At 44.9% G+C, this 144,179-nt stretch overlaps 1 protein-coding gene across 2 annotated transcripts; it reads right to left on the bottom strand.

Annotated features, from left to right (window-relative positions):
- Positions 1-54,990: 54,990 nt before the first annotated feature.
- Positions 54,991-110,908, bottom strand: PDE9A (phosphodiesterase 9A). 2 transcript variants are annotated; one of them, XM_023559135.2, is made up of 14 exons: positions 110,862-110,908; positions 109,916-109,986; positions 84,939-85,023; positions 79,166-79,247; positions 75,761-75,835; positions 70,674-70,760; positions 69,713-69,817; positions 69,280-69,362; positions 68,756-68,912; positions 65,235-65,348; positions 64,078-64,182; positions 62,568-62,696; positions 61,742-61,837; positions 58,901-59,362 (listed from the first exon to the last, which is right to left on the bottom strand). In XM_023559135.2, exons 3-14 carry the CDS (start codon positions 84,968-84,970, stop codon positions 59,252-59,254), a joined length of 1,176 nt encoding a protein of 391 aa, XP_023414903.2. In that variant the 5' UTR covers positions 84,971-85,023; positions 109,916-109,986; positions 110,862-110,908; the 3' UTR covers positions 58,901-59,251. The 2 variants fall into 2 exon arrangements, with proteins under 2 accessions (XP_064135576.1, XP_023414903.2); XM_064279506.1 differs by lacking the exons at positions 109,916-109,986; positions 110,862-110,908 and adding an exon at positions 54,991-55,053 and having other exon boundaries at positions 59,281-59,362; positions 84,939-85,780.
- Positions 110,909-144,179: the final 33,271 nt, after the last annotated feature.

The raw sequence follows: 144,179 nt of genomic DNA, 5'->3' as shown, positions 1-144,179 counted from the left end.
GAAGTAACATTGCGTGCCAGAGATCAGTTTCACGTAACCACATACTACAACCATCATTGATGCACTTGAATCTTGCATGAAAAGAAGGGCAAAAGTGTATGAAGTTCTTTCAAATACATTTTCCTTCTTAAACAATGTGGATACACCTGCTGAAGACCTCACGAAGGCATCCAAGAAATTAATGCAGGCTTATCCTGATGACTTAAATACAAACCTTTACGGAGAAGTACATCATTTCATTCTTACATGAGAACTAAGCTTACAGATTCAGGAAAGACAAATTTTACTCATGTAGGGGTATAAGACTCCATAATAGAAGATAAAATACACTGCGTATTTCCCAGTGTTGAATTGCTTTACACATATTCCTAACTTTAATGATCACAAACTGCACAGCAAAAGGCTCATTTTTGTCCCAAAAGAGACTCAAAAGCCCCCAGCATACAACAGTGATTCAGGAAAGATTCAATTCATTATCCTTATTATGTATGGAAGTAGGTATTGTTTGGCAGCTTACTTGTGACAAAATTATTGAGGAATTTATAAGAGCGAAGAATAGAAAAAAGTGTTTTTAATTATAACATGTTAGAGAGGAGACATCTATCTAAAGATAAAACATAGTGATTTGTTGTAATATTTGTTTTCTGATCATTAAATTTTCTTTTATGACATCTTTGCATTTGCTTATTTATAATTATAGCATTTATTACAAACAAGCATCAAAATTGAAGTATGAGCCATTTAAAGCAAAATTAGTGAAAGTCGATTTTTCACGTGGGAGATCAATAGAATTTTACATTGTTGAAACAACTAAGTTCACTGACTCATTCGTTGTGGAATATTCTTTTTGTAGAAAATGTGGTATATAGTAAAAATCGTAGCATCTCTGCAGGCACTAAAAATTTTATAACGCAGTTCATCTTCCTCTGCTAAAATCATATATGCCACTTTCGCATTCAATTGCTAATGTTATGGTCACATTTAAAAAGAAGTTACATTATGGATAGCTAAGACACACACACACATACGCACACACGCATATATATACATGTGTATATATATAACTCACATACCCGCTCGAATATGTAAATAAGCAGAGGAGAAGGGGACACCACAGATTATCAGTGTTTAGGGCCTTCACATACCTTAATCCAGCTCTGATTGTGGCCCCAGTCAGAACAGTTGGTAGCAGTAGCTGGGCACCATCTAGCTCTTCTGGTTTCTGGATAGGTGAGGATATGGTTGGTGTAGGCAACTGGTCCTGTAGATTGGTTCCTTGTTTGAGTCTTTGGTTTCCTTCTTTCTCTTTTACTCCAGACCAGTAGAGACGAATAATTGTATCTTAGATGGCCACTTGTAAGCTTTTAAGACCCCAGATGCTACTTACCAAACTAGGGTGTAGAACATAAACTTTTTAGACTATGTTGTGCCAGTTGACCGAGACGTTCCACGAGACTATGGACCTAAGCCTTCAAACCCAGTAATCCAGTTCTGTGAGGTGTTGGTTATGTCTGGGCGGTATTGTGACTGTGCCCCTGTGTGCTTTATATACGAATGAATACATGTGCAGCATTCACAGACACGTGTATAGATACGCCCACAGATCCACCTATACGTGCTCACGGATACACACATATACTTCCCTATACACATACGTGCGTAGATATTTATCTACATAAGCACTCACGTGCTTTTTGGCTGTTACTGCGGTTGTTACCAAGTTGTATATGTTACAGCATTTGGCAATAATGTCCCTTATTCTTGTGTATTTCTTTGTGTCATCCTTTACCTTGGTTAAGTGGTGCTCATTGCATGACATCTGTAGGGTTTTTAATGGCTGATTTTTTGGAAGTAGGTCTCCAGATCTGTCTTCTGAGGTGCCTCTGGGTATACTCAAACCCCCAGCTGCTGGGTTAGCAGCTGAGCAACTTAACCATTTCTATCATCCAGGGACTCCTATATATGTTGTTGTTGTTAGGTGCCGTCGAGTCGGTTCTGACCCATAGTGACCCTATGCACAACAGAACGAAACACTGCCCGGTCCTGAGCCATCCTTACAATCGTTGTTATGCTTGAGCTCATTGTTGCAGCCACTGTGTGAATCCGCCTCATTGAGGGTCTTCCTCTTTTCCCCTAATCCTGTACTCTGCCAAGCATGATGTCCTTCTCCAGGGACTGATCCCTCCTGACAACATGTCCAAAGTATGTAAGATGCAGTCTCACCATCCTTGCTTCTAAGGAGCATCCTGGTTGTACTTCTACCAAGACAGATTTGTTCGTTCTTTTGGCAGTTCATGGTATATTAAATATTCTTCGCCAACACCACAATTCAAAGGCATCAACTCTTCTTCGGTCTTCCTTATTCATTGTCCAACTTTCACATGCATATGATGTGATTTAAAATACCATGGCTTGGGTCAGGTGCACTTTAGTCTTCAGGGTGACATATTTGCTCTTCAACACTTTGAAGAGGTCCTTTGCAGCAGATTTGCCCAGTGCAATGGGGTCTTTTGATTTCTTGACTGTTGCTTCCATGGCTGTTGATTGTGGATCCAAGTAAAATGAAATCCTTGACAACTTCAATCTTTTCTCTGTTTATCATCATGTTGTTCATTGGTCCAGTAGTGAGGATTTTTGTTTTCTTTATGTTGAGGTGCAATCCATACTGAAGGCTGTGGTCTTTGATCTTCATTAGTAAGTGCTTCAGGTCCTCTTCACTTTCAGCAAGCAAGGCTGTGCCATCTGCATAACACAGGTTGTTAACGAGTCTTCCTCCAATCCTGATGCCCTGTTCTTCTTCATATAGTCCAGCTTCTCTTATTATTTGTTCAGCAGACAGATTAAATAGGTATGGTGAAAGAATACAACCCTGACGCACACCTTTCCTGACTTTAAACCAATCAGTATCCCCTTGTTCTGTCTGAACAACTGCCTCTTGCTCGATGTAAAGGTTCCTCATGAGCACAATTAAGTGTTCTGGAATTCCCATTCTTCACAGTGTTATCCATAGTTTGTTATGATCCACACAGTCGAATGCCTTTGCATAATCAATAAAACACAAGTAAACATCTTTCTGATATTCTCTGCTTTCAGCCAGGATCCATCTGACATCAGCAATGATATCCCTGGTTCCATGTCCTCTTCTGAAACTGGCCTGAATTTCTGGCAGTTCCCTGTCGATACACTGCTGCAGCCATTTTTGAATGATCTTCAGCAAAATTTTGCTTGCGTGTGATATTAACGATACCGTTCCATAATTTCCACATTCAGTTGGATCACCTTTCTTGGGAATAGGCATAAATATGGATCTCTTCCAGTCAGTTGGCCAGGAAGCTGTCTTCCATATTTCCTGGCATAGACGAGTGAGCACCTCCAGCACTGCATATACATATATATATACCTGGAGCCCTGGTGGTGCAGTGGTTATATACAGATATGTATAAATCTATGGAAATGCGGGTGGCATAGTGGTTAAGAGCTACGGCTGCTAACCAAAAGGTCGGTGGTTCGAATCCACCAGTTGTTCCTTAGAAACTCTTTGGGACAGTTCTACTCTGTCCCATTGGATCACTATGAGTATATATATATATATATATAAAACAAACCAAATCCATTGCTGTTGAGTCCATTCCAACTCACAGCAACCCTACAGACAGAGTAGAACTGCCCCATAGTGTTTCCAAGGAGCGGCTGGTGGATTTGAACTGCCGACCTTTTGGTTAGCAGCCATAGCTCTTAACCACTATGCCACCAAGTTTCTGTAAACTGTACAGCATTATATAAATCATCCAAAAAATAATTACTGAGCTCCTGCTATGTCCAGGATCCAACGATACAAAGCTGATTATGAATACAAGCTTTATTATTACTACAGAAATTTCTCCAATCTGGCTCTGAGTCATGAGTAGGCATCAAGGGAAAGGACATATAAAAAAAAAAGATTTTTTTTTTTTTAAATAGATCCTAGTAAAAAGTGAAGGGGCTCCATGGAGATGCAGGCGCTGAGCCCGTTTAGGCAGACCCATCCCCTTACCTTTCCCCTGACCTTCTTCTAGTGAGCTGAGATGGGGGCTAAGGGGGTGATGCCCAGGTGGCCAGGGGCAGCCTGCAAAGAGGTGGGAGAGCATTGATTGGAGGCCAGCCTGCCGTTTCTTTTTATTGAAAGTATGCAGCAGCCCTTAGTGGAGGGCGATGCTCATCAAAAACACAGGCTACAGTTGCTTATTTGTTTCAAAACATCCTTGCGTCTAGGACTTGTGTCCAGATGAGCCACCTGCCCATTGATACTTTCCACCTCCGCAGGCGCCACCTGCCTGTTGCCTTCCGATCGTGAGCAGTGCCCCCTGGAGCCCGACTCCCTCGGGGCTGGTGTGCTTCTGGTGCCCCGGGGGTGTTCTAGAACGGCTCGGGCAGGTCTCGGGCACAGCACCTGGGCAAAACGCTTCCCTCTTCCAGTTCATGACAGCTCGTGCTCATCAAACCCTGTTCACCAAGTCTTTTTTTAATTTGAAAATGTAAGTTTACTTGCCTGGGGGTGGGAGGAGGAGACGGACCGTCAGCAGGTGTGTACTACATGTGTAAGCATGCACAATGGCTTTCCACGAAGTGAACACACGTTTGGCCACAGCTCCCAAGTCAAGAACTGGAACACCACCAGCCTCACAGAAGCCTTCTGGTCTCACCTTCTATTCACAGCATCCCCTGCCCTCCCATTCTAACACCCTAGATTGTGTTGCCTGTTTTTTTTTTTTTATCGTGGTGAAAATATACACACGAAAACAATGTCCAGCTTCTGCACGTACGATTCAGTGACAGCGATTACATTTTTGAGGGCGTCGCACCCATTTTCATTTTCCTTTTTCAGAGCATTCTCCCGCCATTAATATAAACTCGAGGCCCCTTAAACAAAAACTCCTCTTTCCCCTCCCTTCCACCCTTGGTAACCACCAATAAAAACCTTTGGCTTCTATGACCCATTGCCATCCAGTCAATTCCAACTCATAATGACCCTGTAGGGGTAGTAGGGTAAAAACATCACAAAGTTTAGTAAAGCAGAAAGCAAGTTTTATTCGGCATATATTCAAAAATGTAAAAGTGGGAAGCTACAAGCATGCTGCCAGAGCTAATGTCTGCCTGAGTCCAAGGAAATATTACAGAACAGACAAAAGTGGGAAAACAGACAAGCATGTTGCTAGAGCCATGTCTGCCCAAGTCCAAGGAATATTACAGAATCATCAGTACATAGTAACATTACAAATGGGCAAAACCATTGAAAGCTTCATCTTTTTACAGATTGGCTAGAAACTGTGATCCTACATTTTGAATTGTCTTTCTTAACGGTCATTGGTACAGGCTTCAGTGACATCAGCCAGGAGGATCTTCACTGATCCAACAAATTTTCTATTCACTAAATGCTAATGGAAAAAGATAAGAGCGGAAAGTCTTTTGTGTTCTGTTTGATTGGTTTATGTGAAACTAAAAAAACCCAGAGCCATCGAGTCGATTCTGACTCATAGCGACCCTATAGGACAGAGTAGAAATGCCCCACAGAGTTTCCAAGGAGCTTCTGGTGGATTCGAGCCGCCAATGCTTTGGTTAGCAGTCATGGCACTTAACCACTACACAACCAGGGTTTCCAGTTTTTTTTTTTTTTGGTTTTAAATGCTAATAGAAAAAGATAAGAGAGGAAAGTCTTTTGTGTTGTTTGATTGGTTTATGTGAAAGGTTCCCTAAAAGATATTTTCTAAGATTGTCCTAGCTATTGTCTTTATTCCTCAGGGCCCAGTTGATGTGTCCTTGTGAGTCCTTGTAAGTCCAGCTCCAGCTGGGTCACATTCTCTCTGCTCAAGGACAGGGAAAAATGACTCCAATATTATTTTCTAAATCATAGGACAGAGTAGAACCGCTCCATAGGGTTTCCAGGGCTGTAATCTCTTTAAGGAAGCAGACTGCCACATCTTTCTCCCGCAGACCAGCTGGTGGGTTTAAGCCACCGACATTTCAGTTAGCAGCTGAGTGCTTAAGTAAGACAGGGCCAGAACCCTAGAGCCATTTTCTTAGCCTCAAGACAGCCCTCACCCAGCCCATTTCCTAGTGTTCTTTCTTTTCCTTCTCAGAACCTCCTTAAAGAGAAACAGTCACTGGCTAGCTGGAGTCAGCTCAGACAGGTCCTGCCCTCCATCCTGGCATTCCAGTTGACCTTTAGCTCATTAACTGCTTCACGCATGGTAAATTCTCCGCTCCTGGGTGGGGAGCTGACATGCTGATAGACAAAAATGACTACGTTCCTCTACTCGGGAATCAAACCCGGGCCTTAGAAAGCGCTGACTTATTCTAAAACACTCCATACCACTGAGCATGCCATTTTATACTCTGAAATTGATCCTGCCTATGTAAACCAGCCTCAACAAGCTGCCTGGGAGGCTGTCTTGGAAGGCACGAAGCCTGGTCTCTCTCTTTGCTAGACCAACCAATAAAGTTGTCTTTCTTTCTCCCCAACTCTGTCTCTGTTTTTTTGGCCCTGACGGAGTTATGCTGAGCAGAACCCGGACTTCCTGGCAACATAAGCGCTGTGTCACCAGGGCTCCTTTTGGTTTCTATATATTTGTTTATTTCATATGAGTGAGATCATACAGTATTTGTCCTTTTGTGACTGACTTATTTCACTCTGCAGGATGTTTTCAAGGTTCATCCATGTTGCAGCATGCATCAGGACCTCATTCTTCTTTATGGCTGAGTAACATTCCATTATGTACCACATTTTGTTTATCCATTCATCTGTTGATGATGTTGCTTGTTTCTGAAATTGAGATGAGTGGAGTCACTCAATCCATCTTTTTTTGTGTCTGGATTTTTCATTTAAGGACCATGAGATCCATGCTCTTGTGGGTCCTCACTGCCTTAGGGTTTGAGCTGCCCCCCACTTTGGGCTACTGCACAGACAGCCGCTGTGAATGTCATTGCGAGTGCCATGTTTGGTGAACGCCAGTGCATGCCTGTCCAGGCACGATAGCTGAGTCCCCAAATGAATGAAGGAATGTAAGATCTGTGTCTTAATTATCTTAGGTATCTCAATACATTGTAAGGTTGGAGCAGTGTTCTCCAGGAGGCTGTATATGCTCTAAACCAGCGTCCAATACATGGTGCTGTTTCTCCCATAGCCAGGATTCATGGGTCCAGGAATCAAGGGGTGGAAATGCAAGTGGCATCATTCGCTATTACCCTCGTGCCCCACCTGCAAACGTTTTGCTTCCTCTCCCCTTGACCTTATACTCTGCAGGTTTAGAGCTCTTAGTTCCAAAGGGAGGAATGTTCCTACCTGGAGACACAACACATATTCCATTGAACTGAAAGCTAAGAGTGCGGCCTGGCCACTTTGGGCTCCTTATGCCTCTGGACCAACAGGCAAAGAAGGGAGTTACCATATTGGCTGATGTGATTATCCTGATTACCAAGAGGAAATTGGATTGATATCACATAATGGAGGTAAAGAAGAGTATGTCTGGAATGCAGGAGGTCCCTTACGGCATCTCTTAGTACTGCTGTGCCTTGTGATTAAAGTCAATGGAAAACTACAGCAACCCAATTCTGACATGACTGCTAGTGGCCCAGAACCTTCAGGAATAAAGGTTTGGGTCACCCCACCAGGCAAAGAACCATGATCAGCTGAGGTGTTTGTTGAGGGCAAAGGGAATATGGAATGGATGATGGAAGAAGGTAGTTCCAAATACCAGTTACGACCATGTGACCAGTTACAGAAACGAGGACTGTGATTGTTATGGGCATTTCTGCTGTGTATGTGTGCATCAAATATTTTTGTTTTCTTCACTTGCAAAATATAAGATGTAAACAGGGCTAGTGCATTTTTGTTGTATGTGTGTTCCCTGTATCTTGTTAGATGCAAGCAAGTATGACTTTATAATTGTGTGTATCCAGAGATTACGTATGATTTAAGGAGATGTGTACAGGTGCCAATTTGACAAGGGGTGGACTGTGATAGTTAAGGTTGTTTGTCAACTTGGCTGGGCTATGATTCTCAGTAGTTTGGCAGTTATGATGTAGTTTGGCAGTCATATGATGTTGTGATCACTTCCATATGGGATCTGCTGTGAGTAACCAGTCAATTGAAAGGGAGTTTCCTTTGGCATGTGGCCTGCGTTGAATATAAGTGGACATTCTGGCAAGGCTTGGGGGCTTTTGCTTGCTCTAGATCCTGCAACTGGCTCTTGTTTATCTGACCTCTGGTTCTTAGAACTTGAGCTAGCAGCTTACCTGCGGTCTTGCCTGCTGATCTTGGGATTTGTCAATCTTCACGGCCTGTGAGCAAGAGCCCTGTTGTCCGACCTGCCGATGTTGGGTTCACCAGCCCCTGTGGCTACATGAATCAGGAGAACCCTCTATCCTAACCCACAGACTTGGGACATTCCAGCCTCTACAACTGCATGAGCCATTTCCTTGATATAAATCTCTTTCTCTCTATATTTATATGCTTTACTGGTTTTGCTTCTCTAGAGAACCCAGCCTAAGACAATCTAGAATTAGAATTTCAAAAGTGACATTTTTGGAACTCCTGTTAGTTTTTACTCTATGTTGGGCAGATCTGACTCATTGCTCCAGTAGCACCATGCCCACTTTACCCGTTAGCACTTGGGTCCCCATCAGAGGGGACCACAGCAGGGCTGAGACAGTTGGTTGTGAGAGGTAACTCTTTTTATGTTCACATTTTTGCAAGAGTGCTTCTGAAGATGTAAAAGACCATTCCCATGGAAATGAGAAGAAAAATGGTATTTCCTGAGCACTGACTCTGTGCTAAGCACCGTGCTACGTGTTTCCACGTGCCATTTGGCTTAATTTCACAACCACCTAGGGAAGCAGCCGTTGTCATCATCAAGCTTTACAGATGAGGAACTTGAGGCTGAGTCACTCACCCAAGGTTACACAGCTGCAGGTGCCAGAACCGGGAGGTGAACTCGTTTGTCTGCCTGCAAAGCCCATACCCTTCCTGCATCCTGGATTTTCATCTCCGTGAACTGAGACACTGCTTGGCCTCATATCCCTGCACCTTGTGCAGTTCCTGACGTATAAGAAAACCCCCAAAACCCAAACCCATTGCTGTCCAGTCAACTCCAACTCGTGACTACCCCATGTGTTACAGAGTAGAACTGAGCTCCATAGGGTTTTCTTGGCTGGAATCCTTATGGAAGCAGATTGCCAGGCCTTTCTTTCCTGGTGCCTCTGGGTGGGTTAGAACCACCAACTTTTCGGTTAGCAGTTGAGCACAAGCCATTTGCATTACTCAGGGACCTGTCAACATATAAGAGGTACTCAAAAATAAATGTTGAATGAATGAATGAGCACCTGAATGAATGAACATAATCTGAATGAATAAATGAGCTTACCACACTGCCTTCCGTGGCAGGAAGCCCAGTAAACTGGTCTGTCTGCAGACACGCCAGCTGAGACCAGTCTCTATGATTGCACTTGTTAAACCCTCCCACTGTGGCTGAGGATTGATCATTGATTGATTCATTCATTCACTCACTCACTTTTTGCAAGAATATACCAAGGAGCTCCCTGCCCCCAACCAATTAAGAGTAAGTTGCCCACATGATGTTCCATCCTGGACACTTAATGTGTGCATCCTACAAACAAGGACATTTTCCTACATAACCACAATCCGACACTCAAAATCGGCGATCGACTCTGATGCATCACTGTTATTTAATTGACAGGTCTTTCTCACAGATGTGGGGCCAGCTCCTGTCTGTGTTTCCTCACCCTGCTCGGCTCTGACACCCCTGCTGCTTGCTGACAAGCTGGGCTGCCAGCGTGGACTCCTCTCCCTGCATGGGCTCTGCCACCCTTTGCTGGGCTTGGGCCTTTGAACCCTCTCTTCTTCTCAACCCACCTGTGCTCTGACACCTGCTCCAGGCCTGTGGTGTGGCCCTCCCCCTGCAGATGCCCTCTTTACCCCCCTGGGGCATCAATGCCTTGCATGGAACCAAAAAACCAAAACCAAACCCACTGCTCTGGAATTGACTCTGACTCATAGTGATCCTATAGGACAGAGTAGAACTGCCCCATAGAGTTTCCAAGACCATCCAGTGGATTTGAACTGCCGACCTTTTGGTTAGCTGCTGTAGCACTTAACCACTACGCCACCAGGGTTTCCTTGCATGGAACAGCACCCCTTATTTCCCATGCAGACCCCTATCTTGCTCAGCCCCATGTCATGGCTTTTAGACTGAATTATTAAGAAGGGAGAGAGGGAGAAAAGAAGCAAGCAAGGAAGGAAGGTGTTACGGGTTGAATTGTGTCCCTCAAAAAGATACATTTAAGCCTGAACCCTGGTACCTGTGAGTGTGACCTTGTTTGAAAATTGGGTCTTTGAAGATGGAATTGGTTAACATGAGGTTATACTGGAGTAGGGTGAGTCTTAATCCAGTGTGAGTGGTGTCTTTATAGAAGAGGAGAAAAGACACAGAGAGACATACAGAGGGAAGACGGCCATGTGAAAATGGAGGCACAGATTGGAGTGGTGCGTCTGTAAGCCAAGCAACGCCAAGGCTTGTGGGCAACAGCAGAAGTTAGGAGAGCAGCATGGAACAATTTCTCCCTCAGAGCCCTCAGAAGGAACCGACACTGCTGACAACCTGGATTTGGACGTCTGGCTTCCAGAACTGTGAGACAACGTTTCTGTCCTTGTAAGCCACCCAGTTTGTGGTACTTTGTTACAGCTGTCCTAGGAAATGAATACAGAAGGGAAGGAGGGCGGAAAGAAGTTGAGGATGTGTTAATTCCTTCTTGTTTTGGCTTTACGTGTTTTGACACTATTTTGTTTATGGCTCATAGGTTTGAGACTGGTCAGTCTTTCCAGAGGAATTGTTCCTTTTACTGATGTTAACATTGCGATATCAGCTTTCTTTTGGTTAATATTTTCTTGGTGTATTTTCCCCAGGCCTTTCCTTAATACTTCTTGTTTCATGATATTTTAAATGCGTCTCTTGTAAATAGCAAATGGCTGATTTTTTTCCTTCTACTTTAAGAAATTAGTCGTTAATCGACAAGCTTAATATATTTATGAGAAATACAATTACTAATACATTCGCATTAAGTTTTGCCAATTTATTTTGGATTAAGTTTTTTTTTTTCCTAATCCCCCTTTCCTCCACTCTACTCTTTTGCAAGTTATGTATTCTATTTCCCTTCCTTTAGTGCCACGATCTGATAAAACAGAGCAGGACATTTATTACAGAAGAAAAGCTGCAGCGGTAGCCACCACCTCCTGGCAGTGAGTAATCACTCAGTCCCACCGAGCCTTGGTTCACCCTTAGATGAGGACAGATGAAAACCCTCTGAAGGACTGTTGAGATGGGACATGTGTGGCCAGGCTCCGCTTTGATGAGCCTCTCTTGCCACTGTGTCCCCCTCCACACGGAGAGGACTGTGGAAATGTTTCTTCTATTTCTCCTAAAGTTAACCCTGGCACTTGAGCTGTGGCGGATGGGATTTCTGTTCATGCACCTGGGGAGCCTGTCAGAGTGTGTAAGGTGTGGATGGACAAACTCCATTGTTGCTCTGGCATAATCTCTCCGGGAGCGGGGGTGGTGGTGGTGGTGGTGTGGTGGTAAAGGAAACAAATGGCTCAGGTAACGAGGTCCTGATAAAACGAAGATGAGAACTTATTATTGAGGAAAAATAACAGTACTGAGTGAGATGAATACATAGCGGTATGTAGTGAAATGAATATTTCTTTTCAGTTTTAGCTGGGCAAATTTCTGACCAGCCAGAAGACTGCATTTCCCAGTGAGATGGGAGAGGAAATGCTGTTTAGGACTCTCAGGAAGTCTTCTTTAAGGCAAGGACACAAGCCTGTCCTTCTTGTCATGCAGTTGTGATGCCTGGTGCCCTAGCAGCCATCCTGGCCTATGAGGCACTGCATCAAGGATGGCAGATGCTCATTTACTAAACATATATTTAAGTTTATTATATGCTAAGCCTTGTGTTATAAATATTAACTCAGAGGAACCACATGAGGTAACAATTACTATTTTATTTTACAGTTGAGGAAACCGAAGCACAGAGTGAAGTTGAGTCACTTGCCCAAATCTATCCAGTGAGCAAGCATTAGTGCTGTGACTGAAGCTCAGGCAGTCTGACCCCCAGAGTCAGTGTTCTTGATCTGTACACTGTGTCACCTCCCTCAGGGAGAGCTGTGTGTCCTCATTCTGGCTTGGGACAGTCCACACCTGAACTTATTTTTACGAGACAGGAATAGAATTCTGGCTTGTTTAAGCCACTATTGTTATTTTCTAAAAATGCTGTGTGCAGGGGCAATACAAATCAATCTCACCGCTCTGACTCCAAATGCAAAGACCAATGCAATCTATCCCATTTCTGTGACACCAGCTAAACAGAAAGAATTCCATTCCCATTCCAACCTCTTCCATTCTGTTCTGACGCCAGCTGCCCTCGCAGCTAGATAAGACCTCACAAGCTAAAGGGCATAGTCCTCCAGATGCCAAGTCTGCCCAAGACCTCAGATGCCAGCTGCAATCTTGGGGGTCCCAATGGCATCCTCAATTCTGACCTGCTGGCTACAAATTTGGAAGTTCCCTCTGCTCACTCAGGATACCAGCCATAAGGTCTGGGGTCCCCAGGGTGCCCCTCACTTCTGAGCTGCTGGATCCCACTACTCCCTTGGGTTCGATAATTCACTAGAACAACTTAGGAAGCACTATATTTACTAGTACAGTTTATTATAGAAAAAAGGATACAAACAAAGAGATGCATATGGTGTGGCCTGGGAGAGTTTCCAACATGGAGCTTTCATGTCAAAAAGGGATGCACTACCCTCCCACGGGCATTGACGCCTTTCACCAACCAGGAAGCCCATGGAGCATCTGTGTCCAGCGCCTTTACTGGGGCCTCTTATGTAGTCATGATTGAATCAACCCCCACCACCCTGAGTCGGCTGATATCACTCAATGGGTTTTACTGGTCTGGCCAGCCCCACTCAAGTGGTACCTCATTAGCATAAGCCCCCCAAATCTGGAGCCCTTATAGGTAAAAGACCTCAATCACTGGGGAAATTCTAAGGTTTTAGAGGTTATCTCTCAGGGACCAAGAACAAAGACCAAATTCCTGGGTAAAGGTAACCTCATGAATTAGCGAACCTAATTCTTTATGGTAGAGAGAATCCACCCGGGATTGTAAATTCAAGTTGCCATTGGTAAAACCTGGTTAAAGGAGGAAAAATGACTGTGTGGACATCAGCATTCAGACAATATAAGCACAGGGCTGAGACTATGCTGATGACCATAAGGGAATAGGGATAAATAGGTTTCGCCCTGAGGATAGTTGGAAACCCTGGTGGCATAGTGGTTAAGTGCTACGGCTGCTAACCAAGAGGTCAGCAGTTCAAATCTGCCAGGTGCTCCTTGGAAACTCTACGGGGCAGTTCTACTCTGTCCTATAGGGTCGCTATGAGTTGGAATTGACTCGATGGCAGTGGGTGGTTTTTGGGTCAGGATAGTTGAGAAGAAGAGGACCCAGATAGGTTCTCCGTGGATAATCTGGCTCCCTCATGTTAGTGGGTTTGAAGTGAGAGCAGACCCAAGCTGGGAGGTCAACGAGGCTGAGCAGCTATGTCCTCGTCAGCACCTTTTCAGAGTGTGAGGGGCTTGTGTCATAGGCAGAGTAGGGTAACCTTCACCAAGCCCTCACTCACCTTCACCCAGGCTCAGGTAATGTTGCTTCTATAGTGCTTGCTCTCATAATTTATCTCACTTTATTGTTAACATGTCTGTCTACATCTTTTCAAACTCTGGGTTCTAAAGGACTTTCATTTCCACATTCCCGGCACTTAGCCTAGAGCCAAATACATAGCAGAAGCTGGATGCATGTGTTATTAATGAGTGGATGGATGAATAGATGGGTGGGTGGTTGGCTGGAAGGATGGGTGGAGGGATGGATGGATGGATGGATGGTAGTTGGATGGATGGATGGGTGGGTGGATGGATGGGTGGAGGGAGGAATGGATGGATGGAGGGCTGGCTGGATGGCCGGATGATGGAGGGATGGATGGATGGATGGATGGATGGATGGATGGATGGATGGATGGATGGATGGATGAAGGATCTCACTCAGGGGGCTGCAGGAAAGAGCCTCTTCCATGTCTGATTTTATTGCTCATCTCCATACTTCCTTCTGTAGTTTCTCAGGGGTATGCCCACCACCATAATGGGGTCTGCTCCACACTCAAATGTGAAGGCATGCACAAGAAGGTGTTAAAACTTAAAACATGGAAGACACATGGAGAAGGTGAGTTTTGAAGGCTGTGGTGTGGGGACTATGGTTGACTGACAGTCCCAGCTGCCACCCTCTGGATCTACCATAACATTGGCCCAGCTTAGAGGGTGCCAGTCCTGAGGAATTCAGGGCTCCTCTGGGGGTGACCTTGGCTTGAGGGCTCCCATTGGGCAGCGGAGGCCTCAGAGCTGTGCCTAAGGCTCTACCCACCTAGCCCTCCTTCCTTCCCCCCTCCCTGCACTGGGGTCCAAACTGCACCAAGGCCTGAGGTTTCCCACCTCCTCCTGCACCCTCCCTCTTTCCTCCACTGGTATTTCTCATGATGAACCTCTTGCACATCTGCTCCTGTCTTGGCATCTGCTTTTTAGGTGATGTTAACAAACGCAGTTGTGACCGCTCTTCCAGTTCCCCTCCTGACCCACATCTCCTTTGCCTTCTGGAAGAAGCACACCAACATCATCCCAAACAGATATGCGTCTCTCCTGCATTTCCAAACACAAGCTAGGGGAAAATCCATTATTTCCCAAAGCACCCACTAGCCTTTCTTTTCTATACAGCCCCAAAGCATTTACAATCTCCTTGAAGGCCGTGAGAGTTCATAGCCAGCAATGCTATGGACTCATCTTTAATTCTTAGAAAAAATCTATTTCCCTCCATGCCAATAACGTGTGTACTGCTCTGTCTTTGAGTGACTGACCTAAATCCAGCATTTCACACATTCAGTGAGTAAGCTTTCTCTTGGGAGGCACGCTGATACACTACTTTGTGAGAAGGCAAACTCTCTAAAGCTAAGTGAGTATCAACAATGGCTAAAGTCACAGAACTAGAGCCTAAGCACTGAAGAACCCTTTGGATCATCAACAGCAGCTTTGCAAACTCTGACAAGCTTACATACCAGTTGGGCAGCCTGTGGGACACCGATTCTGACTCCACGGCCTCAGATAGGGCTGAGGCTCGGCCTTTTTGAGGCTCCCAGGTGATGCTGATGATGCTGGTCAAGGGAGCTCAGCTCGAGTAGCAAATTCCTGGATCATTTCCTTTTTAAGAGGCAAATTCATTAAAAAAAAAAAAGTCTTATATGGAAGTCCAATACACAGAACAGATAAAAAGGGATGACCTCTCTCTTCAAAAAGTGGAAAAAGAGTGTGGAACAGGACCTTGGGGAAACCACATCTAAGAGCTGGGCAGAGGAGGGCAAATAGATGAGAAGATGCGATCAGTAAGGCCAAAGGCCCAGAGAGACCTGGTGAACTAAGAGCCAAAAAAAATCTCTGTAGATTGTGGGTGACTTTGGGAAAAGCCACCTCAGTCAGGGGCCATGGGGCTGGGAGGAGCAAGGTTGAAGAGGGAAAGATAGTAGGGGAGGGAGAATATTCTCCCAAGAAGAGAGAAATACAACAGTAACTACAGAGGAGAGGGCAGTTGAAAAAGGATACTTTCCTCCCAGTGTTAGTTGTCTAAGGGGGGCCAGTGGTGGTTCGGTGGTAGGATTCTTTCCTTCTGTTTGGGACATCCGAGTTTGATTCCCGGTCATTGCACCTCATGCTCAGCCACCACCCGTCTGTCAGTGGAGGCTTGTGGGTTGCCATGATGCTGAGCAGGTTTTAGCGGAGCCTCCAGACTAAGATGGACTAGGAAGAAAGGACTTCAGAAAATCAGCTAACGAAACCCTTATGGACCTCAGTGGTCCAATCTGCAACCAATCATGTGTATAACACAGGACCCAGCAGCATTTCTTTCTGTTGTGTGTGGGGTTGCCATGAGTTGAGGCTGACATAATGGCAGCCAGCAACGTTAGTTATCTACTGTGCAACAAATTGCCACAAACTTAGCAGCTTAAATGAACACACATCTCAGTTTCTGTGGTCCAGGAGTCCAGGTACAGCATAGCTGTGTCCTCTGCATAGGGTCTTACAGGCTGCAATCACAGTGTCCGCTGGGACTGCTGTCTCATCTGAAGGCCGGACTGAGGAACGATCCGCTTTCAAGCTTCTATGGCTGTTGACAGGTCTCATTTCCTAAGGGCCTTGTTCCCTGCTGGCTGGAGGCTGCCCTCAGTTCTTTGCCATGTGGGCTTCTCCAATATGGTAGCTTGCTTCATCAAAGCCAGCAAGAGAGAGCCTGCTAGTAAGACAGAGATGATAATCTCGTGTAACCTAATTATGGAAATGATGCCTCATTTCTGTTGCCGTATTGTACTGTTTAGAAGAAAGTCACCAGGCCAGTGAACACTCAGGGGGAGGGAAATGTATAAAGGTGTGAGTTATGGGAGGCGGGGATGATTGCGGTCATCTTAGAGTCTGCCCACACACTCTTATGGGAAAGAGGAACATGTGATAAGGTTCAGCCAAACAAAATGGGGTCTTGGAGACTGGACACTGAAGAAGTGAGAAGGAGAAGGCACAGTGCTGGCAGGAGGAACTCAGCAAGCAGAAGGGGCAGGGTCAGGAGCCTAGGTAGCTCGAGAGGCTTGGCCAGGTGGAAGGCTGGCCCTGTTCTGAGGCAACCCCAAGGCCAGAGGAGGGGGAGGGTGTTTGACCCCAGGCCCTGCTCTTAAAAACCTCCTGAATTTCTCCAAGGGAAACAAAGGTCACCATGTACATCAGGTGCACCTGAGAAGTACAAAGTGATGTTATAACTGGATGTAATCATGATGTTTGAGATCTGGTGAGGTTGGATTAAAAAGCAGAGGTGATGCCATGATGAATTAGTTGCACCTGACCCAAGCCATGGTCTTTCCAATCACCTCATATGCATGTGAAAATTAGACAGTGAAAAAGGAATACCAAAGAATTGACGCAGTTGAATTGTGGTGTTGGCAAAAAATATTGAATATACCATGGACTGCCAGGAGAACTAACAAATCTAAGAAGAATACAAACAGAATGTTCCTTAGAAGCAAGGAGAGTGAGACTTTGGCTCACTTACTTTGGACACATCATCAGGAAAGACCAACCACTAGATAAGAACATCCTGTTTGATGAAGTAGAGGGTTAGCAAAAATGAGGGAAACTCTCAATGAGGTGGGTCGACACAACAGCCACAATGGACTCAAACATGCCAACGATCATGAGGATGGCACAGGCCGGGGCAACATTCCATTTTGTCGTATAAAAGATTGCCAACTCAGTGGCAGCTAACAGCATCAAGGTTGACTGTGAATCAAGATAGGGAGACCGGAAATACTTAAAAGCTTGTTATCCTACAGCTGCTGGTGCTCACAGCATGCCTGGCTGGGCCACACAGGGAACACACAGGGGACGATCAAAAGATGGAGGTGGAGCGGGACAGCGAACAGCACTTTTATAGTGGTTTTTGAGGAAGTAGGTCAGGGAGAGGTTTTACTGGTTAGCTACATTTGAAAGGCACTCTTGGGACTGGAGCATTTACCAAAGGAGAAACAGCTTATTTCTAGGCATGAAGTTGATTGTGCCTCCTACTAATCAGAGGAAACAGCCTCTGCCCTGGGCTTTAATGGCTCAGTTTGTAGAGGGAAGGCTGCTTTCTGTATGGGAGATAATAATATAATCTTCCACACAGAAAGTTGTTTTTTTTAAAAAACTTCTTTCACAGAATTATCTTCAGAGAACCATATGCAAATGTCAAAAGCTTCTTTTTCATAAAAGTTAGCAAGCAATTTACGGACAAATACAAAATTCTATTTAAGCTCGGGAGAAGGCGAAGATTTCTTCAGTTAGTTGGAAATGAAATGAACGGAGCCAGCAGAGTTTTTCACAGGGCTTTGTTCAATCCTGTTTCAATCACGGCCAAAGAAGCAACACCGGAACAGACCCGAATTTTTAAAATCTGGGTGAACTGCAACCATAAGCGGAACATGAAAGATTACAGATCCAAGTCCTGATAGAAACTTAATCTCCTTATTAGAAAACAAGGGCAGCGTACACTTTGCATAGCAACCAAATCTCTTGCCCTTGGGATTTTGTGGGAAATTGGAAACAGCAGTGCTCTGCTCAAAGGTGGCGGCAGACCACCCCACTTTTCAATGTGTGTTGCTCTCCACAGTCCTGCCAATAATCCAGTCTACTGCAGCAGGCTCCTGAAATGGCTCTCTACACCTCTTCTGAGTCTCCATTCCAGGGCTTCATCCTATAATTTTTCCCATTCTGGTTATGGTTCTGGATCACCCAAATTTAAAAGATCCAAGTCTATTCCAGTTTTGCTTCTTTGGCCATGACTGAACCAGTTCGAACTGGTTGGAAGCCCTGACTTTTCAAGAGCCCAGAGGAAATGTCCACAAGTGCCTGCAGCCGGAGTTTCTGGAAAGCTAGCCTTTCGTCCCCCAGGTCCTTGACACTGGAAATGAAGCCCCAACCCCACTCTGGGGGTGGGGGGACTCATCTCCTACCAGCTGTCTGCCCGAGCTTGAGAGCAGTGGGAGGGGACGAGGAGGAAAGGAATTCATGGGGACCTTTGGTTTGAACTTTTAAACGATTTTGGGTCAGAGTAGAGGAGTCCCACATAAAGGATCAGGATCAAGGCTGTTACCATGTATATCGGTGAGGAGGATGTGTTTAAATTACACATCTGTACTGTTGAGCCCTTCAAGGAGGGTCTCCATGTGTGGACACTTGGTATGGGGTCCCTTCTGGTATGGGATGCTGGCTATGAACAGTTACCACTGCTTATCTATCTGTCTAGTACTTTCCACATATTGTCTGTCTGGATTCTCAGAGCTCTATGGACTACGCATTTCTCTCCATTTTACAGATGGGGAAGCAGAGGCTCAGAGAGACAAGGTTAACGTCCTAGCTTGACAGGACTAAAGCTGTGCGTGAGGCCAGGCCAGCCATCGTGCTGTGGTGGAGATTGCTGTGGATGCCCACCCATGGCCCGTGCCTGCTGTGGCTGCAATGACAAGCTGTGAGCCCCACGTGCAGCATGAGGTGGTACAGATGAGATTGAACGAGGACTTCCTGACATCCCTCGAGGGTCCAGGCATAGGGTCCATGGAGAGAGAGAGTTTGGGTGACAGAGGGTATGTTTTGGAGACCTTCAAGAAATTCAGACTGTATTGTGAGACTTTTCTGCTTTTTTGCAGAATTGTGCACGGCTCCTGTATACACTTTACCCAGATTCCTTCATTATTAACATTTTCGAACCAACTGAAAATAAATGAGAGGCATGATGTCCACTTACCTCCTTATATTTCAGTGAGTATTTCCTAAGTACAAGGAATTTTTCCTGCGTAATTTCAGGAAATTAACATCGATCCCCAAATACTCTTTAATCCAAATTTTGCCTTTTGTTCCTTTGTAAGTCCAGAATCCGATCTAGGACCATGTATTGCTTCTACTTGTGAGAGCTCTTTAATCTTCTTCAATATGGAATGATTCCTCAGTCTTATCTTTCATGAGGAAACCCTGGTGGCATAGTGGTTAAGAGCTACGTCTGCTAACCAAAAGGTCAGCATTTCGAATCCACCAGCTGCTGCTTGGAAACCCTATGGGGCAGTTTTACTCTGTCCCATGCGGTCGCTATGAGTCGGAATCGACTCAACAGCAGTGAATTTCATGAACTTCTTATTTTTGAAGGATATGGGGCAGTTACTTGGTAGGATGTCCCTCCATTTGGGTTTGCCAATGTTTTCCAAAGATTAATGTGTTTTTGGCCCCAGAAATGATACTGACTTTTTCTCAGGGACTCAGGTCAGCAGGAGCATGGTAGCAATGCTAACTTTTATTGCTTTCCTTAGATGATGTCACTGCAAAGTGTATCAAGTTAATTACTGTGTTGTACTTTTAAATAATAAGCGACCGGTAAGTACCAATAGAAAATAAGGAATTTCTCCTTATTTCCTTTCTTTTAAGAATCATATCCCTTCTGGTTTCTGCCTGCTTTGGGTTTGCTTTACCGTCCTTCTAATTGTAATTTTTTATATCTTGTCCAGTTTATGAGTGCTGTTGGTAGGAGTTTTAGTTCAATGTACACTACTCTTCTGTTACTGGGGAGTCCTTGGGTGGTACAAAAGGTTGATGCACTTGGCTGCTATCCAAAAGATGGGGAGTTGGAGTCTACTCAGATGTGCCTTAGAAGAAAGGCTTGGTGATCAACTTCCAAAAAACCAGTCCTTGAAAGCCCTGTGGAGCACAGTTCTGCTCTGACACACATGTGGTTGCCAGGCATTGAAGGTAACCCGACAGCAACTGGTTTTTCCCGTTACTGGAAGTGAGAACCTAAATGTTGTTTAAAATTGAAGCAAAGCTGCCTGGGACGCTTGTCTCACATGAAGTGGGGTGTTCCTTGCCCCCATATCTCTGGGGTTTTCTGGAAGGTCTAGGGTTCCTCCTGGTCCCCTCGACCTTCTGGTTTCTTCTGCCAGCCAGTCCTTGCCCTGGGTTATGCCTTTTATCTCCTGGGCCGCTGCCCCATGTCAGCATCACAGTGTCCTGATTCCTTCCCTTCTCTCCACAAATGCACCCACAACAGGGATGTGGGTATAGCCAGCTCCACTGCAGGGTTGGGTCAATGGAGACATCACAAATCTCCCCAGCCCAGGCCAGCAACCTCTCAAGAGTGAATGTTAGTCATTCTTGTTCGAAAAGTCCCCTGGCTCTTGCCAACATCTATCATTTCTCTTGGTAGTGTTTTTCCTGTTTGGACTCCAGCCTTCTTCCTTGCTGCAACCCCTCCCCTCCCACAGCGCACCCTCCTCCCAGCTCTCTTACCTCCCAAGCCCTCACAATCCATCATCTTTGTGTGGGCCTGAGTGCCTCACCCCTTCCTAGTGGCCATATCCAGAGGCTTTGTCTTCACAAGCAAGCACACCGTCAGGGTGTGGCCAACACAGAGGCAGTCCTGATCCTGAGTGGTCCGCAGCATATGGTCTACAAAACACCCTGGAGTTCCCCTCCACCCCGTGACACTCCTAAGAGCCAGTCTTTCTGGAGGTCCACTGATCCAGGCACCCTTGTAATAGCTGCAGTGTCTTATCTTACTTAAGCCTCACAACTCGACCAGGTGGATATGATTTTAACCCAGCTTTGAAAGAAGAGCAGAGAGGCCCAGGAGGTTAAGGCAAAAATGTTGTCGTTAGCTGCTGTCAAGGCAGCCCCCCACTCATGGTGACAATGGGATGAAATGCTGCCTGGTCCTGTGCCATCCCCATGATCAGCTGCAGATTGGACCATGGTGATCCATAGGGTTTTCATTGGCTGACTTTTGAAAGCAGATTGCCAAGCCTTTCTTCCTTGTCTGTCTTAGTCTAGAAGTTCCACTGAAACCTGTTCAGCATCATAGCAACATGCAAGCGTCCACTGAGAGACAGGTGGTCGCTGTGCATGAGGTGCATTGGCCAGGAATCAAACCCAGGTCTCCTGCATGGAAGGCGAGAATTCTACCACTGAACCACCACGGCTTCATGAAGCAAGAATGGATCCTGAATTTGGGCTCCGGCTGCTTGGCTTTGGAGGCAGAACATGCAGAGCCTCCTTGCCTGGCCAAGGGAAATCACTGACCCCTGGGCCAGGTAAAGCTGAGTTTGAGGTCTTCGGCTCCCTCCCTGCTTTGCTACCCTGCTACCACGTGGTCTTCTCTTCACCCCTACCAGGTCCCTTTTCACCCCAAGTCAGCATTTTCCAAATGGAATCACCTCAAGGGCGTGTAGAGAAATGCAGTTTCCTGGCTCCCTCTGGGGAAGCCTGGGTGGCCCAGGTGGTTTGCAATTGTCTGCTAACTTAAAGCTTGGTGGCTTGAACCCACCCAGAGGCGCCTCAGAAGAAAGGCCTGGCAATCTGGTTCCATAAAGATTACAGCCAAGAAAACCCCATGAAGAAGTTCTACTCATTAACACATGGGGTCGCCGTGAGTCAGAATCAGCTAGATGACAGTGGGTTTGGTTTGTTTGTTTGTTTGTTTTTGGCCCCTTCTCCAGCTTTCTTCCTCCTTATTCCCTCCTTGAAACCCTTTCATGCCCATTGCTGTCAGAACTGATTAGAGGAGCTAATTCCCATTAAACTGTCAGAGATCTACCGACTCATCGGTGGCTTTTATCATATCATTACAAAGTTGCCAATCCACTCCTTTCCTGCTCTTCCTTGTACTCAGCTATTTAATCAAAGCGGGACCAGGCAAAACCTTCCTTTCCTTCCCCAGAGTTTTCAATTTTCTCTGATTCTCAGAGGGATTAGGGGGGTGCTTTCAATTGTTTCTCTGTCCACGAAGTCAGCATGAAAAGCGCAAAGTGGCTTCCTTCTTCCCATTTTGCATTTTAATAATGGCCATTTCCTTCACAGAAGGAAATAAATTTCTGATGGAGGAATTAAAAAAAAAAAAAAAAAAGGATTGGCCTGGGGGAGACGTTGGGGCCAGCGGCTCTCCACGTGTGTTCCTCGGGCCAGGCAGGAATGGGGCCTCACTTGGGGGATGGCAAGCTGTGCAAAGGGACTGCTTCCCTGCCAGTCTTAGCTGCAGGGCCTGAAAGCATCACGCAGAGATAAAATTGAAAGTGCCTTCTAATCCTTTCCTAGCAGCAGAGAAAATGGAAAACCCTAAGGGGGGAAAGGAAAGTGGAGTGTGTATGTGTGTGTGTGTTTGCTGCGTTTGGGCCCTTAACGGTGGGTCTTATTCGGTAAGCGCTTTCACTGCCCTGGATTAAAAGCCTCCTGCCCCGAGCTGCCAAAGGCTTTTAAGGCTGTCTGTTCTGCCCCTTCCCTCCTGGGAGGAGTGTTTTCCCCAGGGCTCCTCTCGCTCCCCACCGGCGAAGGGTCCTGTCTTGAAAGCACGCTCGTGTCCCAGTGTGCACAGCCCACCACTCTGTTCTTTCAAAAGGTCATCTCTTTCCTGACTGCAGAGATTTTTCAGCTCAGGTTTTATTTTCATTTCCAGTACTAGTACCACTTGCTGTGGACTCAGACTCCCAGTGCCCCATGTGTGTCAGAGGAGAACTGTGCTCCAAGGGGTTTTCAGTGGTCGATTTTGGGGAAGGAGATTGCCAGGTCTTTCTTTCGAGGCGCCTCTGGGGGGATTCGAACCTCCAACCCTTTGGTTAGCAGCCGAGCACGTTAACCATTTGCACTATCCAGGGACTCTTGATTTCCAGGGGATATAAATTATACCTGCCAAATTAGTGCTTACTATGCAGGTGAGTGAAACCCTCCTGTCACTGGACGCTTCCTAAGCCTGGGAGATGGGCCGCCACCCCACCCCTCCTGGGCCAGGTAAGCCCTGAGAGTCTGGAGCGCAGGCTTTCATGGAAGGAGCCCACCTCCCAGGGAGGGTTGCTTTAACTCACTCCCTTGGCTCCAGGACAATTGCTAAATGCCAATTTTCTGAAGAGTCAGTTTGTTAAATGACCAGTTCCCCAAATTTATCTGTTTCTTTGAACTAATTTATTTTAGTTGCAGTTTTCAATTTGTGCTCATATCAGTGTGTATGGACTGATTCTGTCTCTACCTCAGCGCCCTGGAGATTGAGGGACAAAGGGAGAGGGTTTGAGAAGGTACGAGGAGAATATGTTTTAAGCATATAATCTTGACAACAGTGAATTCTTATCAGAACAAATGGACGGAACTTATCAATTCTTTATTAAAATAATCTTCATAAAGCAAATATTTTGCATTGAAGAACAAACTCAAGACTATGTTTGGTGATGTGTTTTTCACGAATACCTTTTTTCTAATTGATATATTCTACATTTTCAATCTGAAGGTGGGAAAGAGGTTGCTGGCTACCTGCCCAATAGCCATTCTCCCCTTTTCCTTCCACACAACCCCTCCTTTTTGGGGAGCAAATTCTGCTCAATAAACAAATTATGCTTCCCAGCTTCCTTGGGGCTAAGGAGGGCTGGGGAGGTGTAAGCAAATGTATTTGAGTAGAGCCTCATAAAAAAGCTCTGAAAAAGGCCTTGGCTCATTTGGGAGGCATCCTCTTTGCCCTTCTGTTTCCTCCTTTGTCTTGCCTGGAATGTGGCCACAATGGCTGGAGCTACAGAGGCCATGTTGGGACCATGAGGTGCCCTTGAAGATAAATGCTATGTGTTAAGGATGGTGAGAAGTTTGAGAAAGTCTCACCTACAAGGCCAGTGCTGCATGAGCCTAGCACTGAGTAAAATGTGATAGAGGTCTAGCACATGGTAGAGAGACTCATCTCTGTGGTTTAGGCATGCAGGGACAGCTAAAAGCTGAGCGGGAAGGTTAGCATGGGGGAGAACCCTCCAGCACTCTAGCCCCTACTCTAAGCCCAGGTAGCAGTTGCCCCGGTAGAGGAATTAGAAGTCTCTGGTGCATCGAGGATAACCACAGACCCCAAATGCAGCTCAACTCCTGGCCACATTGTCTCAGTTTCCTACATGAAGAGCCTAACAGAGAGAACGCATGTCCATTCCAGGCACAAGGAGTTCTGTCTGCTTGTTCTGTTGGTGACTGAGAGAGCCGTGTAGAAGTCTCCGCCTATAACTATGGATTTGTTCATTTCAACTTCTAATTCTTTTTGGTTTTTTCCTTCATGTATTTTGAAGCTCTGTTGTTAGGAACATGCACATGGAGGACTGTGATATCTTCTTGATGATGTGACCCCTTTATCTTCACATAATGTTCCTTTTTATTCCTGGGAATGTTCTTTATGCTAAAATCTGATGTTATCTGAGATTAATATTGCCACTCTCACTTTTGTTTAAAATTTGTGTCTACATGGTATATCCTTTTCCGTCCTTTAACCTTTAAACTGTGCCTTTATATTTAAAGTGGTTTATTTTAGATAGCATATAGATAAAGAATAGCATCCTTAAACCATGACCCGTCGGTAAACCCATTGCCATCGAATTGATTCCAACTCATAGTGACCCTATAGGACAGAGTAGAACTGCCCCATAGGATTTCCAAGGAATGGCTGGTGGATTTGAACTGCCAACCTTTTGGTTGGCAGCTGATCTCTTAACCACTGCACCACCAGGGCTCCTAAACCATGACATATAAAAGAATCAAAGCTTTTTTTAAAAAAGCAAATAAAAATTTAAATACATTTATTATGATTCATTAAAATAAAAATGTAATAAGTGAATTATACAGTAGACTAGATACAGCCAAAGAAAAAATCAGTGAACTGGAAGCCAGATATGCAGCAGAGAGAGATAAAAGTTGAAAAATGTGAAAGAAAGGTTGAGACAAGGAGCATAGAATAAGTTATAACATATGTCTTGTAAGGAAGTAATAGAGTACGGGAGAGACAATATTCAAAGAGAAGAGAACTTTCTAGACTTGAAAATAAAACAAAACTATGCATTGGTTAGATATTGTGTTAGGTTGCTAATTATCAAAAATAAAAATACGAGTGATTTAAACATGATAGAGACTTAATTGCTCATAAAGAAGTCTGGAGATCATTTCAGATCCTTTTATGTTTTTTCTTCACTGTCTTTAACACATGGCATTCATTCTCAATGGTCCCAGTATGGTCACTACAGCTCTAGCCATCGTGACCACATTCCAGGAGAAAGAAGGAAAGCAGAAGGGCAAAGAGCACACACCTGACTGAACTAAGTCCCTTTTCAGGGCTTTTTGATGAGGGTCCATACAGACACATTTGCTTCCATCTGTGTTGTGCCCAGACTCTGCCTTCTGACTGTGGTTGATCTCAGATGGCAGTTCCCTGTCCCCCTTCAGCAGGAATGGATCTTTGCTTGTGTTCTGGGGGAGAGAGTTTCCCACCCCTTCTGCAGATTCAGATGAGTTCTGCTCCTTCTTCTCCCCCAGAATCCTCTTTGCTTGTGCCCTGGGGGCAAAAGGTTTGCTCCATCAGCAGCTTAAGTCATGTTCATCCAAGTCTGGGAAGCATGTGGGGTGTGTCCCAGTCCCCAGCAGCTTCCCATCACCTCCTGTGCACCTGGGCCACGAAGAAGGGCTCTCTCTGGTCTCCTGCCCTGCTCCCCATTTTTTTCTGTCTTTTTTTTTGATGTCTATTCTTTTTTCAGAAATTTTTTTCTATGCATCTGCTAATATAAAATGAATCTGTATACACACACGCACTTATATTTTATTTTAGGAATGATGTCATGCCATATTATTGTTTCATAATTAGGACTGAATGTCTAAAATAATAAAAGGTCATTTTCTCCTGCAAGTTTCGTTTTCTTTCTTTTTTTGTTTTCATTATGCTTTAGATGAAAGCTTACAGAGAAAATTAGTTTCTCATTAAACAATATATGTATTGTTTTGTGACATTGGTTGCCAGCCCTGCAACACTCTCGCCTTCTCGACTTGGGTTCCCGATTTCCATTTGTCCAGCTTTCCTGTCCCCTTCTGCATTCTTGTCCTTACTCCTGGGCTGGTGTGCTCGTTTAGTCTCGTATACATGGTTGAGCTAGGTGTATTATTATTTGTTTTATAGGCCTGTCTAATCTTTGCCTGAAAGGTGAACCTCAGGAGTGACTTCATTACTGAGTTTAAAGGCTGTCCGGGGGCCATGCTCACGGGTTTTCTTCAGTATCTGTCTGACCAGTAAGTCTGGTCTTTTTTTTTTGTGAGTTGGAATTTTGTTCTACGTTTTTCTCCAACTCTGTCTGGGACCCTCTATTGTGATCCCTGTCAGAGCTGTCAGTGGTGGTAGCTGGGCACCATCTAGTTGTGCTGGACTCAGTCTGGTAGAGGCTGTGGTAGTTGTGGTCCATTAGTCCTTTGGACTGATCTTTCCCTTGTGTCTTTGGTTTTCTTCATTCTCCCTTGCTCCAGACAGAATGGGACCAGTAGTATCTTAGATGGCTGCTCACAAGCTTTTAAGACCCCAGACACTACTCACCAAAGTAGAACGTAGAACATTTTCTTTATAAACTATGTTATGCCAGTTGGGTGAGGTGTCCCCCGAGACCATGGTCCCCAGCCCTTAGCCCAGTAATTCAGTCCCTCAAGGAGTTTGGATGTGTCTATGAACCTTCCATGAACTTGCCTTGGTCAAGTTGTGCTGACTTCCCCAGTGTTGTGTACTGTCTTACCCTCCACCAAAGTTACCACTTACCTATTGCCTAGTGTTTTTCCCTTCCTCCCTCCCCTCCATTGTAAGCATCAAAGATTGTTTGTTTCTGTGTGTAAACCTTTTCATGAGTTTTTATAATAGTGGTCTCATACAGTATTTGTCCTTTTGTGACTGACTTATTTCACTCAGCATAATGCCCTCCAGATTCATCCATGTTATGAGATGATTCTCAGATTCATCATTGGTCTTTATTGTTGCATAGTATTCCATTGTGTGTATGTACCATAGTTTGTTTATCCATCCATCTGTTGATGGGTACTTAGGTTGTTTCTATCTTTTTGCTATTGTGAACAATGCTACAGTGAACATGGGCGTGCATATGTGTATTTGTGTGAGGCTGTCATTTCTTTAGGCTATATTCCTAGGAGCGGGGATTGCTGGATCATATGGTATTTCTATTTCTAGCTCTTTAAGGAAGCGTCGTATCGTTTTCCAAAATGGTTGTACCTTTTTGCCTTCCTACCAGCAGTACGTAAGAGTTCCAATCTCCCTGCAGTCTCACCAACATTTGTTATTGTCTGTTTTTTATTTTTATTTTTTAAATTAGTACCAGTAATGTCAGGGTGAGATGGTATCTCATTGTAGTTTTGATTTGCTTATGGCTAATGATTGTGAGCATTTCCTCATGTGTCTGCTAGCCACCTGAATGTCTTCTTTGGTGAACTATGTGTTCATATCCTTTGCCCATTTTTTAATTGGATTATTTGTCTTTTTGTGGTAGAGGTGTTGGATTTTCCTATAGATTTTAGAGCTTAGGCCTTTGTCTGATTTGTAATAGCCAATTTTTTTTTCCCAGTCTGTAGCTTCTCTTTTTATTTTTTTGGTGCAGTCTTTTGATGCTTGCTCCCCATTTTTCTTGCCAGCAGCAGGTGAAGGCCCATGGTGAGGAGCTTGCAAGTGAATGCAAATGTCTCTTTTATATGGGACCCCCCGCTCTTCCCAACTGTCATGCTAGGCTTTAAGAATTCCTAAAAATTTACCTGCATTTTTCTATCCACTTGCATGATGGCCATGTCTCTTCTGTGCTCTGACAAAGATGAAACAGCCTGTGGCTCGAGCTCTCCTTAGAGGGGCTCATGCCCCTTTGCACCACAGTTAACTTCGTTCCCTTGTGCCTTGTGTCTCGGATGGTTTTGAGGATTATCTGGCTGTTTTTGTTGTAGTGTGAAAGTGATGTCCTTTGTGGCTCTAGATTCTAAGTGGAATGGAAGTCTCTGTTAGGCATTTTATCACAGCCATAGTCCATTTCAGTGGGAACTTCTTCCGTGGGAGTCTTGGATAATGGTGGTAACCCTGTGGAGCACATATCATATGATGAGGCTGCAGCAGGAAGCAGATGGGACACGAAAACTGGGTCATGGAGGTAAGTTTCATAACAGGGCTATTTACAAAGCTTTGAGCAAGGGGTAGAAAAACTCAGGCTGGGGCTAGTAGAGTGGGGCACTGGTGCTGTCCTTAGGTCTGAAAAGTCAAGGGAGGAAAGAGTTACAGGGTCCAGAGAGGGTGCCTGGGAGGAACTGTGACCGCAGTAGAAGATCTCAGCCCATGTGTGGCCACCTGGCAGAGGACAACTCCCCTGAGATCACTTTTTTCTCAACTGTTGATTGGCCAGTGCTTCTACTGGAAGGCAAGGGGCAAGGGAGTCTTGGGTGCAGGCCATATACACCGGGCTCTGGAGTGAGAGCAGGCTGGAGGAGGGGAGAAAGGGTTGGGGCTGAGAGTGGGCAGCAAAGGTCAGGGTTGCAGCATGGTGGGCAGGGTGGGCATCTGTCTCTGCTGGGTCTCTACAGGAGTCACTGGTTCTAGACACCACAAGGCTGTGCAAACCAGAACGCCATGCATATGGTGGCACTGGTTTGGTCCCATTTTTTCAAAGGTAATGCTTTTTCCACCCTTTGATCCAGAGAGGGTGCCTATTTTGGGCTGCTTCATGGAAATGGTACCAGTACCAGTTGCCATCAAGTTGACCCTGACTCACCTCAAATTGCTCCTCCCACCATCTTCCCTATCTCCATTAATGTCCCCTTCATCATCTTGGCTCTTTTTTTACTCTTACGTTTGGTCTGTGAGAACATCCCATTGGCTGATCCTTCAAAACATATCCACAACTCAATCTCTTATCCCCACCTGCATTGCTACAAGCTTGTCTCATCAAGAGCATCTCTCACTGGGTCTCCCTGCATCAGTCCTGCCCCCTTCAGTTCACTTTCAATACACATCCAGAGGGGTCCTCTTCAGATCAAAGTCAGATCATAGCCCCTCTTTGCTCAAAACCCTTAGTGCTTTGAATTAAAAGCCATGAATTCTCCATGTTCTGTCCCTGCCACCACCCTGACCTCTCCTCCTTCTGTCCCCTTCTTCTCTTGGCTCTATCCACGAAGCCTCCTGTCTGTCCCTCAAACATGCTGGCACATTCCTGCCTCAGGCCCTTTGCATATGCTGCCTGTACTGGTCTTCTCCTAGATATCCAAAGGGCTCTCTCTCTCACCAACTTCAGGTCTTTATTCCCAATGTCAGTCTTTCTAGAATTTTAACCTGCTTGACTCTGCTGCTACTTTACTTGCTCATCTTAGTACTTCCCGCTTCCTAAAATACTATACATTTCACTAATTTATCTTGTTTATTGTCCACACATGACAATACATAGTATATATAAAGATATGTATCTATTCTGCATATAAAAAAATAGCATATATAATACATAAACTTATATATATTTATATACATATACATTTTATATTATTGTACATTATGTATATAAATAGTATGTTTTTGTTCGGTGCCATTGAATCAGTTCTGACTCATAGCGACCCTATGTACGACAGAATGAAACACTGCCCAGTCCTGCATCAGTCTCATGATCGTTGTTATAATTGAGCCCGCTGTTGTAGCCACTGTGTCAATCCATCTTGTTGAGGGTCTTCCTCTTTTTCATTGATGCTCTATTTACCAAGTATGATGTCCTTCTCCAGGGACTGGTCCCTCCTTCTGACATGTCCCAAGTATGTGAGACTAAGACTTGCCATCCTTGCTTCTATGGCGCACTCTGGCTGTACTTCTTCCAAGACAGACTTGTTCATTCTTTTGGCAGTCCATGGGATATTCAATATTCTTCACCAACACCACAATTCAAAGGCAGGGTTCTGGGGCAGCTGCCTTTTGTTTTCCACGCTAGTGGGAAAAATCCAACGAGTTCTTCTTTACTAGGCGTTTCTCAAAATGTGCAGTGATCCCTGTAGACAAAACACAGAAAGGGAGACAAGCGACAGGAGCCTATCTCTACCTTGCTCTTCTCAGTAGGAGACACCAGGGCCAAAGCCTGGCATATGGAAGGGCTAGAGACTGGCCAAATTGACACCCCTCTATCAGGAGGCTCAGAAGTGGATTCTGGAAGCCATGGGTATCCTGAGAGTCCCTTTGGCTGAAGCTGATTCCTGATGCAGGAGGACCCCAGCATTGCCTCAGCTGATGGGTTCTGTCCCCAGGAGTGTCTGGCTCTGAGTTGCGACTGGCTGCCTTGCCCGTGCAAGGAAGGAGCAGGATGTAACATGCGCAGAAAGCTGACGTCTTTTACTCCTCATCCTGAAGGCAGCGTGAATACATTCGACATCGTCATGGAACAACGGCCTTGACCAATGTGCTTTTTGTAGCTGAAAGGGCAGACTGAGGTGGCCAGGAGCCCTGAGCTGGCAGACATTGGATCCCCTGGAGGCACCCCAGGAGGGAGGCTGGATGGGAGCCGGGGAGGATGTAGGCCGTGTCCCATCTCCCAGTGAAAAACTTTAGGTGGCACCTGGTGTAAACATCTGTGCCAGCCCATGAGCGTGAGGTTCCTGTGGGCTGGGAGGGTGCCCTGGGGTGGTGGGGGCACCTGGGAGAGGGGAGGGTATCCTGGGGTGGTAGGGCAGCCTGGGGGCTCGTTGGTCACTGGCCCTCCCTCACCCCCCATGATGATGAAGGCCTCCTTCTGCACAAACTTCGGGATAAACTTTCCCTGTGGGGACTTGAAAAAGAACCTTGAGTAATGCCTTCTCCTGCCAGCATGGGGCTGGGAACCACCCTGAAAGCAGAGACTCCCCTTCCTTCTCGTATCCTGGAGCCCATCCTCACCCGCTCAGCTTGCTCAGATAGTTTCTCAAGATACCAATGAAGGTAGGCCCGATTATCCAGAGATTAGCTGTTTAAGAGAACATAATTTTTCTTTTATGCTTCGTGACTCTTGTTGGATTAATGTTATTATTTTTTGCAATTAAACCTATGTGTTGACCCAGCCTGGTGTGGAGTCCTTGGTAGGAAGTCTGGTCCAATGTATTTGCTCACGCAGTGCGGGTTTGCGCCATCACAGCTAACGTGCAGGCTTAGACTTGAAAGGCGCCCAGCAGAAATGAAAAGATAAGGCAATTGTTCAACGACAAGTGCGACCACCACGGGTATTCCTGCAGATGCTCCACTTACCTCACTCTCTTCAAGTTCATATCTGAGTCTGGGAAATTACATACCTCATTCTGTGCCATCAATCTCAGAACTAATTAAGCTCCAAATACCCACTCCTAATCATGGTCTTGGAAACCCTGGTGGCGTAGTGGTTAAGTGCTACAGCTGCTAACCAAAGGGTCCGCAGTTCGAATCCGCCAGGCGCTCCTTGGAAACTCTATGGGGCAGTTCTACTCTGTCCTATAGGGTCGCTATGAGTCGGAATCGACTTGACGGCACTGGGTGTGTGTGTGTGTAATCATGGTCTCATTCAGGTAAGCCCTTGGGGAGTGCAAATTTTCATTGTCACAGCTGGGGTCATTAGGTGGCTAGGCTGGTGGGAGCTTCAGGGGGCCCTGGCGTCTCTAGGGAGCTGGGTGCGGACCTCCCAGTCTGGGGGCTACTGGGTGACACCAATAACGTGTCTGCTTTTATATTTGAGGTGGTGGGTTTCTCTGACAATAAATATAAAGAAAAAAAAAAAAAAGAAGAAGAAGAAGAAGCCTGCTTAGAGGGTTTGGAAACATGTCTTGATCTATGGAGACAGCCAGCCAGGTGCTGGGAACAAACACTGCTGTTAAACATTTCTCTATTTCCCATCTTTGATCTGGTCTACGCTGTGGACCCTGGGCTGTTGGTGTTGCTTTCTTGACCAAGATATCCCATCAAAATATTAAATATTCATTGCTATCTTCTGATTAAAAATTGTAAAGTTTTCACTGTAGAAAATGAGGTGGAAAAAAATGTAATTTCAACCAGAAATATTGTTGTTGGTAGGTGCCGTTCAATTGGTTCTGACTCATAGCGATCCTGTGTAAAACAGAATGAAACATTGCCTGTGTCAACCTCGCAACTGTTGCCATGCTTGAGCACATTATTGCCGCCACTATGTCAGTCCATCTAGAGGGTCATCCTCCTTTTGCTGGCCCTCTACTTTACCAAGCATGATGTTCTTCTCCAGGGACTGGTCCCTCCTGATAACATGTCCAAAGTATATGAGACAAGTCTCACCATTGTCACTTCTAAGGAGCATTCTGGCTGTACTTCTTCCAAGACAGATATGTTCGTTCTTCTGGCAGTCCATGGTATATTCAATACTCTTCACCAACACCATAATTCAAAGTCATCAATTCTTCCTTGGTCTTCCTTATTCACTGTCCAGCTTTTGCATGCATATGAGGCCATTGAAAATACCATGGCTTGAGTCAGGCACACCGTAGTCCTCGAAATGACATCTTTCCTTTTTAACACTTTTAAGAGGTCTTTTGCAGCAGATTTGCTCAATGCAATGTCATTTGATTTCTTGACTGCAACTTCTATGGGTGTTGATTGTGGATTCAAGTAAAATGAAGTCCTTGACAACTTTAATCTTTTCTCCATTTATCATGACGTTGTTTATTGGTCCAGTTGTGAGGATTTTTCCTTTATATTGAGGTGTAATCCATACTGAAGGCTGTAGTCTTTGATCTTCATCAGTAAGTGCTTCAAATCCTCTTTGCACTCTGCAAGTAAGGTCGTATCATCTTCGTATCACAGGTTGCTAACAAGTCTTCATCCAGTCCTGATGCCCTGTTCTTCTTCATATAGTCCAGCTTCTTGGATTATTTGCCCAGCATACAGATTGAATAAGTATGGTGAAAAGGATACAGCCCAGAAGCGCATCTTTCCTGGTTTTAAGCCATGCAGTATCTTCTTGTTTTGTTCAAATGGCTGCCTCTTTTTCTATGTATAGGTTCAGCACGACCAAGAGTTAAGTGTTCTGGAATTCCCATTCTTTCTATGTTATCTATAATTTGTTATGATCCACACAGTCGCATACCTGTACATAGTCAATGAAACACAGGTAAACGTCCTTCTGGTTTTCTCTGCTTTCAGCCAGGATCCATCTGACATCAGCAGTGATGTCCCTGGTTCCACGTCCTCCTCAGAATCTGGCCTGAACTTCTGGCAGTTCCCTGTCAATGTTCTGTTGCAACTCCTTTTGAATGATCTTCAGCAAAATTTTACTTTCATGTGATACTAATGATATTGTTCACTAATTTCCACATTCAGTTGGATCACTTTTCTTTGGAATGGGCATAAATATGGAGCTCTTCCAGTCAGTTAGCCAGGAAGCTGTCTTCCAAATTTCTTGGCATAGACAAATGAGGACTTCCAGTGCTACATCCATTTGTTGAAACATCTCAACTGATGTTCCGTCAGTTCCTGGAGACTTGTTTTTCACCAATGTCTTCAGTGCAGCTTGGACTTTTTCATTCAATACCATCAATTCTTGATCATATGCTACCTCCTGAAATGATTGAACTTTGACCAATTCTTTTTGGTGCAGTGACTCTGTGCCTTTCTTCCATCTTCTTTTGATGCCTCCTGCATCATTCAGTATTTTGCCTGTAGAATTCTTGAATATTCCAACTCAAGGCTTGAATTTTTTTTTCCAGTTCTTTCAGCTTGAGAAATGCTGAACATGTTCTTCCCTTTTGGTTTTCTAACTCCAGAAATAACCACTGTGAAATGCCTACTATTAACATTTTTCTTCAACAAAATCAGCACCGGCTTGTATAAGCCATTTTGTATTTGCTCTGCCCAACCTAACAGTATTTAAGAAAAAAAGGCCCATTTTCCATAAATTCATTTTTAATGAAACATCCTTGAAACACACGAGTTTTCTGGCTGCAGCTTGTCCCATCCTAGGGATGTGCCCTGATTAGTTTGAAGTTTCTCACACTTGTGAGATGCTGGTATCCACCTTCCTGGGAGTTGCCTGAAGACTCTAGTCTCCTTTAAGCTTCTCGGAAAATTGAGTGACTTCTTCTCCTGTCCTCACCCCCCTGTCCATATGAGAGGTCAAATATGACACTTTCAGCTAGCACTTTGGGGCTCAGAATAAAATCTTGCATTCATTCTTTTTAAAATACACTCTAATTTTTAGAGCAGTTATAGGTTGACAGAACAATTGTGCAGGAAGTCCAGAGAGTTCCCATGCATCCCTCTCTCCCCTGCACACTGTTTCTCCTATCATGAACATCTTGCATTGCTGTGTTACATTTGTTACAATTGATGAAACAATATCGATACATTGTTATTAACTACTGTCCATTGTTTACATTGGCGTTTACTCTTTGTGTTATAAGGAGCTTTGTGTAAGTTGTATAGTCCTATGGATTTTGATAAATGCATAATGTGGTGTGTCCACACTTACAGTATCCTGCAGAAGAGTTTCACTGCCCACAAAATGCTCTGTGTTCCACGCACTCACCCTGCCGTCCTCCCTCTAAACCCCTGGCAACCACTGATTTTTTCACTGTCTATAGTTTTGCCTTTTCTAAAATGTAATATAGTTGGGATCATACAATATGTAGCCTTTTCGGACTGGCTTCTTTCACTTTGCGTTTAAAGTTTGCTCCACGTCTTTTTGTAGCTTGATGGCTCATTTCTTTTTATGGCTGAACAATACTTGATTGTATGGCTGTACCACAGTTTATCCACTCACCTATTGTAGGACATTTTGGTTTACTCATTTTTGAGAATCTCTTCATCCTCTGCTTTTGCTGCAAGGTTAGTGTTTTAATAAGTCTTTACATTTTTATTAAGAACTTCTGATGACTTGGCACCTAATATGTAAGTATGGATGAAAACCGGTCATCTTTTCCCGAACACAAGGCTTGGCAAGTTTGGTCCTGCCTCTTTTCCTGACTTCTCTGTGGCTGGGATGAACCAATCCGAATCAGCAACAGGTCTAGGGCATCCCCTCCAAGGACTGCATGGAACATTTGAAGACTCCCATAAGTTGAAAACTTTCAATGGGGCTTCTAGGACAACAGCATCAAAATATCATGACAACAGTTTAGCTCCTCATTGTATGTTTTGTGATGTGCCTTGACACCAGAAATCGGGTACTCTTGAATATATCAGCATAGAAAAGAAATATATTAGCATTGATAATTGTTGTTGTTGTTATTGTCATTAGCTGCCATTGAGTCAGCCCCCTATTCATGGAGATTCCATGCACGACAGAATGAAAAACTGCCTGGCTCCATGCTATACCCATGATAGGCTGTGGATGAGACTGTTGTGATCCATAGGATTTTCACTGGCTCGTTTTCAGAAGTAAATTGCCAGGCCTTCCTTGCTAGTCCCTAGAGGAGGTTAGGTTAACACGGGCATCTAGAGGAGGCTGAAGAACGGCCCCTGTTGTGTTTTTAAATTGTACTCTTCCTCACTGCAGTAGATTGCACAAAATGGCCATATATTCTTTGCAGCACCTTCCTCATGAAGTGGGGACTATTTTTCCACCCCTAAAGTCTGGGCTTGACCATATGACCACTGAGACGTGAACCCTGCTTAAGCATTGGGCCTGGCTGCTGGGAACCACTTGTCACCATGTGACTGAGCCGTGGTAGCCTGCCACATGACAAGAGAGATACACATGTGGCTGAAACTCCAGTGTCAACCAGCCAGTGCCAGACATGTGCTTGAGGCCCTCATAGACCAACCAGTGCCTGCCCAGACCAAACCATCTGCCTAGTCAACCCTTAAAACCATGAGAAATAATAAATCTTGTTGCAAGCCACTGAGTTTTGGAGTGGTTTGTTATACATCAAGAGCTAACTGATACACTTTCCATTCATACCCAGAAAGTCAAAGACACAATCTCAGGTTTGAGTTCCACCATGCAGGTTACTCAGCAGTTGTATTTTGTTTTCCTGGATTCTTCCTTCCTATCAGCCTTTTGTTTGAAGTAAGAATCAATGAAAATTGGAAATCATAAAAAATGAAATGGAACGATTGAAGATTGATATCCTAGGCATCAGTGAGCTGAAATGGACTGGCCTTGGCCATTTTGAATCCAATAATCATGTGGTCTACTATGCTGGGAGTGACAAATTGAAGAGAAATTCTAGAAAAGGACATCCTATTTGGTAAAGTGGAAGACTGATGGAAACCAGGGAAACCTTCAGTGAAACGGATTGACACAATGGCCACAACAATGGACTCGAGCATATCAGTGATCACGAAGATGGCGCAGGACTGGGCAGTGTTGTGTTCTGTTATACGTACGGTCGCCATAGTTGGAGCCAACTTGATGGCGACTAACAACATTAGTGTTTTCCTTCTCACCCATTTCTACCCATTCTCTTCTCTCATGTCACACTGCACCCAGTGCCCAGAGCCGTCTCACTCCTGGTCCTCTCAGAGAAGCCTCGCTGGCTATCCCTGTACCTGCGTGCACACTCTGCCTGCTCTGAACCTGCCACCCCTTCTGCCCCAGGTACCCACCTTCTCCACACCCCATTTTTCAGTGTGTCCTACTGTCGTGACTTGCATGTTGCTATGAGGCTGGAAGCTATGCCATTTGTATTTCAAATATCAGCAGGGTCACCCACGGTGGACAGGTTTCAGCAAAGCTTCCAGACTAAGAGACTAGGAGGGAAGGCCTGGTGATCAACTACCAAAAATCAGCCAATGAAAACCCTATGGATCAAACAGAACATTGTCTGACTTGCTTGCTTTGGACACATCACTGAGAACCATCACTGGAGGAGGACACCATGTTTGGTAAAGTAGAGGGCCAGTGAGGGCGAAGGAGACCCTCAGTGAAATGGTTGGACACGATAGCCGCACTGATGGACCTGAACATGCTGGTGATGGGGGAGGCGGCGCAGGACAGGCAATGTTTCATTCTGTTGTACATAGGTCGCCATGAGTCGCAGTTGACTTGACAACACCCAACAACAACAATTAGACTTTCTGCCTTCCTCAGATTCTGGCTTCTTGTGGGGAGCCTCTTCAAGAGTAAACAAACAAACAAACAAAAAAACCAAGAGTAAGCCTCCCAAAATAACAGAGCCACACCCCTGCTGGGCCAGGAGATATACGCCAGCAGGGGCCTGATGATGTCTTAATCCACAGGAGGGACTCCCGCGGACAGTGGCAGGCACCCGAGGGGTACCTGACGTTGCAGAGAGCTGAGTGCCAGAATGCACTTGGCCCCCACGACCTTATCTAGTCTTCACAGCAGCCCGGAGGGGTAAAAACTGACAGGTGGGAAAAGTAAGGCAATGAGAATAAGCACTCTTAGTAGAGAAATCTGGAAGGATTTAAAGCCAGACTCTTTGTGGAATGGGCAGCCTCTGGGTGGCCCTGCACCCCAGTCAAAGAAGCTGACCAGTTTGTGAGCGCAGGAGTGGCCGTGCCCACAGGTCCACAGAGAGGGAGCCACTGGAGGAGGCAGGCTGGGGCTGTGGGAGCCGGCAGGGCTTCCATCAGGGGGACTCCGAGGGGAGTGGTGATGCAGAGGAAGAAGGGACATTCCTGTGTGGTTTCTTCCCAGTGGGAAACTGTGGTCAGCACACTGCAGGCATCACGCCAACAGATGGCTGAGCCTGCGGAGCCAGAGTGTGAGGAGGCGGGGGAGGTGGGCCTGGAGGTGGGGGCCATGGTGCCGAAGCCCCTTCCCGGTGGTCCCTGTGCCATGGTCCGCGCATCGCCCACTGCACAGGCATCTCTGGGCGTCACCGGCAGTGAGAACAGGCAGCTGCTCAGCCAGCCATTGTTGTTAACGTTTCCTGCTGTTAGAGTCTAATTGGTACATCTAGTGCGTTTTGGGATTCATTGTAAAATTACTTCTCAGGAAAACAACAGTGTTAGTCAAAGCTCTCATTGTCCGGAATAATCGTGGGATGTCACAGGAGCCGGTGACACTGCAGCCCACTGTGCTGTGAGGACTGGCTGGTCACGTCTGCTGTGTACCCTCGCACCTGGTCCTTTGTTCCTTCCGGTTTTCACTCCGCTCACTGCCAGGGCTGAGAAATGGTGCCAAGGAAGAGTGCCAGCCATCTCTTCCTCTTTCTAACTTCCCTTCTCTGAGCTAGGAATGAAGCTCTTGAGTAATAATGTGTACATAGACATGGAAATGTACACATGCCCACACGAGGCACATACACACATACAGTACACATATCCACACACCAGAAACACATGGCCACAAGGACACCACACACATAGGAAACACATATGCACATACCACACACATACGCATATACACATGCCACACATACACACAACACATACACACCATACACATGTAGACATACACACCCACACATTTACACAGAGACCACATAATACACTCACACATCCATACATACGTATCACACTCACACACTCATACACACACTCACACACACCCCATACACATGTACACATACATACCCATACATCTACACACACTACGCACATTCACACACACAACACACTCACACATCCATGCATACAGATCACACACTCATACACACACTCACATACACACATACCACGCCCGTTCACACACATATACACACATACCACACCCATTCACACACACACCACACACACCACATCCACACACATCATGCATCCACACACCTCACGTGAACTCACACAAATATACGTATTTGAAAAGGTAGCCATAAGGAGCCCTGGTGGTGCAATTGTTAAGTACTCGGCTGCTAACCAAAAGGTTGCCAGGTGGAACACTCCAGCCTCTCCGTGGGAGAAAAGAGCTAGTGATCTACCCCTGTAAAGATGACAGCCTGGGAAACCCTAAGGGGCAGCTCTACTCTGCCATATAGAGTCATATGAGGCGGAATAGACTTGACGGCACACAAGAATGACAACAAAGGTATCCAGTGTCTCTGGGTGAGGTAAACAGTTAAGCTTTCAGCTGCTGACGGAAAGGTTGGATGTTCCAGGCCACCCAAAGGCCTCAGAAGAAAGCCCTGTAAGGTACTTCCGAAAAACCAGCCTCCGAAAACCTGATGAAACACAGTTCTAATGACACACGTGGCTTGGGGTCAACTCAACAGCAATTGGTCTGTTTTTTTTTAATAAGGGTAATCCCGTCCCACCTCACTCCACCCCCCTCCACATTTTGCAATATGATTCTTTAGGGGGAGAGGTGACAAAGAGAGATCACAAACTCAAGTTCGTTCATTCATTGGGCAAACGTGCATTGAGGTCTTAACATGTACCAAACAACAGAGCCACCGCCAGGGTATGCGCGGGCCTGAGAAAATATATTTTGCAGGCCCGTGTCTATATAAGCAAGTTGAATCATGCCAAATCTGCATGCCAGCGGTGTCCTAGTGGTCGATGATCTGTGATTCCATGAAAGAAATGCTGTACTGGCTGGGGAGGGAGCGATCTGCTTGCCTGGCGCCACCCACGCTCAGCCATGGAGTGCCCCAGCCCAGGAGCTCCTGGGAGTCTGCCTGACCTCACGTGGGGGCTGGGTAGAAGGTTAGAGAGCGTCTGGGAGGGGAGAATCAGGGATGATACCGACGCCGGGCCTCGCCAAGACTGCCTGCCAGCTTGACTGGTCACAGCATCTGAGTGGGAGTTAAATATTTTAAAGGAGGCACCCCAAAGCTTGGGCTCCCCAAGTCGCCAGGCTCAGGGCAGGTGCCTTGCATGCTCAGACACAGTTCTAGGGGCCGGATAATGGTGAACAAAGCCAGGAGCAGGAGAAATAGAGAAGAGACAAAATAGGTGAGTGAAAGCTAGAGTATGAGAACCAGTGATGGCTGACAGCAGGCTGCCTGGGACTTTTCTGGATTTAGCACTGAAGTCCCTGGTCAGGGGATCCCTGTCAGCCCCGGGCCAAGGGGACGACTGGTCACCCCAGAGTATGACAAGGGCGTGTTGCCATTTCCAAAGGGACAGTCAGGGAAGATAACATGAAATTTGAGCAGGGTGGTGCACAGAGAATAGCCCCCAAAGAAGTCCATGCGGCCTGTGGCTATGTTAGTTTACATAGCATCTTAGTTACCTGGTGCTGCTGTAACAGAAATACCACACGTGGAGGGCCTTAGGGACAGAAGTGTATTCTCACAGTGTAGGAGGCTAGAAGTTTGAATTCAGGGCGCCAGCTCTAGGGGAAGGCTTTCTGTCTCTGTTGACTTCGGGGGGAATTTCCTTGTCTCTTTTCAGCTTCTGTTCCCAGCTCCTTGGTGATCTTCGTGCAGCACAGAATCTATCTTCCTCCCTCTCTGTTTGCTTAACCTGCTCTTTTTACATCTCAAAGGTGATTGGCTAGAAAGACACCCTGCCCTGATAGGGCCTCTTAATATAACAAAGAAAATCCATTCCCAAGTGGGATTATAACCACAGGTATAGGGGTTAGGATTTACAACACATTTCTGAAGGACACAGCTCAATCCATAACACAAAGCAAGGAGGACTTTGTGGATGTGATTAAGTTATGGATCTGAAAATAGGGAGATTACCTGGGATTATCCAGGTGGTCCCAATGGAATCCCAAGGGCTCTTATAAGAGGAGAGCAGAAAGGGGAGCAGGGGAGGGGATGAGATGTGATGATGGAAGCAGCACTTGGAGTGAGGTACTTTGAAGACTCAGGAAGGGGCCATGAGCCAAGGGATGAGGGTGGCCTCTGTTGCTGTCGTTAGCCGCCGTTAAGTCGGCTCTGACTCATGCCAACCTGTGTATAACAGAACAAAACGCTGCCTGGTCCTGCGCCATCTTCATGATCATTGTTATGTTTGAGTTCATTGCTTTTGCCAAGGTGACAATCCATCTCATTGAGGGTTTCCCTCGTTTCACTGACTCTTTTTGCCAAATCTAATGTTCTTTTCTAGTGATTGATCTCTCCTGATAACAGGTCCAAAGTGAGACAGAGTCTCGTCATCCTCACTTCAAAGGAGCACTTGGTGGTATTTCTTATAAGACTGATTTATATCAGTCTTTGCCAACACCACAGTTCAAAAGTAGTGGTTTTGTTTGTATTCCTCCTAAGACTGGGTGGCCTCTTGAGGTTGAAAAATGCAAGGAAACGGATTCTCCCCTCGAGCTTCTAGAAGGAACCAAACCAGGCGATACCTTGACTTCAGCCCAGTGAGGCTGAGTTTAGATTTCTGATCTGTGGTCATTCGCTACAACAGCCTTGGGAAATGAACACAGGCAGAGAACCAGAAGAAGGGAGAGGCGGAGGGAAGCCCAGCCCGGGCCACCCACTGGGAGGAGAAGATACAGAGCACGTAGTTCACCTCAGGGATCAGGACTCATAATAAAAAAAGAACTCCTACAATCAACAAGAAAAGGACACGTCACCCAAGAGGAAAATGAGCCAAGGCTATGACTTCCCAGAAGAGGAAAATGGAACGGTCAGCACGCGTATAGAAAGATGCTGACCTCATCAGTAATCGAAACATACAAATTAGCCAGCATGAGAGTCCCTTCACAGCCATGCATAGGCATAAGTGACAAAAGAGGTGGCAATATAAGGGACCACAGACTGACAATGGAGGATGACCAGGACACGGAGCAGCAGGGACCCTCACAACCTCCCAGTGGGAGGGAAACTTGGTACATGGCTTTGGAGACTGGTTTAGAGCCCTGAGGAACTGTGAGAGTCAATGACAGGGTGCTGAGAGGATGTTAACTCTCAGGAAGAACTGCCTCCAGTCAGGGTGTGGTAGTAATGAGATGCCCCATCATATTGACAACCGCCTTTTGAGAAGAGGGAAGAATTTTGTGGCAGTCATCTCAGAAATTCTCAGAATCCCTGTCGTGGGTGAGTAAAAATTGTTGAGATGATTCCGACTCATGGCGACACTGTAGGACAGAGTAAACTGCCCCATTGGGTTTCCGAGGCTGTAGCCTTTGCAGAAGCTGACTGCCACATCTTCCTCCCACGGAGTGGCTGGTGGGTTCAAACCACCAACTCTCAGTTAGCAGCCAAGTGCTTAACCACCGTGCTACCAGGGTTCCCTCTCATAGTTGAGTAAAGGGCAGTAACTAGTTAGTTAGAGAGCAAGTGTTTCAGAGAAAGCTGGGAGGACCCCAGTCAGGGAGCAAAATCTTGCACCAAAGTAAATATATTGATTTTGTCCAAAGGAAAGGATAGTCCTTACCTATGAAGCACCTTTGACAACAGTCAGAGAAGAAATAAAACTTTTTTTTTTTTATCTTTTTGTAAGTCCAGAGTCAGATTTCCATGGTATCACAGGGTATAAAACTGACTTATAGGAAACGTTTTGAAATAAAATTAGTTTTCATTGTATTTTCTGAAGTCATTTGTTTTTAGAGTCTGGCCGTAATATAATGTCTGAGAATACTTTCCCATTGTAATGGGCCCTGAAAAGCTCTTTGTCCCTGTATGCTGAGCACCACAGATGAACACAGAGAAGGTGGCCAAAACCCTGAAAAGCCAAACCCATTGCCGTCGAGTCAATTCCGACTCGTAGTGACCCTATAGGACAGAGTAGAACTGCCCCATAGAGTTTCCAAGGAGTACCTGGTGGATTTGAACTGCCGACCTTTTGGTTAGCAGCTGTGGCACTTAACCACTATGCTGCCAGGGTTTCTAAGAAAGTAGCAGCTAGTCTTAATTTCTAATTTCTCAGCGACCCAAGGAACAATTAAATTAGCACCTTTATATAGTTTATGGAAAATTTTCTAGCCTTGCTATCCTAAAGTCTCCTTCAGAGAGACCACCGGATTTTAAATATCTACTAGGAAAATGCATTAGAAAAGGTGCGGGCTAGATAATAAATGAAATAAAATTATCCCTATTACAAAATCATGGAAAATCCTGTGTGAGGGCTCACTTATTCCATGTAAAGTTGATTAGAACTAAATTCCAGAATAAAAGTAGAATTTTATATCCATTTTGAAAGATGTGAGGAAACATAAAGCTAAGCATTTAAACATATTTTTTTTTTTCTGTGTAAAATAGGTGTTGAACATTTCTGGAAGTAAGATTATGTTTGGCTATGAATTATATAACCAGTTGCCAACGAGTCTACTCAGATCATGGCGACCCTATGTGTGTCAGAGTAGAGCTGTGCTCCATTGGGTTTTTAGTGGCTGACTGTGTGGAAGTAGAACACCAGCCATTTCTTCTGAGGCACTTCTGGGTGGCCTCAAATCTCTAACCTTTTGGTTAGCAGTTGAGCACGATAACTGCACCTCTGAGGGACTTCATAGACCTCTAAGTAATAATGGCCTATTTGGGGCTTGTTTGGAAGTCTGAAGGTGGGTAGCCTAGGGGTTATCTAGGAATTCTCCTCAAAGTCTCAGGGAACCCAAATCCTTCCACCATTTTGCACTGTCTTGCATGGCTTCTATCCGTAGATCACTTCCTGGTCCAAAACGGCTACCTCAGCTCCAGCCGTCTCATCCACATTCCAGCTGTTAAGGAGGAGGGGGGCAAAGGTGAAAGGACATAAAAACAGACCCTGCTGTCTCTTAAGAAGGCTTCTAGATGCTGCCATACGACACTTCCAGAACTTTTCATTTGTCTAGGTTCAGGCACATGGCCACATCTCGTTGCAAGATGGGCAGGGAAAGTCAGTCTTGATTTGAGGTACTTGTATGGCCAGCTAAGTGTTCTATTACTGCCCAGAAAGGAAGAAACAGCTCCTGGGCACAACAAGAAGACTGCCACAAAAAACAGGCGCCTTTATTTCGTTTATAGAGTTAAATCCTCTAATGAATGTCTGGCCTTCTGGGTTGCAGAGGGGAATTGTAGCGGCCAGGACTGCTAAGAGTAACTAAGGGAAAATTTAGCCCAGCCCAGGAAAGGCAGGGAGGGGTGCAGCGGGGTGGCAACAGGCCCTGGATAGTCATAGATTTTTAAGGCTAAAGATAATTTTTGCATGTTTGCAATGTACAATCACCGTCTTCAATTAGCTTTGATAAGAGAAAGCAGAACAAGAAGAAAAAGGCTAAAGAAACAATTGCAGAGACACTGGGGAAAGTGCCTGTTGGGCAGGCAGGCCAGGAGATGAGCGGTATAAAAACAGCCGTGAACACTGTTGAACGTGGAGTCACGTCAGTTCGGGAGCCAGAGCTACTCGGTTGGTCTGCAGCTTATAGTTCTGGAAGTTTCCGACTCTGGCAAAAGACCTAGAGTTAGTTATATGGTATCTGTCTTAGTTTCCTGGGGCTGCTATGACCAAGTACCGAAAACTAGAGGTGTAGTGGGAGGTGGGGGGAGAAGGGGCACTTGTCCAAGGGGGTAACAGAAGAAGCACAGAATGACACTCCGAGGTGCCACAAATATAAAAGGTGTCTGACTGAGGCAGCCGGACAAGAGGGGGAAAGGGGTTTCTGCTGACACGTCACCGCATGAAAATCTATTCATCTTGAAATTGGTGAGGGGGCTACTTAGAGATTGTCCCTGGATGCTCATTACCCTCATTATTCCTCTGCTGCAAACTTGGTGGCTGAAAATGACAAAAATTTATTCTTTTGTGGTTCTGGAAGTCAGAAGTCTAAAATAAAGGTGTGTCGGCTGGGCCCTGCTCTCTCTCCAAAGACTCTAGAGGAAGACACTTCCTTGCCTTTTGCAGTTTCTGGTGGCCCCAAGGAAACCCTGGTGGCGAAGTGGTTAAGAGCTACAGCTGCTAACCAAAGGGTCAGTGGTTTGAATCTGCCAGGCACTCCCTGGAAACACTATGGGGCAATACTATTCTCTCCTGTAGGGTGGCTATGAGTTAGAATCAACTTGATGGCAAAAGGTTTAGTTTTTAAATATGTGTTGGAGTCCTAGCCCCTATGCCTGTGGGTGTAATCCCATTTTGGAATAGGGTTTTCTTTGTTATGTTAATGAAGACATATCAGGGTGTGTCCTAAACCTAATAACTTCTGAGTTATAAGGAGTGGCACAGAGAGACTAAACCAAAAAACCAAACCCAGTGCTGTCGAGTCAATTCTGACTCATAGTGACCCTATAGCACAGAGTAGAACTGCCCCATAGAGCTTCCAAGGAGCACCTGGCAGATTTGAACTGCCGACCCTTTGGTTAGCAGCCGCAGCACTTAGCCACTATGCCACCAGAGTTTCCAACACAGAGACTATCGAGCGCAAATGAGGGGAAGATAGACGTCAGCTGAAGATCGCCAAGGAACTGAGGAACGCCGGGGCTACAGAAGCTGAGACAAGGGCTTTCCCCCAGGACCAACAGACAGTGAGTGTTCCCTGGAGGTGGAACCCTGAATTCGGCCTTCTAGCTTCCTGAACCATTAAAAAGTACATTTCTGTTCATTAAAGCTGCCAACTTGTGGAATTTCTGTTATAGCGGCACTAGGAGACTCAGGCACTGTCCCTTTCATGCCCTTCTGCACGGTCCCCCACCCTGGCTTCTCCTTCTCTTGGCTCGTGTCCCTCCTGGGTGATAGAGTGACCTGAGCACATGCAGACTGACCAGGCTTTGCTGCGGCTTACAGCCCGCCAATGCACCGACTACCCACAGGAGAAGCCAGGCCCCTGGCCTGCCCACGGCCGCTCTCACCAGCCTTACCATGCCACCCTTTGCTACTTGTGAGGTGTCAACATCTGGCACAGCAGCTGGTGTCTGGCCCTCCTTGCTTCTGTCCCCACCAGGAACTCTCGGCCTGGAGGGCTCTTCTTTCTCCTCTTCATCTTCCGTCAGTGACTCTTGCCTCCTTCCACCCACTCTGGTCCCCCGAGTGCCCGTGGCTGCCATGGCAAGGCACAGAACACAGGGTTTCCTAAAATTACCTGCTTTTGCTGGTTTTCTGCTGGCTGGGGAGCTCCAAGAGGGCAGGGCCACATCCTGTTCACCCTTGGGCCCCCAGGCCAGCCTGGTGCCTGGTGAACAGTGTAGACATCAAAACATATTTAAAGGCTGGAAGATGGAGGGAAGGGAGAAAGGATGGAGGGCAAGGGGCAGGTCGACACTGCAGCCGAAGCTGGGCCTTTTTCCTGCCCATCTCTGATGTCTGAGGAAGGCCTGGGTTTGAGCAAGGTGGGGGGTATGGTCCACAGTGCTCACCTTAGCATGGCAAGGGGACTGTCTTTAAAAAACAACAACAACAGGACATTAATCTGGGAAAAGATTCTTTTCTACTTATGATATAAAAAATTGGGACATGCAGTTAGGCCCCCAAACCTTAGACACTTCTGTGACAAAGATGATTGAGCCTGATATTTAGAATCAGGGTGTCTTGGGTATCTAGTGCGGCTGTTACAGAAATACCAGAAGTGGATGGCTCTAACCAACAGAAGTTTATTTTCTCACAGTTTAGGAGGTTGGATGTCCGAATTCACGGTGCCAGATCCAGGGGAAGTTTTTCTCTCTGTCTCTCTGGGGGAAGGTCCTTGTCATCAATCTTCCCCTGATCTAGGAGCTTCTCAGTGAAGGGACCCCAGCTCCAAAGGGTGTGCTCATTCTCGGCACTTCTTTCTTGGTGGTATGATATCCCTCCTCCTCTCTGCTTGATTCCCTTTTATGTCTCAAAAGAGATTGATGTAAAATACGCCCTAATCCCGTAGATTGTGTCCTACCTCATTAGCATAACTTCCTCTAATCCTGCCTCATTAACATCATAGAGGTTAGGATTTACAACATACGGGATAATTACATCAGGTCACAAAATGGGGGATAATTACATCAGATCACAAAATGGAGGACAACCACACAATACTGGGAATCATGGCCTGGCCAAGTTCACACACGTTTTTGGAGATACAAGTTAATCCTTAACACAGGGCCATTGCCAACAATGGTGTGTTCCTGCACTTGTGGAGGGGATGTCAAGACGCAGGAAGAGCACTTCTGCCCACAAATATCGTCATGGATTGAATTACGTCTCCTCAAAAATGTGTGTATAAGTTTGGCTGGGCCATGATTTCCAATATTGTGTGATTTTCCTACATGTTGTAAATCCTGCCTGTATGATGTTAATGAGGGAGGATGGGTGGCAGTTGTGTTAGTGAGGCAGGACTCAGTGCACAAGACTGGATTGCGTCTTGAGACAATCTTGAGATATAAAAGAGAGAAGCGAGCAGAGAGACAGAGGGACCTCCTACCTGTGCATAGAAGCTCCTAGCCCAGAGGAAAATTGATGAGAAGGCCGACAGAGAGAGAAAGCCTTCCCCTGGAGTCGGTGCCCGGAATTTGGGCTTTTAGCCTACTTTACTGTGAAGAAATAAATGTCTCTTTGTTAAAGCCATCCACTTGTGTGGTATTTCTGTTATAGAGGCACTAGATGACTAAGACAAATATCTCCTACTTCTGGGCACCAAAATTTCCCCAAGGGAGAGTCATTCTTTAAGGTTAAATATCACCATTTCTATGACCTATCTTTAAGATAAGATAACATTTATTAATTTATTTTATTTGTAAAGGTAAAACCGATCATTGTAGAAAATTTGGAAACTACAGGAAAAAATAAGAAAAAAGAAATATGTCATAATGAATTTGGCCTTGCCCAAAGAGAGCTCCAGTCCTCAGCTTTTGGAAGTCGTCTCTGCCATACCTGACAGGGGTCTTTGTTTAGAGCAGAGCTGGCCACATCAGATCTTAGGCAGGGGACATCCACACACAATAGGAGTCCCTGGGTGGTGCAAACAGTTAAGCACTTGGCTGCTAACTGAAAGACTGGAGGTTCGAGTCCACCCAGAGGTACCTTGGAAGAAAAGCCTGATCTGCTTCCAAAAAGCCAGCCATTGAAAACCTTATGGAGCACAGTTCTACTCAGACACACACGGGGGCGCTATGACTTGAAGCCAACTGACAGCAACTGGTTTGTTTTTTGACCCACTTTCAATAATCTTAGGGTGGAGACAGGACTGGCCATACCAGAAAGACTAGCCACATAAGCTGGGGGTGGCGAGGGGGGCGCGGAGCTTTGGGTCACGTAAAAGGTTAAAGCTCTTGGCTGCTAACACAAAGCGTGGTGGTTTGACCCTACCCAGGGGTGCCTGAGAGGAAGGGCCTGGCAATCTGCTTCCAAAAAATCAGCCATTGAAAAACTCTATGGAGCACAGTTCTACTCTGACACACATGTAATTGCCATGATTTGGAGTAGTTTGTTCTGTTTTGGTTTGGTTTTGGGTCACATGGTATCCATCGGCCTGGAGACTGGGTTCAACCACGTGGTCAATCAATCATTCAGTTGATCACGTCTGCATGGTGGAGTCCTGATAAAAACTCTGTACACCAAAGCTCAGGTGAGCTTCCCTGGTTGGCAATATTCTGTACACGTGAATGTGTTAGGTGGATGACTCCATGGGGCAGGACATCAGGAGCTTCCAGTCAGCAGTCCTCTCAGGCTCTGCCCGTGTGCCTCTTCCCCTGACAGGTTTTCATCTGTATCCTTTCTCTAATAAACTCTAACTGTGAGGACAGCAGCAGTCAGTGGTGAACTTGAGGGTGGCTTGAGGGACTCCTGACCTTGTAGTTAGCGTCAAAAATGAGGCTAAATTTGGGCAAAGAATTACGCATCAAGTTGTGTTTTGGCTTAAACCCTGATTTGTCCTGGGTGGCCGAGGAATTGAGGTCAGAGGGTTTGGATTTTGGCTTGGTGGCCAGGCCTTGGCTTGCTTTGGCTGTGACTGAGCCAACAGTATTTTCAGGCAGACAGATCTGCAAAAATTGAATGACACTTGACTTCCGGAGATCCTTCTTACCACCCACATGTCCACTAGTTCCTAAGGTTTTCTGCAACGAGTGAAACTTTTCCACACTGTCTTACCTCACCTGAGGAAAGATGACATTTCTAGATGTTTCCTCAGGCTTCCTGTCCAAGTTCTCAGTTCTCATGGTCACAGTGGATTGGAGAGAACTCCGTGAATTGCTTCCTGTGATGGAGTATTGATTTCCTAGGGTTCCTGTAATGAAGTACCTCAAACTGGGTGGCTTATAAGAACAGAAATTTATTGCCTTAGAGTTCTGAAGACTGGGAGTTGAATTCAGGGTGTCAGCAGGGCCATGGTCTGTCTGAAGGCTCCAGGGGACGATCCTTCCTTGTCTCTCTCAGCTTCTGGTGGCCCCACGCATTCCTTGGCTTGTTGACACATCTTCACATGGCTGTACTCCCTCTGTGTCTCTTCTTTTTTATAAGGACACCACTCGTACTGGTTTAGGACCCACCCTACTCTGGTATGACCTCCTGTTAACTGATAATATCTGCAAAGACCCTATTTCCAAACAGGGTCCCATTCACAGGTACCAGGGGTTAGGACTTTAACATAAATCGTTTGAGGACATAAGTCAACCCAAAACAGATGGCATCTGTTGCTGATGCCTTTGCCTGAGGGAAGGCCCTTTAAGGAGGCTCCATAGGCTTAGAAAGACTCCTCTCCCCAGGGCAAGGAGCGCTCCAGACAGAGGAGAGGCAGCTAAAGGGGCTGCAGGTCAAGTTCAATATTTCTTGAGCATCTACTTTGTGCTGGGCTCCATGGCAGCTGCTAAGGGAGATGGTGATGAGAGAACCTATATCCTCACAGGGCCTGGCTCTTCCCTGAGGCAAATTCTGCCCCCATTTTAAGGCAAAATTCCCATCAAAGGCAAAGGAGGGCCCACCTCACCCCAAGGATCTGTGGGACCCACTGGCCCTTATTGGCAAACTCCCCTTGTGGGAGGATGGGAAGTCCAATGGTGGAAGTTGGGGAAATTTGCCTGATGCACAGGAAGACATTGGGCCTCTCAAAACCGTCATCTGGCCTCTTTTGGCTGATATTCCAGGGGCTCAGTAGAAATAACCCCTCCAAAATCCAGGGTGAGGGTTTTACCTCTCCCTTAAATAGATTACACTTGAAATCTTTTGATTTGGATGTATAAAAAGTCCACCCACTGCAACATTGGAAGAGCAGGAAAACACAGCAAAGCCTTCTTGTCTAGCCCATCCGCCCTACATACCGCCCCCCTTCAGCTCTCTCCTGGGTGGGAATCCAGCCACAGCTGCTGCCTTTGGAGTGAAAATGGAATGTGCTGTCTTCTTGGGGACGGATATTTATAAGATATTTTGTACGTTTAGTGTGGAATTCCAGGGTGGTGTAAACAGTTAGCATGCACAGGCACTAACTAAAAGGTTGGAGCTTGGAGTCCACCCAGAGGTACCTCAGAAGAAAGGCCTGGCAATCTACTTCCAGAAAAATCAGCCATTGAAAACCCTATGGAACACAGTTCTACTCTCACACAAGCGGGGTCACCATGAGTTGGAGTCGACTTGATGGTGACTGGTGATAGTTTATGCTTAGTGTTCACCAACCTTCATGCAGAATTATTTGCTTAGAAATTTACAGTTCTCTTCCCAAAGCACGTGTTTCTGATGTGATTTAATGGAAGACACCAGTGAGGGAGGCCTAGACTGCCATGTTAGTGTCAGATATTGTGAATGAAAGAGCTGCAGAAGGAGCTCTTTCAGGTGTTGTGGATTGAATTGTGTCCCCCCAAAATGTGTGCCAACTGGCTAGGCCATGGTTCCCAGTATTGTGTGACTGTCCGCCATTTTGTGATCTGATGTAATTATCCTGCGTGTTATAAATCCTAACCTCTATGATGTTAACGAGGCAGGATTAGAGGCAATTATGTTAATGAGGCAGGACTCAATCTACAAGATTAGGTTGTGTCTTGAGTCAATCTCTTTTGAGATATAAAAGAGAGAAGAGAGCAGAGAGACAGGGGGACCTCATTACCACTAAGCAAGAACAGCCAGGAGCATATCCTTTAGATTGGGGTCCCTGCGCTGAGAATCTCCTAGTCCAAGGGAAGATTGACGACAAACACTTTCCCTCAGAGCCGACAGAGAAAAACTTCCCCTAGAGCTGGCACCCTGAATTCAGACTTCTAGCCTCCTAGACAGTGAGAGAATAAATTTCTTTCTCTTAAAGCCATCGACTTGTGGTATTTCTGTCATAGCAGCAGCACTAAATGACTAAGACAACAGGTAATAGGAAACAGGGTAAGACAGGGAGCATTCAGTCAAGGGGATCCCATGTGGGGTGTAGGTGACAGACCTTTCTTCTTATTTCTGTGAGGCACAGCCCGCAAGGTCAACGCTGAGCACATAGGAGGCTGTGCTGCCTTTTTGCTTGGCAGAGGGAGACATGGGGGCTGGAGGCGGCATTTCTAAGGGTCAAATGTTGCCAGCCCTGAGCTCTCAGAGTGAATGTCAGGAGGGAGATTTGTCAGAATTTATCAGATTTAGTCTTCGACATATGCACGGTTCCTTGAATTGCTAAGTTATCGGAGGAGAAAAACAACAAAAACAGTATTTTATTGTCCCTTTGTTGAACATGGTCCCTGGCTGGCACAAATGGCTTGGGCTTGACTACTAACAGAAAAGTTGGCAGTTGGAACCCACCCAGCGGTGCTGCGAAAGAAAGCCCCGGAAGTCTGTTTCCGTAAAGATTACAGCCAAGAAAATCCTATGGAGCACAGTTCTACTCTGTAACACATGGGGTCACCACGAGCCGGAACTGACTCAACAGCAACGGCTTTGGTTTTTGTACGAACACCAGGCGATGATGTCACGGCTGTGAATGGTAAATCTCGAGGGACCGCACATACCTGCCTGAACTTTGTGTTCTTCTTGGTGCCAGATGTCTTGCTACAACATGGTGTGTGCTGGGCAGCAGCAGGCCCCGACCCTGTTGTGAGAACCACGGGGCATTGACGTGTGTCTCCCCACGGGCTGCTCAGCTCCGAGCTCTTTATGCTTTATGCTGACTTAACGCCGACGGCCTGTGTAGAAGCTTCTCTAGGAGCCGCACCTGGGAGCGATGAACTGACCAGGGGCAGATGACCCAGTAAGCAAGGTACGCACGGGCTTACATTAAGCAAGGTATGCACAATCCTGTGCACTGCAGGTTAGTAAGCAAGCACGAGTAAGCCTGTGCATACCTTGCTTTTTAGGTAATCTGTCCCTAAGTCACCCGTCACTTGGGAAGGGCGACTTGTTCAGTAGGTTGTGCTGGTCGGTGTTGGGGCCTTTCCTGGTTGCCTCTGAGACCAGGAGGCTCATCTCAGAGCACTCCCCCCCACCCACCTTTGCATTCTCGCTGCTCCAGCTGGAGTTACCCCCAGACGGTATGGTTACTGTCTGCCTCCCCGGCTGTGCCAAGAGCCCCTCTGGGGCAGCAGCCACATCTCACTCGACCCTCCACCTCCGTTGCCTCATGTGGTGATTAATTTAGCCACCATGGGACAGTCCTAGGCGCTGGCCATGCAGGTGACCAGGGGGGATGAGGGCTCTACCTATGGAGTGTTGGGTGCTGGTTCGTGAAGCAGGAAGGCTGGCTGATGAGCTTCTCTGCAGCCTTACAGGGAGGGGACGGCCCCGAGTGGGAGATGAGCCAGGCTGGGCCTCTTCATCCCTGAGCACTCGGCAAATGGGGCAGAAATGACCCACAGTGTGTGAGCATCTTGGGGGAACCCACTGTCCCGGTTTCTAAAGGAACCTGGGCAACTATGGGCCAGCGCACAGGAATCAGGACACACTGGCAATGCTGCCAAGATGCTCTCTCCTTGGGGTCTTTTGTTGTTTGGAGATGGTGTAGTCCCAGGAATGACCCCATGTGTCCCAGGACAGAAGAACCACGTTGAAGCGTGTGTTTAGAGGTGTATACATGCATGTGTGTACATGTGATTGGGTGTAAATGCATGCATACATGTATGTGTATGTAAGTGCATGCATGTGTGTGCGAAATCTGAGGAAGCAGGAGTCTGATGAGAGATTGGAGTGTGATGACATAGACATTAAAAGTCCCTGCGTGGTGCAAACAGTTAAGTGCTCAACTACTAACTGAAAGGCTGGAGGTTCGAACCCACTCAGAGGTGCCTCAGAAGAAAGGCCTGGCAATCTACGTCTGAAAATCTGCCCTCGAAAACCCTGTGGAGCCCAGTTTTACTCCGACGCACGTGGGGTTGCCAAGGGTTGGAGCTGACTTTACGGCAACTGCTTTTTGTTTCTAGGTGTTTTGTCTGAAGGGCTCTTGTTGACGGAGGGAGAGAGAAGACGGTGCACTTTCTACGTAGGACGACCGGAAGGCCGATCTGCCTCTGTATCTGGGCACATGACAGGTACGTGTTGGCTGTATTTTAATCAAAGCTGCCTTAGGTATTGGCTTCAGCAAGGTTAAAAAAAAAAAAAAAAATCAAGAAGAGAGGCAGGATTCAAGGCCCCTATCCATACTTTTTTATCCATATTGGGCTCGATTCAAGAAGAGATGGAAAATTTTACAGGTCAAAGATGAATCACTCAAAGATGGGAAGTTATATTCCGGTATTTGCCAAGAGGGAATTAATGCTTAGGGGAAATCAAAACGCACAAACGAAATGCCCACGAAACTCAGATTATGCAAATGGACTTTCAAGGTCAATTTTTAGAGTAGAGGCTCTTTTGGAAGGTTCTCTTGTCCCTGGACGGGAGCAGAGATGGAGCCCACATCCCAGGGGAGACATTCAGCTGCCTATTTTCTTGCTTTTTATAAAGTGAGCATCTAGGAGTTTAAAGGAGTCCCTGGGTAGTGTAAATGGTTAACATGCGCGGCCGCTCAACCGAAAGGCTGGACGTTTAAGTCCATTTGGAGGTGCCTTGGAAGAAAGGCCTGGCAATCTTTTTGTGAAAAGTCAGCCATTGAGAACCTTAAGGAGCACAGTTCTGCTCTGACACAGACGCTGTTGCCATGAGTTGGACTCAACTGAACAGCAACTAGTATACAGGTAGGTAGGAGTTTAAAGGCATGCTGGCTGTGGGGTGTGAGTGAGGGTTTAGGCATGGGGGACTCTCCCAGGCAAGAACTGAAGCTTGATCACCAACAAGCCTGGGACCTGGTCTTACTTTGTGGTTGCAATGACACCCAGAATGTCCCCAGTGTGTGCAAAAAATGAACCCCCAAATCAAAAAAAAAAAAGGGCAGCTTTCCTCTGCTGAGATAGAGACCCTAAGTATGCTGAATCAATGGGCCTCCTTTTCTTATCTGAAGATTTAGGGGGTAGATGACCTGGATAGGAGCATGCCAGCTGTTGCCTGGGTTATGTCCTGGTCCTGCTGTATAGTTCCATCTTCTGACACGCACTGCCCACAGTTGGTCAGTTCATCTCATTTCCACACCCCCCGTCCACATACCCCCATGTCTCAGCAACATGGGAAGCAGGGGGCTGAAGCCCGTGTACACCGGGCACCATCGGACATTTAATGTGGAATTTATGAGGGGGTGTATGTCGTTTATCTGAAGTGCCCTGGGGTACACAGCCCTACCAAAGAAAAATACAGTACTCATTTCTGTATAAGAATATATTATTTAAAAGACAGTTTAAAAATAAAAATTCTGTACATTGTCATGAATTCCTTTTGTGTGTGTGTGTGTGTGTGTGTGTGTGTGTGTGTGTGAGTAAAATGGTTCATAGAAAACGTGGTCTTATGGTTTTAGGTGTTGAGAATGGACGTTTCTGTGCACGGGAGTCCCACGGAGCTCCGACCACCCGGTCCAGGAGTGGCTTCTGTGACTCCAAAGCTTCCCTCAGGCACAGTCTGCTGGAAAGAGGAAAAAGACTCTGGGTTTGTTGTTGTTGGAATTGAAACCGAGGAGGCAATATCACAAATGTCACAGAATTACACAGAGAACATTTTAAAATATGAGGTCGTTGGACATATTGTTGGACGGGTTTAGGCAAAATAAAACAATTTTCATCTTCCTTCTGGGCCATTCAAAAATACAATCTGATTTAAAAATTGAGCCAAACCAATGTCATAAAACAATATGTGTACTAACTGTTTAATGAGAAACTGGTTTGTTTTGTAAACCTTCATCTAAAGTACAATAAAAAAAAAAAAAAAGAAAAAAAAATTGAGCCGAAATTTACTGAGCATCTTATGTACAGGCGCTGGGTGGTGGGAATGGTGGACATGCTTGGCTGCTGAGTCCAACACGAGGTGCCTCAGAAGCAAGGCCTGGTGATCCCAGTTCTCCTCTGACACACGTGGGGTCGCCAGGAGTCACAGCTGGCTCAACAGCAATTGGCTGTTTTTTCTGATGTAGCGGACACTATGCTCCCGTGGTGTCACTGTGACGGGTGCAGACGCCGTCAGAAGGGGTGACACCAAAATGACTGTCTATAAAATTTTTGTGTTGTGCTTTTTTTCAGCAGAAATTTATTATTTTTAATAAAAATATCCCTGCAGAGGTCATGGAAGCTCCACAGACACATCCAAACTCCCTGAGGGACTGGACTGCTGGGCTGAGGGCTGTGGGGACCATGGTCTCAGGGGACATCTAGCTCGACTGGCATAACATAGTTTATAAAGAAAATGTTTTACATTCTACTTTGGTAGGAAGCGTCTGGGCTCTTAAAAGCCTGTGAGCAGCCGCCTAAGATACTCCACTGCCCTCACCCCTTAGGAAGTAAGGGAGAATGAAAAAAACTAAAGATACAAGGGAAAGATTAGTCCAAAAGACTGAAAGACCACATCTACCACGGCCTCCACCAGACTGAGTCCAGAACAACTAGATGGTGCCCGGCTACCACCACTGACTGCTCTGACAGGGATCACCACAGAGGGTCCCACACAGAGTTGGAGAAAAATGTAGAACAAAATTCTAACCCCCCCGCAAAAGACCAGACTGACTGGCCTCACAGAGACTGGAGAAACCCTGAGAATATGGCCCCCAGACACCCTGTTAGCTCAGTAATGAAGTCACTCCTGAGGTTCCCCCTTCAGCCAAATATCAGACAGGCCCATAAAACAAGACAAGACTAAAGGGGCACACCAGCCCAGGGACAAGGACTAGAAGGCAGGAGGGAACAGGAAAGCTGGTAATAGGGGACCCAAGTTTGAGAAGGGAGAGTGCGGACGTGTTGTGGGGTTGTTAACCAATGCCCTAAAACAATATGTGTACTAACTGTTTAATGAGAAACTATTCTGTAAAACTTCATCTAAAGTACAATTAAAAAAGAAGAAAAAAAAAATTCCTGCAGTTAGTTGCAACAACAAAAACAGTTTTCGTAAGCCCGGCTTACATGTATCAACATACCTACAAGGCTAAAACTCTATGCTAATTTACTTTTTGAACCTTCTAAGGCACTCTGGCCAGAGCTGTCATCATTACTCAGTTACAAAGACGCTTCAGATCACGTGGTTTCATCTTCACTGGGTTCACGGACACACGCTATTGCCTTTGTTGCTGCCAGTGTTATTAATAGTCGCTGATTTTGTTAAATTTTCTGGTGTTTTAGCTACAATATTTTGGTAATTAGCATGGGGAGGGGTGACACCATGAGTTATCAAAACCGGGTGACACCATGGCTAAAACAACAATACAGTTGTTAGGTGCCATCGAGTTGATCCTGACTCACAGTGACCCATGTGACAGAGTAGAACTGCCCCATTGGGTTTTCTAGGCTGTCATCTTTACAGGAACAGATTGCCAGGCCTTTCTCCCACGTAACTACTGGGTGGCTTTGCGATGCCAACGTTTCTGTTAGCAGCTGAGTGTTTAACTGTTGCGCCACCAGGGCTCCTTAAAAACAGCGACAATAATGATATTGTTACTTCTAGTTTCGAGATTAGGACTCTGACATTCAGCGAGGTTAGGACATTGGAGCATGGCACTCAGCTTGAAATTAGCAAAGCTTGGACTCCAGCTTTGTTGGCCACCAAAGCCTGTCTCTGCTTCTCTTTCAAATCCAGAGACCAGTTTCTCAACCCCTTTGCTGTGAATGCTTTGTAAACTAAGAAGATCTCAAATTATCCTTTAGACTGGTGTATGGTGTTGTTATTGGCTGCTGTCGACCCCGTGCACGACGGAACGAAACGCTGCCGGGTCCTCCGCCTTCCCCATGACTGGCTGTGCATCACTGTTGTGATCCATAGGGTTTTCAACAGCTGATTTTCAGAAGTAGATTGCCAGGTCTTTCTTCCTAGTCTGTCTTAGTCTGGAAGCTCTGCTGAAACGTGTTCAGCATCATAGCAACAAGCAAGCCTCCACTGACGGATATGTAGTGGCTGTGCATGAGATGCAGTGGCTGGGAATCGAACCTGGGTCTCCCGCACAGAAGGCGAGAATTCTACCACGAACTACTACTGACCCACCACTGCCCCCAAAGACCTGTGTATGGTGTAACTTTGTTTCATGGAGGCTAACTGGGCTGCTTTTACATTCCACATGGATTAAATGAATGGCTCATATCAATAAGTACGTTGGAAGAACACGTAAAGCTAGAGAAGCAAATACTTAATTTTTTTGAAGAGCTTTAAGTACTTCCGTTGAACTTAAAAATGTAAAGCACCTTTCCCTATAAATCGTCAAGGATTTCATTTTACTTGGATCCACAATCAATACCCATGGAAGCAGTAGTAAAGAAATCAAAAGACACATTGCATTGGGCAAATCTGCTGCAAAAGATCTCTTTAAAGTATTAAAAAGCAAAGATGTCACTTTAAGGACTAAAGTGAGCCTGACCCAAGCCATGGTATTTTCAATCGCATCACATGCATGTGAAAGCTGGACAATGAATAAGGAAGACCAAAGAAGAATTGATGCCTTTGAATTATGATGTTGGCAAAGAATATTGAATATACCATGAACCGCCAAAAGAACAAACAAATCTGTCTTGGAAGAAGTGCAACCAGAATGCTCCTTAGAAGCAAGGATGGCGAGACTACCTCTCACATACTTTGGACAGGTTGTCAGGAGGGATCAGTCCCTGGAGAAGGACATCATGCTTGGTAAAGTAGAGGGTCAGCAGAAAAGAGGAAGACCCTCAATGAGACGGACTGACACAGTGGCTGCAACAATGGGCTCAAGTACAACGACGATTGTGAGAATCGCGCAGGACTGGGCAGAGTTTTGTTCTGTTGTATGTACGGTCCCTATCAGTCAGAACCGACTCCGTGGCACCTAACAACAATAACAACGTGTATGCTAATTATTGATCTTTTTTCTATCTCTTAACTAAACCATGTCCCCTAGGGAAGCTTCAATTATCACAAGCGAGGAATAAAAGTTTCATTTACTTAAAAATATTCAGTAACTCAGGTTTCCTTCTGTTATGGATTCAATCATGTCCCCCTAAAATATGTGTTGTAAATCCTAAGCCCTGTAGTGGTTATAAGGAGCCCTGGTGGCACAGTGGTAAAACTCAGCTGCTAACAGAAAGGTCGCTGTCTGAACCCACCAGCCACTCTGCAGGAGCAAGATGTGGCAGTCTGCTTCCGTAGAGTTTACAGCCTAGGAAACCCTACGGGGCAGCTCTGCTCTGTCACATGGGGTTGCTATGAGTTGGAATCAACTCAAGGCACACAACAACAATAACATAGTGGTTATAATCCCAGTTGGGAATAGGTTTTCTTTGTTACGTTAATGAACTGTATTCGTGTTGGGTTATGTCTGAAATCAATCCCTTTTGAGGTATAAAAGAGCAGACGAAGCAAGCAGCAAGCAAGCAAGAGATGAGGGAAGACAGGTGCCACACCACAGGAAGATCAATGAGGAGCTCAGGAACACCAGTTGAAAAGAGACAAGGACCTTCCCCCAGAGCAACAGAGAGAGAAAACCTCTGCCTAGAGCCAGCGCCGTGAATTCAGACTTCTAACCTCCTAAAACTATGAGAAAATAAATTTCTGGTGTTAAAGCCACCCACTTGTGGAATTTCTGTTATAGCAGATAACTAAGACATTTTCCTTCCCCAGATTTTGAATACCTTCCCCATTTTAGTCTAAGTTACTGTATGTATCAAGAAACCAACTCAGAAATTGTATTACCTTCAGCTTTTTTGGCATCTTTGTTTTTTTCTCTTGGTTTTTCCGTGTTCCCAGGTGTCAGGCTCTCAGTCTGCTTCTGCAGCTAGGACAGAGTGACCAAAGGCAAAGTCAGGCTCCGGGGAGATAGTAGGTTATCCAGTGCTTGTCTTTTTAAGAGGTTTCTGTTGACTGAGAGGAATCCCTGGGTGGTACAAATGGTTAGCATAGCCGGGTGCTGACTAAAAGGTTGGAGGTTCAAGTCCCCCTAGAGGTGCCTCAGGAGAAAGTCCTGATGACCAACTTCCAGAAGAACCAGCCACTGAAAACCCTATGGGGCACAGTTCTACTCTGACACACATGGGGTCACCATGAGTCGGAATCAACTTGACAGCAACTGGCTTGGGTGGGCCAGGATGTAAAGTCAAGAACAAACACAAGGGTGAGCTTTTCAGAGACTTAGTGCTGTGCACAAGCAACCTTCTCCACATCTGAGGCCTCACCTGAGCGATGACTGTCCTGTGCTGGTGGAAGTCCACACTGGGTCCAATGACCAAGCTACAGGGGACTGGCCATGGTGGCGTGGGGTCTGTCTAAAGGCTGTGCATTTGGACCTCTTGTGTGTCTGTCCTTTCTAGGGGCAGGAGGTGCCTGAGGAGTCTTAGTGTCCCCTCTGTGCAATAGGGCTTAATAGCAGAGGCTTAGCCCTTCCTAGGAGTGGCTCACCGGAGGCTGGGAGAGCCGGAAGCCATCTCAGCGTTGCTGGGAGGGGAGGCCTGGCCAGGCAGATGCCCTCGGGCTTAGGTCTGCTCTCTGCACACTTTGATCTCAGGCTTTTAGAGTTTGAGAGACTGCTCTGTGCGTGAATGTCTGGTGGAGAATCCAGCTAGGAGGGCGGATTGCTGATTGGGTTTTGAATCGGTTTGGAAGCTTGTACTGAGCACTCATGTGACCAGCATCACACACAGCAGGCTGTGAACGGAGTGTGGTGGAGAGACGTGAGGCCGACCTGAGGAAGAGGCAACGCCTGGAACACAGCTCATGGGGCAATGAGGCCAGAAGCGTCAGGAAACCGCAGACAAGAAAGACTCGGGGTGTGTTGTGTAGGGGGGACAAGTAACCAGGAGCCCTGATGGAGAGGGCATTCATTGCGGGTGGGGGTGGAGGTGGGGATCTTGGGGGGGAAGCGTGCAGCTAGTGGGGAGACTGAACTGTCTACATCTGCAGAGAGTTGGGCAGAGGGGATGACAGAAGGGAGGTTGCAGAGGAGGGTCTCAGTTGTCCCACGGGGCAGGAAGCCTGACACAGAGGGTTGCACACACTGGCCTCCTGCCCTGGCCAGACAAGCTCATTGGGGCTGTGGGGACAGACCCCACATCTGCTCTGAGCCTGTGAACTTGACCTTTCTCTGAAAAACTGTCAATCACAACAGTCTCCCCTGATCCAGGAGAAGGGCTCTGCCACTGAGCCAAACAGGGGAGTGCTCCATGGTCCAGGGCCTGGGTGGGTGGCCGCTTTGTCCCCAGGCCCCAAGGTAGCGTCTCTCTTCATTCCTTCACATACACACACACATCTGCCCCCCATAGAACCATATCAGTCTCGGGGCCAGGGAGGGCCAGGGTTCTATACTGTGCTGGTGACCATGATGCTGTCAGGGCGGCTAACGAAACAGAGCTTCTCAGTTAAACCCGAGGCTGTAGGAAGCTACTTGTGGTGGTTGTGATCCCCATTAACGGGTATAGGGCAGCTCAGCCTTTTACTTGGCATGTCTCATTTCGGTTTAGCGTACAGCTGGAATGGGATGTGCCCTTGTCCATAGGGAGTGTTATGGATTAAATTGTGTCCACCCTAAATATGTGTTGGAATCCTAACCTCTATATCTGTGGAGGAAACCCTGGTGGCGTAGCGGTCAAGAGCTACAGCTGTTAACTAGGTCAGTGGTTCGAATCCACTGGGCGCTCCTTGGAAACCCTATGGGGCAGTTCTACTCTGTCCTATAGGGTCGCTATGAGCCGGAATTGACTCGACGACAACGGGTGTTTTTATACCTGTGGATGTGATCCTGTGTGGAAATAGGATTTCCTTTGTGAGGTTAGTGAGTCCATATCAGTGTAGGGTGTGTCTTAAACCTACTCACTTCTGAGATATGAAGAGGGCAGAATAGACACAGAGATACACACATGGGAGAAGGCAGACGTCATGTGGGGATTGTCTACAAGTCAAGAACCAAGGAACGCCTAGGGCTACCGATAATGAAAGAATTGACGTGGCTTAGACTCTGATTTAGATGCCTAGTTTCCAAAACTGTGAAAAAATAAACTCCTGTTCTTTAAAGCCACCCCCTGTTGGTATTTGTGTTACAGCCCCACTGGGTCCCTAGGACAGGGAGTAACCCTCAGCCACGGCACATGCTCAGCATTGCCAAATCTCACAGTCCAGAGCCAGGAATGGGGCGTGCCCACTTTCTGCACACGTTTCACTTTACCTCTTTCACGGTGTCTTCAGTTTGCTTCAGTTCCTCGTAGTGATCTCTGGATTCCCAAAGGGGCTGGAGCATTATTTCTTCAACCATAGGGAAGAGCTACGAGAGAGGGGCAGAGTTGCTTCAACGTTCTATCAGAAAACGTGGGTGTGAACAAGTGTCTGCCCCTCATCACGTGCGTCTCAGTGGGTCAAACAGGAATTCACCCCCATTCAGGCTGCACAGCCTGATCCCCCCCGGGGCCAGAGCCTGCTCAGGTTCCCAGGGAACAGAGGTTCAGGTGCCATTTGGTCAGTTCTACCTCCTGGGACCCATGCGCCCTCTATCCCTGGGTCCTTCTTGGTGGCGAATTTGCAATTTTTCACGTGGGCACCAGCAAAAGCCTCTCCCTTGTCTCTGCCCCACCTTCTAACATGTACACCTCCTCCACTGGTCCCCACTCCCAGACCCTGTGTTGATAAGTGAAGGCCACCCCCCCTGGTGTGGCCTCAGGGTCCCCTGAACCTCTCCCCACCCCCTGCCTTCACCCACAGCTCACACCTGCAGATCTGCACATGGCACTCTCTCCCTTGCAGCTCCCGTCCCGGCTGTCCACCTGGGGAACATTCACCAGCCTTTCGATACTCGGATCTGGTGGTGCCACCTCCCCCTGGCCCTTCCCTGACCCCAAGGATGTGACCTCCCATCCTCTTCCCCTGAGAACCCTGTGTACAGCCCTCTACGCCCATAAGGCTTCCCTGCCTCCTTCTGCAGGCTCCAGGGCCCCATTGCTGAGGTGCACCCCCAGTGATCAGCGTCCCCGGTGACGTGTGGGATGACGGCCACTCACCTTGGTCACAGTTTCAAACATTGGGATCAGAACAAACTTGATGAACCCAATCTGGGCTGTAGCTTTAGTCACTTTGTCCCTGTCCATAAACGGGGCCACAGGAAGCCCTTCCAACTTCTCACGGTCGCTCTGCAGGGAACACAATACCCGTTGCCGTTGAGTCAATTCTGACTCATAGTGACCCTAGTGGACCGTGTAGAACTACCCCGTAGAGTTTCCAAGGAGTGTCTGGCTGGTGGCTTTGAACCGCTGACCTTTTGGTTAGCAGCCGAACACCTAACCACTGTGCCAACAGGGCTGTGGGGGAGATAATAGATGGCGATATTAGAAAAAGGAATGCCAAGGGAGTCTGGAGAACACTGAGGATCATTGTTCTCAGAGGAAGAAAGATTTGCTAATTAACCAACAATCAACCAAGCCAAAAAAAAAAAAAAAAAAAACAGTTGCCATCGAGCTGACCCCTACTCATGGCGACCCCATGTGTGTCAGAGTACAGCTGTGCTCCATGGGGTTTCCAAGCGCCTTTCTGATCACTAGAACTTTCTTCCAAGGTGTCTCTGGGTGGCCTGGAACCGTCAACTTTTGGGTTAGCAGGTGAGCATATTAACCGTTTGCACCATCCCACCAAACCATGTTATACTCCTATTAATGAGAACGAGGAAGGGTGGCAGCATCTTAAGTGCTGAGCAGAGCATTTGCTGGGCACGCATGGGCAGTGTGGGAGGACGTGCTGAGGGCAGGCGCCGTTGGTTACATGTGTCACATGCCGCTCTGCAGCAGAGGCAGCCTGCAGAGCCCTGTCTGGCTTGATCAGGCTGTTGTACTGCATGGTTTCTTGTCTTTTCCATTATTTTCCATTTTAGGCTGACTTCAGGTTTTGTATGTCTCAGCTCTTCCCCGTGGCTATAATACCGTAATAGAGATAATAGCTAGAGAGAGCAGGGGCGAGGTCCTGCGAAAGGGTGAGACTGCAGGGAGTGGCTGTGAACAGGGAGGGGAGGAAGCAGCCACTGGTCACCATAAGGGCAGGGAGAAGAGGGTTCTGAGTGTGCCCGTGTATGCATACGTGCAAGTGTGCATACATGTGAGTATGTGTGCACATGGGTACTCAGGTGTATGTGTGTATACACATGCATGTATATGTGTGCATATGTGCATAGGTCCTTCATCCTACCCATCCCTCGGGGCCCATTCCTGCCTCCACAGTCCTTGCTTTTGACTTTAAGGCAGTTTGCTCGACAAGTTCGCCCCTAATAGTGGCTCGATGAGTGGCCACAATGGCAGTTTCACATCAGCTTTTTGGGCTTATCGCTGCCTTTGATGTCCCCAATTACAGCTCATTTCATTTCCGATGTACACCTGTTCAGAAACTGAAGAGTTTCTGGAGGCTGCAGAGCCTGTCCACTGCCAAATACGCTGTCCATCTTGGCACAGCCCTTCAAATGTGAGGCTTCGTGAAATGGGTGTAGTGAGAGCAATACGAGGTTAGAAGATGTCGCAGCGCTCTTACCTGCATAAAGTACTCTTCTAATAAGCAGTCCACCCAGGGTTCGGCCACTTCCATCGGACGGACCTCGTTAGAGATATCACAGCACTTGATCAGAATCACCTTCAGCTGAAAAGACGGTCTGGCATTAGGCCCTGGACCACGTGATGTAACCCAACGCTGCTGGCCCTGTTTGTCTGGGCCTGACGGCAGAGACAGGAGCCGGTGGAGGCTCTCGGTGCTGGGCCAGGTGTGGCTGTGCTTTGCCGCCGAGAGAAGCTGTGTTCTCGCTGCCACGGCACCAGCATTGCCCTCTGCGGCGGGCACCCCTGCATCCGCACTGGGATCCTCAGCCTCCCCGGGGACGATGGAAGCACCCCACACCTCCAGAGTGTCAGCGCCTTTTTCTGGAGGGGGTTTGAGTAGTTTGGAAAAGTCTGTTCAATGCACAGACATTTTGTAGCACAAACTATAAATCATAAAGTTCAAAAAGATCTTGACTGTTGGGGATACATGAAAAACATATAACAAAACCATCGTTCAAAGGCCTAGGTTAAAAAAGAGTCTTAAAAGAAATGCAGTGGGTTCGGTCGTACAAGGCCCCTGAGTGATACAGTGATGTGTCAGAGACTAAAGGTGAGGAAGGGGACCCTCACTTGGAGGACGGTCAGGGCACCTGCATTGGCACTCCCTCATCCCCAGTAGAAATGGCACCACTCCACTGACCTGGGGGGCGTCCACTGGCAGGATTGCCATTCCGTCCACCTCTCCAGCCTGGAGTGAGGCATTTACACAGATGCCGGAGGTGGCGTTGGCTTCTGCCTTCTGCTGCCAAACCTGTGTCGCCCTGTGTCTGATGAGCCTCTCTGGCCCAGGTCACCATCCTGGTGGAAGCCCCCCCTTCCCTGCTTTCACAGGAAAGCCCACTTTATTCTCAGGGAAGCAGAGCAAGGTGAATGGCTCTCACCTGTTTCTCTCCCTCAAAACTGGGAGGGAAGAATGAGTGAGGGGGCCCAACCTAGGGGCCTTCCCAGTAAGGGCTGTGGCCTTGGAAACCAGCTTTACTGACACCTCGCTCTAAAATCAGGCCCAAAATTTTGGTGTCTTAGTCTCCAGTCTCAGCTGGGTGGTCTGACTCTCACTCGGACAGCCCCCAAAAGAGGTCAAGCAAACCTACTTACCAGGGTCATATGTTCCTCATTGCTGTAGTCAAAATTCTTCATTTTTTCTTTGAAAGAATCCATGATTTCTGCATGCCTTGCCATGTCAGTGGCCAAGATCAGTGTAATTATTCCCTGAAGAATAAAAGAGCAAAGTGTTGGCGCTACAAATAACCTCAATAATTATTTAACCTGCACCTGCTGTGTACAAACCCTCTGCATTCATCATTTCATTTGGCCCTCACATCAACTCTGCGTGTGTCCAAGAATCAGTCCTGATTTTACAGACAAGGAAACTGAGGCTTGAGGAGGTTGAAGGACTTGCCCAGGTGCAGTTGGGGAGTGGAAGGCTGGAGTTTCAAACCTGGATTTGGCGTGACCAATGTCCACATGTGACTTGAGACCCCGTATGCTGGATCCTCAGAGAGGAGGGAGCCACATCCATGGGCTGCTGGGAGCTATTAACTTGTAGGCTGGCTTGTTGTTAGCTGCTGTGGAGTTGGCCCTTGACTCATGGTGACCCCATTCGCAATGAAATGAACTGCTGCCCAGTCCTGCACTATCCTCGTGATCGGTTGCAGATTGGACTGTTATGATCCATAGGGTTTTCATGGGCTGATTTTTAAAAGCAGAACACCAGGCTTTTCTTCCTAGTCCGTTTTAGTCTGGAAGCTCCGCTGAAATCTGTTCAACATCATAGCAACACGCAGGCCTCCACAACAGATGAGTGGTAGCTGCATGTGAGGTGCCTTGGCCGGGAGTCAAATCTGGGTCTCCAGCATGAAAGGCGAGAATTCTCCACCGAACCATCGCTCTTCATGCAGAGTGGTTTAGCATTGTGCTCACTCGTGAAACTAGCAGATTTTGGCGGAGGACAAAAGTTTCCCCCGGATTTAATAATCTAGGTACATGGTTCATTCCTCCCAGATCTTGTTGGAGGTCAAGGATGAATTTTCTAAGAGTATTTTTTCTATTATCTAATCTATATGTGGTTATATGTATACATGTTGCTTGAGAATGATCAAAGTCAGAATATATTTAATAGCATTCTCCATTAACCAATGTATAAATAATAATGAAATGAGTTTTTTTTTTTAAATGTTAAGCATTTCATTACCTTTTTAACAAAATATTGATTTAGGAGAGGTAGCATAATTCAAAGCCATGGCTACCCATCTGTGTATACACCCATTCATCATCCACCCATCTGTCCATCCGTCCATCCGTCCATCCACCCATCCACCCATCCATCCATCCTTTCATCTATCTATCCATTTATTCCACAAATATTTAGAGAACACACTTCTTTTCCAGATATGTTCCACTTCTCAAAAATAGAAAATAAAACCACAAGCATCGAATATAAAACCCAAATCAGACAACATAAAAAACAAAAACAAGAACCCATTGCTGTTCGGATTCCGACTCATAGTGACCCTATAGGACAGAGTAGACCTGCCCCATAGGATTTCCGAGGGGCACCTGGTAGATTCAAACTGCTGACCTTTTGGTTGGCAGCTAAAGTCTTAGCCACTATGCCACCGAGGTTTCCAACCAGCCAACACAACAACAACTGTATTCAGGGATGGATCACTGGCATTTTAAATTATACAATTTGTCTGTAGAGATTTCACGTCGTATCAGTGAAGTATTTATTCAGTTATCTCTCAAAATCTTCAGAGACAAAAGCATATTTTAAAAAATTGGAACAACTGATTTTATACTGAGAAGAAAGCCTTATTTTACATTTCAGTAAAATGTTTGAAGCAGGACAACCATTGTCTGCCCATGGTGGCTGGTATGAAGAGGTGCCATCTGTAGGGTGGCTATTCCTCTAATCAGGCACCTTGCTTCTTTTCCAGGTCGCTGCTCTGACACCTTTTGGGGCGAGTCATGCATGAAGGGGCGTGCAGCTTGCCCTGCTTCTCCAGGTCCTCTTCCTGGAGGACTTTTCACTGGGCAGCCACTAGGGGCAGCAGGGGCCGATGCCATATTCTCTATGGTTTGCACCTTCACCCACTTCAGAAAAGGAGGTGCAACCGCTAATCATAACAACACATGGCACATGCTTGCCAGGTGGTTCCATAAACATGTCAGAGAGGCCAGAAGGCCTGTAGATAAAGAGGAGATAATTGTACCAGGAACTTGTGATTCAAAAGGGCTATAATTGAGTACTACATTTAGCTTTGAACTTCCTGGAAGTGTGGGAAACAATGGTTTATGAGGCTGTCGCTCTCTGATAAAGTGGAGCTTATCAGTTCTCCAGCAGGGAGATGAGTGTTTTCCTGGCACTGGAATCTAAGAGACTTTACCAGGTGCATCTTGAAGGAAAGCCATAAGACACAGTGTGGACAAGATTTTCAGCTGTGCGATGGTAGAACATGGCTCCTCAAAGAGATGGAAGATGGTTCCTTGTCTTAGTTTCTTGTGGCTACCATAAAAAATGACCACGTCCTGATGGGTTACAACAACACAAATTTATTCTCTCGCAGTTCTAGAGACCAGAAGTCCAAAATCAAAACAATGGCGGAGCTGACTCTTTCTGGGGGCTCTGAGGGAGAATCTGCTCCACGCCTCTTCCAGCTTCTGATAGCTCCAGGTGTTCTTTGGCTTGTGGTTGCATTCCTCCAGTCTCTACCTCCATCTTCATGTGGACTTCTCATGCATCTGTGTCTTCTCCTTTCTGTCTCTTCTAAGGGTCTTGTCATTGGACTCAAACTCCACCTGGGTAAGCCAGGATGAGCTCCTCATGCCAGGATCCTTCACTTACATCTGCAAAGACCTTTTTTTCCAAATAAGGTTCCATTCACAGGTTATGAGGGTCAGGAGGTGGACATAGCTTTTTTGGGGGGGGCCGCTACTCAACCCACTACACTCCTTAAAGAGATCACTCTGATATTTTCCCTCCCCTAAAAATGGCAGCAGGTGGGATGCTGAATTCAATGAGGACATCCTGTGCAGAAGGGTGACATTATTTTTGGTGAGTTGGAAGTGTTTGCCTCAGGACAGGTGATAGTTCTGCAAAATAATCTTCCTCTTGGGCAGGTGCCCTCCTCTCTTCCTCCTGGCAACGTGTTCCAATAAGAGGGAAGCTCCCTTATCTGAAGTGGGTGGCAGGGTACACTGGACCATGGGGTGGCAGGAGACAGAGGCTGGGGCTTAGGGAGCAGTGGTGAGGGCTCTGCTAGGTTGGAGGCTGTGGACTGCGTCTTCCCAGCCTGCCACGTACACACTGTGCTCCCTTAGGTGAGTTACTTAACCTTGTAAGCCTCAGTTTCCTTGGTTGCAAAATGGAGATAGGGCTTACCTTGAAGGGTGTTGTGAGGGTTAAATTAAACAGTGGATTTGAAGTGCGTGTCAACAGGATACTATCTAGGCACATCAAAGGGGACATCTCTTCTTGGGGCTCCACTATGGCCAGCAGCTTCTCCAGTTACCGGAGAGCGGGGTTCTGCTCTGTGGTTGTGCTTTCTGTCCTTTCCCATCCCCGAATGCCCTCCCCTAGCCGGCTCTGCAGCCAGGAGGCCCTCGTTACCACAGACCTGTCTGATCTGCCTGAACTCGTCTGGCTGTACATTGGAGAAGATGTTGCACTCAGGCTGGGCGAGGATCTGGAAAGCCACGGCACAGTGGTGGTTCTCTAGGGGTGAGATGTCGTTGTAGCGGACGGCCAACTCTGTGCGTGCATTGATCTGGTACCTGGAGATGCAGAAGAGATCCAAGGGAGGTCATGGGGACCCTGGCACCCACACTCAGAGGTGCGGCTGGCAGGGGAACTACTCTGAGTGTATAAGTGGTGCCTGTAGCGTACAAGACAAGTCACAATGGGGCTGAAGAAACAGACCGTAGTCTGCACCTGCCAGGAACTCATGTCTCATGTTCTTCCTCCCTCCGATAGCCAGAGTGTCCTTTAAAAGGAAAGGAAGAAGGGAAAGAAGGAAGGAAGGAAGGGAGGAAGAGAGGGAGGGAGGAAGGGAGGGAGGGAGGAAGGGAGGGAGGGAGGAAGAGAGGGAGGGCGGGAGGAAGAAAAACAAAAAGAAAGAAAAAGCAAAAATGATGTACGCACGTGTTGTTGTATCCTGGATGATCCAAATCATGGCAGATGGCTGCAGTCATCAGGATCAGGATGTCCATCTGGGAAAACTTCTCCTGGATGGGAAAAAATAGTTTAGGTTTCTGCCCTCTTTACTGTGGGGGTGTAGAATGGTTGGGAGGGGGTTGGAGTTGGTGGGCACTGAGGGAAACGGGTGATATGGGCAGGACGAAGCTTCTTCCAGCCATCATGGGCCTCTCAGCCTGTGGGAGAGAACGCACCTGTTCCCTGGGGTGCCTGAGGAGGTGGTCCACCTGCTCATTTAATTGTAGGAGTGACCTCAGTGCTGGCAAAGCTGAGGCCTGGAGCAGGTAGCTTCCCTGGCCGGTGGCGCGGGCTGCTGGGGAGTAAGGGCAGCAGGCTGGGTGGTGACTGGTGGCAGTGGGGGACCCACGCGAAGACCCACCTGGAGACCACAGAGCCAGACCATGCTGTACATCATCTGGGTCACGCAGAAGCAGTGCCGGAAGTTGTGGAACGGGTTGTTTCTGTAGTTGTCTTGCACACAGAGCTGCGGGAGACACCGAGGTCAGATGCCTGTTCCCAGGCTGCCCTCCACCCACAGCGGCTCAGGACGCAAGTTCTCCCTTGGTTCCCACTGGGACTGACTGCTTCAAGGCTCTCCAGCATGTCCCTGCGTGAACCTGTGGCCAGTGGTATTCCTGGGCTCGCCAAGCGTAAGGGGATGGTGACCCAGGAAGGCCACATGTGGCCGCGGAAGGCAGGTGTGGGGATAGCCCTTCCCTGGGTTTCCACCTAGGGCCTCACAGGTGAGGTGTGCCTGGGGGTGTGTGAGGAGGCACTTGGGGACATGAAGCTGGAGCTGGGGGGATGGAATGTGAGGGGCTCTGGGTCCCCAATCATTGTGAAACCACTTTGATAAGTTTTTAATATTTGGCTCTAAGCAATGTTTTACTGTAAAAAGAGATCTCCTGCTACAAACACACATATGCACACATATACACACGCACATACATGCGCACAATATATATACAAGTACATGCACACACAATGCCTACGCACACATGCACACACACATACTCATAAACCTACATGCGTGTAGACATGAGTACACACGCGCACATGAAGAGGTGTACACACACACTGCTGCTTTGGAGCACATCGTTTCACTAGTCCCTCCTGGTTCCTATTTCTTTCTCATCAGGGCAGAAGCCTGGGAGGTAGAGAATGTTTTGGTGGAAGCACAGACAGGGAGGGGCGCTGTCCTCCTGGGGCGCCCATGGGAACGTCCCCTCCATCCGCAGGCAGCCCAGGGCCCCCAGGAAGGCGCAGACAGTCAGCAGTCAGCTCTCTTGTAACTCAAGGAGCCTGTGTTCCGGAAGGCTAGCAGAGGGTCTGGCACTTACCAACCACCTCTTCAGGGTGACGGGGCTGATGCTGAAGTCTCTGACCAGGCCGAGGTCATGGTACATGTGTTCTAAGCAGCTCAGCATCTAGGACAACAGGGAGGGATGCTTGACAGAGGGAGCAGTTAAGCTCAGCCCCTGCCCTGTCCTGCTTCATTCCCAGGTCCTGGGAAGGCCATAATGAGCTCAAGCCCTGGTGGCTTCTCCCAGGCCAGTCCCCTTCCCAGAGGCTCCTCCTGAGTGCAGAGGGGGGCTGGAAAGGCTTGGGAGAAGACCCTGTTTTTGGGGTGTTATAAGAGCACCTGGGAAGGATGTGGGGGTTTGAAGGAGCAGTCAGGATCTTCTAGGATCGAAGAGCCAGATCAGAAGTCAATGAGAATTCATTGCGAGAAGCGACAGAGATTGGATGAGAAGGTGCACTCTACCTGCCAGTGACCACATCAAAATGATTGTACTTGTTTCTACACATGAAAACCACTCCCTGTCTGTCACTTGGTCCTACTGTTGTGGCTTGCATGTTGCTGCGATGCTGGATGCTATGCCACTGGTATTTCAAATGCCAGCAGGGCACCCATGGTGGACAGGTTTCAGTGGAGCTTCCAGACTAAGAAAGACTAGGAAGAAAGGCCTGGGGATCTACTTCTGGAAATCAGCCAGTGAAAACTTTACGGATACTAATAAAACATTGTCCGATATAGTGCTGGAAGACGAATCCCCTACCTTGGAAGTCGCTCAAAATTCACAGTGGCCAAAACAATGGACTCGAGCATACCAACAATTGTGAATATGGCACAAGACCGGGCAATGTTTTGTTCTATTGTACATAAGGTTACCATGAGTCGGAGCCGCCTTGAGGTCAACTAACAATAACAAACATGCAAAAAACAATCTCAGAGGACCAAGGCCACGGCGTAAAGTTCTAGACACCACCTAATACAGACCTGGAGCTGGATGTCTTCAATTGCCTAAGTTGTCCTTACCATTAGCTGCTGCGGAGTTGACCCCTGACTCATGGCGGCCCCGTGTGCTACAGAGTAGAAGCGCTTCAAAGAGTTTGAGACTAGAGATCAAAAGAGCTTTGATGACTGGCATCTAGACATGCTTAGCTATGTTCCCAGGAGGGCCTGAGGCGCTTTTTACTGTCTTCATGTCTTCATTGCGGAGTCCTGAAGGTGACCCTCTGTTTGGGTGAGCTCTGCCTCTCAAGCCTTATTTCATGGAACTGATTTCTATAGAAGTCAGTGCTCAAGCTGAAATGGATTTTGTTTTTAGTCCCAAGGAGGCTTTACTGTCATTGTTGAGATCTACTTAAATATAGCTCAGAGCTTTGGGGCAAACTGAGCAGGAAAGGAAAAGATTAAGTGATTGAAAAAATAATAACAAAATATGAACTTGACAAGAGTGGTTATAGCTTTTTGGGAAAAGCAGGTCTTAGAGAGCCTAGGGATGTAGGGGCTCTGCAAAATGAGGACAGCTCAGTGTTCCTGGGGCCTGTGGCACGACAACTGAGCAGCCCCACTGGCCAAGTGCTCCCCAGCACAGGGCCAGTCTACCCGTGTCCTGCCTTCCAGCCATCCCCAGCTGCCCTGATGCCCATCAGAGGCAACGGGCTGTTGCCTTGGAGCCTGGTCTTCACAAAAGGACGTGCAACCCAGACTCCATCCTTACTTGTTACAGAATGTGAGAACTGGAAACGCTGTAAGTCAGCTGATATTTTGTAGACCCTATAATCAAGGCATTGATGAATCGGCTGCAAAAGCAGAGAATCCTTTGGTATTGTAAAGAATTCAACTAGGTATCACCTTAGACGCAGGCTACTATTGGGATTTCACCTAGCGAATTTCCTTGCAGCATGCTCTAACCACACACTTGTCTTCCTCGAGGGGAGAGTGCCTATGCAGACTGGATAATGCCCCCTGGCAGAAGGCTCGGAGAATGGTGGCCCTTGCAGGAACCCCTTACAGAGTGGTAGGAATGGTAGGCGGGCTTGACCTAGAGGCTAGGAGGGCTGGCTGCTGGCCAGCTGCTGCCTGGGTCCCCCTAGCTTTGCGTGTGACATGCATGCCTGGCTGGGGACCCACTGTCCAGAGTTGCTGGTCCCCCTACTGTCCAGATGCTGGCCCTCAGGACCTGTTATGGATTGAGTTGTGTCCCTCAAGAAAGATTTGTTAAAGTCCTAACCCCAGTACCTCTGAACATGACCTTGTTTGGAAATAGAGTCTTTGAAGACCTTACAAGGTTAACAAGATCACATAAGAGCAGGGTGGGTCCCTAATCCCTTCTGAGTGGTATCTCATAAAAGAGAAGAGATGCAGAGAGAGGCACACACAGGGAGAAGGCACCACGTGAGAAGCTGCAAGCCAATGGGGCAAAACCCTCACCTTCCGCGACTGTCAGAGCTGTCACTGCTGCTGCTCTTGCCAAAGAGAGAGGGCCGGGGGCAACCTGTCTGCGTTGCTTTGTTATGGAAAAACTGCGAGGCGTCCTTAGATTTTTGTGTGTTGAAAATAGCTAGGCCTGATGGCCATGATGGACTTTGTATTTTCTTGGGGCTCAGAAAGAAAGGAGTCTGTCTCAGTCTGGCAGCTCTGTTGAAACCTGTTCAGCATCACAGCAACACAGGAGCCTCCACTGACAGACAGGTGATGGCTGCGCACGAGGTGTCCTGGCTGGGAATCGAACCCAGGGCTCCCGCATGGAAGGCAAGAGTTCTATCTCTGAGTCATCACTGCCCCTGCATTAGGTAATTAGGGTAAACCCCAAAAGTCTCCATTTTTGTGTTTTTAAAAAAATGTTTTATTGTGTCTTAGGTGAAAGTTTACAATGCAAATTAGTTTTTTATTCAAAAACTTTATACACAAATTGTGACATTAATTGTAATCCCCGAAATGTGTCAGCACTCTTCCCCTTTCCCTTTCCAACCTGGCCTCTCTGTGTCCATCTAGCCAGGTTTCCTGTCCCTTCCTGCCTTCTCACCTTTGCTTTCAGGCATTTGGTCTCTCATAAAACCCAAAAAAACCAAACCCATTGCCGCTGAATCGATTCCGAATCATAGCAACCCTATAGGACAGAGTAGAACTGCCCATACCATTTCTAAGGAGTGCCTGGTAGATTTGAACTGTCGACCTTTTGATTAGCATCGTAGCTCTTAACCACTACATCACCAGGGTTTCCCTGGTCTCTTATACTTTATTGAATTAAGAAGGACCACCCTACCCTGTGTTATTGTTTGTTTTACAGGCCTGTCTAATTTTTGGCTGAAATATGGACTTCGGGAGTGGCTTCAGTTCTGAGTTAGCAAGACATCTGGGGGCCGTGGTCTCAAGGGTTCCTCTAATCTCTCTCAGACCAGTAAGTCTGGTCTTCTTTTGTGAATTTGAACTTTGTTCTAAAATTTTCTTCCCGCTGTGCCCAGGGCCCTCTATGGTGATCCCCATCAGAGCGGTTGGGGGTGGTAGTCAGGTACCATCTAGTTCTTCCGGGCTCAGGCTAGTGAAGACTGTGGGTCATGTGGTCCATTAGTCCTTTGGACTAATATTTTCCTTGTGTCTTTAGTTTTCTTCATTCTCCTTTGCTCTGAACATGCTGGGACCAATACATGTATCTTAGATGGCCACTCACAAGCTTTTAAGATCCCAGATGCTACTCACCAAAGTGGGATGTAGACCATTTTCTTTATGAACTATGTTATGCCAATTGACCTAGATGTCCCCCAAGACGATGGTCGTCAGTGCTTAGCCCCAGTAACTTAGGCCCTCGAGATGTGTGGATGTGTCTAAGAAGCTTCTATAACTTTGCCTTGGTCAAGTTGTGCTGGCTTCCCCTATAATTACTGTGTATTGTCTTTCCCTTCACCAAAGATAACACTTGTCTACTATCGGTTGGTTTACCATCTAGTTAGCGATTTCCCCTCCCTGACCTTCCCCTCCCTCGTAATCATCATAGATTGTTTCTTTCTGTGTAAACCTTTTCTTGGGCTTTTATAATAGTGGTTTCATACAATATTTGTCCTTTTGTGACTGACTTATTTCACTCAGCATAATGCCCTTCAGATTTATCCATGTTGTAAGATGTTTCGAGGATTCATCATTGTTCTTCATTATTGAGTAGTATTCCATTGTGCATATTTACCATGGTTTGTTCAGCCATTCATACGTTGATGGACACTTAGGTTGTTTCCCTCTTTTTGCTATTGTGAACAATGCTGCAGTGAACATAGGTGTACATGTGTCTATTTATGTGACAGCTATTATTTCTCTAGGATATATTTCTAGGAGTGGGATTGCTGGATCATATAGTATTTTTATTTCTAGCTTTTTAAGGAGGTGCCATATAGTTTTCTATAGTGGTTGTACCATTTTACATTCCCACCCAGCAGTGCATAAGAGTTCCAATCTCCCCACAACCTCTCCAACATTTGTTATTTTCTGGTTTTTTTTTTTTTTATGCCAGTAAATGTCAGGATAAGATGGTATCTCACCATAGTTCTGATGTTGCATTTCTCTTATGGCTGGTACCATTTTTGCATTTTCTCAGAAAAAAGGGAATTTTAAAATATTGCTGCAAAAAGGGGCTCACCATTCCCTAAGTTTGCACACATATTTATTCCTATGTTTCTTTTGATCTGGTTACGACATAGCCACCTGGGCCTTGCCACTGCTGAGAACCACTTCTCAGCAGAACATTCTGATTTAAGCCTCTTTCTTGAGGAAATGTTTGCTCCGAAGCATTAGAGTTTCGTGTTCTGTGTTTTCTTCTTCCACCTGTTGGCACAGCACCTGGCTGGCTCAGCAGGGTTGAGTTTGGGTGTACAACCAACAGCTGACCCCTGTGAAACCCAGGAGAATGTTCTGTCTCCAGGGCCCTCCCAAGCCTACACAGTGTAAGTCTGAGCTAAAAGCTGGAGAGTCAAGTTTTTTTTTTTTTTTTTCTTTTTAAAAGAATATAAAGGAGAAAGCACCAAGGAAGAAGAACAAGGGGCACGCTGGAGAGGACAAATTCATCATTCCCCACTAGCATTCCAGCCTTCCCAAATAACTTCTGGTGAGGACTGAAGCCAATCACCCCCAGGGATGCTCCCCACTTACCTCGTTGGGCTCCCAAAGCCAGACATCAAAGGTTGGCTTCCGTAGAGCATCAATGGTCTCGGGAGACAGCAGGTACTAGAAAGGAGAAGAGTCCGGTGTTAATGGGGAACCTGTGGGCTTTTGTCTCTGGGACAAAGGCTGGTGGCCTTGGACACGTGCAGTGGCATTTCCTCCACTTTCTTTTTGTTCTCCTTTCAAAAATACCTGCATCCAGACCAAAGCCTGTGTTCTATAAGGATTCTGGAAAGGGCAAAGCCATCGGGACAGAAGTCCAATCAGGGGTTGCCAGGAGCTGGGTGAAAGAGAAGGAAAGGAATAGCAAAGGGGCCTGAGGGAGCTTGTGGAGGGATGGGAATGTTTCATGTCGATTATGGCAGAGATTCCATAACTCTCTCTCTCTGTATATATATACTAGTCGCTGTTGAGTCAGTTCCGACTCATAACAACCCCTTGTGGGTCAGAGTAAAACTGTGCTCTATGGGGTTTTCAATGGCTGGTTTTTCCGAAGTAGATCACCAAGCCTTTCTTCTGCGGTGTCTCTGGGTGGACTCTAACTTCCAAACTTTCAGTTAGCAGCCAAGTGCAGTAACTGTCAGCACCACCCTGGGACTCCATGTGACTATATAAATTGGTCAAAATTCACAGTATTCTTCACCTAGAAAAGATGAATTTTACTGCCTGTAAATTATATCTCAGTTGATCTGAGGGTTATGGGTTATTGTTAAACTGGTTAGCATCGTGTCCCACCCATAACCATTCTTAACTAGCTTTACCTTAACGGAAGCCAGGTAGCAGAGTGGTTAAGAGCTCGGCTGCTAACAGAAAGGTTGGCAGTTCAAATCCACCAGCTGCTCCTTGGAAATCCTATGGGGCAGTTCTACCCTGTCCTATAGGGTCGCTATGACTCAGAATCAATTTTACAGCAATGGGTTTGATTTTTGGTTTGGAAATTAGATCTCAGCAAACCTGACTTTAAAAAACGCAATTATGTGAATTCAAGAAAAAGAAAACCACTTGGCATACATTCAAATACCGGCTATGGAGCTATTTTGAGTTTCTGTCTTTGGTAACCTGTCACTGGTCCTGGCTGTGAGCTGACAGCACGGCTGGCTGATGGGGCTGAAGCCCGAGGCTGGTTGCGTGGACACCACAGTTTATGTTAAATTGTCATAAAAAGCACAAGGCTGCAGTTTTAGACAGGAGACAATGGCAGCATTGGAAATCAGATGCAGTCTTCTTCTAGGTCTCTTTGTTTGTTTTTTACAAAAGCGCTGCTATGGAGGACTGACCCTTTTATTTTGGACCTAGGCTGTGCACTATGATTCCCTGGGGCAGGATCATGAGAGAGTTGGGTCAGATTTTCTTACAGAAAAGGGCACCAGTCTCCTCCTGAAGACCTCAGACAAGGTTTAGCAGGCTGTTTGGAGCCGAGCAGGCAGGAGTGCTGACGAATGGGCACAGTGGCTGACAGGGGGTCCCAGAGGCTCTTTGCTGCCGGCTTGGACTGCAGGCAGTGGGAGAATCACCTTGTTCATGGCGTCCATTTCTTTCATCTGTGGGACTGGTACCACTGCAGGTCACATGCATGGAGCCCTCCTTTTTTTTTTTTTCTTTCTAATTATGGTAAAATATATATCACAAGGAAACCCTGGTGGTGGAGTGGTTAAGAGCTACAGCTGCTAACCAAAAGGCCGACAGTTTTAATCTACTAGGCGATCCTTGGAAACTCTATGGGGCAGTTCTACTCTGTCCTATAGGGTCTCTACGAGTTGGAATGGACTCATTGGCAATGGGTTTGGTTTTTTTTGGTTTATATATCCCACAAAACTTGCCATTTTTAAGTGTACCATTTAGTGACATTAATTATGTTCACTGTATTGCGCAATAATCACCATTATCTATTTTCGAAAGCTTCCCATCACCCAGGAAAAAACTCTATACCCCTTAAGTAATAACTCCCCATTCCTCCCTTCTCCCAGCCCCAGTAATTATTAACCCACTTTTTTTTATGCATTTGTCTATGCTAGACATTTCATATAAGTGGGGTCATATATTCGTCTTCCTGAGCCTGACTTATTTCACTCAGCATATGTTTTCAAGGTTCATTCATGTGGTAGCAAGTATCCGGATTTCTCTTCTTTTTATGGCTGAACAATACACCTTTTCCTCACTTATCGGCACGGTTAGGTTATGAAGACCAGGTAGTTATGTGAAATAGGCATTATGCAAAAATGGAGGATGACAGCATCAGATCACAGAAATGGAGGATGACTACATCATTACACTGCTGCCAAATTACATCATTACATAACTGCCAAACCACTGAGAATCATGGCCCCTCCAAGGCGAAACACAGCCATCACAACCACCATTACTCTCACCTCGCACCTCGGCGTTCATTACTGCCAGATGTATGTTGTTAATGATCAGAATAGTCTAATAGATTTTTTACTATTGTCGTAAATGAGAAATGTTGGATAACCAGGTAGTCGATAAGGGAGGAGAAGGTGTATTCCATTGTATGGATAAACTACATTTTTAAACACTGTGGCAAAAATATACATAACAAAACATGCCGACTCAACAATTTCTACATGGACGGTTCAGTGACATTGTTTACATTCTTCAAGTTGTACAGCCATTCTCACTATCCTTTTGCAAATCGTTTCACCAGCATTTACACAAACTCACTGTCCCCAAGCTGGACAGACCGCACTTTGTTTATCTATTCATCTGTTGATGGACACTTGGGTGGTCTCCATCCTTTGGGGAAGCCCTCCTGTGAGCTCAAGAGTAAATGAAATATGAAGTGGGCCAGGATCTTGCTCATCCATCAGCTGAAGGCATGTTTAAGATGGCCGGCCAAAATCGTGAGGCTCTTCTCTTAGTTGTTTGAAAAAAATCCCTCCTGATTCCCAGGGCATGGCCACTTTTGAAAAGGACTGGTTCTCTTACAGTTGAGAAATCTTTTATGCCAAATACGAAGATTTTTATAACTACAGTATATGGTTAGACAAGAACTATATATCATTCAGGGACAGGAGATCCAGCGAAGCAGACTTGAAAAAAATGTATTTAAAGTTAAAGTTATTTAAAGTCACACTGGAGTGTAAACCATTTACGAGACCGCGGTGGGGGCTGGAGCAGCCAGCAGTGAGGAACTACAGTCTCCTTGCACAAAGTAAAGTATGGTTTGGGATCCCTTCTGCTAAACAAATGTCAAAGAGAAGAAAAACATTCTGCCTGATGAAAACAGGAGCCCCGGCAGCCCAGGGGTGGGGCGGGAGCTGTGTTTGCAGACAGCCGGGCTGGCCAGGAGGCCAGGGTGCCCGGGCATGGAGGGCTACGGTCTGGGGCTGTGGACGTGGAGAGTCGGTTGCTTCAGAGCCAGAATTTCAATTTTACCTTGGGATAAGGTGCGACGTCGCGTCTAGGCGTCGGCCTCTTGTTGTTATCCAGGAAACTATATTTACAGGGACAGTTGGTCCTGAAAAGAAAAACGAAGGTTAGTTCTGGTACGCTTGCTTCGATCTTCTCTTTTTTTATTGTGGTAGAGTAGACATAAGAAAACACTTGATATTTCAGCCATTTTTATATGCACAACTTAGTGACATTAATTACGTTCACCCTAGTGTGCAACTATCCTCTCCGTCCACTTCCAAATGCTTCTCATTACCCTAAAGGAAAGCCAGTACCCCTTCAGCAATGACTCCCCATCTCCCCCTCTTCCCCGGCCCCTGGTCACCACTAATAACCTTTGGTCTCTATGCATTTTCCTGTTCTAAGTTTTTCTTGTAAGTGAGGTTATACAGTATTTGTCCTTTCGTGCTGTGTTACTTTGTTCCGCCTGATGTATTCCAGGTTCATCCATGTTGCAGCACGTAGCAGAATTTTATATCTCTTTATGGCTCAGCAATATTCCACTGCCTGATGTCTTGGTCATCTAGTGCTGCTACAACAGAAATACCACAAGTGGACGGCTTTTAGCAACAGAAATATATTTTCTCACAGTTTAGGAGGCTAGAAGTCTGAATTAAGGGTGCTGCTCTAAGACAGAGACCCTGGTGGTGTAGTGGTTAACTGCTACATGCTGCTAACCAAAAGGTTGGCAGTTCGAATCCACCAGGTACTCCTTGGAAACTGTATGGGGCAGTTCTACTCTGTCCTATAGGGTCGTTATGAGTCGGAATCGACTTGACGGCAACAGGTTTGGTTTTTGTTTTGGCTCTAAGGGAAAGGTCCCCCCCCCCACCCCCCCCACCCCCGCCGCCCAGAAGGTCCTTATCTCTTCAGCTTCTATTTCCTGGTTCTTTGTTGACATCTCTCTTCCCCCCTCTACTTCTTAGTTCACTTGTTTAATGTCTTTTATATCTCAAAAGAGATTGACTCAAGATATACTCTACACTATGTCTGCCTCATTAACATAACAAAGAACCCATCCCAAATGGAATTATAACCACAGGCATTAAAAAATAAAAAACAAAAATACCCCAAATATGTTGATTCCGACTCACAGCAACCCTGTAGGGGAGAGTAGAACTGTCCCATAGGGTTTCCAAGGAGCGTCTGGTGGATTTGAACTGCTAACCTTTTGGTTAGCAGCAGAGCTCTTTTAACCACTGCACCACCAGGGCTCCACCACAGGCATAAAAAAAAAACCCAAAAAACCCAGTGCCGTCGAGTCGATTCCAACTCATAGCGACCCTACAGGCATAGAGGTTAGGATTTACAACACACATTTTTGGGGGACACAATTCAATCCATACATGTGGATATATCACATTTTGTTTATCCATTCACACCTGGCTTGTTAGGAGAGGGGTGTCCACACCTGACTTGTTAGGAGACTCACAGGCTGATGGGCACTGGGGTGGGGCCATCAGTGCCGTCAAATGTAGCAGAAGACACTGCCATTTGTCAATAATGTATCATTTCGGGGGAGAGCAATTTAATACCATATTGTTGTCTTCTGGAAAAATCTACGAGCTGTACGTTGGTTACAGTTTAATCTACCTATTGTTCTCAATGTAGCCAGTGAAAAGAGATTACAAAGCAGTATTTCTTTAGTTGTTCTAAAAAATAGACATCTATACATAAAAGAGCACCCGGTAGGTTTAAATTGAGCATCACTAAATTGGCCGTTCTCATTATTGCTGAGCTTCCCCCTCATGGACATATTCTGGAAGGTTTACAATGAGCCTATACTACTGTCAAACTCAGAGTAATAAACCTATTTATTCACTTTTGGAAAAAAGAGCTTTTGGTATAATTTTCCTGGCATGCTGCTCTTCTTTTCCCCAACTCGCAGAAATCCTGACTTGTTTCAACTGTTTGCTGTGTAGAGGGGGATTTTAACACAAACTGAGCAAAAGAATAACTAAATGAATGATCCAATAAAATGTACCCATAAAAGGACTTCCATCATCACCCCATAAAAAAACCCATTGCCGTTGAGTCGATTCCAGCTCATAGCGACTCTATGGGACAGGGTAGAACTGCTCTATAGGGTTTCCAAGGAGCAGCTGGTGGATTCAAACTGCCGACCTTTTGGTTAGCAGCGGTAGCATGCCATAGCTCTTAATTATTGCACGGCCAGGGCTCCCCAGTAAATGAGAAATCCCATTTATACATTTCTGAGCAGTGGTCACCTTGGTCTGTGTCATTAAAACATACCGCATTATTATTATTATGGCTTTTCTGCCTTTAACCTCTTCTGTATAAACATTTAGGAGTCTCTGCGTGGTGCATTAAATCGTTAAGTGCTTGGCTATTTACCAAAAGGTTGGAGATTTGAGTCCTCCCAGAGGCGCCTCGGAAGAAAGTCCTGGCAATCTACTTCTAAAAATCAGCCAATGAATACTCTATGCAGTGGCTCCACTCTGACACACATGGTGGTACCATGAGTCGGTTTGGTTTTTTGGTATAGACATATACACATGTGTGATCTATGTAAGTCTGCATTTCCCAGGGGGGTTATGAACACTTTCAACAAGTGACGTGGTTTCGCTGATGGAATCCAGCCGTTTCTCTGAAATCCCAGTGTGAAGCTGCTCGGTGCCTGGCAACCCTGCCGAGGCCTTCTTGCCCCAGGCCACTGCCCCGGCTCCTGCTCCCTCTGCACCCCGTTGCCATGGGAACAGGCATCCTCATCACTCACTGCCTAGCTGGCATCAGGCCTTTTCTTTTTATTGTATTTGGAGCTGATTCTTACTTTCATTTCCTGGGCTCCCTCCCCGTCTTTTCCTCCCTGGGGGCTCAGTCTGGTCAGGGGCCATCAGTTAGGGATGAAAGCAGAGATTACAGATTACAGCCCTCCGTTCCCATTCAGGCTACTGCATCTCTGTGCCCCAGGACACCGTGTGGGGGTGCAGGCGCAGTGCGTGGGCTGGAGGGATGGCCACCCCATAAGGCCTGGCCCGTGCCCTATATATGGGCAGGCAGAAAAATCATGAGAGGCATGTTTGGGGAGTCCGGGGGTTGTATCCTTTCACCATACTTATTCACTCTCTATGCTGGGCAAATTATCTGAGAAGCTGGACTATATGAAGAAGAACGGGGCATCAGGATGGGAGGAAGACTCATAACAACCTTTGATATGCAGCTGACACAACCTTGCTTGCTGAAGTGAAGAGGACTTAAAGCACTTACTGATGAAGATCAACGACCACAGCCTTCAGTATGGATTGCACCTCAATATAAAGAAAACAAAAATCCTCACAACTGGACCAATAAGCAACATCATGATAAACGGAGAAAAGATCTGACATTGTCAAGGATTTAACTTTACTTGGATCCACAATCAACACCCATGGAAGCAGCAGTGAAGAAACCAAACAATGCATTGCATTGGGCAAACCTGCTGCAAAAGATCTCTTCAAAGTGTTAAAAAGCCCTCACTCCAGGGCTCTCCTTCTCATGCCCTCTGAAGCTGTGGGTCCCTGCCCCAAACAGAGCCAGGTCCCTTCCTTATGCAGTGTTGGGAAGCTGTGCCAGGGAGCTCCTGGGGTACGTGGTTCTGATGTGTACCATGCTGGCCCACCACCCTTCTGTCATAGCTTATTGGCTGCACACCTGGCCACAGCAGCTGTTCAGAGTCCATGGGAAGGTCTGGCACAGAGCAGATGGGGTCTAGCTAATCGGGCTTTCTCACTTGGGCATTAGGACTGGTTGTAGGGATGGAGGTCCAGTGCTTGCAGCAGGGACAAGTGGGAATCAGAGGGTGAGGCTGATCCTCACTAATGGGGCTACGATGGCCCTGAGACTGAGGGCTCCACGATGGTCAGGGGTCCTTGGGTCTGAGCATCCTTCTGGCTGCCAAGCCAGGTCCCAAGCCGGCCCCTGTGCAACTACGGGGCTCTTACTCGAGGTCATATGGGGGACCCTATCTCTCATCCCTTGAAGAGCTTCCTGCCATGGGGACAATGAAGATGAATTATTCAATCACAATTTCCAATTTTCTGTGGTCCCAAACTCCTTTGCCCCAACTCCCCCAAATCAAATGGGATGAGGCATCCCTAAATTCACATTGGCCACAAATAAAGTGTGATAAAATGTAGCACAGTCCACATAGGCCTCCTGACCTGGCTCGAAAAGCACGACTTCCAGTCAGCCTTCCTCCCGTCCATCTGTTACCTGCAGCCACCACTAGGCAGGCCAGCCCCGATGGGCTCAGTGGGAACCAAGCTCAGCATCAGCTTTTCCTTAGCCTCCCGCTCCACGCAAACCTTCCGTGGTGCCACGCTTTTTCTCCAACTGGCTTGCCCTCGATTTTATAAAGTCAGGAAATGATCTTCCATCTATTAAGTGACCCCAGGGCCTTCAAGGACATTTGCACAGGCTATTTTTATGCTCACTGGTTCCCATTAAATCCTGCTGTGTGCCAAGGATATTTCTGAGGCCTGCCAGGAACTTGAGCAGTGATTTAATAGCATGGAATTCTGGGGGGTGATGGGCCACATTAGAACCACTTGGTCTCCTGGATGATGGTAACTATGGGCATGAAGAAAAAGCCAGCATGTCAAAACAGTGTGAGATGATCCACGTAGAGCACTCAGCACAGCACCCGCACACAGGAAGTGCTCAATGCATGTGCTATCACCACCGTCACCATCCTCACCATCATCATCACTGTCATCAGCATCATGACCACCACCATCATCATCACCATCCCTCACCACCACCACCATCATCATCATTACTGTCACCATCAGCATGACCATCACCACCACCACCACCATCATCATCCTCACCATCATCATCCCTGTCATCAGCATCATCACCACCACCATCATCATCCTCACCATCATCATTGCTGTCATCAGCATCATGACCACCACCATCATCACCACCACCACCATCATCATCCTCACCATCATCATTGCTCTCATCAGCATCATCATGACCACCACCATCATCATCACCATCCCTCACCACCACCACCACCATCATCATTACTATCACCATCAGCATGACCATCACCACCACCATCATCACCACTGTTATTACCATCACCATCATCACCGTCATTTGTTATTAACACGCATCTCTCTCCTCAGCCCAAACACTGTTCATGCAAACAGCTTGTCTCCACATTTGCTTGAAGGTGATTTAGGTGGAGGGTCCTATGTACAGAAACCATAACTTTCAAGGGACACAATGAAGCCTGGGGCATTTTTTCACCAATTATGGCAGCTTGAGCTGCCTGACACTGGCTCCCCAGGAGCACTGGTGAAGGGACACCTTGTTCCACCGGACAGGTGATTTCTGGGTCCAGAGTGGCTGCTACTTTGTGGTGTGGGGACTCCCACATGGGAGTGGGGCCTCTGGGGTACACTGGGACACTCTTCCCTCTAAGCCAAATGCCTTTTTCTGTCCCTTTTCTCTGAAAATCAGTGTCAACTTCTTTCGAGTGGCTGAGTTAATACTAATGCATGAAGACCATTTTGATCTGTGGGAGGGTTACTCCTCTTTTATACAAAGTCATATTCCTAACCTTAATGTGCCATAACCTCTCTTTTATTACAAGAAAGCTATATTCAGAAAGCAGATCCTAAGTAGATTGGGGCTGTCTCTAGACTGCTCATACAAGCCAGAAACAGAATAGTACCAGCCGTTCTTTCAGGCAAAAGAAACTCCCAAGCTCTCCCTTCTGCCTGCAGGCTCACCCGGCAGACCTTACCTGTTGTTTCTGGCTGCCAGCTCCTCCCTCATCTTCTTAATGTCACTTCTGCATTTCTCAATCTCCACCACCTTCAGACTTTCCACTGGCAACAAAGAGAAACAAGGAGGGGGTTACCATGTGTACACGTGGAGGGGCTTGCAGGGCTGGTACTTAGGGGCTAGCCCGTGGCTCAGTGCATCCTGGGAGGAAACCTGGCACTAAGCAGTGGTCCGCGTTCCTGCCCAGGATTCACCCCCTCACTCAGCTCAACCACAACTGGCTTTGTCATCGCAAGCAAGGCCATGGCCAACTTTGGGCCATCACACTCAATGGTGCAGTTTCTACAGGTTTGAACAGCCCCCTCCTCCTCCACTCACCAGGATTCTCTCAGCCCTTCTTGTATCCACTTCTTGCTTTCTCTGTCTTACCCGTAAGCACCAGCTAAGGACATGGGACAAAGAAGTCTTTTATCCCAAAAGGAAAGGGTGGGGAAAATGGGGCCACACTGCACATTAAAATTCAGCAGAAGGCTCTGAAAAGCCACAAGGCTTCCAAGCAACGATTAAAATCTCATTAAGATAAAAGCATTTCATTTAATGGTCCCCCCACAGAGAATAGATAACCAAGAGAAACTGCTGACTTAAAATAGATGAGAAATAACCAGGCCAAGTTAACCTGGGCTTGATGACATTCACAGAGCCTTGTGGCAAAGCTGTGCCCCCAAAGTCATGATATTATTATTACTATTTTTTAATTTTATTGGGCTTTAGGTGAAAGCTTACAGTGCAAACTAGTTTCTTATTCAGCAAATTATATACAAACTGTTTTGCGACATTGGTTGAAATCGCCATAATGTGTGAGCAATCATCCCCTTTCCACCCTGGGTTCCCTGTGTCCATTCGTCCAGTTTTCCTGTCCCTTCCTGCTTTGTTGTCTTTGTTTTTGGGCAGGTGTTGCCCATTTGGTCTTGTATACTTTATTGAACTAAGAAACATGTTCCTCCCCTGTGTCATTGTTTGTTTGTTTTAAAGAACATAAACGTTATTACATGTGTAGACTAGATTGGTTGAAAAACACAGGAATCAAATTGATTAGATCTGTGGAAAAAGATGATGGAAAAGGTCAATATCATTAGTCAGAACAAGGTCAGTGGCTGACTACAGAATATACCATCAACTGTTCATATGCAAGTTTAAAGAGAAGCTTAAGAAAATTAAAACAAGTCCATGAGAATCGAAATACTACCTTGAGTATATCCTACCTGCATTTGAAGACCATCTCGGGAGTAGATGTGATGCACTGAATACTAATGACCGAAAACCAGATGAGTTGTGGGATGACATCAAGGACATCATACACGAAAAAAACAAAAGGTCATTAAAAAGACAGGAAAGAAAAAAAGAACAAAAATGGATGTCAAAAGAGACTCTGAAACTTGCTATTGAATGTCGAGCAGCTAAAGCAAATGGAAGAAATGAAGTAAAAGAGCTGAACAGAAGATTTCAAAGGGCAGCTTGAGAAGACCAAGTATTAAAGTTACATTTGCAAAGACCCGGAGTTAGAAAACCAAAAGGGAAGAACACGTTCAGAATTTCTCAAGCTGAAAGAACTGAAGAAAAAATTCAAGCCTTGAGTTACAATGCTGAATGAAGGATTCTATGGGCAAAATATTGAACAACACAGGAAGCATCAAAAGAAGATGGAAGGAATACACAGAGTCACTGTACCAAAAAGAATTGGGTGATGTTCAACCATCTCAGGAGGTAGCATATGATCAGGACCTGATGGTATTGAAGGAAGAAGTCCAAGCTGAACTGAAGACACTGGTGAAAAACCAGGCTCCAGGAATTAACAGAATACCAGTTGAGATGTTTCAACAAATGGATGTAGCGCTGGAACTGCTCACTCGCCTATGCCAAGAAATTTGGAAGACAGCTACCTGGCCAACTGACTGGAAGAGAGGCTTATTTATGGCCATTCCAAAGAAAAGTGATCCAACTCCATGCAGAAATTATTGAACAATATCATTAATATCACATGCAAGTAAATTTTTGCTGAAGATCATTTAAAATTGTTGCTGCAGTACATGAACAGGAAACTGCCAGGAGTTCAAGCTGGATTCAAAAGAAGTGGGATGAGGGGTCTTGGCTGAAAGCAGAGAATACCAGAAAGATGTTTACTTGTGTTTTATTGACTGTTCAAAGGAATTTGACTGTGTGGCTCACAATGAATTACGGATAATATTGCAAAGAATGGGAATTCCGGAACACTTAATTACACTCATGTGGAACCTGTACATAGGCCAAGAGGCAGTCGTTTGAACAGAAAAGGGGATACTGCATGGTTTAAAATCAGGAAAGGTGTGCATCAGGCTTGTATCCTTTCACCATACTTATTCAATCTGTATTCTGAGCAAATAATCTGAGAACCTGCACTATATTAAGAAGAACGTGCCATCAGGATTGGAGGAAGAATAATTAACAACCTGCAGTATGCAGATGACACCACCTTGTTTGCTGAAAGTGAGGAGGACTTGAAGCACTTCCTGATGAAGATCAAAGATTACCACCTTCGGTATAGATCACACGTAACAACAACAGCAATCTTTAGCTGAAAGGTTAACTTCAGCGGTGGCTTCAGCTCTGAGTTAGTAGGGTGTCTGAGAGCCACGGTGTCAGGGGTTCCACCAGTCTCTGCCAGAGCATTAAGCCTGGTCTTTTTTGTGAATTTGAATTTTCTTCTACATTCTTCTCCAGCTATGTCAGGGACCCTCTATTGTGATCCCTGTCAGAGCCGTCACTAGTGGTAGCCAGGGACCATCTAGTTTTTCTGAGCGCAGGCTGGTAAAGGCTGTGGTTTATGTGGTCCATTAGTCCTCTGGACTAATATTTTCTTGGTGTCTTTGATTTTCTTCATTCTCCTTTGCTCCAGACATGATGGGACCAATAGATGTATCTTAGAGGGTCGCCTGCAAGCTTTCAAGTAGGATGTAGAATATTTTCTTTACAAACCGTGTTACACCGATTGATCTAGCTATCTCCAGAGACCATGGTCCCCTGCCCTTGGCCCCAGTAACTCAGTCCCTCAAGGTGTTTGGATGTGTCTAAGAAGCTTCTATGACTTTGCCATGGTCAAGGTGTGCTGTCTTCCCCTGTATTTACTGTGTATTGTTTCCCTTCATCAAAGTTAACACTTGTCACCTATCTAGTTAGTGATTTCCCCTCCCTACCCCTAACCTCCCATGTAACCATCAAAGATTTTTTTTTTTTCTGTGTGTAAACCTTTTCTTGGACCTTTGCAATAATGGTCTCATACAATATTTGTCCTTATGTGATTGACTCATTTCACTCAGCATAACACCTTCCAGATTCATCCACGTTGTGAGATGTTTCGCGGATTCATCATTGTTCTTTATTTTTGTGTATTATTCCATTGTGTTTGTTTAACCATTCATCTGTTGGTGGGCACTTAGGTTGTTTCCATCTTTTTGCTATTGTGAATAATGCTACAATGAACATGGCTGTGCGTATGTCTAGTCGTGTGACGGCCCTTATTTTTCTAGGATATATTCCTAGGAGTGGGATTGCTGGATCGTATGGTATTTCTATTTCTAGCTTTTTTAAGGAGATGCTGTATCGTTTTTTCATAGTGGTTGTACCATTTTACATTCCCACCAGCAGTGAATAAGAGCTCTAATCTCATTATCTCTCCAACACTTGTTATTTCCTTTTTTTTTTATTAGTATGTCGGGGTGAGACGATAACTCGTAGTTTTGATTTGCATTTCTCTAATTTCTAATTGCTAATGATCGCGAGCATTTCCTCATGTGTCTGTTAGCCAACTGAATGTCTTTGGTGAGGTGTCTGTTGATATCCTTAGCCCATTTTTTAATTAGATCATTTGCCTTTTTGTTGTTGAGGTGTTGAAGTAGTTTATAGACTTTGGAGATTAGATGCTCCTTGCATATATCAGAGCCAAAAATTTTTTTCCCAGTCTGTAGGTTCTCTTTTTACTCTTTCATGAAGCCTTTTTATGAGCACTGAATGTTTAATTTTTAGGAGCTTCCAGTTATCTAGTTTATTTTCTGGTGTTTGTACATTGTTAGTTATGGTTTATATTGTATTTATACCAAGTATTAGGGTCCTTAGCGTTGTCCTTATTTTTTCTTCCATGACCTTTATCATTTTAGGTTCTATATTTAGGTCTCTGGTCCATTTTGAGTTTGTTTTTGTATATGGTATAAAGTATGGGTCCTGTTTCATTTTTTTACAGATGAACATCCAGTTTTGCAGATGGACATCCAGTTTTGCCAGCACCATTTGTTAAAAGGACTTTCTTTTCCCCATTTAATGGACTTGGGTCCTTTGCCAAAAGTCAGCTGACCATACGCATAGGGATGTACATCCGGGCTCTCTCTGTTTCACTGGTTTATGTGTCTGTCATTGTACCAGTACCAGGCTGTTTTGACTACTGTGGCTGTATAGTAGGTTCTGAGATCAGAATAGTGTGAGGCTTCCTACTTTGTTCCTTTTCTTCAATAATGCTTTGCTTATTCAGGGCCTCTTTCCTTTCCATATAAAGTTGGTGATTCGTTTTTCCATTTCGTTAAAGAGTGCTGTTGGTATTTGGATCAGGGTGGCATTATGTCTGTCGATCACTTTGAGTAGAACCGACATTTTCAGCATGTTGAGTTTTCCTGTCCCTGAGCATAGTATGTTTTTCCATTTCTGTAAGTCTCTTTGGTTTCTTGCAGTAGTATTTTGTAGTTTTCTTTGTGTGGGTCTTTTATGTCCCTGGCTAGATTTATTCGTAAGTATTTTATCTTTTTAGAGGCTATTATAAATGGTATTGCTTTCCTGATTTCTTTTTTGAAATTCTTTTTGTTGGTGTATAGGAATCCAAGTGATTTCTGTATGTTGATCTTGTATCTTGCTACTCTTCTGAATCTTTCTATTAGTTATAATAGCTTTCCTGTGGAAACTTTGGGGTTCTGTATGTATAGGATCATATCTTCTGTGAACAGGGATAGTTTTACTTCTTCCTTTCCAATTTGGATGCCCTTTATTTCTTTTTCTTGCCTTATTGCTCTAGCTAGGACTTCTAGCACATTGTTAAATTGTTGTTAGCTGCTGTCAAGTCAGTTCCAACTCATAGCAACCCTCTGTACAGCAGAAGAAAACACTGTCCAGTCCTGTGCCATCTTCATGACCTTTGTTATGCTTGAGCCGATTGTTACAGCCACTGTGTCAATCCATCTCCTTGAGGGTCTTCCTCTTTTTTGCTGACCCTTTACTTTACCAAGCATGATGTCTTTCTCCAGGGACTGGTCCCTCCTGATAACATGTGAGAAGAAGTCTTGCCATCCTTGCTTCCAAAGAGCATTCTGGCTGCACCTCTTCCAAGACATATTTGTTCAGTCTTTTGGTAGTCCATGGTATATTCAACATTCTTTGCCAACACCATAACTCAAGGGTGTCAATTCATCTTAGGTCTTCCTTATTCGTTGCCCAGCTTTCGAATGCATATGAGACGATTGAAAACACCATGGCTTGGGTCAGGTGCACCTTAGTCCTTAAAGTGACATCTTTGTTTTTTAACACTTTAAAGAGGTCTATTGATACAGAGTTGCCCAACGCAATATGTTGTTTGATTTCTTGACTGCTGCTTCCATGGGTGTTGACTGTGGATCCAAGTAAAATGAAATCCTTGACAACTTTGATCTTTTCTCTGTTTATCATGATCTTGCTTATTGGTCCAGTTGTGAGGATTTTTGTTTTCTTTTTGTTGAGGTATGATCCACACTGAAGGCTGTGGTCTTTGTCTTCATCAGTAAGTGGTTCAAGTCCTCCTCACTTTCTGCAAGGAAGGTTGCGTGATCTGCATATCAAAGCTTGTTAATGAGTCCTCCTCCAGTCCTGATGCCCTGTTTTTCATATAGTCCAACTTCTCGGATTATTTGCTCAGCATACAGATTGAATAAGTATGGCGAAAGGATACAACACTGATGCACACCATTCCTGACTTTAAACCATGCAGTATGCCCTTGTTCTGTCTGAACAACTGCTTCTTGATCTATGTACAGGTCCCTCATGAGCACAGTTAAGTCTTCTGGAATTTCTGTTCTATGCAATGTTATCTACAATTTGTTATGATCCACACAGTCAAATGCCTTTGCATAGTCAATAAAACAAAGGTAAAACATCTTTCTGGTATTCTCTGCTTTCAGCCAGGATCCATCTGACATCAGTAATGATATCCCTCATTCCACATCCTGTTCTGAATCTGGCTTGAACTTCTGGCAGTTCCCTGTTGATGTATTGCTGCAACCGTTTTTGAATGATCTTTAGCAAAATTTTACTTGCATGTGATATTAATGATATTGTTCAATAATTTCTGCATTGAGTTAAATTACCTTTCTTTGGAATGGGCATAAATATGTCTTTCTTCCAGTTGGCTGGCCAGGTAGCTATCTTCCAAATTTCCTGGCATAGACAAGTGAGCAGTTCCAGTGTTGCAACCTTTTGCTGAAACATCTCAATTGGTATTCAATTAATTCTTGGAGCCTTGTTTTTCACCAATTCCTTCAGTGCAGCTGAGACTTCTTCATTCCATACCATCAGTTCTTGATCATATGCTAACTCTTGAAAAGTTTGAATATTGACCAATTCTTTTTTGGTACAGTGACTCTGTGTGTTCCTTCCATCTTCTTTTGATGCTTCTGCGTCATTTAATATTTTGTCCATACTGTCCTTCAATATTGCAACTCTAGGCTTGAATTTTTGCTTCAGTTCTTCTAGCTTTTGGTTTTCTAACTCCAGGTCTTTGCAAATGTCATTATAATACTTTAGTTTGTCTTCTCAAGCTGCCCTTTGAAATCTTTTGTTTGGCTTTTATTTCGTCATTCCTTCTGTTTGTTTTAGCTATTTGACATTCAAGAGGAAGTTACAGAGTGTCTTCTGACACTCATTTTGATCTTCTCTTTCTTTCCTGTCTTTTTAAAGACCTTTTGCTTTCGTCATGTATGTCACTCCACAGCTTGTCTGGTCTTCGGTATTAATGTTCAATGCTTCAAATCTATTCTTGAGAGGAGCTCTAAATTCAGGTGGGATATACTCAGGTTCTTGCTTTGGTTCTCATGGGCTTGTTCTAATTTTCTTCTATCAGACCATCAATTGCTCATATGCAAGTTCAAGTTGAAGCTGAAGAAAATTAAAACAATGTTAAATACGAGTGATGATAAAGGGTGTCCTTGACTTGTTCCCATTCTTAGCGGTGATGTTGGTTGTTGGGTTTTGTATAGATGCCCTTTATTATGTTGAGGAATTTCCCCTCTATTCCTATTTTATTGAGAGCTCTTGTCAGGAATGGGTGTTGGACTTTAGCAAATTCCTTTTCTATGTCGATTGATATGATCATATAATCCTTTTCTTTTGTTCTATTTATGTGGTGGATTACGTTGATTGATTTTCTAATGCTGAACCAGCCTTGTGTAAAAAAAAAAAAAAATCCTGCTGCGGTTGAGTCGATTCTGACTCATAGCAACCCTATAGGACATAGTAGAACTACCCCGTAGGGTTTCCAAAGAGTGCCTGGTAGATCTGAAATGCCAGCATTTTGATTATCAGCTGAACTCTTAACCACTATGCCACAAAGGATACAAGGCATCCTCGTATACATGGTATGAATCCCACTTGGTTGTGGTGAGGTTATTTTTTGATATTATGCTGAATTCTATTGGCTAGAATTATTTGAGAATTTTTGTATCTACATTCATGAGAGATATTGCCTGTAATTTTCTTTTTTTCTGGAGTCGTTGCCTGGCTTTGGTATCAGGGTTATGCTGGCTTCATAGAATGAATTCAGGAGTATCTCTTCCTATTCTATGCTCTGAAATAGTTTGAGTAGTACTGGTGTGAACTATTCTCTGAATGCTGGGTAGAATTCTCCAGTGAAGCCGTCTGGACCACAGCTTTTTTTTTTGGGAGTTTTTTTTTTTTTTTTAATTACCTCTTCAATCTCTTCTTTTGTTATGGGTTCATTTTATCTCAGTTTGTGTGGGTTTAGGTAGATAGTGTGTGTCTAGAAATTTGTCCATTTCCTCTAGGTTCTCCAATTTGTTGTATTACAAATTTTTATAGTATTCTGTTGTTGTTGCTGTTAAGTGCCATTGAGTCGATTCCAACTCATAGCAACCCTATGTACAACAGAACAACAAAACACTGTACAACAGAACAACAGAACACTGCCTGGTCCTTTTTATTTCAGTTGGGCCTGTTGTAACGTCCCCCATCTCATTTCTTATTTGGGTTATTTACTTCCTCTCCTGTTTTTCTTTTGTCAGTTTGGTCAATGATTTGTCAATTTTGTCGATCTTTTCAGAGAACTAACTTTTGGTCTTCTCCATGCTTTCTATTGTCTTTCTGTCCTGTATTTCATTTATTTCTGCTCTAATCTTTATTATTTCCTTTTTTGCTGGTGCCTGGGGGCTTCTTTAGCTCTTCTCTTTCTATTTGTTCCAGTTGTAGGGATAAAGTTTTGATTTTGGCCCAGTTCTTTGTTATGTGTGTTTATTACTATAAATTGACCCCTGAGAACTGCCGTTGCTGTATCCCAAATGTGTTCTCATTCTCTTTTGATTCTAGGAATCTTTTGATTCTCTCTTTGATTTCTTCTATTTCTCAGTTGTTTTTAAGCAAGGTGTTATTCAGTTTCCATGTGTTTGATTTTTTTTCCTTGCTTTTCCTGTTACTGATTTCTACATTTATGGCGCTGTGATCAGAGAGAATGCTTTATTTTGATCTTTTTGGATTTTATTGAGGATTGCCTTGTGGCCTAAAATGTGGTCTATTCTGGAGAATGTTTCATGTGCGTTGGAAAAGAATGCATACTTTGCTGCTATTGGGTGGGCTGTTTTATGTATATCTGTGAAGTCAGGTTTGTTGATTGTGGCCTTTACATCTTCTGTATCGTTGAGTTTCTTTCTAGGTGTTCTGTCTTTTACCAAGGGTAGTGTATTGAAGTCTCCTACTATTATTGTGAGACTGTCTACTTCTATTTTTGGAGCTGTTAAGAGTTTTTTTTAAACGTATTTTGAAGCTCTTTTGTTGAGTGCATAGATATTTAGAAGGCTATGTCTTCTTGATGATTTGTTCCTTTAATCATTATATAATGTCCTTCTTTTATGGTGGATTTTGCCTTAAAGTCCATTTTATCTGAGATTAGTATTGCCACTCCTACTCTCTTTTGGTTACCGTTTGCTCGATATAGAGCCCTGGTGGCCCACTGGTTAAGAGCTTGGCTGCTAACCAAAATGTTGGCAGTTCGAATCCACCAGTCTGGAAACCTTATGGAGCAGTTCTACTCTGTCCTATAGGGTTCTTATGAGTGTGAATTGACTCTATAACTATAGGTTTGGTTTTGGTTTCACTTGATATATTTTTTTCCATTTTTTTAAATTGTGCTTTAAGTGAAAGTTTACAAATCAAGTCAGTTTTTTCCATTCTTTGATTTTAATATATTTATGTCTATTTCTAAGGCATGTCTGTGACCTATCAACATATTGATGGGTTGTGTTTTTTAAATCTATTCTGCTATTCTCTGTCTCTTTACATGTGCACTTAAGCCATTTACATTCAGTGCGATTATCAATAGATATGAGTTTATTGTTGCCATGTTGTTGTGCTTTTTTTGTGTGCTGACGTTTTCTTTGTTCCTCCTACTTTCCTTGCTGAGTTTCTTTTGTTAGTGGATTTCCTTTTCATTTCTTTCATTATTATAGATTTTGTGTTTATTGCGTTTTTATGTCTTTCTTCTTTTTTATCTTGATGAGTAGGCTTGTTAACTTTTTTTTTGTGGTTACAGTCTTAGTTATCTAGTGCTACTATAACAGAAATACCACAAGTGGATGGCTGAACAAACAGAAGTTTATTCTCTCACAGTTTAGAAAGCTAGAAGTCCAAATTCAGGATGCCATCTCCAGGGGAAGGTTTTCTCTCTCTGTCAGCTCTGGGGGAAGGTCCTTGTCATCAATCTTCCCCTAGCCTAGAAGCTCCTCAGTGCAGGGACCCCAAGTCCAAAGGATGTGCTTCACTCACGGCTCTTCATTCCTGGTGGTATAAGGCCCCTCTCCTCTCTGCTCACTTTTCTCTTTTATGTCTCAAAAGAGATTGATTCAAGATACAACAGAAACCTGTAGATTGCATCCTGCCTAACTAACATAACTGCCTCTAATCCTGCCTCATTAACATCATAGAGGATTCACAACACATAGGATAAATACATCAGATCACAAAATGGAGGACAACTACACAATACTGGGAATCATGCCCTAGCCAAGCTGACACACATTTTTGGGGGACACAGTTCAATTCATAATATCCCATCCTTTGGGCCCCCAAATTCATGTCCTTGCCACATGTAAAACACATGCACCCCATCATATCATCCCAAAAGTCTTGAATCAACTCGAAGTTTGAATTCCAGCCTGGGGCAAAATTCCTCTTCATCTGTGAAGTCTAGAACACAAGTTATCAGCTTCCAAAGTCCAATGGTGGAACAGGAACAAGGTAGGTGTTTCCATTACAAATGGAAGAAATTGGAGGGAAAGAAAGGATAACAGGCACCAAACAAATTCAAAGCTCAGTGGAACACAGTACATTAGCTTTCAAGACTTGAAAATAATCCTCTGTTCTCTGAGGCCATTTAGGCAATGGCCATGGCCTCAGACTCTGGGTGTGGACTACACTCTGCAGATTGTGGATGGAGACCCCTCAGCCTGGGCTTCGGCTTCGCCTTCCACCCACTGGGCCAGGAACTCTGCTCTCTCTGATTTGGGCAGCCCCATTCTTTTAGTCCGTCTGAGTGGCAGCTCTACCCCCTTGGCCCTGGCAGTCCCTGTTCTTCTGCCTCTTGAGCGTGGCAGCCCCTCAGCTTTGGGCAGTAGACCTGGTCCCATTTCCCCGGCACTTGTGAATGGCAGCTCCACACTCTGGAACCAAGTTGATGAAGATCTGACTCTTTGAAACCTAGAAGGCTGTGGCCCCACTCTTCAGAAACCCAGCAGGCCATGGTTCCATCCTTTGAGACCCCAGAGGCCATGGTCATACCCTTTGAGACTGAGACAGCTCTGCTTCCTGTGCTCCTTGTCTCTTCAGCTTTTTCTTCCTGGTTCCTTGGCCTCTCGGCCCCTTGGGCCTCATGGGCCAGCCTGCCTCTGCCCTGCTAGGGCAAGGGTTATAAAGCTCTTTAGCTCTACTAATAAGTGCCTGGAGGCACCCCACTCCACCAGTAACGCTTGGTTGGAAGGTGCTCAGCTCTTTTGCTCCATGGGTTGGCGAGCCTAGCTTCACATATAGGCACCTGACTCTGTCAGGAAGCTTCCTGCCCAAAGGCTCTCAGCTCTCTTGGTCTGTGGGTCGGCTCCCGTGCTGTCTCATGCCAGTTTTCTGGTTTTGCCGCTACCATTTCTCTGCTGCTGCTTCTCACTGTCTGCACCATCTCTGGTGTTGTAGCTCTCCTAACTTCCTTCTGAGCCTTCACCAGAATTGTCTTCAATGTCCATAATTCTACCAATAGTCTCTTCAAGGCAATCTAGGCTTTTGCTAATAGGCACCTAAAAACTCTTCCAGCCTCTACCCATTCACAGTTTCAAAATCACTTCCACAATTTAGGTTTCTGTTTGAGCTTTACCCCACTCTCCTGGTACCAAATTCTGTTAGTTATCTAGTGATGCTATAGCAGAAATACCACGGGCAGATGGGTTTAATAAACAAGTTTATTCTCTCACAGTTTAGGAGGCTAGATGTCCAAATTCAGGATGCCGTCTCCAGGGGAGGGCTTTCTCTCGCTGCTGGCTCTGAGGAAAGGTCCTCGTCATCAATCTTTTCCCAGTCTAGGAGCTTCTCAGCACAGGGACCCTGGGTCCAAAGGACATGCTCTACTGCCAGGTGGTCTTTCTTGGTGGTAGGAGGCCCTTCTCCTCTCTGCTCACTTCTCTCTTTTATATCACAAAAGAAACTGACTCAAGATACAACCTAACCCTATAGATTGTGTCCTGCCTAATCAACATAACTGCCTCTAATCCTGCCTCATTAACATCATAGAGGTTAGGATTTACAAAACATGGGATAAATACATCAGATCACAAAATGGAAGAGAACCACACAATACTGGGATTCATGGCCTAGCCAAGTTGATATGTATTTTTGGGGGACACCATTCAATTCATAACAGTTACCTTGAAATTTACCCTTATCTTCCTAAATTTGAATGTCTTTTATTACTTGATATCATCTTGACTTCCTCTTCATTTTAAAGTTCTATACCTACCCATTTATTCCCCTTTTTATTGGTTTGACATTATTGTCATTTACAGATTGACATCTCCAGCTCCCTGTTTTAAGTATCTTAGCTTTGTTTTATTATTGAGAGTTCTTTACCTAGGTTGGTATCTGGCTGATGCCGTCCTTTCTCTTAGACTCAGGTTGTTGTCAGATGTTGTTGGTTCTCTAACCAAAGGATTCCTTTAATATTTCTTGTACGTTTGGTTTGGTTTTTACGAATTCTCTTAATTTCTGTTTATCTGGATGTGTCCTAATTTTGCCATCATATTTGAGAGAGAGTTTTTCAGGATATATTATTCTTGGTTGGCAGTTATTTCCTTCCAGGGTTTTATATATGTCATTTCATTGCCTGCATAGTTTCTGCTTAGTAATCAGAGCTTAGTCTTACTCTTTCCCCTTTGTAAGTCACTTTTCATTTTTCTTGAGCTGTTCTCAGGATTCTTTCTTTGTCATTGGTTTTGGCAATTGTGACTATATGTCTTGGTGACTTTCTTTTGGGGTCTATCGTATATATAGTGTTTGTTGAGCTTCTTGGATGGTCAACTTTTCATCTTTCATGATATTTGGGAAATTTTCTGCCAGCACATCTTCAACAGTCTTCTCTGTTTTCCATTTTCTCCTCGTGCTCTTGATTTTGTCCCACATAATTCTTATGTTTTCTTCATTCTTTTCTCTGACTTTTTCTCAAATAAAGTGGTGTCCATGGATTTGTCCTCAATCTTGCTGATTCTGTCTTCCATTGTTTTCAATTTGCTCCTAAAACTTTCTATTGAGTTGCCTATTTCTGAAATTTTGTGTTTATGTTTTGGATATCTAGTTGCCGTTTTTGTGTGATTCGTAATTGCTTATTCTGATGTTTTATTTTTGTATTATTTTCTTGAATTCTTCTGCCACTTTGTCTGCATTTTCTTCTATTTTAGCTAAGTTTTTGTTGGTTTTGTCTGTTTTCCATGATTTTGACTCTATTTTTCCTTTTTTTTGTCTGTGTCTTCCTCGATCTCTTTTCTAATTTCTTGGAGAGCCCTAAATATTATTCTTTTGAATTCCGTATCAGGTAGTACCCATGTCTTTTCTTCCTCTAGAAGGTTATCTGATTCCTTATTTTGGTTGCTTGCTGGAGCCATCTTGCCCTGCTTTTTTTTATATGTTTTTATAGTGCCTGCTGTCTCTGAGACATCAAGGTATTATTATTTTTTAATTTACTGATTATATGTTTGTTTGTTTTGTCCTGCTTTTTTTTGATATGTCAGGGCAGGTGGGCTGGGTATGCTTTGCTGCTTGCATGTCTGTGTGCACGACAGTTCTCACCACCTTATCCAGGTAGGCAGGGTAGCAGCAAGCAGGGTGAGTCTGCATCACTATATACTGGTTTGATGAGGTGGCTGAGAGTAGACTGGGTGGTTGCTATCTGCCCCTGATGTTGATCCAGCAGTGTGGGAGCAATCATAGCCCCTTGCCAGATGAGCATGGATATCAGACGGGGAGTGCTAGGTGCTTGCTTTCCACCATTCAGCAGCTGATCAAGTGGTGGGAGGGGAGGGGTGGAGCAGGCCCAGTGCAGTGGTGGGTGTGAGTGCCCACGGTGCTCAAGCTGCAGTGGTGTGGCGGGGGCTGTTGGGAAAGAAAAAAGAAAGAGAAAAAATTGTGGAGTGGTGGGAGCCAGTGGGTGCGGGCGGGGCAGACCCAGGGGTTGGAGGGAAGGGGGGGATGTGGTATATGGTGCTAGGTAGGAGGGAGAAAAAAGAAAAATAAAAGATAAATGCTTAAGTGGAGGCAGGACAGACCTAGGGCAGTGGCAGGCTAGTGCACAGGTAGTACTCTATCCATGGTGGTGTGGCAGGGGCTGGCAGGAAGAGGGAGAGGCTGTGTACAGGGATAGATAAGAGGGAGAAAGAAAAGTAAGAAAGGAAAAAAGAAAAAAAGTGGTGGCACTGGAGGGGCAATGAGTGGGGCAGGGCCGATGCATGGGCTGGTGAGAAGGGAGGGGAGGTGGCTTATGGGGCTAGGTGGGAGTGAGAAAGAAAGAAAAAAAAAATGGTGTGGTGGGAGCTGATGGGTAGGGGCAGGGCAGATCTGGGGTGGTGCTGGGCTGGTGGCTCTCTAGCCATCGTGGTGCAGTGGGGGCCACTGAGAAGGGGGGAAGGTGATGTATGGGGTTAGGTGGGAGGGAAAAAGTAAAAGAAGAAAGAGAAAAAAATAGTGGTGCGGTGGGGGCCAGTGAGTGGGAGTTGGAGCAAACCTGCGGGCTGGTGGGAAGGGAAGGGAGGTGGCATACTGGGGTAGGTAGGAGAGAAAAAGAAAAAGAAGAAAAAGGAAAAAAAAGCTGTGCGGTAGGAGGGGGTGAGGCAGGCCTGGGGGTGGGGGTGGTGTCGTATTGTGGACCCTGGGGGCTCCCGGGATGGGGGGGGCTCTTTCTCCTACTCACCAGAAGGGTGAGGTGTGGGAAACTGTGGTTACCAGGTTGTCTGTCTCCTGTTGGGAGCTCTGTAAAAGAGTCTTCCCATACTCCCCGTCTGTATCATTGCTGGCTGTGCTTCAAGATGGCCACGATGTGCCGTGTTAGTTGGTAGGGGACCTGCAGTCCATATCTCTCCTTGTTCTCTGTTTTCCATCAGTTTCTTCTTCCGTTTGGCGTTTGATCTAGTTCTTTATTCCTTCCTTTGATGCTCAGGTTTCCAGGACTGACATTTGTTTCTGTTTTACTGAGTTTTATTGGGTCTTTGCTGTAGGCCTGGCGTGGGGCACCTGTCTAGGGCACCACGTTGGCTCTGCCTCCATGCCGTCATTTTTCGTTAAAAAAGAAACTAGAGTTTATAGCCCCAATAAAGGCCAAACCTCAAGACATTTGTCCTGTACATTTCACTCAGAAAAGCTGCCACAAAGCAAGCACTTCAGAAAGGTCTTTAGATTGGGGTCAGTTCATAAGTCACAAAAAAGATTAGTTTTTTTTTTTTTTACTTTGTAATACACCTCAAGTTTTATGCAGAAGGATGCTACCCATGATGTCATTCTATTCTCCCTTTCGCCAAGCTTGGCTCTGAATAACTGCTGAAAATAAAATGAGAAGGATTTCTACAGGAAAAACAAAACAACCTGGTGGTTTTTGACTGTTTCTAACAATTTTCTCCCACCCCCAAGGAGCTGATGCCAGCTCTCTGTGCCCGTCCAGGGAGAAACTCGCCAACGAGGTGCCCCGGGCAGGATCGCTGGCATCAGGAGCTCTGAGCTGGGTTTTCTAAGCATCTCCAGTGTCAGGGGCCAAGCAGGGAACATGGCTGCATGGGGACATTGCTTCTTTCTGCCTAAAATGATGAGGAGTCTGATATTTGGGTCTGGTCTTGAGAACTTGTCCCTGTGCCACAGTGACTGTGTGACATTTACAAGCCCTTCTCTGCCTTCCACTAGGATGGTTGGAGGGCACAGGGATTGTTATGGGTTGGACTGCATTCCCCTAGAAGTTATGTTCAAGTCTTAACCCCTGTATCTGTGAATGTGACCTGTTTGGAAATAGGGTCTTTAAAGATGTTATCAATTAACAGGAAGTCATATTGAAGTAGGGTTGTTAGTTGCCATCCATTTGGCCTTATGCATAACGGAATGAAACACGGCCTGGTCCTTAAGATTGTTGGTATGTTTGAGTCCATACTGGAGTAGGGTGGGTCCTGAACCTAATCCCTTCTTAGTAGTGTCTTATAAAAAGAGCAGAATAGACACCAAGACACAAACAGAGGGAAGAGATGATGTGAGGAACCATCTACAAGCCAAGGAATGCCAAAGACTGCCTGTAGAAAGAGATAAAGATGGACCTTACCCCAGAGCCAATGCCCTGATTTGGACTTCTAGCTTCCAGAACTGTGAGAAAAGACACCAGTTTCAAAAGCCTCCCTCTTGTGGAATTTTTTTGTTACAGTAGCCCTAGGAGACTAAGTTAGGTGCCATCAAGTCGATTCCGACTCATAGGGACCCTATATGACAGAGTAGAACTGCCCCATAGGGTTTTCTAGGCTGTAATCTTTATAGAAGCAGACTGCCACATCTTTTTCCCATGGAGCGGCTGGTGTGTTTGAACCTCCGACCTTTTGTTTAGCAGCCAAGCACTTAACTGTTGTGCCAGCAGGGCTCCTTAGGAGACTAAGACAGGGACCAAAGGCACAGGGCCTTCTGTGCATGTGATGGGGCCTGGGAGGTGCAGCCTGATGGTCGATGCTCTGCTCTGCAGGTGCACTGTTGTTTGGGGACTGCAGGGGACTTGAAGCGCTCACTAAGAGCCCACCACCCGCCTGCCAGTGGGTCCTGCTGTGGTGGCTTATGTGTTGTTATGATGCTGGAGGCTATGTCACCAGCATTTCAAATACCAGCGGGGTCACCCATGGTGGACAGGCTTCAGATGAGCTTTCAGACTAAGACAGACTAGCAAGAAAAGCCTGGTGATCTACTTTGGAAAACTAGCTGATGAAAACTCTACGGATCACAACAGAACATTGTCTGATATAGTGCTGGAAGATAAGCCCTTCAGGTTGGAAGGCACGCAAAATACACAGTGGCTGCAACAATGGACTCAAGCACACCAATGATAGTGAGGATGGCACAGGACCAGGCAGTGTTTTGTTTTGTTGTACCCGGGGTCGCTGTGAGTCAGAGCTGACTCGATGGCAGCTAACGACAAGAGTCCACACCCTCTTTGACAGCAGGTGTGCTGAGCGCTTTCTTGGATCAGGGACCCCTTTAGGAAGCTGATGCCTGCCATCAGCCTCTTCTGAGAAAAAGCTCGTAGCGTACACATGCTGCGATTTGCATCTGGACCACCGTGGCCTCCAGGGCATTCCTGGGATGCCCCAGACTAAAGTGGATGCCCCACTTTGGAGATACCATGGTGGGGTTGTGTCTGTGGGGTCTGCCACGAGGACACTGAAGTGAGCAAATGTAGATTCCAACATCCATAGCAAGAAGGAGCTCAGTCTTGTTGACACATGAAAGCCAGAACATTCCAGAAAGTGAATGCGTCTGGAGAGTAGGGACATGTGGTATAGACTCTGATCTGAAGAGTGGATAGGTCTGGGGAAGAGACTAGGACACGCAGTGTACACTCTGAAAGGTAGCTGTGCCCCATCCTTCACAGATCCATGGTTAAATTAGGTACATTTGATATATTTTTTTCTGGATACAAAATAATATATGATAGAAAATATGGGAAATACAGAGCACCTCCAAGGAGAATATTTAAAAAATCATCTATCATCTTAAAAAATTATATATGTTGGTGTGTATCATTCCAGGCTTTCTCCTCCTCCTCTCATGTATTCTTTCTCCTCTCTCTATCTGCCCACCCATTCATCCATTCACCATCCATCCACTCATCCATCCACTCACCCACCCACCCATCCATCCATCCACCCGTCCGCCCACCCGTCCTTCCGTCCGTCCGTCCATCCATCCATCTGCTCACTTACCCACAAACCCATCCATTCATCCTTAATTTTAAAAGACAAAATTGAGATCATGCTATTTATTCTGTTTTACAACTTGCTTTTTCACTTAATAAGTCACAGGTACCACCTCCCCTCCTCCCTGCCTGACTGCCCATTAGCAGCTGGCCTCTTAGCTCACGGTTTTTGATGGGTTTATGTGCATACTGTTTACTTGTATCAATATTGGGGTTCACCTTAGATCTGCTTTTCTTGTCATTTATTGGGTGATGTTAAAATTTAGCCTTTTAGGTGACACCATACAGTATCAGTAATATGATCCCAGAGATTCAGAATTTAGGGCAATTACGCTTATGAAGGGACTGTTTGCCAAGGACATGGACAGTGAGTAATAAGATGGCAGAAACTGTGCGTTAGTCAATGGAGGAGAAAAACAACATTCCATGGAACGATAGAGCTGGGAGGGAACGTAGGGGGCGTGAAGCCGGGAGATGCTGAGTCATCACAGGTAGTGCCAGACTGGGGCCTGAACCCAGGGCTCCTTTCCCTCCCCTTCCTTCACACCCCCTGCTCCCCCGTCCTTCCCTGGACACCAGCTGCCTCTCGGAATGTTCTACAGCTCACCCACGGTACCATGCCAGCCCCTCCCTCACCCACCCCAGAGGAAGGAGAACATCTGTGCCAGCAGCCGGGCCCTGGGGCTGCGTATGTGAAAAGTCCTGCCCAGACAGTGCCCAGAGGGCTCGAGAGTGGAGACAGGACACCAGCTTCACACAACGTGGCCCCACTTGTTTGCCTCAAACTTTAAACATAGGTAGGCACAGGGCAAGAGTCCCAAACTGGAACAGGGGCTCCCCATTCCACCCAACTCTGCTCCAACCCATGGCTGATCTGTTTACGTCCCCCAGCCGGGCATGGGCCCTCGGACATTCAGGCTTGAAACATTAGAATCTTCTGGGAACCCTGGGCTGTCCTTTTTAGACTTTTTGCATGGGTTTCTGCAAGTCACAGGCCATTCTGAAGGAAAACCTTGGGAATGGTTTTCTAAGAGAGACACTGGTTTTGGGGATGGAGGCTCAGTGAGTAGGTGGCAGCTGAGCTGCTGGCTAAAGCCGCTCTTTGTCCACCTAGCTCAGAAAGCCACCCTGAACCTGGCAAGCCTGGTCCTTCAGCTGCAGAGCTAATGGCAGTCCTTCAAAGACACAAATCAAAAGAGCTGTGTTGCAGCACTTCCTCTAAGGATTTCATTACAGAATTTGCATAAAGCCCATTTCCTGGTGAAAAGAGAAAAGCAAGGCTTGGTTTCAGCTTTCTGGGCTGTTTGCATGCTCCGGGGTTGAACTTTGCCTCCATGGGGTCACTTCTAGCCTGGCCCATGTGGTGTTTCAATTTTGGTCCAAGCCCAGGGCACGGGGACAAAGGGTGGATGGGGCAGGGCTGCCCTGTGGCCTAGCCCCACTGCCCTGTCCAGCGGCCAGGTCAGCCAACAAGGAAGGAAGGGAGTAAAGTTCCCCGGGCAGGTTTAATGTCCAACCAGGAAGTGAGGTGAGGCCCTGGGTGTATTCTTTGTTTTCCGAAATGACCTCTAACCTAAGGGAAACCCAGCCTCCTGGAAGTGAGCAGAAAATCTACATAAAAAAAAAGAAAAGCTTTGAAAGTGAATCCAGAGAAATGGAGACATGCACATTTATATTTAAGTTTATATTCAATTCCAAAGAATTGTATATTTGAGATGGTCAAAGAACACGCAGGAAATTCCATTAAAAACAAGTCAGACACGATGAATACAAAGTGGCTTTAAAGATGTGACTTCTAGTTGGATGCCTCCTTAAATCTGAGAAGCCAAAAACAGCTCATCATGGTTCCTGGGTACCAAATAAAGCTCTGTGGGTACATGCACGTGGGTTTCTGTGTGTATTTACACATGTGTGTTAGTGAATGCACGTGTACGTGAGTGCGAACGCACGCTCACGTGTCTCTGAATAATTACATACGTGCATGTGGGGTGTGTATGTGTGTCTATGCATGTATGTCTCTGTTTATAAGTGTGGGCATGGTTGTGTATTTGAATGTATATGCGTGTGTTTCTGTGTGTTTACATAGAGGTATTTGCATGTGTGTGTGTCTTTATGTATACACGTATACGTGTGTATACGTGCGGGCATGCATGTGCATGTATGTGCATTTGTCTCTGTGTGTTTATACGTGTGTGAGAGTGCACATATGAGTCACGTAGCCGGACCCTGGACGGTGGAGCAGCATGCGAATTGTGCCCACTGGCCTTCCCAGGGCAGTGGCCTGGTTCACTTGCCTCCAGCAGCTTCGCAGGGTCAGGATTGACCTGAGCAGCTGGGATAAGCCGTTCCCCAAGTGACCTGCACGAGGGGTCCAGCCGCAGGACCTGCTCCCCTTTTGACCTTCCAAGGTCCCTGAAATGTCTGGCTACCTCAGCTTGGGTTCCAGCGCTGCAACTCCGGGCTGCCTTTTCAGAACCGACAGTGCCCAGTCCAGCCACCCTGGGCTAATCAGATGCTGCTGGGGACTGGGAAGCGGGCAGTCAGAAGTCCCGGAAAGGATGGACCTGAAGCCAGGTGGCCTTCAGGCAGGAGGAACGCCCACCTCCTGGGACACGTGAGCCAGCCGTGTTTACGGTGGGTGGCAGCAGCCAGGAGGAGGTGGAAATGCCGGGGCTGGCAGTGGGAAGTGGGTGTGGGAGGAACCCCACTGCCTAAAATCCCTACTTGGCCACTGCCCATGCCCCTCTCTTATCCCATAACCCCAGGGCTTTCCTCCTCTCTCCCCAGAGATGTCTGCTCCCTCGAGATCCATTCCTACAGAGCCTAGGCCTCCACCACTAGTCATTAGTAACACTAGTAATGAGTCCTCAGGTGGCACAAATGGTTTGTAATCAACGTGAACCGAAAAAGTTGGAGGTTCCGACCCCCCCAGTGGCACAGCAGAAGAAAGGCCTGGTGATCTGCTTCCGTAGAGACTACAGCCGAGAAGATCCTTCGAGGCAGTTCTACCCTGTAACCCATGGGTTGCCATGAAGTCAAACTCCTTAACCGCAGCAAGTCTGGTTTTAGTCATTAGTAAAACCGGCGAAGATTAGTTTTACTAGTAAAAAGCTAGTAATCTTGACCCCTGCAATGAGCCCGAGCTCAGTGAGGGTAGAGGGGTGTGTAATTTTCCCAGTCAATACACGTGCATTGGCACCGGCCTCATAGGAAGAACGTTTCACCTAAGTGGAGTGAGTTCAGTCTGGAGGATTCCAGGGCCCAGGACAGGCGAGAGGAGAAGGTAATATGGATGCATCCTCAGATGGTCTTCAATTCACACACACACACTAGAAGGCAAAACAAGAATCCTTCTCGCCTGGTAGTTATCGCCGAGACCAGATATTCAAAGTTACACCGGCTCGTTATTAACCTTGCTGAGGTCAATGTGTTTCTCCACAAGAAAAGTTCCGAAGATAAGCTGATGGCCTATTCAGCCTGGCTGTGTACATTTTAAATGAACAATAACGGAGGGGGATGAAGCTGGCTTCATCTATTCTTCAGTGGGAGGATAGAGGAGGGCCCTGGAAGAAGCTGGCGGTGGGGAGCTGGAGCAGGGATAGCAGAGCAGCCAAGCACCTGCGCCCCAGGGCATTTGCACGCTTGGGTGTGATGCTGCGACTTTCCACATCTATAAATGCAGATGGTGACTGATTTTTGGCGAATGATATTTCCATCCTTGGCTGAACCCCTTCCCAAACTTGGAGAATTCCCCACTCTGTGGGTCTTGGCGGGAAGCTGAGCTAGCTGCCCACAACAAAAGATGGAAATGCCAAAGACTCACTGTAGTGGGTTGAGTAGAACCTACTGCCATCCAACGGATTCTGACTTACGGAGACCCATGTGTTACAGAGTAGAACTGTGCTCTACGGGGTTTTCTATGGCTGTAATCTTACTGAAGCGCGTCACCAAGACTTTCATCCATGGTGCTGCTGGGTGAGTTTGAACCAATAACCTTTTGGGTAGTAGTCAAGCACAAACTATTTCCACCACCCAGCATACAGACTGAATAAATATGGTGAAAGGATACAACCCAGGCGCACACTTTTCCTGACTTTAAACTACGCAGTATCCCCTTTGTTCTGTTTGAATGACTGCCTCTTGATCTACGTACAGGTCCCTCATGAGCACAATTAAGTGTTCTGGAATTCTCATTCTTTGCAATGTTATCCATAACTTGTTATGATCCACACAGTCGATATCCTCACATAGTCCATAAAACACAGGTAAACATCTTTCTGGTATTTCTCTGCTTTCAGCCAGGATCCATCTGACATCAGCAATGATGTCCCTCATTCCACGTCCTCTTCTGAAGCCGGCCTGAATTTCTGGCAGTTCCCTGTCGCTGCAGTTGCTTTTGAACGACCTTCAGCAAAATTTTACTTACTTGTGATATTAATGATATTGTTTGACAATTTCCGCATTGAGTTGGACCACCTTTTTTTGCAATAGGCATAAATACGGATCTCTTCCAGTGAGTTAGAGGCTTGGCGGCTTAGTGGTTAAGAGCTTCACTGTTAATCAAAAAATCAGTAGCTTGAATCCACCACCCTGTCCTTGGAAACTCTATGGGGCAGTTCTACTCTGTCCTATAGGGTCGCTATGAGTTGCAATCAACTCGTGGCAACAGGTTTTTTTGGTTTCTAGTCAGTTGGCCAGGTAGCTGTCTTCCAAATTTCTTGGCCTAGACGAGTGAGCACCTACAGGGCTGCACCCATTTGTTGAAACATCTCAGTTGGTATTCCGTCAATTTCTGGAGCCTTGTTTTTCACCATGCCTTCGGAGCAGCCTAGACTTCTTCCTTTGGTACCATCAGATCTTGATTCATATACTACCTCCTGAAATGACTGAATGTCGACCAGTTCTTTTTGCTACAGTGACTTGGTGGGCTCCTTCCATCTTCTTTTGATGCTTGCTGCATCATTCAATACTTTGCCCACAGAATCCTTCCACATTGCAACTCGAGGCCTGAATTTTTTCTTCAGTTCTTGAGAAATGCCAAGCATGTTCTTCTCTTTTGGTTTTCTAACTCCAGGTCTTTACACATGTCATTATAATACTTTACTTTTTCTTCTTGAGATGACCTTTGAAATCTTTTGTTCAGCTCTGTTACCTCATCATTTCTTCTGTTCACTTTAGCTACTCGACATTCAAGAGCAAGTTTCAGAGTCTCTTCTGACAACCATTTTGTTCTTTTCTGTTTTTTTAATGACTTCTTGTTTTCTTCAGGTATGATGTCCTTCTACAATTTTTCTGGTCTTCAGTCATTAGCGTTCAACGCATCAAATCTAATCTTGAGATGGTCTCTAAATTCCGGTGGGATATACTTAAGGTCGTACTTTGGTTCTTGTGGACTTGTTCTAATTTTCTTCAGCTTCAACTTGAACTTGTGTAAGAACAATTGATGGTCTATTCCACAGTCGGCCTCTGTCCTTGCTCTGACTGATGATACTGAGCTTTTCTGTCACCTCTTTCCCCAGATGTAGTTGATTTGATTCCTGTGTATTCCATCTAGTGAGGTCCACGTATATAGTCCCTGTTTATGTTGTTGAAAAAAAGTATTTGCAGTGAAGAAGTTGTTGGTCTTGCAAAATTCTGTCATTTGATCTCCAGCATTGTTTCTGTTGCCAAGGCCATATTTTCCAACTACCCATCCTTCTTCGTTTCCAACTTTCACATCCCAATCACTAGTAATTATCAATGCATCCTGATTACACATTTGATCAATTTCAGACTGCAGAAGTTAGTAAAAATCTTCAATTTCTTCATCTTCCACCTTAGTGGTTGATGCATAAATTTGAATAATAGTCATATTAACTGGTCTTCCTTGAAGGCGATTGGATATTACTCTATTACTGACAGCATTGTACTTCAGGATAGATCTTGAAATGGTCTTTTTGACCATGAATACAACACCATTCCTCTTCAATTTGTCATTCCTGGCACAGTGGACCATATTCCAATTCAAAACTACCAATTTCAGCTTATCGATGTTTATGTGTTCCATTTCATTTTTGATGATTTCCAATTTTCCTAGATTCATACTTTGTACATTCCACATTCCTATTATTAATGGATGTTTGCAGCTGTTTCTTCTCATTTTAAGTCATGCTACATCAGCGGATAAAGCTCCCGAAAGCTTGACTCCATCCATGCCACTAAGGTCGGCACTACTTTGAGAAGGCAGCTCTTCCCCAGTCATAATTTGAGTGCCTTCCAACCTGAGGGGCTCGTCTTCCTGCACTATATCAGACAATATTCCGCTACTATTCATAAGGTTTTCATGTGCTAATTCTTTTCAGAAGTAGACTGCCAAGGTCTTCTTCCTAGTCTGTCTTCGTCTAGAAGTTCAGCTGAAACCTGTCTGCCATGGGTGACCCTGCTGGTATCTGAATACTGGTGGTATAGCTTCCAGCGTCACAGCAACACGCAAGCCCCCACAGTATGACGAACTAACAGATGCATGGAGAAAAAGTATTAAAAAAGTATAAATATTACTATAAAAAAAAAAACAAAAAATGTAGACTTTGAATTGACTTCCCTTTGCTTAACTCGTAGGCAGCTCTACTCTGTCTTCTAGGGTCGCAATGAGTTGGAATTGACTCTGCATGTACTATTTTCCCAGTCTGCCCAGGAAGGGGCTCCGTGCCCCTGGCACACCAGCCAATGGGTTTGGTTGGTTTGTTTTTGCTTAACGCATAGCGTTTCTGCTTTCTGTTTGTGGTGTTTGGAAACCAAGAGGTAACAATTTAATGGACGTATTCCAGATACGAGTGAAATGGCAAGGTGTGGGCTGATGAGTAGAGTCTGCTGCTATTTATGTAAAAAGGAGACACACACACACACATACATGAGAACTTAACAGAAGCCCCTCCCCCAAGAGGCTGCCTTCAGGAAGCTTTCAATTTTCATTCTGGACTCTTCTGCACTGAAGAAATATTTTACTATGTGCTTAAGTTACTTTTAAACAAGAATAAAATGCTTAGGTTAGTCATTGTTCTCACCGCTGTTCACACAGCAAAGGCGATTTTTAAGCATTTCACAAAGAAAAGACATTGGCACTTACCTCCCACCTCCTTCGCTTCACCGCTGACCTGGTCACTGTTCTAAGTGGCTAATTTTAACAGAGGTTAGAAAACCTAGACACAAAAGGGAAGTGAAGGCCCACTCACATTCGACTCGTTTCTCTAGCACAGCTAGGTGGTTTGCAACTTCAGCTTTCAGCTCGTTGATTTTAAATGCTCTAGGAATTAATTAAAACAAAACAAAACATAATCCACAGAACTCTCAGAATTAAAATTGGCTCAGCAAAGGTCTATTGAATCCCTTCCAGGGTGAGGCCACAGGTGGGCTGCTGAGGGGTGGGTACAGAGGCCACCAGTTGCTTAGAAGGAACTTACATTGTTGTTGGGGGATGAGGGAGGAAGAGACACTCACCCCCAAATTACACCAATGTTTTCCAGGAGAGAAGCACACAGCTGCTCTGCATCGGTGGGTGTTTTTACTTCTCTACACCTGAGGTGTGAGCGCATGCCCCCGGGGAGGACTCAGTTCCTCCTGGACTCTACCTTTCTGGGCACGGGCCATCTTCAAGGGACCTGTGTAGTCTCTCGAGAGGCACCAACTACTCAGTGAAACAAATCTTGGGCTTTGATTGTCCCCTTTTCCCTATTTTAATTACCAGGGGAGTAAGACGACACTGTAAAATTACCCTGAGAAACTGAAAATATTTACTTCAGAACTGACAAGATAACTCAGAAGAAGGAAGTCTTGTATCGATGCAGAATCTCAGTGAGAAAGCTTATTTTTAAAATCTACTTTATTATTATTATTATTTTTTTAAATGATGTCAAGTTTTGTAGGTTGTCCTGGGAGCCACAGAAGAGCCAGGAGAGAACATTTTTGCCTTATCCTCAAAGGGTCTGCTTGGCATGATCTTTGATACAGGTGAGCCTTTCCTGGGCCCCATCCAAGTTGGCTTAGGTATGGAAACAACGGAAAGTTTCCTACTAAAGGCAGTTTCTCCTGCCAGGCCTGGAGCAAGGCACCCACTTTGCCATCAAAATAAAAAACACACAGCTGTCATTATTACAGTACACATTTAAAATGCTCCGTTACCTGGAGAACTGCTCTGCGACCTGAGTCAGCACACTCTGGATTAATTCTTCTCTCTCTGCAAATGGAAAACAGAAAGACAGACAGATGGATCACGAACAAGGGCAAGTATCTGTGGGCCTTCATGGGCCTACATCCTGTGTGTTCTGGGGACGTGATGCCAACGTATGGCTGAAGCACTTCCTGGTTACCTGGAGCGACACTCTGGGCTTGCTGTCAGGAGTCCGGGGCTCCCCTGGACCTGGGGTTTTCCTGTCTACCTTCAAATGCCCTTTCCTTCCTTGATTGCTCCAGCCTCACAAACCTGCACTCTCAACGGTCTCTCAGCAGAGTGTCCAGGGCTGATGTCCTTCCATTGCTGGCACCAATAAAAGCAGACAGGATGGGGTTGCTACATATGGGAGGTTTACATACTTGGTGCCTCGGTCCATTTTATGGGTGGCAATTGCCGTGACAAAGTAAGTTCAAGCCATATCTCAAGTTCGAAACACAATGTTCTCGTGGAAGGCCACAGAGAGGAAGCTGGCGGGGTTGAGCAAGTTTGTCCTTTTGTTGCCTGGCCTGTAAAACTGGGCTGGGCTGCTGGTTTTTCAAGGTTCATGTCCCAGGCTGCATATAGCCCTCCTATTTTCCTGTTGCCTGGTCATGCCTAATGCTGGATACCTCATGGTCCTGTTCTTTGCAGAAATCTTACTAAGATAGACTAGGAAGAAAGACCTGGCAGTCTACTTCTGAAAAATAACCACTGAAAATCTCATAATCATAACAGATCATTGTCCAATATACTGCTAGTAGGTGAGCCCCCTAGGTTGGCAAGCACTCAAAAACACACAGTGGCCATAACGATGGGCTTGAGCATGCCAACAACCATGAAGATGGGGCAGGACTGGTCAATAATTCGTTCTGTTGTACATAGTCAACTCAATGGCAACTAGCAACATGACAACATGCTCTTGGGAAAAGAGACTTCTCTTCTTCGTTCCAGTTGGCCATTAGTTCATGTCTGAAAACACTGAGAGCCTATATAATGCTTAGTTCTAATTCTGTATATCATCTATGTTGACTCTACACCTAACCCTTCACTAGAAACACAACAAATTAAAACAAAACAAAACCCACCTAAGAAACAAAAGAATGTTATTACTACAATTTGGCAATGGGGCTCAAAAGCTAGAAATATTTATAATCTTTGACCCAGTGTCTCTATTTCTAGGATACAATTATGTATGTACACAAAAGACGTTCATCATAATATTATTTAGCATAACGAAACTGTAACAACCTATATGTTCATCAAACGGGGCTTTGTTAAGTAAAGGATGGTTTATTTGTATTATGGAATCCTCTGCTGCTATTAGAAATTGTATCCTGGAAAATCTTCATGTCTGTTGTTATGGTAAAAATAATTACTTTAACAACATAAAAAATAAAGTAATGTGGATTCCACTTTTGAGAACATATTGGGAGGGTACACTACGAATTAAAAGTAGTTATCTTTTGGTTATAGGATTATATATGATTATAAATATGATGCCCCTAGGTGGTGCAAACACTTAATGCACTCAGCTGCTACCTGAAAGATGGGAGGTTTGAGTTTACCCAGAGCTGCCTTGGAAGAAAGATCTGGTGATCTGCTTCCAAAAACTCAGCCACTGAAAACCCTGTGGACCACAGTTCTGCTTTGACACGTGTGGGATCACCATGAATTGGAGTTGACTTGATGGCAACTGGTTTGGTATAAATAAAATGATATTCTTATTTTTGTTTCTCCATATTTTATAAATTTTCTAGAAAAAGAAAAAACAATCTTAATTAATCAATCTAAACTAACCTGTTGGGATCTTATCCCTTCACCTGCCAAATGAAAGGGTGGAACTACACGACCCATGTTTCCCTCCAGCTTTCACATTCTGTCTTGAGTCGCAGAAAAAAAATTATGTTTTGTTATCTCTTTTAAAACTACATGTCAGCTAGGGAACTTTCATAGAGCCATAGGCTGAGCTGCTGGCTGGTTCACAGCCTGAGCCTTCAGAGAGGGCTCTACCTGCCAGAGAAGAAAAGCAGAGACTCCAGTGACAAGGACCACCAGTGAAAAGACTTTACAGGCTTCCTTGTGGAAGTCACAGAGTAATTTTAGATCACTTATTCTGAACTCTTTGGCAAAAGAAATGTATCACATAACCTTCAAGAGCTAACCTCAAACTCTTGAGATAAATTTGAAACTCCATCAAACAACATTTATAGAATACTCCACCTAACAACAGCAGGCCACACACTATTTTCAGGCACCTATGAGGGAGTGGGTTTGGTTTGGGTTTATTATGAAGGAGTGGGTTTGGTTTGGGTTTATGAAGCTTCTATAAGATAGACTGTATTCTGGGCCACAAAGAAAACCTTGACAAGTTTAAAAGAACTGAAATCATATAGACTATGTTCTCTGACCAAAACAGAATCAAATGAAGAATCAATACTATAAAGGTAACAGGAAAATTTCAAACACTGGGAAACAAAAAAACATGCTTCTAAATAAGTCATGGGTCAAAGAGAAAGCCTCAGGGGAAATAAAAAATACATTAGACTGAATGAAAATGAAAATATAACACATTAAAATTTAGCTGCAGGAAACAGCTAAAGCAGTGCTAAGAGGGAAATTTATAGCACTAAAATGCTTACATGGGGTCCTGTTGGTGCAGTGGTTAAGAGCTTCACTGCTAACCAAAAGTCCGGCAGTTTGAGTCCACCAGCTTGTCCTTGGAAGCCCTATGGGGCAATTCTACTCTGTCTTACAGGGTCACTATGAGTTGGAATCAACTCGACAGCAACGAATTTGATTTGTTTTTTAGTTTAAATGCTTACATGAGAAGAAATGAATTTTCAAATCAATCATCTAAGCTCCAACCTCAACAACAACAACAACAAAAGCAAAATAAATCAAAACCAAGCAGAGGAGAATAATAAAGATAAGAGCAGAAACCAATGAAACTGAAAAGAGAAAAATAAAGAAAACCAATGAAACAAAGAGTTGTTTTTTTAATAGATCAATAAATTGACAAACCTATAGTAAGTAATCGACAAAGAAAAAAAGAGAGAAGACATAGAGTACCAGTATCAGGAATGATAGAGATGATATTACTACAGAGCCTTCAGGCATTAAAAGGATAAGAAGGGGGATCTTATGAAAAACTGTATACATGTAAATATGACCTCTTAGATAGAATGGACCAGTTCCTAGAAAGTGTGAATCACCACAACTTACGTGATATGAAGTAGATAATTTCAATATCCCTGTAACTATTAAAAAAAATTGAATTGGAACTTAAAACATCCCCCGAAAAGAAATTTCCAGGCTTAGATGGTTTCCCTGGAGAATCCCAATAAACGTTTAAAAAGGATTAACATAATTCTTTGCAACCTCTTGCAGAAAATTGGAGGTAACATCCCTCAGTTCATTTTATGGAGCTAGTATCACCCTAATACCAAAACCAGAGAAAGAGAGTACCAAAACAAACAAAATAAACAAAAAACAGCAGAAAGAACGAAAAGGAAAACTACTGACCACTATCTCTTATGAACAGAGATAGAAAACTCCTATCAAAATATTAGCAGACAGAATTCAGCAACACACAAAAAGAATTAATCACCATGGCCAAGTGGAGCTTATTCCAGGAATGCAAGGCTGGTTCAATATTTGAAAACCAATCAATGTAATCTATTACATTAACAGGCTAAAGAAAAATCACATGATCCTATCAACTGATTCATACAAAGCACTTGACAACACAGCACCCATTCTTGGTAAAACTCTCAGAACACTTGAAACAGAGGAGAACTTCCTCAACTTAATAATCTACCAAAAAAAAAAAAACGGAAAGAAAGACAAACAAAGCCTACAGCTAACATTATAATTAATGGTGAAAGACTGAATGCTTTCTCCCTGAGATCAATAACAAGGCAAGCATCTCCACTCTCATCACCCATTCAACATAGTGCTAAAGTTCTAGCCAGTGCAGTAAGGCAAAAGAAAAAGGCATACAGATTGGAAAGGAAAAAAATTAAAATGTCTCTACTTATAGATGACATGATTGTCTATGTAAAACATTGCACAGAATGTCCGAAAAAGAAAAGAAAAAAACTACCAGAAGTAATAAGTGATTCCACAAGGTCACAGAGTACAAGCAGGAAAACATACATAAATGATTGTATTTCTACATACTAGCAATAAACATGTAGCCACTGAAATTAAAATGCAATACCATTTACGATCACTGCAAAAAAAAAAAAAAAAAGAAATAGGTGTAAATCTGGGAAAACACACACCACACACAGAACTTGTGTACTGTAAACTACAAAATGTTATGAAAGAGATCAAAGAAGATCTAAAAAAAAGAGAGAGACAAACCATGTTCACAGACTAGAAGACTCAACAGAGCAAAGACGTCAATTCAGCCAAATTCATACATAGGTTTAATGTGATTCCTATCAAAATGGCAGCAGATATTTTTGTAGAAATAGAGAAGAATATTAAAGTTTATATGGAAAGGCAAAGGAACCAGGATAACTAAAACAATTTTGAAAAAGACTATAAAGTGGAAAGAGTGAGTTACCCTTTTTCAAGACTTACAATGTAGCTACAAAGATCAAGGTGGGAGGAGAGACAGATACATAGATCAATGGAACAGAATAAAGAGCCTAGAAATGTTGTTAGGTGCCCTTGAGTCGTTTCCGGCTCACAGTGATGCTGTGTACAACAGAACGGAAAATTGTCCTCTCCTACACCATTTTTACAATCATTGTTATGCGTGAGTCCATTGTTGCAGTTACTGATGTCAGTGCACCTCATTGAGGGTCTTCCTCTTTTTCGCTGACCCTCTACTTTACCAGGCATGATGTCCTTCTCCAGGGACTGGTCCCTCCTGATAACATGGCCAAAGTATATCATTTCTAAGGAGCATTCTGGCTGTACTTCTTCCAAGACAGATTTGTTCATTCTTTTGGCAGTCCATGGCATGTTCAATATTCTTCGCCAACACCCTAACTCAAAGGTGTCAAATCTTCTTCAGTCTTCCTTATTCATCGTCCAGCTTTTGCATGCATGAGGTGAATGAAAACACCATGGCTTGAGTCAGGGACACCTTAGTCCTTAAAGTGACATCTTTTCTTTTTAACACTTTAAAGAAGTCTCTTGATACAGAGTTGCCCGATGCAATATGTTGTTTGATTTCTTGACTGCTGCTTCCATGGGCATTGATTGTGGATCCAAGTAAAATGAAATCTTTGACAACTTTGATCTTTTCTCTGTTTATCTTTCTTATTGGTCCAGCTGTGAACATTTTTGTTTTCTTTATGTTGAAGTGTAATCCATACTGAAGGCTCTGGTCTTTGATCTTCATCAGTAAGTGCTTCAAGTCCTCTTCACTTATGGCAAGCAAGGTTGTGTCATTTGCATATCGCAGGTTGTTAATGAGTCTTCTTCCAATCCTGATGCCCCATCCTTCTTCATATAGTCTAGCTTCTCAGATTATCTGCTCAGCATACAGACTAAGTATGGTGAAAGGATACAACCCCAATGCATGCCTTTCCTGATTTTAAACCACACAGTATCCTCGTGTTCCACTCGAATAACTGCCTCTTGGTCTACTTACTGGTTCATCATGAGCACAATTAAGTGTTCTAGAATTTCCATTTTTCCTAACATCATCCATAATTTGTCATGACACACACAGTCAAATGCCTTTGCATAGTCAATAAAACACAGCTAAACAGCGAAGAAGAGGAAGACCCTCAAGGAGATGGATTGACACAGTGGCTGCAACAATGGGCTCAAGCATAACAACGATTGTGAGGATGGCGCAGGAACGGGCAGTGTTTCGTTCTGTTGTACATAGGGTCCCTATGAGTCGGAGCCAACTTGACGGCACCTAACAACAACAAACATCTTTCCGGTAGTCTCTGCTTTCAGCAAAGGTCCACCTGACATTAGCAATGATATCTCTCATTCCATGTCCTCTTCTGAATCTGGACTGAATTTCTGGCAGATTCCTGTTGATGTACCGCTGCAACCATTTTTGAATTATCTTTAGCAAAATTTTACTTGTGTGTGATATTAATGATCCTGTTTGATAATTTCCACGTTGCCTTTCTTTGGAATGGGCATGTATATGGATCTCTCCTCCAGTCGGTTGGCCAGGTAGCTGCCTTCCAAATTTCTTGGCATAGACAAGTAAGAGCTTTCAGCTTTGCACCCATTTGTTTCTGAAACATCTCAATTGATATTCCACCAATTTCTGGAGCTTTGTTTTTCATCAATGCCTTTGGTGCAGCTTCGACTTCTCCCTTCAATATGATCAGTTCTTGGTCATATACTACCATCTTCTTTTGACACTTCCTGCATTGTTCAATATTTTGCCCCGAGAATCCTTCGATATTGCTACTTGAGGCTTCAATGTTTTCTTCAGTTCTTTTAGCTTGAGAAATGCCGAGTGCATTCTTCCCCTTTGGTTTTCTAACTCCGTATCTTTGCACATGTCATAATAATATTTTACTTTGTCTTCTCAAGCAGCCCTTTGAAGTCTTCCATTCACTTTAGCTACACTACGTTCAAGAGCAAGTTTCAGAGTCTCTCCCGTCATTCATTTTGGCCTTTTTCTTTCTTTCCTGTCTTTTTAATGACCTTTTGCTTTCTTCATGTATGGTGTACTTCATGTCATCACACAACTCATATGGCCTTTGTCTGGCCTAGAAATAGGCCTACACTAATAAGCCCAACTCCTTTTGACAAAGGTGCAAAAGCAACTCAGTGGAGGAAGAATACCCTTCTCAACAAACAGTGCTGGAGCGATTGGAAATCTGTAGAGGTGGAAAAAACAAACCTCATCCTAAACCTCACCTCTTACTCAAAAATTAACTCAAAATGGACCATGGATATAAAATGTAAAACTATAAAACTTTTAGAATAAACACAGAAGAAAATCTTTTATAGCATGAGCTATAAAAGAAAAGAAAATGATAAACTGGACTTGATCAAAATGAAAACTTTTTCTCATGTTTCGGGATTCTGGAGGCTGAAGACACTGAAGACGCCCAAGTAATTAGTACATCACTGCTATCAGGCCACTTCTGGTCACCTTCCCACCACGTCACTCACTTCCTCTAAGTTGTTTTTCAGACCCTCCGGAGAGCCCCGGAAGGGTCCAGATCTAACCAGCTCACACGACCCTAGGCTGCCACACATGCTCAATAACGCAAGAGAACTTATGTCAAGGAACCAAAAGACTCTCACCAAGGAGCCAGAATCATTGGAAATGCATCATCGACAACAGTTGAGCCCATTTCAAAAGTGTTTGGTCCGTTGGCCACTTTCATGCAGAGTCTTAGCCCTTCCTCGTAATAAATAATCAGTAGGAACTATGTATAGGTAAAACCTCTGATCCTGCCTACAATTCCCCTCTACGCCTAAATAAATATGTGTAAGTATAAATTCTGCATTGCTCGCACAGATCGGGGAACTCAGTCTGAGGTCGATACCTCTGAGGTCCCGTTTGCTAGCCTGCGAAATAAGCTCTTTCTTCCTCTCAAAACCAGGGTCTGAGAGTTTGGCTTCTCTCATGCTGGGCACGGACCCATTGGTCCAATTTCACCTGGAGAACAATCCTATTAATAGGTTGAAAAAACACACTACGGATGGGAAATATTTGCAAACCACATATCAAACAGATAATTTGAACATAGATTTAACAAAGAATTTAGCGAAGAATTGTTAAAACAGCAAAAAGCTAAACAATCCAGTTAGAAATTGGGCAAAAGACATGAACAGACATTTCACCAAAGAGAACATACAGATGGCAAATAAGCACTGGAAAAGACACCCAGTATTAGTAGCCATTAAGAAGTGCACATTAAAACCACAACGAGGTATCACTACACACTTATGAAAATGGCTAAAATAAAAACCAAAAAAAACCTGACAATACAAAATGCTGGTAAAGATGCAGAGAAACTGGATTTCTCACATGTTGCTGGTGGGAATGCAAAATGGTGCAGTCACTCTGGAAAACAGTTTGTCAATTTTTTAAAAATCTAAACAAGCATCTATCATGTGACCTAGTGATAGCATCCTTCAGCTTTATCCCAGATAAATGAAAACTTACGGTCATACAAAAATCTGTACACGAATGCTTGTAGCAGCTTTATTCGTAATGGCCCTAAACTGGAAACCCTGGTGGTGTGGTGGTTAAGTGCTACGGCTGCTAACCGAAAGGTCGGCAGTTGGAATTTGCCAGGCTCTCCTTGGAAACTCTACGGGGCAGTTCCACTCTGTCCTATAGGGTCGCCATGAGTTGGAATCGACTCAACGGCAATGGGTAACTAAACTGGAAACAACCTCCATGTCCTTCAGTGGTGAATGGGTAAGCAAATCGTGGTCCATCCACACCACAGAATTAAAAAAGAATAATCCAAACCCGTTGCTGCCGAGTCGATTTCAACTGATAGAGAACCTATAGGACAGAGTAGAACTGCCCCATAGAGTTTCCAAGAAGCACCTGGTGGATCTGAACTGCCACTACGCCACCAGGGTTCCCACACCATGGAATACCACTCGGCAATAAAAAGGAACGAACTATGGATACACGCAACAACTTGGATGACTCCCTTGAGAATCATGCTGAGTAAAAAGGCCAATCCCAGAGGTTACGTGCTATATGACTTCATTTATAGAACATTCCTGAACAAAATGAAACTATAGAAATGGAGATCAGATGAGTCGTTGCTAGGCATTAAGGAAAGGGTGGAGGCACAGAAAGAAGTAGGTGAGGCTTGGGGCATCTTTGTGGGGATGGAATGTTCTGGACCTGGACTGCGTCAATATCAGTATTCTGGAGTGGACATTGTACTACAGTTTTGCAAGATGTTACCACTGGGGAAACTGGGTAAAGGACTCACGGGCTCTCTCTATGTTATTTCTTAAAACTGCACTTGAATCTGCGATTATTTCAACATACAAAGTTTAATTTAATGAAAAAAATTATAGATAAAATGGAATAAAAAAGAAAAGGAAGGGTTTTCTTTAGGGCACTTGAAGGGACATCCTATTAACCTCATAGCATTTTTATGGCTAAGTTTTATTACGATGACGCACCAGTGGTATTAATACTTTGGGCCACTCCATTCCACACCTTCTCTCCTGCTGGCTCAGGGCTTGTTGTTGGTAGCTACCGTCAAGCCGGCCCCTATTCATGGCAACCCCACGCACAACAGAATGAAATGCCGCCCAGTCCTGCGACATTCCCATGATCGGTCGCGTCTCAGACTGCTGTGATCCATAGGGTTTTCACTGGCTGATTTTTGGCAGTAGAGCGCCAGGCCTTTCTTCCTAGTTCATCTTAGTCCGGAAGCTCTGCTGAAACCTGTTCAGCATCATAGCAATGTATAAGTCTCTACTGATGATGAGTGGTGGCTATGCATGAGGTGCACTGGCCAGGACTCGAACCTGGGTCTCTCACGTGGAAGGAGAGAATTCTGAACCACTGCTGCTCCCAGTGCTACGGCAGATGTTCATATTCTGATCCACGCTCTAGCTACACCTCAGTTCACATGTCATGCATGCCAACTCCTTGGTCATTCTCAAAAAGGGGACAGACGCAAAGCCGAGAGCTTCCAGTGGCAACAGCTGAGGGGCCACTGTCTATCTCGGGGCACTTACAGGATGCAATCCATGTAGTTTAGCACAATGGGTTCCCTGAGTTTTCTATTTAGAGAATGCAAAATCCACATTCCTTTGCAAGAGGACAGGAACAAAATGCCAGTGTGCACAAAAGGCCGACCGCACCTACACCTCCATAAACAGAGCCCTGATCAGGAAGGGGAGGCCTCCCCTCCCCTCCCTAGAATCACTAGGATTCCAAAGCAGACCACTGTTTCCTCCCAGGGGATTTCAGAACTTAAGAGGGGATCACGAGTTAATGTATGGAAAGCCCACAGCACAGTGCTTGGCTCATGATTAGCACTACTGGAGATAGCTATCGTTGCTGTTGTTGTCAGCGTTGTTATTGTATCACTAAGGGTCATTGTGTCTGTCAGTGTGTTGCACTGTGGAGGCTTGTGTGTTGCTGTGATGCTGGGAGCTATGCCTCTGGTGTTTCAAACGTCAGCAGTGAACAGGCTTCAGTGGAGCTTCCAGACTAAGACAGACTAGGAAGAAAAGCCTGCCGATCTACTTCTGAAAATTAGCCGGTGAAAACCCTGTGGATCACAACAGAATATTATCTGATACAGCACTGGAAGATAAGCCCTGTGCGTCGGAAGGCACTCGAAATACACAGTGGCCACAATGGACTCGAGCATACTGTGACCCTAATACTCCGCAGCATGTTTTCTCCTTTACAAAATGGGCGGCTGAGAGCTTGACATAACTAACGCCATAATGAATCTGTAGGTTTTCCTCCTTCCGCTGCCTGCCTCCTCCTTGGCATACCTCTGCTAAGGACTTTGTTTTGACCTAATGTTAATGGCTTTGTTCTTTGTTTCAGTCTGATGCAAATAACTTTGTCTTGTTCTGTCTGACCACCTGTGACTTACAACCCCCAACAGGTAAATCAGAGCCCAGGTGTCTGATATGTATATCTTTAGCCTGATAAGATGTTTGACAAAGAGTCTGATGAAGAGTCTCTTGTCACTATCTTGTAATGAATAGCTCCTCCAGCCATGCCATCTGCTGGCCACAAAGACACTTTTAACCCTTGTAAGAGGAAACCCTGGTGGTGTAGCGGTAGGTGGTGTAGGGTCGGCAGTTTAAAATCTGCCAGGTGCTCCTCGGAAACTCTATGGGGTGGTTCTACTCTGTCCTGTAGAGTCACTATGAGTCGGATCGGCTTGATGGCACTGGGTTTGGTTTGGGTTTTTTTAAGATTCTATATAAGCTGTAATGTAAAATTGCTTTTGGGGACTCCACAGAGACAGCCTGTGTTGCTGCTGGGTCCCCGGTGATGTATACATCTCCTGGATAAGCTTTCTCACTCTTTCTGACTTGGAGTATGTTTCATTGGCTCAGCTGCTCCAGGGCACGGACCCTGACTGGGTAACAATACTAATGATGATGATGATGGTGCAGGGCCGGGCGATGTTTCATTCTGTTGTACGTGGGGTGCCTATGAGTCAGAATCAGTTTGATGGCAAGTAGTTTTTTGTTTTTTAGTGTAAGTAAGCAGTGGTAATTCTGTGGTACAGTTCTCGCCTTCCATGTGAAGACCCAGTTTCGATTCCCGGCCAAGGAACCCGTCTGTCGGTGGAGAGCTGCGTGTTGCTATGCTGCCGAACAGGCTTTAGCGGAGCTTTTAGGCTAGGATGGACTAAGAAGAAAGGCCTGCTGACCTACTTCTGAAAATCAGCCAATGAAAATCCCATGGACCACAAGGGGCCAAGCTGCAATCAGTCTATGGGGATGGTGCAGGACTGGGCAGCATTCGTTCCGTTGTGCATGGGGTTGCCACGTGTCAGGGGCTGACTATTTTAACAACAACACAGTGTAAGTTAGATTGTCAGGGTGACGTCTTCATCATACGACAAGCACTACCAGGTAGACGTTGCGCTGTGTCTCCTACATATTAGAGCAGAGTTTTGTCTAGTGCCTGAGCATTTGGAGTCAGCCCCAGTCTGGGTTCAGTGTTTAGGACGCCTGCTGAAATAGTCCTGCTAGGACTGTCTGACCGAGTGGTCCCCAGGTCTGCTCCCAGCCCACCTGGCACAGAATGAGGGAATGGAATGACCAAACCTCTGGAGGTGGCGAGGCATTACCTAGTAGGGCTGCAGCCTTAGGACTGTGCCTGTTGGGTGGCAGGCTGGGCACCCCCACCCTGAGGTGTTTGTTTACCCAGCTTTTGCACAAGGGACCAGGGCACAGTCTACCCTTGAGTCCCGCACTTCCCAGGTGCTAGGGGCTGCTGCCCACTCCACCTCGGGCTGCTGTGGACGATCCAAGGAGCCTGTCTCCACCTTCCCCACCCCTTCCAGAAATTGTTTACTTGTTTCAGGCAAATCCTGAGTCTGCCCAGCCCAGAATGACAGGAAAATTTAAGGCGGACACAGAATTCCGACTCTCAAGATTATTAGCATGGTACACTAATTAGATTGGCTGGGCAGCTGGTTTGTATTATCTCCCCTTTATCTGGCACTGAGTTAAACAGTCACAACAACATCAATTCTTTAGTCCTCCACATGCCTGAGCATGCACTGTTCTCCCCCTGGGCAAACGCATGCCGATATGGCACTAGCAAGGAGCCCTGCTGGCGCAATGGTTAAGTGCTCTGCTATTAACGGAAAGGTTGGCAGTTTGAACCCACCAGCCTCTCCTTGGAAGAAGAGACCTGGAGATCTGTTTCCGTAAAGATTCCCGCTGCCATCAAGTAGATTCCGACTCATTACAGGCTTGGAAACCTTATGGGGCAGTTCTACTCTGCCCTGTAGGGTCGCTGTGAGTGGGAATAGACTCGACGGCACAACAGCAACATGGCGCTAGTAATATGCTGACCCCCACCTTAGCACTCAGGGAAGGTCACAGGGAAATTAGCATGTGGGTTTCACTCCCAAGGGTTTTCTGTAGCAGTATTAGGATACGGGGGCAGTGGGGGGCCAGGGGTAGAATTCTTGCCTTCCATGCAGGAGACCCAGGTTCAATTCCCAGCCAAGGCACCTCAAGCTCAGTCACCATCCCACTGCGTGTCGCTATGATGCTGGACAGGTCCCAGCGGAGCTTTAAGACTGAGGTGGACTATGAAGAAAGACCTGGCAATCTACTTCTGAATATCAGCCATTGAAAACCCTACGGATCACAACAGTCCGATTCCATTGTGCAAGGGGTTGCCATGAGTCGGAGGCAGGCCTATCAGACGGAAGCCAAAAACAGTGACAGTATTAGGATGCATCACAGCATACCAGCATAGGTGTGTGGCCTCGGAGTTCACAAGTTCGGTCCCAATCTGTCTTGACGTGTTGGCAACTGGTGCATCACAGCGTTGAGCTAACATGTAAATACTATCGAGCATCCTCCAAGAAATACATAACAAATACTATTCCAAAGCTTTAAAAACAAACAAACAAACACACACTCTGCTACCCCTTCCAAAAGGGGTATCCTACTTCTTTGTTAGTGAAAACCCAGCATTACTTGGCCCCAAAGCGACAGATACCCTTGAGACCCTGAAGATTAAGGGGGCATTTGTTTCTGCCGTGGTCCAGCCCTCCCGCTCCCAGGCCTGAAGAGCCAGGGCTCTGTGCCAAGAAGGGGCAAGGAGGGTGGCTACATGTCCAGTCTGGACCCCGTGGGGCACTGCCACCATTTCTGGGGGTGTCATTGAGCCCTACTGTCTCGTAGGGTCGGGGAGGAAAGCAAGGGGGCTGGGACTCATCTCCCGACCCACTGTCTCTCTCTCCAGCTGCCCCGAGACTCTCCACAAGGTGAGGACGTTTTAACCCAGGGAACGGTCATTGGCAACCCACTGTTTATGGATGTCATAAAATAGATGTTCAAAATGAGGACGTTTCCTTTACAACCCAGGGGCACGATAAAGTTATATGATTAACAGTGACCTCGCCTTGCTTCTTAAAGACACACGGGCCCTTTCTAGGGTTTGTTTTCACCAAGACATCACATGAGTTTATCAGCAGCCAAAGGAAAGAGCCCAGGTTGTTTGTGTTTTGACTTATGACGAGGTGTTTTCACCTTCTGTCTGTTAACCATTCAGATGTCACAAAAGACAGCAAAATGCAGCGAAGCACCCCGGTGACCAAATTTTGAAATTGTCTTGCCACTGACTTGGCTGAGCTCCAAGCAAGACTATTTCTGATCCTTGGCATCACAGGGGCTCCAATTAGACCGAGCTTTTCCCCCTTTTAATTTTGGGGAATGGAATTTTACTTTCTGCATTGTTCAAATTTGATTGAGAATGTTTGTGTAAAATTTCTCCCTGTGCCCTCCTCCCCTTCTTAGGTTTGATTTGGAAACAGAAAAATGCCTTTGGGACAACTAGCAATGTAAGTGTTCTTATTGCTTTGCACATAACAACAACCACAGCACCATTTATTGAGCCCTTACTGTGTCCCAGGCACTGTTCTCAGTGGGTTATGTATGTTAACTCAGTTGGTAGTTAGGTGCCATTGAGCCGCTTCCGAATCATAGTGACCCTACGTACAAGAGAATGAAACGCTGCCCGCTCCTGCTCCATCCTCACAATCATTGTTATGCTTCAGCCCATTGTTGCACCCACTGTGTCAATCCATCTCATTGAGGGTCTTCCTCTCTTTCACTGACCCTCTACTTTACCAAGTGACTTCTCTTTTTCTTACCCACAGTGGCTGCGTGATATTGAGAATGTTGCTGAACCTGTCCCGTCCACCCCAAGCTGTGTTTCCATTCAGGTCTGCAAAGCCAGGCAGTGCTGCACTCATCCATGGTGGGAAAATGTTCTGCACACATCTCTCCCCCCTGAGAAAATGACGAAAGACCTCCTTCGCCCATTGTGGCTGCTTTCCCATAAGGGGCAAGAGGTGTGGTGCTTCCCACACTCTTGAAGATGCTCCCAGAGGACTTTGAATTTGGGAAGCAGCAGCTGATTGTCCCTGCTGGTGGGGCTTTGTCCATTCTATGCCAGCCCATGAACGTCCCTGGGGACCTGGTGGAAAAGTTTAATTATGGTGCAGCCAAAGTGGACAGTCTGTTTCTCAGTATCTGCAAAACTTTGACTTTGTGCCAAATGATCCCACACACCCAGCTTCAGGAATAATTCTGTCAGAATCAATTCTGATTAAGCGAATCAATCATTTACGGTACAAATGGAGTCCCTGGGGGGTGCAAATGGTTAACCCACTCCACTACTAACTGAAAGGTTGGTGGTTCAAACCCATCCAGAGGCACCTTGGAAGAAAGGTCTGGCAATCTGCTTCCAAAAGGTCACTGCCTTGAACATCCTAGGGAGCACAGCTCTACTCTATAACACATGGGGTTGCCGTGAGTTAGAATCTATGGCAATTGGTTTGGTTTCGATTTTATGATACAAATGACAGAACCTTTGCAAAAGTCTAATAAAGAACATGTCTTTTTTTTTTTTTTTTTTGCAAACCAAAGCTTTTGCTACATCTGTGGGCTTTAACTTGTGCCCACAGCTGTAAAGGTTGTAGTAAGAAAAATAAAAGAACAGACAGTTGGAAGTAAATCAATTATCCATGATAGGGGGCTAGTTGAATAAACTGTGGTATTTGCACAAAATGAAGAACTATGCAGTTGTAAAAGGAAAGGAAGAAGATTTCTATATTTTTCTGTGGAGTGATCTTCTGATGTAGGTTAGCTAGAACTGAAGCAGAAAATTAGTCTTATTGATTTGAGAGGACAGAAGAAAGAATTTAAGGTAGTCAGGAAGGATAGAAATAAAAAAGGAGCCCCAAAAGAGAGAAGCCAAAGAGGAGCTACCCAAATTATGTATAAACTACCTATTCCTTGGCTGACCACTGTATTGTACACACATGAGGGTGTAGGAGGCTGTAAGAGCTTAGCAGAGGTTTCAGCTGTTGCCCACTGCAGGGGAGACAAAGTTTGGAGTGTGAGTCCAATCAAGTTAGAGAGAATTGATAAACACCTCAGGCTTTCCACTGAAACTCCAGAAGGACCAAACCTAGAGATCTACCCAATGAAGCACAAAAATGAGCATCTACAAATTCCAGGTGATCCCCCAGCAATTTAACTGCCGGTTAGAACAAAAATCAACACCCTTCAGAGGACAATAAGAAAATCAGAGTCTCTACAATGCATTGTTCATAATGTTAGTATACAATTAAAAAAGACACATTCAAAGAAACAGAAAATGTGACGTATAATCAAGAGAAAATTAGCCAAAAGTAACTCTAGATGGCCCAGATCAAGACTTCAATGCAGCAATTGTAAGTACGATAAAGGACACCAAGAAAAAGATGCTAGTAAACAGTATACATACGGGGAATCTCAACCGAGAACCTACAGAAATGAACCATGAAAATTCTAGAATTGAGAATTATAGTATCTGAAATAAAACATTCATGGGATGGTCTTCAAGCAGCTAGAAGTCAGGAAAAGAGTCAATGAAATTGAGGACAAATCAATAGAAATTATACAATCTGAAAAACAGATTTAAAAAATTAAAGAATAGTGCTTTAGTGACATGAGGAACAAGAAGAAACTTTTCATTCATGTAATTAGAGTCCCAGAAGCCGAGAAGAGAGAGAATGGGCCATAAAATACATTTGAAGAACTACTGGCTGGGAATTTTGCAAAACTGATGAAAAAAGAAATTTACAGAACCCAAAGCTAAATGAACACTAAGCAGAATAAATAAAAAGAAATCCAACCTAGGCCCATCATAGTCAAACTGCTGAAACCCAAAGACAAAGAAAAAACAAACACACTTGAAAGCAGCCAGAGATAAAAGGTACATTCCACACAGGGAAACAATGAAAAATAAGCCCAACTTCTCATTGGAAACAATGGAAGCCAGAAAAAAATGGAGTAACATCTTTAAACTTCTTCAGGAACACAAAAACAATAAACATTGAGGGTAGAATTCCATACCCAGGAAAACTATCCTTCAGAATGAAGAAAAAATAACATGATCAGATAAGCAAAGGCTGAATTAGTCACAAGCTGACCTGTACTACAAGAAATGTTAAAAAAAAATGAAATATTTTAGGCTAAGGAGGTATGATACCAGTTGGAAACTGGGATTTACAGGAACAAATAAAAACACCAGAAATGATAAATTTGTAGGTAACTCCAAAAAAGTGATCTTTAAATTTATTTTCATAATTCTTCAAAAGGCAACTATTTGAAGCAAAAATTATAATATTGTACTGTGGGGTTTATAATGTATATAGCTATAAAATATATGGCAGCAATAGTTCAAAGATTGTGGGGTAAAGTGATAATATGCTGTCACAAAGGCCTTACTTTTTATGTAAAATGGTGCAATACTAACTTTCAATAGATGGTAAAAAGTTAAGATGCATATTGTAATACCTAGAAAATAAAACAACTAATACATTTAGCATAAATATAATGCTAAAAAGTATTGTTAAAAAGGGAGGAGAGGGAATAAAACGGAATAAGAAAATGTATTCCATTAACTAAAGAGAAGGGAGAAAAGGAGAAACAGAGAAACAAAGCTGGGACCAATAAAAAACCAAATAGTAGCATGGTAGACCTAAACCATATCAATAAATACATGAAATGTAAATGGACCTAGAAAGAAATAATACCAAAATTACACAATTTTTTCAGATAATAGAAAGTAAAATTTCCAACATGTTTTATGAGGCCACTATAACCCCAATATCAAACATGACAATGACATCACAAGAAAAAAAGTTACAAACCAACAGCCTACTTGGACTTAGACGCAAAAAATCCCTAATGTATTATTAGAAAGTCAAGTCTAATAATATATTAAAAGAGCGTCATTGCCAAGTGGATTTATTCCAGGAAAGCAAGGTTATTTCAACATTTGAAAAGCAATTAATACAATTCACCATATTACTAGAACAAAGGAGAAAAATCATATGATCATCTCACTAGATACAGAAAGAACATGTAACAAAAGTCGACACTTATCTATGATAAAAGGCCTTAGAAATCTAGGAATAAAAGGAAATTTCCTCAACCCATCTCAATAGATGCATAAAAAGATTGACAAAATTTAACATCTATTCATAATGAAAAACTCTTTAAAAATCTAGAGTAGAGGGAACTTCCTCAGTCTGATAAAGCAATCTATGAAAAATTTGTGGCTAACATCGTACTAGTGGTCAAAGACTGAATGCATTTCCCCTAAAACTAGGGACAGGGCAAGGATCTCTGCTCTTACTTCTACACAACATTATAGTGTAGGTTCAGCTAGTGCAACAAGACAAGTAAAAAAAAAAAAAAAATCTACAAAGATTAGAACGGAAGAAGTAAAACTTTTTTTATTCTCAGAAGATACAATTGCCTTTATGGAAAATTCTAAGGAATTGATAACTACAAGAATTAACAAAGGAATCCAGCAACGTCACAAAATACCAGGTCAATATACAAAACTCTCTTATAGTTTAGCAGGAGATGAATGGAAAATTACATTACAGATTCCAGTTACAATAATATCAGAAGACAAAAACTTAGGGAAAGGTTTAATGAAGGACATGTAGGACCTCTACCCTGAAACTCTTCAGAGAGAAGTTAAAGAAGACCCAAACAGGTGGAAGGATATGTCATGTCTCTGGGTTGGAAGACTAAGTGCTGTTAAGATCTTAATCCTCTCCAGATTCACCTGTATGTTGAATGCAGTACAGTCAAAGTCACGGAAAGTTTGTTGTTTTTTTTTGTAGAAGTTGACTAGTTGATTCTAAAATTCATAGGGAAAAAGACCTAGAGTACTCAAAGCAATTGAAAGAGAAGAGCAAATGCGGAGGACTCCCACTATCTGATTTCAGGCTCTAGCAATCAAGCCAGTTGTGGTATTTGTCTAAAGATAGATAAGTAGGTCAGAATAGAGAGCCCAGAAAGAGATTCATGCTTATAAAAAAGCCAAATCCATTGCCATCGAGTCAATTCTGACTCATAGCGACCCTATAGGACAGAGTAGAACTGCCCCATAGTTTCCAAGGAGCACCTGGTGGATTCGAACTGCCAACCTTTTGGTTAGCAGCTGTTGCACTTAACCACTAAGCCACCAGGGTTTCCACCTATACATTTAGAGGCAATTAATATTTAACAAAGGTGCCAAGGAGATTCAATAGGGAAAGGAAAGTCTTTTTAACAAACGATGCTATAATAACTGGGTACAGATATGCAAAAAATGAATATCAAACCCCTATCTCATACCACACACAAGTAAATTCGAATGGACCATAGGCTAAATTGTAACAGCCATAACTCTAAATATTTCAAAAATATATATCTTCATGACTTTGGGGTAGAAAAAGCTTTCTTAGACAGGATATAGGGCCCCAGTGGCATAGTGATTAAGAACTTGGGTGCTAAACAAAAGGTCAGCAGTTCAGATTCACCAGCGACTCCTTAGAAAGCCTATGGGGGCAGTTCTGCTCTGTCCTATGGGTTGCTATGAGTTGGAATTGACTCGATAGCAATAGATCTTTGGTTTTGGTTTAGAGAAGATACGGAAACTACTAAACATAAAAGAAAAACTTGTTAAATTAGACTTCATTAAACTAATAATTTATGCTCATCAGATAACCTCATTAAGAAAATGAAAAAGGGAAGTCACAAATTAGGAGAAAAACAATTGCCATACACATATCTGACAAATGAATTGTATCCAGAATATATAAAGTTTTCTGCAAACAAGTAATTAAAAAAAAACACACACACACAAAAACACAAGGCAGTTAAATAAAATGGGCAAAATACTTAGAGCAGGTGCTCCATAAAATAAAATATTCAAATAGCCAATAAGCACATGAAAACATCATTGTTACCTGGAAATTGCAAAGTAAAACCATAGTGAAATAATATTTTACATCTGCTTGAATGGCTAAAATTAAAATAAAACTAAGAACATCAAGTGTTGGCAACAATGTGGAGCAACTGAAATTCTCATATATTGTTGGTGGGGATGTAAAATGGTACAACTACTTTAGAAAACAGTGTGACAGTTTCCTATAAAGTTAAACACGCACTTACCGTTTGCATCAGCAACTTTACCCTAGGTATTACCCAGGATAAATGAAAATATATCCAGAAAAAGACTTTGTACAATGTTCGTAGTAGCTTTATTCATAATAATCCCAAACTGGAAACAATAGAACGGGAGAATTAATAAACGAGTTGTGGATTACTCTTGAATATTACCGGTTGCCATCCAGTCAATTCCGATTCATGGTGACCTCATGTGATCCAGAGTATGACTCAGCAATAAAAACATAAACTATGTGGATGAATCACAAAACACTCTGCTGAAGAAAAGACGCCAAACGCATGAGAGTACATACTGTACAGCTCCATTTACGTGAAATTCAAGAACAGGCAAAAGTAATCTTTGGGATTAGAGGTCACGACAGTGGTTTCTTATGGTGTGTGGGGGCTGACCGGAAAGAGGCACAAGGGAATTTTTCTGGAATGATGGAAATGTTCTGTATCTTAATTGGGGTGATGGCTACATGCAGGTATACTTTTATGCCACCACCCATCTGTCAGTCTGTATGTTGCTATGATGCTGGAGGTTATACCATTGGTATTTCGAATTCCAGCTGAGTCACCCACAGTTTCAGTGGGGCTTTCAAAATAACACAGCCTAGGAAGAAAGGCCTGGCTATCTACTTCCAAAACTTAGCCAATAAAAACCCTATGGATCACAACAGAATATCGTCCAATCTAGTGCTAGAAGGTAAGTCCCCTAGGTTGGAAGACACTGAAAACATAGAGTGGCTGCAACAATGGACTCAAGCACACCGACTGTCATGAAGATGGCATGGGACTGGGCAACGTTTTGTTCTGTCAAATGTAGGGTCACAACAACGGCAACTAACAACAGCAATACTTTTATCAAAACTCATCAAATTGTCGACTTAAGATCTGGGCATTTCACTGCACAGCTAGACAGGATGTGGCAGTGTGGGGGGGTCATGTTTGTTCTCACAAATGCTTAGAGGCAGGGAGAGAGACCAGTCTGAATGTCTGCATCTTTGAGGTACTTGCAACAATGTTTCAATGTCATCATCTTTACTACACTAAATTCTGTAGCCATGATACACGCATTTGAAGGCCTTCTTATTATTGTTTAAGGAGCTCTAGTGGAGCAGTGGTTAAGTGCTTGACTGCTAACCGAAAGGTCACTGATTTGAACCCACTAGCCACTCATAGGCAGGAAGAAGTGGCAGTCTGCGTCCATAACGATTAGAGCCTTGGAAACCCTATGGGGCAATTCTACTCCGTCTTATAGAGTCGCTAGGCGTTGGAATCAACTTGAGGGCAACGGGTTCAGTTTTTATTTATCTTTTTCGGTACTTTTGTTCACCTCCCTCATCACCCACGATGGTATATCAAGTGCCACTGTCTACAGGCTAGTGCGCCCCAGGTGGGGATGTGAACACGCAACTCCATACAGCCGAGGAGACAGAGAAAGCCTTGCAGAGGCATCACGGGAGAAACGGTTATTTTTCATGTTTATACACTGCACCCTTTTTGACTTGAAAATGATGCAAATAAGGATGACTCAGGCTATGATTATAAAGCTCTTTGGAATGAAATGGCACTAAAAATAGAAAATATCATTAAGAAGCATTATTATTTCTCATAAGCAACACACTTGAGCTCAAATTCCAAGCATTCACTTGGCTTCCAAATGAAAATAGAGGCAGCGCTCTGTGTGTCATTTTAGACCTTGTGAAGCACTCTGGTCGTCTTAAAATTCAGCAAGTCCACGGAGATTTCACTTCAGCCATTCAGAATTGCCCTCGAGGGCATTCAAAATAATAGCTTCCATTTATGGAGCAGGCACATCTGACTGACAGGCACTGTGCCAAGCATTTTGCATAAATTACTTCATCTGTCCTCCTAACAGTCTTGCAAGGTATGCATGAGGGTTCTTATTTTGCAGGAGGAAGCTGAAGCTCACGGAGGTTAAGTAGTTTTCCCAAGGCCATTTCATCCAGCCGGCCAATGCAGGAGCTGGTCAGACGAGCCCTTCACCCACACAGTCCCCCTCGCCTAGTCTGAGGCTCCTAGTTGGGTTCACAAATGCAGAACCATTTGGGAGGCGGTCCTAGGAGGCCCTGGGAGGCAGCAGGGAATTGAGAAAAGGAAGCGAAGAAAGCCCACCACTAGTGAGCTAATGAGCCGGCTACTGCTGTGGACAACTGCCACTCACTTGCTCTGGGGGCACTTAGAAGCAACTGTGTGGAAGTACTTCTGAGAACTGTCCCACTGTGGGGCAAGCTAGCTCCCCATCTGGGGGGGGTGCTGCTTTTGGGGGCCTTCACTCCCTGGAACACCTGACCTGCCCCGCACGGAAAAAGTTCTCAGGCAGGGGATTCAGGGGCTGGAGGTAGGAGCCGTTAGTGGGCAAAGGACCTTTCCATCCAAGGGCAGGGACCCTGGGTGGGCCGAGGGGGCCACAGCATCCGTTGCCCTCTGCTGCTGATCGGCATTCATCCCAGGCCCTTCTCTTCCCTTCCAGGTGGCTGGGCTTTTAATGCGATTGGTCATTCTTATTGATTCAATGGTGTCCTCGCAAAAAAAGATATGAAGTCCTAACCTCTGTAGCTGTGAACAGGGCCTTGTTGGGCAATAGGTCCTTGAGGATGTCATTAATTAAGTTACATGGGGCCGTATGGGAGTAGCATGGGACCTAATCCTATATGACTGATGTCCTTATAAATGAAGCTGGACGGAGGACGGAGGCCATGTGATGCTGCAGCCACAAGCCACAGAACACCAGGGGCCACTGGGAGCTGTGAGAGAGGCTGGGAACAGATTCTCCCTCGGGGCCTCAGAAGGAATCACCACGGCTGACACCCTCATTTTGGACTCCTAGCCTCCTCCGGAAGTGTGAGACAATGCATGTCTGTTGTTTAAAAGCACCTACTTTGTGGTATTTTGTCACGGCAGCCCTAGGAAGCTCAGAGCCCTAGGAAGCTGGTGGCACTCCCTAATTGGGGGCAGCCTGGTGGTCCCGTCACTGCCCTGAAGCCCTTTCAGAAGCAGCGTTTTGTGGCTTCGAGACTTCAGCAAGCTGCAGCTCAGGCACTAACTGGGACCCCTGTTCCCTCAGTGGAGCAGTAGGGTGGGGTTTTTCAAAAAGACTTCAGGCAGACACTCCGGAGCCTGCCCGTTGGTGCCAGCAGCTCATGCAGCAAGAGGCAGATGGGCCTTTTGGCCCGGCCGCCCTGGAGCTAGAGGCAAAAGGACCTCCTTTACTCCAGCATGGGCCTCTGCAAAGAGCAGCCAGGGCCTCTCCCAGTGGAAAGGGGCTGGCGTGCCCACGGGCAGGGCTGCTGGCTTTCTGTCGAGATCCGGAGCATCAGTCGATACACGGCCAGCCAAGCTGCCACACCCTGCCGGCCACCTGCTACCTTTGACTGGTAGAAGCACAAGCACGTGCCCTGTGGGTGCTCTGGAGGTGTCTCTATTGCCCACCTTTCATTGTCCTTCCTTGGAAACAGCAATAACAGCGAAGCCGCTGGAAACAGGGAGGCTTTGAGTCACTCATTATATCTGCCCAGTGAGACAGACTGTGCCAGCCACGTGCAGCCACGGCCCTGTGGCGTGTGCCATGGCGTGTGGCCTCCATGGGGCCTCCCGATAGACTTGGGCCAGGCCAGAGGCTGGCAAAATTGTGGCCGGGCAGTGGTGGGGCTACGATGACCTTGTCCTTGGTCCTAGGTAAGGGCAGGGGAATGGAGGAGAAAAATCAGAACCGCACCCTACGGCAGGGTCCTGTTTTCAGCTCTGAAGCCTAGGCTACTCTTCGTTAGCTTAAGTATGACTTAATGGCTCACTAGCTCCTGAGAAGCAGCAATGGTGCTGGGTCTTCCGGAGCAGATGCTGCCACGGGTGCTACGGGTTTGTAAAGGTGAAGTTCTCTTTACTCTTATTTCTACCACGGCAAGAAACGCAGGTGCCCTTTAGCCAAAAAAGAGGAATGAAATCCTTGAGGCCGTATTGTGCATCCCCAGACTAGAGCCTCAGACCTGTCGTGCCTCCGAGAGGCTTCTGCCCCTCATCCCTCAAAACAGGACAAAAAAAAAAAAAAAGAAAAACCAAAAACCTGTTGCCGCTGCGTCGATTCTGACTCATGACGCCCCCGTGTGTTACAGAGTAGAACTGTGCTCCACGGGGTTTTCTTCCCTGTAATCTTTACAGAAGCGGATCGCCAGGCCTTTCTTCCGTGCAGCCGCTGGGTGGGTTTGAACCACCAACTTCAGGTTAGTGATCGAGAGCAAACATTGGTGCCTCCCAAAGACCTTCAGACCAGGATGGATAGACCAGTTTATTCTCCCAGGGACTCGTCCTTTCCCACGAAGCTCTGGTTGCAGTGGCTACTTAGTCAATGGTTAACTGGCAATGTTCTTGTTATTGTTAGGTGCTGTTGAGTCAATGTCAACTTCCGGCCATCCCATGGGACAGAGTAGAGCTGCCCCATAGGGTTTCCTAGGCTGTCTTTCTCCTGCAGGGCTGCTGCGTGGGTTTGAACCACCGACATTTCGGTTAGCAGCTGAGTGCTTACCCATTGTGCCACCAGGGCCCCTTTAATTAGTACCAGAGCACTATTAGGGCATGATTTCTCCCCAGTCAGCTCCCAGTAAGGCAAAGGGCACATGACAGGGGCACCGTAACTGTCTGTAGGCAGAGATAGTGCATTGCCTTGTTTGGAAAACAGTGTCATCTGAGACGCACTGCTTACCTGAATATAAATGATCCTTCAAAGGTTTTCAAAAGGATTCATACTAGCCTTATAAGCGGGTGCATACAAACCTGTCCCTTAGTTTTTGTAGCTGCTATTAATTTTATTTCATTCATAAGGGGGGAGAACAATCCATCAGCATGGTTATTTCCTGTGATTAGCTCGAGAGAATATTTTTCTAAAAAGGATTTTGGTAGACATGAAGCTTCGGTATTTCTGGGAATCGTTCAGTTTGCTTCATCCTGGAGAAATGGGGGCTTTTCCATCGCTCTTCCCTGGGGGGCTGTTTATGGCCCCCATGTGCCGTCTCAGTGGCTCACTGATGGTGCCTTCACAGGACAGCAGTGTGGGGTGCCCACTCCAGGAACCCCTCTCCACCCTTTCTATGAAAAGTCATGTTTTTCACAGGGCTCTTCCCTTTACTCGGTCCTGAATATCTACGCAGCAAAACTCTGGGCATTTCTGCATCGTCCCAGGGACAGAAGACTCAAAAAGTAAGGTATGCACGGGCTTACTTACTAATCTGCAGTGCATAAGCTCACCTATTTTCCCCACATCAAAGGTGTGTCAAAACCCACATGAAATTGTACACTACGGATTAGTAAATAAACATAAGTAAGCCCGTGTGTCCCTTGCTTACTGGTTAATCCACTCCTGTACTGTTTATATTGTTTTCATCAGGACATTTAGAAGCATTTTTTTTTACAGAGCCAGAGCCACCTGCAGGGTCAGCGAGGACGGCGCGGAGCTCCAGGAAAGGCTGGGTTTAGGGGCTGTGTGGAGTTGGGCCCCAGAAGCTGTGAGTTTAGCCTGGAAATAGAGGGCTCCAGCTTCCTCCTCTGAGGTTTTGTTTATTGCCATTGTAAACACGGCCTGTTGACTCAAGGGCGGCTGGGGCCCTGCACAGGCCCTAATTCATAACTGCATTATCAAGACAAATTGCTGAACTTGGGGAAATGCTCAGGGGCTCTGGGAAGCAAGGCCAAATGGACGAGAGACTGAAGGTTATTTCTCAGTGTCTTAGTCTTGCAGAACAGTGAAATACCACCAAGTGAGTGGCTTTAGAAAACAGAATTAATTTTCTCCCAGTTCTGGAGGCTGGAAGTCTGAATTATGGGTCTCAGCAGGGCCATGCTCTCTCTATCGGCTCTAGGAGAAGATGGCTTCCTTATCTCTTACAGCTTTTGGTAGCCCTGGGCATTTCTTTCTTTTTTTTTTTTTCTTAAATTGTGCTTTAACTGAAAGTTTACAGCTCCAGTTAGTTTCTCATACAAAAATTTAAACACACATTGCTGTGACCCTAGTTGCTCTCCCTGTAATGTGACAGCACACTCCTCCTTTCCACCCCAGGTTTCCCGTGTCCGTTCAAGCAGCTCCTGTCCCTTTCTGCCTTCTCATCTCACCTCTGGACAGGAGCTGCCCATTTAGTTTTGTGTATCTACTTGAACTAAGAAGCACTCTTCACGAGTATCATTTTATGTCTTATAGGCCAGTCTATTCTTTGTCTGAAGAGTTGGCTTTGGGAAGGGTTTTAGTAGCCCTGGGCATTTCTTGGCGTTCCTTGGCTTATAGATGATTCCTCATGGGCTGTCTTCCCCTGGGTGTGATTCTGTTTCACGTCTCTTCTCCCCTTTTATAAGACACCACTCAGAAGGGATTAGGATTAGGGTCTACCCTCCTCCAGTACAACCTTATTAACGTGACTGATAACAAAAGAAAAATTCTGTTTCCAAACAAGGTCATGTTCACAGGTACAGGTCTTAGAATTTCATCATCTCTTTGGGGGGAACACGGTTCAATCCACAACACACAGAGAGTGCTAAAGACTTAAGATTCCTAAAGACGATATTAAAATGCATTTCTCACTGAGCCATGGAGGTCTACCTGGCACAGTCTTTGTTCCCAAAAGAAACACCTGAAATAAGGTCACATTTGAAGAGAAGGAGCTCCCATGCACCAGAGCCAGGTGGCGTTAGCGTGGCGAGTGATGTGCTCAGAGGAAGGGAAGGCCTATTAGATGTGGGGGTATTGACTGTAGGGGAAAACACAGCTTCTTTAGAAGCTCAGCTCCTTCCCACTGCAGAGATGACTGGGTGCTCCTAGCCTGGTTCAGAGCAACAGAGTGGACCTGAGGCCAGGTACAAGCCTTTCACTTGGCTATTGAGCATCTCTGAAGAGCCTAGTGCAGCTCAGTCCAGCAGTAATTTATCTGTTCTCTGTCCCTCCAGTCTGCAAACATACCACCCAACAAATGCAGTAAGGCCCTACTGTGCACAAGGCCTTGTGCTGGGGTAAGGCCAGGGGAGCTTGGGCCCTGTGGAAGTTCTCAAGTTCCTATTCCCAAGGGTGCTATCTTTGCCTCATGCTTCAAAACAGCTCCCCAACCCCCACTCCTCTTTTTAAACTCTGTGCTAAGGCTTGAGGCTCAGCAGTTTCCATTTTTTTTTTTTCTCATTTGGGCACATTTAGAAGAGCTGCTTCTTATTGCTCCTTCACTAAACAGATTCTGATGATAAAATATTAATATAATCGTTTGTACTCTGCAGCCCATTTTAGTTTTCAAACCTCTTTGAAGCTCCTAGGATCCCAGATTTGGGAGGGGCTGCAGAGAGCATGTGGCTCAGCTGTCCACTGGTGTCTCCCACGGCATGTGGCCACCCACCCCTGGCCTGAGCTCCTCCAGGAAGTAGGCAGTCAGTCCTTTCAAGCAGCCAGTGCCATTTACAATTGGCTCTAACTTTCGTTAAGTACTTACTGGGCCCAAGTCAAGCTCACATTGGACCTAGCTGGGTCCCAAAGTCATACAAAGTTAATCTTTATTCTCCCTCTAGTGATAATCTTGCAATTATCTGAACATGGCTGTCATACCTAACCCTAATCCTAACTCTAACCCTGTTTTCATTTCCTTAAAATAATCTCTGTCCCTCCCACCCCCATGATCAGCCTATTTGTTTCTTTGCTCCTTGTAGGTTTATTTTTATTTTTCTGATCACTCTGATCTGGAAGGTGACCAGTGTCCTTCAGGTGAAATCCTGCCTCAATGCTGGGGTCTTCTAGGGCTCAGCCCTTGACCCCCTCTTCTCTAATTCCATCCCTTCCTCATGATATCATCAGGCCCCATCTCCAGGCTGACAACCCTCTCATTTCCCATCACCAGTGGAGAGGGAACTCTAGGCTCCCCTAGACACTGTTTGCTCAACATCTTGATCTGGATATCTAAAAGGCAAACCAAGCTTAAAGTGTCCAAAACTGAGATTTTTTTTTTTATTCTCCCCAAACTTGCTGCACCCCTAGTTCCCTCATCTCAGGTAGTAGCATTCCATCCTTCCATTGTTCAGGCTACGTACAGCCCTGAAGGTATTGTTGTTGACTCCTTATGTCCCACTTCCACTCAGCCAGGAAATAATCTTGGCTTTCCTTTCAGAACATACCCGGGATCTGCCCATTCCCCACCAACTCCACTGCCCCACCCTTGCCCAAACTTCTAGCACCTCCCATTCGAATTACTGCAGAAGTCTCCCCATGGATCTCCCTGCTTCTACCTTTGCCTTCCCCTACCCTGGTGACCTATTCTCAACACAGCAGAGTAAGCATGTTAAAATATAGGTCTGATTATGCCACTTTTCCGCTCATCCTTCTAATAGCTCCCCATGTAACGCAACATAAAACCTACAGTCCTTAGATGACATTTAAGGACCTATATGATCTACTCCTGGGCATCCTTTAACTTCATTTACAAATAGGCAGAGGGGAGGACGGTGTCACCCAGGAGTGTGGTGGAGAGCCCAGAGGGATCATGTCTTACCAGTAAGACTGAACATCACTGGAGGGAGGCTTTCTAGATCCATCCTAGAAAATCTTAAAAACAGGCCTCAGAAGCATAGAAGCAATTTGCAAGTAACTTAACTGCTTGTCAGGACAGAGTCCAACATTATTTAAAGGTGGAAAACCAAATTCAGATGCTCAACTATATAATATTCATGATTAGCCTTCAATCAAAATTTACTAGACATGTAAAAATAAGAAAGATATTACACACATTCCAGAGGAAAATCAGTCAATAGAAACAGACTCAGATATGATAGAGGATAGAACTAGCAGACAATGATATTAAAACAGTATTATAACTATGTATAAGTTGATGGCACTGGGTTTTTTTAAATAAGTATTTAAAGAAAAACATGAACATAGTGAGGAGATTGATGGACGATATAAAAAAAAAATCAAATTCCTAGGAATGAAAAATACAATATCTGAAATGAAAATTTCACTAAATAAGATTAACAGAACATTAGATACTGCAGGAGAAAAGATCAGTGAAATTGAAGCTACAACAATAGAATCTAACAAAAGTAAAACAATAAGAGAAGAAAGACCAGAAAAAAATGAACAGCATCTGTGTGACCTATGAGACGCTATAAAGCTGTCTACTATACAAATAATTAGGATCCCAGAAGAAGAGAGAAAGAGAACAGAGAAGAAAAAATGTGAAGAAATAATGGCTCAAAATTTTCCAAATTTGATGCAAAATATAAGCACAGAGATCCAAGAATCACAATGAATCTCAACCAGATTAAACACAAATAAAACCACACCAAGGCCCATCATAATCAAATTCCTGAAAACCAGTGATAAGAGAAAATCTTAAGCAGATAGAGGAAAAAAGATATATGCAGAGAAGCAAAGATAAAACTTACTGCAGATTTCTCACCAGAAACTATACCACCTAAAAGACAATGAAGAGACATATTTAAAAACACGCTAAAAACATTAAAAGACATGCTGAAAAACTGTCAGAATTAAATTCTACAGGCAGAAAAAATTGCCCTCCAAATCTGAAGATTAAGTAAAAACTTTTTCAGACAAACAAAAACTTAAAGAATCTGTTGATCAGCAGTACAAGAAATGTTAAAGGAAGTTCACCAGGCAGGAGGAAAACAACAAAATATGTATTATAAACATAAATCTACACAAAGAAATAAAGAGTTCCAGAAATGGTAAATATAAAAAATTTTCTTTTCTCATTTTTAATTAAAAATATATAATTGACCTTCTAAAACAAACAAAAAAACTGCATTAGGGGATGTAAAACATATGTAGAAGTAAAATATATGACATAAATCACAAAGTACAGGATGGGAAAAATGAAAGTATACTGTTGAAAGATTTTTACAATGTAGTAAAGCAGTGTAATGTAATTTGAAGGTAGACTGTGGTCAGTTAAAGACACATACTGTAAAGCCAAGACCAACTACAAAGGAATAAAATATATATAGCTAATAAAACAAGAGTGGTGGAAAAATGGAATTCAAAAAACACAGTATTGAAAAGAAGTAGTAAAAGAGAGAAAAAATCAATAAAGAACAGATGGGACAAATAAAAAATGAATAACAAGACAGTAAACACTTAACCGCACTCGTGCAGAATCTGTACATAGACCAAGAGACAATCATTCGAACAGAACAAGGGGACACTGCATGGTTTTAAAATCAGAAAAGGTGTGTGTCAGGGTTGTATCCTTTCACCATACTTATTCAATATGTATGCTGAGCCAATAATCCAAGAATCTGGACTATACGAAGAAGAATGGGGCATCAGGATTGGAGGAAGGCTCATTAACAGCCTGTGTTGTACAGATGACACAACCTTGCTTGATGAAAATCAAGAGGACTTGAAGCACTTACTGATGAATACCAAAGACTACAGCCTTCATTATGGATTACACCTGTCATGGATTGACTTGTGTCCCCCCAAAATATCTGTCAACTTGGCTAGGTCATGATTCCCAGTATTGTATGATTGTCTACCACTTTGTCATCTGATGTGATTTCTGTATGTGCTGTAAATCCTATCACTATGATGTAGCGAGATGGATTAGTGACAGTTATACTGATGAGATCTATAAGATTAGACAGTGTCTTAAGCCAATCTCTTTTGAGATATAAAAGAGAGAAGTGAGCAGACAGACATGGGGGCCTCATACTACCAAGAAAGCAGTGCCAGGAGCAGAGCATGTCCTTCAGACCTGAGGTTCCTGTACTGAGATGCTCCCAGACCAATGGAAGGCTAATGACAAGGACCTACCTCCAGAGCCAACAGAGACAGAAAGCCTTCGCTGGGAGCTGGTGCCCTGAATTCAGACTCCTACCCTACTGGACTGTGAGAAAATAAACTTCTCTTTGGTAAAGCTATTCACTTGCAGTATTTCTGTTATAGCAGTACCAGATAACCAAGACAACACCTCAACATAAAGAAAACAAAAATCCTCACAACTGGCCCAATAAGCAACGTCATGATAAACAGAAATACTGACGTTGTTAAGGATCTCATTTTACTTGGATCCACAATCAACACCCATGGAAGCAGCAGTCAAGAAATCAAACAATGTATTGCATTGGGCAAATCTGCTGCAATTTAAAGTGTTAAAAAGCAAAGATGTCACCTTGAGGATTGGGGTGCACCTGACCCAACCCATGGTATTTTCAATTGCCTCATATGCATGTGAAAGCTGGTCAATGAATAAGAAAGACTGAAGAAGAACTGATGCCTTTGAATTACGGTGATGGTGAAGAATATTGAATATACTATGGACTGCTAGAAGAACGAATAAATCTGTCTTGAAAGAAGTACGGCCAGAATGCTCCTTAGAAGGGAGGATGGAAGACTTTGTCTTACGTACTTTGGACATGTTATCAGGAGGGACCCATTGCTTGGTAAAGTAGAGGGTCAGTGAAAAAGAGGAGGACCTTCGATGAGGTGGATTGACACAGTGGCTGCAACAATGGGCTCAAATACACAACAATTGTGAGGATGGCACAGGATCAGGCAACAGTTCATTCTGTTGTATACAGGGTTGCTATGTACTGACTTGATGGCACATAACAACAACAGAGTTAAACCCAATAACATCTTAATTACATTTAATATAGTTAAGAAGGAAACCTTGGTGCCATAGTGGTTAAGTGCTATGGCTGCTAACCAAAGGGTTGGCAGTTCGAATCCGGCAGGCACTCCTTGGAAACTCTATGGGGCAGCTCTACTATGTCCTATAGGGTCACTATGAGTTGGAATCGATTCGATGGCACTGGGTCTTTTGGTTATAGTTAGGAATCTCCGATTAAAAGGCTGAAATTGCCAGACTTGATAAAAAGCAAGACCCAAACTATATGCTACCTACACAAAATCCACATCAAATATAAAGTCACAGATATATTAAAAGTAAAAAGATGGAAAAGGATATGACATATAAGCACTAAACATAACACAGCAAGTGGCTATATTAATGTCAGATAAAGAAGTCTTTAAAACAAGGAATAGAACCAAGAATAAAGGGCAAATTTTCATAAGGACAGAGGAATTGATCCATCAAGAAGACCCAATATTCCTTAGAAATACACACACGGTAAGAGAATTTGATAATGTATGAAGCAAAAACTGTCAGAACTCAGAAAATAAACAAATCCACAATTATAGCTGGACATTTCAATACTCATCTGTCAATAATTGATTGAACAAGTAGACAAAAAATAATAGTAAGTGAAGACAGAACTTGAACGCAAACTTGACCTCGCTGACGTGTATACAGTCCTCCAACCAATAACATCAGAACACACATTTTTCTCAGGTGAACATGGAACAGTCACCAAGATATATCATGTGTTTCAATAAATTAAAAAAAAAAAAAAAAAGAAATCACACAGTCTTTTTTTTTTTTTTTAATCACAATGGAATTAACTTTGAAATCAACAGAAATATATCTGAAAAATACTCAAATATTTGGAAATTAAATAATATATTTCTAAATAACGTGTGTCAAAGAAGAAACTGCAGGGCAAGTTAGAAAATGTTTTGAACTAAATAAAAGTAAAAACAGCATATCAAAATTTGTGAGATATAGCTAAAGTTAGCTTAGAGAGAAATCTTTAGGATTAAACTACCACAGCATATAAAAAAGAAAGGCTTAAAATCGATGATCCAAGCTTCTATCTTTAGAAGCCAGAAAAGGAAGAGCAAATTAAACCTGGAGTGAGTAGAAAAAATGAAATAAGAAAAAGTAGAAATCAGTGAAACAGGAATTGGACAAATGATAGAGAAAACCAATGAAGCCCAAAGCTGGCTCTTTGTAAACAAACAGACAAACCAACAAAAACCAACTGAAAAGCCTCTACCTAGACTGATTAATTTAAAAAAGGAGAAGATACAAATCACTAAATATTTGGAACGGGGCATGATTATGATCTCACAGACAAAGGATAACAAAATATTATGAACTACGTCATGACAAAAAAATTCTTCGATGAAACTTAGATGGCTACAACTTCCTAATATTGACCCCAAAAGAAATAGAAAAACTGAATATCCCTGTTGCTTAAATAAACTGAATGAATAATTAAAAACCTTCCCACAAAGGAACTCTTATGCTAGATGGATTCACTGGTGAATTCTATCAAACATTTAAGGAAGAAATAATACCAACCAACTCATTTTATGATGCTGGCATTACTATAATGCCCAAACCAGATGAACACATTATAAGAAAACTGCAGACCAATATCCCTCATTACTATATATGTAAAGATCCTTAACAAAATACTTGCAAATTGAATTCAAAATAAAAGGATAACATATGACCAAATGGAGTTTATACTAGAAGTGCAAGTTTGGTTTAACAACTTAAAATCAATTAGGACAGAGATAAAAAAGCATGGTCATCTTAATAGAGGCAGAAAGAACATTTGACAAAACTCAACATCAACTCATGATTAAAGCTCTTAGCAAACTAGGAATTAAAAACAACAACAACAACAACCCTCAACCTGATAAAGGGCATCTACAAATAAACCTACAGTTAACATCATAACTGATGGGAAAAGACTTCATGCATTTTTCCCAAGACTGATAACAAAGCAAA

Source organism: Loxodonta africana, chromosome 2 (genome assembly GCF_030014295.1).
Source record: "Loxodonta africana isolate mLoxAfr1 chromosome 2, mLoxAfr1.hap2, whole genome shotgun sequence".
Lineage (NCBI taxonomy): Eukaryota > Metazoa > Chordata > Mammalia > Proboscidea > Elephantidae > Loxodonta > Loxodonta africana.
This window is presented reverse-complemented; position numbering and strand designations above follow the sequence as displayed.

Excerpts from the sequence above, each read along its gene's own strand:
- PDE9A (XM_023559135.2), bottom strand. The coding sequence starts at position 84,970 with ATGAGGGAGGAGCTGGCAGCCAGAAACAACAG. Across the intron at positions 70,761-75,760 it reads GGCTTTGGGAGCCCAACGAG|ATGCTGAGCTGCTTAGAACA; the intron begins GTAAGTGGGGAG and ends CTGTTGTCCTAG. Across the intron at positions 69,818-70,673 it reads TCACCCTGAAGAGGTGGTTG|CTCTGTGTGCAAGACAACTA; the intron begins GTAAGTGCCAGA and ends TGTCTCCCGCAG.